Source organism: Coregonus lavaretus (genome assembly GCF_964263955.1).
Source record: "Coregonus lavaretus genome assembly, chromosome: 2".
Lineage (NCBI taxonomy): Eukaryota > Metazoa > Chordata > Actinopteri > Salmoniformes > Salmonidae > Coregonus > Coregonus lavaretus.
In genome coordinates this window covers 43,533,349-43,677,527 of record NC_139989.1, presented here as the reverse complement: position 1 = coordinate 43,677,527, position 144,179 = coordinate 43,533,349, and the positions used below count along the sequence as shown (strand labels likewise).

The 144,179-nt window shown below is 43.7% G+C and overlaps 8 protein-coding genes and 1 pseudogene across 11 annotated transcripts; 4 read left to right on the top strand and 5 right to left on the bottom strand.

Moving 5' to 3' along the window:
• Window positions 1-14,438: 14,438 nt before the first annotated feature.
• Window positions 14,439-16,636, bottom strand: LOC311146113 (ADP-ribosylation factor-like protein 4D). The gene is made up of 2 exons (XM_084182582.1): window positions 16,566-16,636; window positions 14,439-15,776 (listed from the first exon to the last, which is right to left on the bottom strand). The coding sequence occupies exon 2, from the start codon at window positions 15,632-15,634 to the stop codon at window positions 15,029-15,031; it is 606 nt and encodes a 201-aa protein (XP_084038708.1). The 5' UTR covers window positions 15,635-15,776; window positions 16,566-16,636; the 3' UTR covers window positions 14,439-15,028.
• Window positions 16,637-24,091: 7,455 nt separating this feature from the next.
• Window positions 24,092-34,446, bottom strand: LOC311146101 (transmembrane protein 106B-like). The gene is made up of 7 exons (XM_084182570.1): window positions 34,240-34,446; window positions 33,369-33,579; window positions 29,051-29,204; window positions 28,754-28,894; window positions 28,599-28,642; window positions 25,082-25,135; window positions 24,092-24,588 (listed from the first exon to the last, which is right to left on the bottom strand). Exons 2-7 carry the CDS (start codon window positions 33,575-33,577, stop codon window positions 24,471-24,473), a joined length of 720 nt encoding a protein of 239 aa, XP_084038696.1. The 5' UTR covers window positions 33,578-33,579; window positions 34,240-34,446; the 3' UTR covers window positions 24,092-24,470.
• A 6,255-nt stretch (window positions 34,447-40,701) lies between these two features.
• LOC311145956 (next to BRCA1 gene 1 protein-like) lies at window positions 40,702-49,661 on the bottom strand (the record flags this gene model as incomplete). Its single annotated transcript, XM_084182359.1, has 19 exons — window positions 49,453-49,661; window positions 47,873-47,935; window positions 47,771-47,789; window positions 47,655-47,677; window positions 47,311-47,496; window positions 45,802-45,879; window positions 45,432-45,628; window positions 44,970-45,095; window positions 44,481-44,684; window positions 44,071-44,230; window positions 43,621-43,890; window positions 43,267-43,474; window positions 42,859-43,146; window positions 42,586-42,756; window positions 42,044-42,461; window positions 41,841-41,923; window positions 41,369-41,444; window positions 41,092-41,188; window positions 40,702-40,875 (listed from the first exon to the last, which is right to left on the bottom strand). The coding sequence occupies exons 1-19, from the start codon at window positions 49,552-49,554 to the stop codon at window positions 40,702-40,704; spliced, it is 2,943 nt and encodes a 980-aa protein (XP_084038485.1). The 5' UTR covers window positions 49,555-49,661.
• A 71-nt stretch (window positions 49,662-49,732) lies between these two features.
• Window positions 49,733-55,651, top strand: LOC311146069 (proteasome activator complex subunit 3-like). 2 transcript variants are annotated; one of them, XM_084182533.1, is made up of 11 exons: window positions 49,733-50,059; window positions 50,633-50,665; window positions 50,861-50,923; window positions 52,276-52,380; window positions 52,841-52,895; window positions 53,137-53,252; window positions 53,393-53,461; window positions 53,792-53,859; window positions 54,199-54,253; window positions 54,338-54,424; window positions 54,550-55,651. In XM_084182533.1, the coding sequence occupies exons 1-11, from the start codon at window positions 50,015-50,017 to the stop codon at window positions 54,628-54,630; spliced, it is 777 nt and encodes a 258-aa protein (XP_084038659.1). In that variant the 5' UTR covers window positions 49,733-50,014; the 3' UTR covers window positions 54,631-55,651. The 2 variants fall into 2 exon arrangements, with proteins under 2 accessions (XP_084038659.1, XP_084038660.1); XM_084182534.1 differs by lacking the exon at window positions 50,861-50,923 and having other exon boundaries at window positions 49,773-50,059.
• A 27,747-nt stretch (window positions 55,652-83,398) lies between these two features.
• Window positions 83,399-86,931, top strand: LOC311145965 (primary amine oxidase, liver isozyme-like; the record flags this gene model as incomplete). The annotated part of the gene is made up of 4 exons (XM_084182370.1): window positions 83,399-84,971; window positions 85,190-85,475; window positions 85,587-85,719; window positions 85,846-86,931. The coding sequence occupies 4 exons, from the start codon at window positions 83,399-83,401 to the stop codon at window positions 86,128-86,130; spliced, it is 2,277 nt and encodes a 758-aa protein (XP_084038496.1). The 3' UTR covers window positions 86,131-86,931.
• A 9,712-nt stretch (window positions 86,932-96,643) lies between these two features.
• On the top strand, window positions 96,644-98,943 carry LOC311146027 (glucose-6-phosphatase catalytic subunit 1-like; annotated as a pseudogene). The gene is made up of 5 exons: window positions 96,644-97,045; window positions 97,269-97,381; window positions 97,543-97,648; window positions 97,828-97,943; window positions 98,436-98,943. The product of its transcript is annotated as a glucose-6-phosphatase catalytic subunit 1-like (transcript).
• A 581-nt stretch (window positions 98,944-99,524) lies between these two features.
• On the top strand, window positions 99,525-111,854 carry LOC311145981 (histone acetyltransferase KAT7-like). The gene is made up of 14 exons (XM_084182395.1): window positions 99,525-99,681; window positions 103,581-103,728; window positions 104,459-104,620; window positions 105,366-105,605; window positions 106,103-106,185; window positions 106,353-106,439; window positions 106,615-106,713; window positions 106,993-107,103; window positions 107,579-107,764; window positions 107,911-108,000; window positions 108,107-108,247; window positions 108,334-108,427; window positions 108,543-108,796; window positions 109,442-111,854. Exons 1-14 carry the CDS (start codon window positions 99,667-99,669, stop codon window positions 109,538-109,540), a joined length of 1,809 nt encoding a protein of 602 aa, XP_084038521.1. The 5' UTR covers window positions 99,525-99,666; the 3' UTR covers window positions 109,541-111,854.
• Window positions 111,855-112,059: 205 nt separating this feature from the next.
• Window positions 112,060-135,544, bottom strand: tac4 (tachykinin precursor 4; the record flags this gene model as incomplete). The annotated part of the gene is made up of 6 exons (XM_084174038.1): window positions 112,060-112,583; window positions 112,678-112,731; window positions 112,863-112,895; window positions 113,027-113,123; window positions 113,328-113,393; window positions 135,449-135,544. Coding segments are annotated over 6 exons (384 nt in total), but the record flags the coding sequence as incomplete, so codon positions are not given.
• Window positions 131,304-140,799, bottom strand: LOC311146045 (shiftless antiviral inhibitor of ribosomal frameshifting protein homolog). Of its 2 annotated transcripts, XM_084182496.1 has the most exons (10): window positions 139,287-140,799; window positions 138,775-139,256; window positions 138,193-138,328; window positions 137,473-137,522; window positions 137,227-137,286; window positions 136,853-136,894; window positions 136,551-136,706; window positions 136,219-136,322; window positions 135,946-136,106; window positions 131,304-135,768 (listed from the first exon to the last, which is right to left on the bottom strand). In XM_084182496.1, exons 2-10 carry the CDS (start codon window positions 138,799-138,801, stop codon window positions 135,551-135,553), a joined length of 954 nt encoding a protein of 317 aa, XP_084038622.1. In that variant the 5' UTR covers window positions 138,802-139,256; window positions 139,287-140,799; the 3' UTR covers window positions 131,304-135,550. The 2 variants fall into 2 exon arrangements, with proteins under 2 accessions (XP_084038622.1, XP_084038621.1); XM_084182495.1 differs by having other exon boundaries at window positions 138,775-140,799.
• Window positions 140,800-144,179: the final 3,380 nt, after the last annotated feature.

Sequence of the window (144,179 nt, the reverse complement as noted above, 5' to 3'; positions counted from 1 at the left end):
AGTCTGTTTCCAGAGAACAGCAGAGCTAAAAGCCAAAGAGAGCCAAGCAGAGCAGATTCTCCAACCTCTGCAGCTCCAAATTAAAGCTTTGCAGGACTGTTCAGGAAGACTGTTGAGGCAGACAGTTCAGGCAGACAGTTCAGGCAGACGTATAAGCCCCAGAGAGTAATAACAATCAGTTTTGTGTCCTAATACGTCCCTCGTCTCCCTTGCTCTCCCATATCCTGACACCCATCTTGGCTGTTAGATAATCCTGACTCCGCTGGGCCAGTACTTTATAGTGGAAACAAACTGTGATCGGCTGACTGCCTGGGCTGTGAGGAGCGACGGGGAGAAAGAGCAGAGACACTGTGACTAACAACTGTAAACAGTTACAATCCCAGTTACACTGTGGGCTCTGTTTACTTACATCATGTCACTTATCTGTCATGAGGTACATGGTCAGTGATAGAGAGAAACAATCCGGACTTTGTCAGTAATTACAAATTGGATACACATGAAGACATACTTCATAACAGTCCTAAAAGTGATGAAACGCTCCCCACATGTTATTCTTCCTTTTCTGTGGGCTTTTCACAAAAAGCACAATTCCATTTAGTTAAACTCTCCAAATAGTTCCAGAACTGTACTTCTCGCTTGTGTCCCACCACCACCAAAAGCCCAAACGACGGCAATTAATTAAATTAGGCTAAATTCTGGAATGGGCTGGACAGTGTTCCCAAAGCGTTTAATGAGAACATTCCTGAGTGTAATAGTGGATGAAGTATCCTGGGAGCTCACAGCTTGGGCTAGAGAGTACGTTTCAGAGGCAAATAAATCGAGAGAGAGAGAGAAAGAGAGAGGAGAGAGAGAGAATGAAAATGAGAGGAACACATAATAATGGAGATATTGTTTCGATGCACAAATGCATTCTTATCTCAAGGCCACTGGTAAACATCAAGTCAGTCTCCCACACACACATTGACTAACATAGACCAGACACTTGTCCTCCACTGCACATTAATCTACTGATTTCTGACAGTTTTAGGTCTCTACTACCTACATCAGAAAATAACATTGTCCGGAAGCAGATAGGAACATATTGCAATAAGACTGATAAGCAAGCAAGGACATCTACCCAAAACTAACTGTCAGCATGGAGTGTCTTCATATTGAGAGAGGAACTTTATAGGCCAAACAAGATATCACAGAGGAATAGAAACAATAACATAAGATAGGTCTTATGTTTGTACTTACAAACCAAATGCAGAGTTATCTATTCATTTAAAAACATATTTGTTTGACCTCTTGTTTTCAATGGACAACCTTGGTACAGAAAAATACATACTTATCTGAGAACCAAAGTAGGTTTGTGCTTTACTGTCCAAACCATTTCATTGTGGTTTACGACAAGACCCATGCTGATTCACAGCAAGCCCTGAGGCCTGGTGCTAAAGGACTACGTGTGTAGCAGACAAGCCACACAGAGTCTAGATGAAGTTACCCATGGATGCTGATCTAGTGCCAGTTTTTACAATTCCCTTTGATGCCCAACACTAGGATTAGGGGAGGGTAAGCTGATCCTAGATATGTGGCTATGGGAAAACTTCTACCTGAAGATCGCAGCACAGTGCCAAATCAACAGCATCTGAGTGATGACCGTGTGAGGCAGAGAGAAGTCTGTTTAATTGCCTCCTTAACGCCTGAGCGAGCCATGTTTCACAACCCACTGTGCTTGTTTTCCAAGCTACCATGTTTGTTGACAGGTCCAAGTTGGGTTTGCTGTGTTCACGTTCAACATGGAGTAACTGGTCGCAAGCATAGGGGTGCAATAAACACAAACACTATGTTGCCACTCATTATTCATCAGTTGTCCTCACTGTCACACAGTATTTAACAGTTTACCTGACTTCGAATAATAATATGATGTTAGCATTTCAATGTATCACATCTCCTTGCAAGACACCACACCTGGGTTCAAATACTATTTAAATTATTACAATTACTTTCACATACATTTCAAAGTAAGTATTCAGCTATTTTTTCTTAGAAAAAAAACAAGCAGTTGAATATTGGAATGTATTTGAAAATACACTTGGAAAGTATTGGCATATATTTTCAAACACAAATATAATATTATTGAAAAACTCCCATGCATTTGAACTTGTGTCTGTTTGGTCCTAGGGTTATTTGAAATAACGTATTTGGAAACAAGCATTTTAAAATAGTTTAAAATAGTAGGCTATTTATAGGAAGTTATTAAAAAATATATTTTCAAATACTTCAAATAGAAGTAGTTGATTCGGCACCACATTATTTGGAAATACTCAAATAAACAGAATATAAGTATTTAAATGACAAATACTTAACCCAGGTCTGCAAGACACACAGATAATGTAACCAAGGCCAATCCATGTATGAATATTCCCATTCCCATTCACCATCCCCAATAGCAGGAGGCAAATTACCTCCCAGACACCAGTTCAGGAGCTGATTGCATAGTAACCCATTTCAGGTCACATCGTTATAGAGTTAGTAATTGGAATTGGCACTTATCTATTGCTCAGTAGTGGTGGGTGCTATTGAAAGTATTATCTGTGTTCTGCCAGCCTGCCTAAGGTCATAGATAGTAATGGAGCCGGGTTGACCTCTATGGATGGGTCAGAACAGAAGACATTTACCTCCTGGCCCTCAGTGTCAAATACAAAATTACAATGTCCAATGCAGAGAGACCCCTGGATTGTCCCATTAACCCTTTAAGGTACAGAGTGAAGATAGGATGTAATGCATTGAAAGAGTGGTTTGTACAGGCAGAATGAGAGATAGTGATTTCTCTTTCACCATGGTTTTAGTTAGATTTGATTTCATAAAATTGAAGATTCATGATGCTGTCTTCTGTCACTTTCATCTAAACAGACTACGGTTTAATAAGAGAAGCTACATTTATCGTACATCATCACATCTTCAAAAGATGAGTATCAAAAACATAACAGATGGCCTCTTACTCAGATGGCTTTGTTTGAGATCACACGTGAAGCTGAACTTGCAAGTGGCGCTAAATCTCCCTTTATGCACACAAGCACAACCTCAGGTCATTAGAGAAACAGAAACACACTAAGAGAGCACTCAACTGATAGCCCATATGTCAACCAGCTGTATTCATGTAAAAGCAGGGACCATTTCATATGGAAAAGATAGAATTTAACAAGATTCTTATATGTTCTACCTGGAACTTGTAAGTAATACATATGGCAGCAAATACACTTACAAGAGTCATAGAAGATTCTTGTAATATCTGACTTATATGGGTGGTTAACATTTAGACATAACAGAAATGTTTCATGTATTATATAAAAAACATACAAGAGACATATAAGATAAACCTTCTAAGGTCTCATACATGGCACATACTCATTTCAAAGCACTTGCATAGCGCTGTCTGATGTCACTGACACATGCAATGTGACACTTATTGGAAAAAAGAAGCAAAGTTCGCTGCGAAGATGAAGGAAGGAAGGAGGAGGAGAAGGAGGACGGGAGAGGAGGGGGGAGAGGAGGAGATGATGAGGAGAGGGAGGAGAGATACAGGACAGGAGGAGTAGGGGGGAGGAGGAGAGAAGCAGGACAGGAGGAGTAGGGGGAGGAGCAGAGAAGCAGGACAGGAGGAGGAGAGGAGGAGGCGGAGGAGATAAGAGGAGGATAAGAGGAGAGAAGAGGAGGCAGACAGGAGGAGGAGAAGAGAAGGAGGAGAGGGTGAAGAGCAGGAGGAGGAGGAGGAAGGGAAGAGGTAGAAAGGAGGAGAGGGAGAGGGGGAGGAAAAGGAGAGGAGGAGGAGAGAGGGAGGAAGAGGAGAGGAGGAGGAAAAGGAGGAATGACTTTGATAGCAGTTAATCTATTTAGTTATTAAGTGGAGATCTCTCAACAATCATTCTCATGATAGTACATTGGTAATAGTCAGTGACAAATATCATAGCTAAGATAGGCTTGGTTAAAACCCTGGATGGGAGACCAAAGGCAAAGCCTTAGATACATGAACTGTCTAGCAGGAGGGGCTGCCCAGCCTTAACCATGGAAACTCATACCTGAAAATATATATACAGATATTACATTTTTCTTATAGTAATTGTGATTTTTTTTATATGTTGACTTATAAAAAACAATGTGAAGCCTATAAGGAAAGCATTTATTTTGTAGAGGTTACATTCTCAGCACATACACTTTTCTTATAACATTCATAGGTGACTCATATAATTCATATATTTTGTCTCAAATATGTCATACCATATCTTTGTAGTAAATGCACCACATCATGTATTCAATTGTGTATATTATATAAGGCATATACATGAACACATATACAAATACACCACTGACATGTACATTAAAACATACAAAATCTTACCAGATCCTTATTAGATTACTTATTTGATTTTTGTACTTCTGCCATACAAGATTTGTATTTGATTTTCATGATTATTTTCCGGTATCACTTATTACTGTTGGACTGGCTCAAAAATCACTGATGTTGTCATCAAGCTTTGTAATGACTCATGTAGTTTAATGTAAATCAAAAACGTACGGGGGCACCGGCTAGTCGAGGTAATTGAGGTAATATGTACATGTGGGTAGAGTTAAAGTGACTATGCATAAATAATAAACAGAGTAGCAGCAGCGTAAAAGAGGGGGATGAGGTGGGGGTGGGGGGGCAGTGCAAATAGTCAGGGTGGCCATGATTAGCTGTTCAGGAGTCTTATGGCATGGGGGTAGAAGCTGTTGAGAAGCCTTTTGGACCTAGACTTGGCGCTCCGATACCGCTTGCCGTGCGGTAGCAGAGAGAACAGTCTATGACTAGGGTGGCTGGAGTCTTTGACAATTTTGAGGACCTTCCTCTGACACCGCCTGGTATAGAGGTCCTGGATGGCAGGAAGCTTGGCCCCAGTGATGTACTGGGCCGTACGCACTACCCTCTGTAGTGCCTTATGGTCGGAGGCCGAGCAGTTGCCATTCCAGGCGGTGATGCAACCAGTCAGGATGCTCTCGATGGTGCAGCTGTAGAACTTTTTGAGGATCTGAGGACCCATGCCAAATATTTTCAGTCTCCTGAGGGGGAATAGGCTTTGTCGTGCCCTCTTCACGACTGTCTTGGTGTGTTTGGACCATGATAGTTCGTTGGTGATGTAGACACCAAGGAACTTGAAGCTCTCAACCTGTTCCACTACAGCCCCGTCGATGAGAATGGGGGCGTGCTTAGTCCTCTTTTTTTCCTTTAGTCCACAATCATCTCCTTTGTCTTGATCACATTGAGGGAGAGGTTGTTATCCCGGCACCACACGGCCAGGTCACTGACCTCCTCCCTATAGGCTGTCTCATCGTTGTCGGTGATCAGGCCTACCACTGTTGTGTCATCAGCAAACTTAATGATGGTGTTGGAGTTGTGCCTGGCCATGCAGTCATGGGTGAACAGGGATTACAGGAGGGGACTGAGCACGCACCCCTGAGGGGCCCCCGTGTTGAGGATCAGCGTGGCAGATGTGTTGTTACCTACCCTTACCACCTGGGGGCGGCCCGTCAGGAAGTCCAGGATCCAGTTGCAGAGGGAGGTGTTTAGTCCCAGGATCTTAAGCTTAGTGATGAGCTTTGAGGGCACTATGGTGTTGAACGCTGAGCTGTAGTCAATGAATAGCATTCTCACGTAGGTGTTCCTCTTGTCCAGGTGGGAAAGGGCAGTGTGGAGTGCAATAGAGATTGCATCATCTGTGGATCTGTTGGGGCGGTATGCAAATTGGAGTGGGTCTAGGGTTTCTGGGATAATGGTGTTGATGTGAGCCATGACCAGCCTTTCAAAGCACTTCATGGCTACAGACATGAGTGCTACGGGTCGGTAGTCATTTAGGTAGGTTATCTTAGTGTCCTTGGGCACAGGGACTATGGTGGTCTGCTTTAAACATGTTGGTATTACAGACTCAGTCAGGGACATGTTGAAAATGTCAGTGAAGACACTTGCCGGTCAGCACATGCTCGGAGCACACATCCTGGTAATCCGTCTGGCCCTGCGGCCTTGTGAATGTTGACCTGCTTAAAAGTCTTACTCACATCGGCTATGGAGAGCGTGATCACATAGTCATCCGGAACAGCTGGTGCTCTCATGCATGCTTCAGTGTTGCTTGCCTCGAAGCAAGCATAGAAGTGATTTAGCACGTCTGGTAGGCTTGTGTCACTGGGCAGCTCGTGGCTGTGCTTCCCTTTGTAGTCTGTAATAGTTTTCAAGCCCTGCCACATCCGACGAGCATCAGAGCTGGTGTAGTAGAATTCAATCTTAGTCCAGTATTGACTCTTTGCCTGTTTGATGGTTCGTCGGAGGGCATAGCGGGATTTCTTATAAGCGTCCGGGTTCGTCATCGATGCACTTATTGATGAAGCCAGTGACTGATGTGGTGTACTCCTCAATGCTATCTGAAGAATCCCGGAACATATTCCAGTCTGTGCTAGCAAAACAGTCCTGTAGCTTAGCATCTGCGTCATCTGACCACTTTTTTTATTAACCGAGTCACTGGTGCTTCCTGCTTTAGTTTTTGTTTAAAGGCAGGAATCAGGAGGATAGCGTTATGGTCAGATTTGCCAAATGGAGGGCAAGGGAGAGCTTTGTATGCGTCTCTGTGTGTGGAGTGTTCACATGAGCAAGAACAAGAAGATAAATATTCTAAGACAGTTATGTTCCATGATGCAGGGAAGAGCATAAACAAAACACCTGTCCATTGGATTGCCCTTGTCTTGTCTGGGTTGCACCCTTCCAGCTCATAGGCTGTCAGACTGTGTATCTCCTGTAGTGCCTGGGGGACAGTGCATTGCCAGGCCTGTGTCACTGCTCAGCTATTCTTTAGTGGGTGTGGATCACAGGGTTGGTTTGATATAATAGAGCTTTACGCAAGCTCGGTAGCTTGCCTCTGCTCCCTTTACTGCTCTGATGCACTAGCTGCAAGCTATACTATGGGAGCAACAATGCAGAGGGAGAACCTGTCAAACTATTCTGCTCTATCTGCTTGACTTGTACCCACCCTTACAAAGCGTTCCCTGTGAAGTATGTCAAAGCAAACTACTGGTCTCCCAAGTACACAAATAAGTTGAGTACTTTTTCTCAAGGGTAAAAAAATCCCCTTAGCACAGACTAATTTCCTGCTTTATTATCTGGTCAGTGCTCACGGCTGCTTGGGGAGTGAGAGGGAGAGGTAATGTTCTATTCTGGAAGCACTATCTGTGAGCCAACATAAATTACCCATTAAGCTGGAGCCTCCCATAGAATGTGGAGATATCCATCAGAAACACCCTAAATTACAGCACTGGCCAGAGGGGTGAAATGTAGCATGCAGGGCATATTTAGACGAGGCCAGACAATGTTAGCGAAGCCAAGCTGGATGACAGTTATTGGCAAAACCGAATGGTGTGGTCAAAGCTCTATAAAGCCTACCTTATAGTGAAATATGTTTCCTTAACTTCAATTAATGTAGACCTGCTTTACGTGGTTTTGGTCTTGTGCCTTGGGAGAGCAGAGCACTTTGATGATGAAATCGCAAAAACACGCTAATCAACTAAAAGTTTAATTGAATTAAACTTGGCTACTGTGTTTTCTGTGCTGGTTTGAGCCAATCCTGCTGACTAATTCAGCTCCAGCTCAAGCTGCTGAGACACACAGGGAGGTTCTAATCAAGGTAATTGGATTTGGTATCAGTAGAAGTGTATGGTTGGTGGTGAGACTGTGGCCGTGACGGGGGATGGGTGGGTATTGGTGGATCCTTCTTACATTCCTGCATGACTTGTCTTCCCAGATCGGCCTGCAGACAAGTAGAGTGAATAAAGGCATCCGCACACTAGGTTCAGTTTGCTCCTAGCAGAACTGGCTAGGCAAAGCGAACATCTGTGTCTTGCATAAGCCCTTAAAAGACCATTGGTTGAAAAACTAGAAAAAAAGCGCCAATATTACTGTTTGTCCCTCTTGAGACGGCATTGCAACAAATAGCCAATATACACTTCTTCAAAATAGTCTGAATTAATCTATGATAAATCAAGAAATCTGTAATCAATGTTGACGTTTTTGCCGAGTAGGAGTTCGTTGCACAATTTTACATCTAAGATGTTTGGCGCACTATTTCTCAAGTGAAAAAATGTTCATGAAAACTAGTCGTCTCTCATTGAATGACAACAAACACTTAATTGAAGAATCCTTATTTTTGACCAATCACCGACGAAGGGGCGTAGACTTCAGCTACCGAACTTCGACTAACCTTGCTCGAACAGCCCAAAAAAAACCTGCCGAACACCAAAACGTCACTAAATATTTTATACAGTGGCGGTCAGTGCCGTTTAAGATGAGGGAGGACAATTCTTTTTTATGAGCATGGCCTTATTTCTATTACAGCATATTGGATGATTCTAATTCATATTCCATTCACCCAGTTCAATGTAACAGCGATAGGTTAAGGATACTACATGATACTAAAATTTTCCCTATACCCATCATGAGGTTGCTATGAATGAAAGTTTACAATGTAGGTGCACACAGGTCGAGAGACAAATTTGAGGTGACAGACAGTGACTCACTTGCCTGTAATCATTAGTTGCAAACAAGAGTTTCTATTGGACTAATTCAGGTATGTTTATACCCATTTTGTTCTGTGCTTCCGTTTAAGAAACTTTTTCAACAGAATCGGTGGAATGAATACACCCCTGATCACGCGTAAACACAGTTAACTTTCATAGCAGCCACGTTGTATTCCTTCTCGCATCTATGCACTCTCCTCCTCTCACCTCTTCCCTTCGCTTGTGGACTTCAATGCACAACACATCAGCTGTATGTGACCAGGCAAAAAAAACTTTCCAAGCCAAACCGCTACACACAGCCTACATCTTTTTCACCATATTAGCTAAAGTAACGTCATATTCAGCATAGCTAATAGAACTAACACGTTAATAAACCCGCTACAATCATGCAGTAACGTTACAGTGTACAGTCAGTAAGCAGTTACACTGGTGGGCCCCAGTGGTAATACATTAGTAATACCAAAAGCTTACCTTGACATGGAATAGTTCCAGTGTTGTGTTGGCCAGCTGGCTAACATAGCATCCCTATGTTTGAGCAGGGTGTTTCAGTGGGCTGAACTAGCTAGCTGCATTTGCTAGCTAAGTAACTTAAACTGAAAGAAAATTAGGAAATATTTCTCTCTCTCTATTTCTCTCTTGCAAAACTGTTCCAACTATTGTCTTTCTCTCTCTTTGAGTCAACTACTCACTGCATTTTATACACTGCAGTGCTAGCTAGCTGTAGTTTCAGCTTTCAGTACTAGATTAATTATCTGATCCTTTGATTGGGTGGACAACATGTCAGTTCATGCTGCAAGAGCTCTGATAGGTTGGAGGACGTCCTCCGGAAGTTGTCATAATTACTGTGTAAGTCTATGGAAGGGGGTGAGAACCATGAGCCTCCTAGGTTTTGTATTGAAGTCAATGTACACAGAGAAGGATGGAAGCTAGCTGTCCTCCGGCTACACCATGGTGCTACCTTACAGAGTGCTGTTGAGGCCACTGTAGACCTTCTTTGCAAAATATCGTGTTTTAATCAATTATTTGTTGACGTGATTATATTTAGTCTAGTTTTACAAAAAATATAACTTGTTTAATGTTTTACCATTTTAATTTTAATGAAATTCACTGAGGAGGATGGTCCACCCCTTCCTCCTCTGAGGAGCCTCCACTGATTTCATAATATTTGCGCGAACTGTTTCGACTGGGAAGCATACGGTAAGCTTAAGGGTGAAAATGCCCCCAAAACGTCGGTGATGCTATTGGATATAACAGCATGGACACAAAACAATTGTTTATTTTACCAATACCTTCCCCCAAAAATGTGTGAAGTGTGAGGAGAGACAACTCAAAGACACAGTGACACAGTTGTATTGCATTAACCTGGTCATGGCCCCATTACCTGATAACTAGAATGACCAGAAATAGACTAAAGTGAATGTTTTAGTGTGCTGTTGTAGGCCTCCATTATTGATTTATGTGGTATGTCTGAAGTCAGCCCTGCCTACAGCTTTCCTTTCATATGGCTTTCAAATATTTATAAAGCCCAAACTCTGTAGATCCTTGATCCTGTTTCTTAGTATTCTGTGAACATATACAAAATCAAACAACTTCTAAATCTACTCTGTTCCACTATACAAGTAATATGAGTCACAAATAGATGATGTGTGGTAGTTGTAACACTTGTTCAAACCTGTAGATTTTCTCTGATGAAATACTATACAGTGGGGGAAAAAAGTATTTAGTCAGCCACCAATTGTGCAAGTTCTCCCACTTAAAAAGATGAGAGAGGCCTGTAATTTTCATCATAGGTACATGTCAACTATGACAGACAAATTGAGAAAAAAAATCGAGAAAATCACATTGTAGGATTTTTAATGAATTTATTTGCAAATTATGGTGGAAAATAAGTATTTGGTCACCTACAAACAAGCAAGATTTCTGGCTCTCACAGACCTGTAACTTCTTCTTTAAGAGGCTCCTCTGTCCTCCACTCGTTACCTGTATTAATGGCACCTGTTTGAACTTGTTATCAGTATAAAAGACACCTGTCCACAACCTCAAACAGTCACACTCCAAACTCCACTATGGCCAAGACCAAAGAGCTGTCAAAGGACACCAGAAACAAAATTGTAGACCTGCACCAGGCTGGGAAGACTGAATCTGCAATAGGTAAGCAGCTTGGTTTGAAGAAATCAACTGTGGGAGCAATTATTAGGAAATGGAAGACATACAAGACCACTGATAATCTCCCTCGATCTGGGGCTCCACGCAAGATCTCACCCCGTGGGGTCAAAATGATCACAAGAACGGTGAGCAAAAATCCCAGAACCACACGGGGGGACCTAGTGAATGACCTGCAGAGAGCTGGGACCAAAGTAACAAAGCCTACCTGCAGTGCCAGACGTGTCCCCCTGCTTAAGCCAGTACATGTCCAGGCCCGTCTGAAGTTTGCTAGAGTGCATTTGGATGATCCAGAAGAGGATTGGGAGAATGTCATATGTCATATGGTCAGATGAAACCAAAATAGAACTTGTTGTGTTTGGAGGACAAAGAATGCTGAGTTGCATCCAAAGAACACCATACCTACTGTGAAGCATGGGGGTGGAAACATCATGCTTTGGGGCTGTTTTTCTGCAAAGGGACCAGGATGACTGATCCGTGTAAAGGAAAGAATGAATGGGGCCATGTATCGTGTGATTTTGAGTGAAAACCTCCTTCCATCAGCAAGGGCATTGAAGATGAAACGTGGTTGAGTCTTTCAGCATGACAATGATCCCAAACACACCGCCCGGGCAACGAAGGAGTGGCTTCGCAAGAAGCATTTCAAGGTCCTGGAGTGGCCTAGCCAGTCTCCAGATCTCAACCCCATAGAAAATCTTTGGAGGGAGTTGAAAGTCTGTGTTGCCCAGCGACAGCCCCAAAACATCACTGCTCTAGAGGAGATCTGCATGGAGGAATGGGCCAAAATACCAGCAACAGTGTGTGAAAACCTTGTGAAGACTTACAGAAAACGTTTGACCTGTGTCATTGCCAACAAAGAGTATATAACAAAGTATTGAGAAACTTTTGTTATTGACCAAATACTTATTTTCCACCATAATTTGCAAATAAATTCATTAAAAATCCTACAATGTGATTTTCTGGATTTTTTTTTCTCATTTTGTCTGTCATAGTTGATGAAAATTACAGGCCTCTCTCATCTTTTTAAGTGGGAGAACTTGCACAATTGGTGGCTGACTAAATACTTTTTTTCCCCACTGTATCTGAGAAACCAGTTACATATTAGCACCTGGCAAGAACTAGGTTATTTTCAGTATGTAAAGACATCATGCGGCACTATTCCCAAGTGGTGCACTGTCAGGAAGAGTAACTTATAAAACAGTCTCAGGTTTACAACTGCATGTGGTTCTTGGCCTACTATTTGTAACTGCCTTTTCTCTCACTGGAAGGTGAGATGCCCTTTAAGAAAACACATTCCTCACAACTATTCCCAATTATCTCTGTGGGCTAATTATACTATTTGCCTGACTAATAAATGAACTGATCAATTAATGACTTAATGGAGTTCCCATAGATCTATAAAATGACTGTGGAAAACTGCTAAGGAATGTCCTCTAGGAGACCTTTGATGTGAAAATCGCTAATTAAATGTCATTGAGGAATACAGGTAAGCAGTTCCTCTTGTGATTGATGCCAAAGCTATAATGAAGGAAAGGCCAAAGAGATCGTTTGTTCTTTAGACGATCTCTGCCTGGGTGGAATCAAGAGGGCAGATGTTAAAGGAAAGATTCACCCATTTTGAATGTTTTCATTTTTGTGCATCTAAGCAATGTTCTATCGATTCCCAGGAACATTTCATGTGTATCTGAGTTATTGCCGTTTAAGCAGACAGAAACACAACCGGTATGACGAGTTTTGAATCATGCCGCTCAGAGCAGTGGCGGCTCCTGAAAAAATTCTCAGGAGGGGCAATTTTTCTGATGATTTAGGTGACCTACACACATTTTAAAAAAGATATGTCCAGCAACAACATGAAGACAGGGGCAGCATATAAGTCAATACCAGAAGCATTTATTGACTGATCTGGGGAGATGGATTCCAGTTTCTGTGACAGATTATAAATAATCTCTGATGCCTTTGTTATATTAGCTTTTGGTTGAATGTACTGTCGTAGTAAATATATAATGTTATAGCTTGGTCTGACTAAAATCTTGTGCATGACCCATTTTGTGTTGGGCGTTTGTTTTCAATCAATGCTGTTCCTATCCTATAACAATGGACAAAAGAGTCCTATCTTGTCAGCCTTGTCAGCAGGTGTCCAAGGACAACACCCACGCCATAGGTCTCTCAGTTCTTCCAACTCACGAGTTCTTGCTCTGAGGACACACACACACACACACACATCATCATCACTGATAACACACACACACACACACACACATCATCACTGTTAAACACACACACACACACACACACACAAATCCCCTCTCTTTAGGCTGAACATTTGAAGACAGAGAACCCGACTCAGAGCCAATGCAACAGTGGAGGGGACCTCGCCCAACTCATCAGGACCAATCAGAAGATCAGAACTACTAGATTCAACCTACATCATTTATTGTATAAAATGTCTGCACAATGTTTTCGGGGCTCTCTTCAGATAGCTCCCTAAGAGTTTGACGAACGAGTCCGTGCACGCGATTCCAGATATCTTTACCTCTGAATAAACTGTCTTTATTATACCATATCCACCCTGTCCAAAGTCTCTACTTGGTCTCAGTTCTCCAGTAAACTTGTGATTATCAACAGTACACAACGGTAACAAACAATTGGGGGAACTCACGGGGCAGATAGTAAGGTCGCAGTGACACAGAAAGCAGTTTAATGTCGGGGTACAGAGTCGCTCTCTTACCAGGATCGATCTGTGACTGTCAGATCGCGGTCCGCTCTGACTCCGGGACTCTGTCATCCAACCAAGTCTCCCAGCTGTATTGGATTCCGGTGCCAGCAGCGTTTTCATTATTTAGTCCGTTCGTAGCGGGTATGTACACGATCAACAAGATCAGTCCAAAACCCACCACTAGAAATCCATGGTTGGCAGAATGTTTGTAAACTAAGTGTACAAATTAAAAACATAAAATAACGCCACACTGCAGGTCGCAACAGAGACGCTGCTAGCCGCTATTTGCTTAGTTACGTTCATGGTTACGTCACGTATGACGAAAGCGCGTAAGTGCAAGCCCACAGACCCCCATAGAGATTGTATTGAAAGCTTTGAAATTTGAAAAAAATAGATTTTACATGACAGGCTATGAGAGACTTCTGGGCGATTTTCAACTTGACTGAAATCGCCCCAAAAACGGGCGGGGCCATTTGAAGCACGACTTTAGCCTGATTTGACATTTAGTGGCAGTCAGATCAGATTACAACACTGATAACTACTGTTGCCGTGATATAATTGATTAGAAAAAAAATCCCTTCCTTTTCCCGTTTGGCAGTGCGTCGCCCATATCGCCCTATTGAACAGGCCGTCCCTGGCTCAGAGATGCACAAAAATGATATAACATTACAAATGAGTTTCTTTCCTTTAAGACCCCATCCCCCTGCCACACAATTGTAATTGAAATAGGAGACAACAGCTAATGTTTGACTCAAAAGGACACTTTTTCAATGATGTTCTCAGGCAAAACCACCTCAAAGAGCAAAAAGGGAAACTGGACTGAGGACTTGGAACCTATAAGTTATATGGACCCTTGGTATTCTGTTGAGAATAACATTAACAGCGCAAACTATATAACGCTTGGTCAGCATGGTCATTTTCACAATATTTCTCGCTACAATGTTCAAATACACAGAAGGAAAGAAGGGGACTTCCAGATAGTGTCTTCAATAATTTATTCATTTGTAAGTATTACAAAAAAATATGTACAGAATGTAAAAACAATTGGTTGTAACAATTTCACACCTCAAACATTTAAGTCTACCATGACAAGCAAAACTGTGGTGAAAAATTGCATCATGGCTAGCAGCCTCAGGCCTCGTGCCAGCCTGTGGTGGCAGGCATTTCAGTTCCAATGCCATCCAAACAGTGGGTTGAAATACAGTCCCTCTTTTGATCTACAAAAGCGTTGTCTTCCCCAACGGTAAACCTCTTCCATGCAACAAAGTGAACTACAAGGTAAACTAAATGAGAACTACCATGTCACTGGACGTTTGGACTAGACCGTGTTGGCATTACAGCTTGATAAAAAGGAGATGGCAATGTTTATCGATACAAAGAGCCGCTGTAAAGGGCTGAACGTAGTCAGTGCTGTGTCCAATGTATAACAGGTCCATTTCTCTGTCCTCTGGACTGACCCTCACTGGGAAACCAGAGGCAGATCCTTCAGGGCACAAAATTCCCATAAAATTCCAAGGAACACCAACAAGGTCCATTCTGCGGGTGAAGCGCCTTTCGGAAGCTCAGACGCACAGCTCATCTCTTCTTCTTACTGTGTCTGAGCATCTTCTTCCTCTTTAGGATCATTTCATATAGTTTCTCCAGGCCGGGTTGGAGCCCCTGGCCATTCAGCGCGCTGCAACCCTGGGTGTGGTGCAGTGTGGAGTTGCTAAGCTCATGGAGGGCCAAGGCCTTCTCCACCTCCACAGCAGAGACTGCCGAGTCCAAGTCCTGCTTGTTGGCCAGCACCAGAACAGGTACTCCCTGGTTCTCTGCCGAGCGACTGATGCGGTGGAGCTCCACCTTGGCCTCCTCCATGCGCTCAGTCTCTGCAGCATCCACAACGAACACCAGGCCATCGGTGCGACGCGTGTATGACTTCCACAGGGGCCGCAGCTTCTCCTGACCGCCCACGTCCCACACCTGGAAGGTGGTGGCGGCCCGCGAGCTTCCAACTGCTACTTTAATCCGTTCAGTGTTGAAGCCCTTTGTGGGGATGGTCTCCACAAATTCCCGGAGCTTTAGTCTGTACAGCAGGGAGGTCTTTCCTGCAGAGTCCAGGCCGATGACGACCACGTGCAGAGACTGGAAGTTGGGGAGGAAAGGAGTGTTGGGGGCTATCTCTGTTAGCTGGTTGCCCATTTTGGCTGGTTGTCTGGCCCTGATAGTGAGGTGGCAGACTCTAGTAGGGGAGGTGGTGGGTGTCTCCAGGGAGACGAAGCATTCACACCTACTTCAAAGGCAGACGACTGGACAGAGGCAGACGACTGGAGTCACTGATGACCTTATAAAAAGAAGGAAACGGGCAAGATGAGTTATCTATTTTATAGATGGCACCATGGATGACAATCATTCGGAAGTGAAGTCTACTGACTATGCTTTAGAAGACAAAAATGCCAATTTCAGTTAGCCACAAGTTTGTTAAAAACAACGCTGTTAATCTTTGCATAGCAGAAAAAACTGAGTTCCAATATGTAATTCTATGGAACTGCAGCTGAATTGCCCTTAAAGTTTGACAACAACACTGGCTATAATCGTGTTGACTTTTTTTTTTTACATGGCAATAAGAGTAGAAAGCGTACAGAACGCATTTTTCATACTAGTTTATCGCGTTATCTGCAGAAAAATTATTGACCGCGTTGAAATTTGTTTAGTCATTAAGACACTGAATATTCTGGTCCCATGTACGTAACGTTTCTTCAGCAAACTTCTCTCGTCTGTCCTGTTGGTTCGTTGCATATGCGGCTGCATAGTAACGCCGGTGTCGGTAACGTTAGCTAGCTAGTTAACCTTAACGCGATAAAATAAACAGATAGTAGAACACTATCGTGAAGTGTTGGCCGTCTAGGTAGAGAGTTGGGTAACTATTTAATTGCAAGTAATTTCAGTGGCCAGTGGGGTTATCAAACATTGGCTAGCTACTGTGGTGGACTTGCAATACTGGCTCTGTCTGTGCGAGAATCAATCTCTAACAGTGTCTAGGGACACTTAACGTTAGCGTTAATTAGTTAGCTAGTTGAACCGACACAAACAAACGATGTTCATTAGTTAGCACATATAAACATCATCTTACCTTTATAGCGTTTCTGTATTGAATCAGACAACATAATTCCAACACAGATAAGCACAAATCCACACTGAAGATGAATAATTCCAAAAGAAACTGTGCTACAAGCACCAGCAGACCTCTACTTGAATCTCCAGGCAAGGTATGGAACCAAAGGAGGTGAGCGCGACTGAAGAACACCAACACTACACCCAAGAGTGACGTAACAAAAACATGCCGAAAACACACCCAGTTCCAGCCCCCCCACCCCCCACTGCAATGAGTTTTAAAGGGAAAGTGCAGTGACCTCTTGTCAGAGGTCAACTTTTGAGCTCTTATCGACAATTATCAGTCTATTGCTATGGAATTGTCAAACTAAGGGAATAAACAAAGTAGGATATTGATTATATGGTTAGCTTGGTTGGCTGTCTTGGCTGTTTTGCCTTTTTTATTTAATCAATACATAATCGTAAACCACTAAACAGTAACAATCATGTTCAGTAGCCTATGAGAAATGTATATCAGCAAAAATCATGGAAATGTGTGTAAAGTAGTTGGGGTAGCCGCTTGAGGTCTGTCTGCTCTGAACAAAGTTGGGGGCAGCTAGGGGACAATGGATCGACTGTGGCAGTTTGAATGATAATGCCTTTGTAGTCTTTTCCTTGAACAGCACCATGATAACATTTCAGTGAATGACCCGCTGGAGTTGGAGTGTCCTGTATTCATAGGGCATGTGTTATGAAACCAGCCAGATCATATTAGCATATCTGGGAGGAATCCAGTTGCTACTCTCAGCACAAGACTTGCTGGTTGTAGCCTGTCATGAGGGGAGGATGCAAAACTACATGCAGATTTGAAAATAGAGTGGTTATCAGATGTACCCACAGTGCAGCAAATGGAGGGCAGATTTCACACATGGGAGTTAAATGAAAACTCACAGGGGTATTGAAATGGGGTCTGTTTTACTAAACATGACAGTAGCGCTCTCTATCGACTAATATGGGAAATACATCCAGATATTGTTCAACTTACACCTGAAAGATTCGCAGGTGCAAAACTATTGGAGAACGACAATGCATTTGGTAAGTTACCAAACGTGCATTGCACGTATTACATGATCTAATGGGTTGGAGATTTCCAGGCGCCTCAGGTGAGAATTGTATCTCCAGAGGGTGAACTACTGGGGTGAGTAATGATTTACTTTTACCTCTGACGCCACCAACTCAGGGGAGTGTTCAGTTGCTACGTAATTTGCGAGGCAGGTGGGAAATACTTGAAGCTGAAGAAATACATTAGCTACCTGCTTCAGGCTGTTGAAGTTCATCTTGCCTCTGAGGGAAAAACAGCTTTTTTTTTTCTCTACAGGGATTGTTGTAAGTAAAAGATCCAATAATTATTTGTCATTTTTGCATACTGAATTTAACAGGGTAGATATGTTATGGTTTTCCTTATCAATTTAGTATTTTAAAGTAGCTGTACTTGCAAATCATTTTATTTTGCTACATTCCTCATTGTATATCTTATTTCAATCGGTTAACCTAGATTAATAATCAACATATCAGATCCAGTACATCAAGAGGTTCATTTGAATGTCTTATATGATTTTATTTCATTATTGACTGTAAGTGTGGTTACTCTAGGTTAGATTTATACTATCTAGGGACAGCAATTTACATTTTTTAAATACACATTCAGTGAAAGTCCTAATGCAGCAGTGTGGAGACAGGGAGGGAATAACATCAGTGGCCCCTGTTTATATTAAGACAAAGACAAGACATTGTGCGGGCTGTCATGAATCAGAATAGGTGAAACAGTGATATAGGGGTTTGTCTGTCTATCAGGTTACAGCACTGGCACAGTGGTTTAATGACAGTTAGCTCCACTCTCCCACAGATGCTGGTGTAGGATGTCTGCTATGCATTGGGAAGCCCGGCGCCGGCAGACCATGGTGGACCGCAGGATGTCCAGGGCCAAGCAGCAGGTAGGCTACCGTCAGTAGGCTTGTTCCATAATTGATTAACACCGGAGGTGGAAACCAAAGTCGGACATGCGACACCCATGTGAGGGGCCAACCTCATTTCCTATTATTCATTTTGCAGGTTGTGTCCCTCTGGTCATACCTGACACCTCGGCTGAATGTGTCATGTGTGCCAGCACTGACCGAGAGCCAATGAATAGCCTTGAAATTTAGAAAAACATCATAATCCCTCACTCCCACCATAAGGTGCCATTAAATGTTATTGGCTACTGGCGCTTACAAATTCAAGCACCTCTTGAAACAGCAGAGCAAGGTGCTACCATATGCAATACAGTCCATTATCACTTACAAATAAGTTCGCAAGTTCCTGGTGGTAATTTGGTACTGAGAACAGGGATCATTGTATAGGATCTCCACTCCACCCCATTTTGGATGTTCAACATTGTCAGGTATTCAGAACTTGGAGGCCATTAAAACCTATCTAAATGGAGGGTGTAAAACTGACCCATCACTTGGGGTGAACCCCTCCCTGTCTGAGGTGTGCAACTGTTTACAAAACTGTGAAGTACAACACCCCTAGTTACAGTGGGGAAAAAAAGTATTTAGTCAGCCACCAATTGTGCAAGTTCTCCCACTTAAAAATATGAGAGAGGCCTGTAATTTTCATCATAGGTACACGTCAACTATGACAGACAAATTGAGGAAAGAAAATCCAGAAAATCACATTGTAGGATTTTTAATGAATTTATTTGCAAATTATGGTGGAAAATAAGTATTTGGTCACCTACAAACAAGCAAGATTTCTGGCTCTCACAGACCTGTAACTTCTTCTTTAAGAGGCTCCTCTGTCCTCCACTCGTTACCTGTATTAATGGCACCTGTTTGAACTTGTTATCAGTATAAAAGACACCTGTCCACAACCTCAAACAGTCAAACTCCAAACTCCACTATGTCCAAGACCAAAGAGCTGTCAAAGGACACCAGAAACAAAATTGTAGACCTGCACCAGGCTGGGAAGACTGAATCTGCAATAGGTAAGCAGCTTGGTTTGAAGAAATCAACTGTGGGAGCAATTATTAGGAAATGGAAGACATACAAGACCACTGATAATCTCCCTCGATCTGGGGCTCCACGCAAGATCTCACCCCGTGGGGTCAAAATGATCACAAGAACGGTGAGCAAAAATCCCAGAACCACACGGGGGGACCTAGTGAATGACCTGCAGAGAGCTGGGACCAAAGTAACAAAGCCTACCATCAGTAACACACTACGCCGCCAGGGACTCTAATCCTGCAGTGCCAGACGTGTCCCCCTGCTTAAGCCAGTACATGTCCAGGCCCGTCTGAAGTTTGCTAGAGTGCATTTGGATGATCCAGAAGAGAATTGGGAGAATGTCAGATGAAACCAAAATATAACTTTTAGGTAAAAACTCAACTCGTCGTGTTTGGAGGACAAAGAATGCTGAGTTGCATCCAAAGAACACCATACCTACTGTGAAGCATGGGGGTGGAAACATCATGCTTTGGGGCTGTTTTTCTGCAAAGGGACCAGGACGACTGATCTGTGTAAAGGAAAGAATGAATGGGGCCATGTATCGTGAGATTTTGAGTGAAAACCTCCTTCCATCAGCAAGGGCATTGAAGATGAAACGTGGCTGGGTCTTTCAGCATGACAATGATCCCAAACACACCGCCCGGGCAACGAAGGAGTGGCTTCGTAAGAAGCATTTCAAGGTCCTGGAGTGGCCTAGCCAGTCTCCAGATCTCAACCCCATAGAAGATCTTTGGAGGGAGTTGAAAGTCTGTGTTGCCCAGCGACAGCCCCAAAACATCACTGCTCTAGAGGAGATCTGCATGGAGGAATGGGCCAAAATACCAGCAACAGTGTGTGAAAACCTTGTGAAGACTTACAGAAAACGTTTGACCTGTGTCATTGCCAACAAAGGGTATATAACAAAGTATTGAGAAACTTTTGTTATTGACCAAATACTTATTTTCCACCATAATTTGCAAATAAATTCATTAAAAATCCTACAATGTGATTTTCTGGATTTTTTTTCCTCATTTTGTCTGTCATAGTTGACATGTACCTATGATGAAAATTACAGGCCTCGCTCATCTTTTTAAGTGGGAGAACTTGCACAATTGGTGGCTGACTAAATACTTTTTTTCCCCACTGTATATGCAAAATATCTCAGGTGCATTTGGTGCTTCTGCTGCATGTCAGGGTGCCTCATGTAAACAGCATTTACATTTACCTCTTTTGTTTGTGACAGATGACAAAGGACCCAAAAGAGCCAAACTCAAAGCCACTGGCAAAGTCAAATGCACCAGCTCAGCAGGCAGGTAATATCTAAATGTTTAATTTGCACCATTTTTTGTGTTGCCTCTAAAAGGGTCACAAACTTCTAACAAAACCATATTAATTATAAGCCAGACATGCTCATGTTATTATGTCTCATGAGTAGGCTTTCAGAAAAGGGGCTTTTGCATACTTATTTGTAAATCTCTGACCATGCAACCACAACCATCTTCTGACTGTAATTCAGGCAAAGAAGGGAATCAAATCTCATAAGCAAACAATTCCATGCCCCGAGGCTTCTGTTTAAGGAATATTATCTGTGGGCTCATGTTCAAACATAACTTTGCCATGTCGTCCAGCAAGGAGCCCACAATACTAGAGTCATTAATCCACAACTGACTCCAACACTTTGATGGAATTCATTTACTCTCCATAGCCTTCTATTGGCTCATGAATATCTCTGTAATCTGGTAGCTTCTCGCTTGCAGGCACATCAATGATTTCCAGTAACTGAGTCAACAACAGCCTATTCCACAGAGATGACATGAACGCACATCCTTACCACAAACAGAAAACCTCCCATTTAGAAGGAATGCTCAGCTCGGAGTGAGGTCTAGCATTGTCTTGCATTAGGAGGAACCCAGGGCCAACCGCACCAGCGTATGGTCTCAAAATGGTCTGAGGATCTCATCTCAGTACCTAATGGCAGTCAGGCTACCTCTGGCGAGCACATGGAGGGCTGTGCGGCCCCCCAAAGAAATGCCACCCCACACCATGACTGACCCCTGGCATTTGCCAGAGAACACCAAGATTGGCAAATTCGCCACTGGCGCCCTGTGCTCTTCACAGATTAAAGCAGGTTCACACTGAGCACATGTGGCAGACGTGACATGCTGGAGGATGTTGCAGGCAGCAGAACGTTCTCCACGGCATCTCCAGACTCTGTCACGTCTGCCACATGTGCTCAGTGTGAACCTGCTTTCATCTGTGAAGAGCACAGGGCGCCAGTGGCGAATTTGCCAATCTTGGTGTTCTCTGGCAAATGCCAAACGTCCTGCACGGTGTTGGGCTGTAAGCACAACCCCCACCTGTGGACGTCGGGCCCTCATACCACCCTCATGGAGTCTGTTTCTGACCGTTTGAGCAGACACATGCACATTTGTGGCCTGCTGGAGGTCATTTTGCAGGGCTCTGGCAGTGCTCCTCCTGCTCCTCCTTGCACAAAGGCGGAGGTAGCGGTCCTGCTGCTGGGTTGTTGCCCTCCTACGGCCTCCTCCACGTCTCCTGATGTACTGGCCTGTCTCCTGGTAGCGCCTCCATGCTCTGGACACTACGCTGACAGACACAGCAAACCTTCTTGCCACAGCTCGAATTGATGTGCCATCCTGGATGAGCTGCACTACTAGAGTGAAAGCACCGCCAGCATTCAAAAGTGACCAAAACATCAGCCAGGAAGCATAGGAACTGAGAAGTGGTCTGTGGTCACCACCTGCAGAACCACTTCTTTATTGGGGGTGTCTTGCTAATTGCCTATAATTTCCACCTGTTGTCTATTCCATTTGCACAACAGCATGTGAAACGTATTGTCAATCAGTGTTGCTTCCTAAGTGGACAGTTTGATTTCACAGAAGTGTGATTGACTTGGAGTTACATTGTGTTGTTTAAGTGTTCCCTTTATTTTTTTGAGCAGTGTAGTTTTATCATTTTAATGACTCTAGCCTGGCCAAACCAAGTCTCCACAGCAGCAGAGGTTGTCACGCTCTACCGTCCTCTCATTAGAATGGGGTCTGTTAAATAATACATGGGGGCCACACTCTGCGCTCCTACTGTGTAGTGGCTCAAATATCACAGATGAGGAGTTATGGTGATTGGAAACCTGAGGTTTGTGGCAGGCAGCCAAGTCTTGAATTATGTTCAGGAGAAACAAACAGGAGAAAACGCTTGGTTACGAGTTCAGGTAGTGGTAATAATATTGTTTAAAAAATACTTTTTCCTGTTTCATTCTTACTGGATGCAACCCCCAGTGAGTGCCTGTCATGGGTGAGAAAGGACTAGATGTAGTTGCCAGCCCGTTGACATGGCTCACATACGGTTAATTGGCATGACCACTTGTGTTGTGCTATTTGGCAGGTGAATTATCGACTGTGAAACTACAGTCACAGACAACTGCACCAGTTGACAGGAAGAATGACATGTTCTTAGTAACAGCACAACGCTGATTACAACATATCTGTACAAAATCTTAGAGTACCGTATGAGCACTTTTGATAACTTCCTCACGACTGTCGTATCCACCAACATGCCATTTTCTTCTCCTTCTTGTCTTCCAGCCGTGAATGAATGTTCACACTGCAAAAACAAGCTCCAGTACAGTGCTAAGATTGACAACAGATACTCAGTGAGTGCATGTGATACTCTGTGATAATGCTATGTATTATTGATACAGTACATAATATTATAGGAGTGTTTATTTCTCGATTTTACAGTCCATACAGTACTCTCAGCAGTGGTGAAGAGCCCATATCCAGTCATTGGTGAAGAAGACCCATATGGACCGGACCCAACTGTCATTCGTCAAGGCAACTTTTTCTATGCAACTTCAGCACCACACTGTGGCTATTTCAAAGTACGACATCCTTTAATCATGTGACCAAACAAAGAACATGGAATCAAAGCCTGAGAAAATATTGTATTGAATAGTTTCAAATGCTTATAATTTATTTCACTGAGCTGACAAAGGTGAAAACAATGCACTAAAACCCTTACCTCAAGGAATAGAGAAAGTAAAAGATTAAGAGTATTTTTAACAGGGTACAAGAAACATTGCCATGATTATATTGTAGCTCAAGAACACAAGGCAAATAAGTAAATTGGTTAGCTTCCCCATTCCAAAAATACCTGTGTTGACACTACTTGTCCATGTGGATTCCAAACAACTTCACCATTTTCCCCTCACTAATAATCTCATTTCAGTGACACAGGAAAAACCATAGATGAGTTAATATCCAGATCTTCTTGTTATAGCTCTTAGTTAGCATTCAATTACAGATAGATTATGGCTTAACATAGAAATCACATGGGTGGTCAGTAGTCACAATCACATTCTTAGATTACAAGTCAAAGACAGAGAACTGTGATTCCATAGAAAAGTTCTAAACAGTCTACTACAGTCATTATGTGATCAATGCTACATAATTGTATGCATAACTTTAAGAACACTTAATTTTGACCTATTTTAACCAACATCAATTAAATATAAATGAAAACACATACAAAAGTTGGCTATCTGTTTTATTGGAAATTATGCATTACTCTTTCAAAAATGTGCAAATTTGTAATCCACTCAAGTATTTCAGTATCTTGGTAAAGAAAATTACTTTTCAGAACGCAGAGCCTCCAACCACAGAGATGACCCTACTTATAAAGCAAGTGCTACAGAGGTGCATAAAAAAAGAGGAACAGAACATTTCAGAGCTTTCATATTAATTTCAAGCTCCACATTTTTGCTGTTTCTTTCTTCCCCATAACTTGAGGGAACATTTGCATTTTTCAAGAAAAACCAACTGTATGGCTTTTGACCACAGTTGTTCACCTCATAGCCTTATTGCTTACTCCTCAGTCTTCCCCTCACGCCCCTCATTGAGCCCTCGGTCTCAGGGTGTAGGGTTGATGAGGTGGGGTGTTGTGGTGTTAGCCCCACAGTCTATGTATTCAAACGTGTCCAGGGAAAGCTGCTCAAAGTGGGCCAGGTAGTAGACAGTCATGGACATCCTGAGGGAGGTGGAAGATAAAGATGGTTATACCATTTTCATTTATTATTTAATTCATTAAATGTAATGATAATTTATGTAATTGTACCAGATTTAGTAAGCCAGCTATCAAGGTTTCCTAACTGCAACCATGAAAGAAACTCTCCCTTGAGCCATCACTGTAAAAACTGGGCCAAGTTAACAAGCAATACAGCCCTTTTTATATCACTTCCTCAGATTTTAACCACTGATAAGAAATAAATAGGTTAGTCTCTGACCCCATTGGTTTACTAGGTGGGTGAGGTTGTGTCCATTTATCATCAAAACATTTAGTCATTAACTATTATATTATGGTATTACATTTTTCCCCACAGAACACAGATTCAACATGATTCTTGTTCATTGTTGAATATATGCATTATAATGTTAATAGAATCTAAAATGGCTAAACTGTGGGAACAAAGCTACATTTGGGGGGTGTTTTACCCATACTGACTGACAGGGCACATACTCACTGAAGATGGACAAATAACGTGTGGATCTTGATTGTAGATTTCTTGCAGTAATTGCTGGGAAGAATAAATAGGAGAAAATAATGAATACCTACAGGATTTCCTTATGAAAGATCATATGATTTCAAAACAACCCACTGGGCACAAACTTCTTGAATTAGCGTTGTTACAATGTAATTGGTCAACATATTGTGATGTGGAAAAAATATTGGATTTGACGGTGTTGTTTTGACGGTGAAATTTCAAACACAGGATTGTGCATGTCATCATGGTAACCAAATTTCAGACAAACGTATAAAATATGTTGAATTTGTACCTTTAAAACAATGTCAGAACGTCAACTTTATATCCATTATCAGAAAAAAACTATAGGATGGGCAGCACCTCCTACTGGAGAATTCATCCATCTACAGCTACCCTTCAGTCTCCCATCCAGGGTTTTAACCAAGCCCAGCCCTGCTTAGCTTTGGGATTTGTCATTGACTATTACCAATGTGCTATCGTGACAATTATTGTTGAGAGCTATCCACTTTAAAACTAAATACATTCACTGTTGCTAATCAAAGTCATTCCAAAGGGTAGGTTTAACAGAGCAAATTAAATTGTGACCATACTTTAGGACTTATTTAATAAATTATGCTATTTAGGCCTATATAGCATTTGCAAAGTCATCAACAGCTATTCTTTAAATTCAACCCAGAATTAATCTAAAAATTGACAATACAATAGGCCTAGTGTTTCAAGCTCTGGTTGACTTCAAATGTAACGAGGAGATGCACCTTCTGCATGGATAGTTCCATCTGTGCCAATGACTTAGTCTGGCTTTAATTCCAGTTAATCTACAAATGTATAATTTATATGTTGGATTCATATCTCCATCTTAACCAAAAAGTCAAAGAATAGAACTAAATAAAATCAAACTATTTAAAGTTTAATTTTATTTTGTCATATTCTTTAACTTAGATTTTTGGTTGAGATGGAGACATAAACCAAACACAATTCAATATCACTTTTGAAATACAATAAATAGCCTATTAACTTGCTATGTGGATGCTATGCTATGTCTCCAACCCAAATAAAAAAGTTAAAGAATAGAGCCCCACAGTTGAAGTGTCCTAAAAGGCATAAAACCTAGCAGTCAAACAGGGAAATGGTTCCAATCATTTTTCCACTATTCATTTTTCCCACAGGGAATTTTCAGAAACACTTAAAATAAGGGCTCTGTTTCGTGTAGGCTTACCCTGGCGTGACATTTTGATAACCATGTAAATCTCTCGGACAAGGTGACTTTTATCAATATATTCGGCTCTATTTACTCAGATTTGAAAAAGCTAATTAGCGTCAAAGTAGACATCATGCAAAACTACAAATCCCTGCAAGCTCTAGCTGACACCTTTGCTAACAGGTATTGTGTCAATTTAAAACTTGCACAAGAAAGTTCAAAGAATTTTCAGTTTAAAGAAATGTTGCCAATATATGAATTACTAAATAGTTTATAGTTAATCCAGAGATTCTTACCTTTGCCTCGATTCGGCAGTCTCGTCCAGATCATCATGGCATTTGTAGTTCTTTATGATAGCCACATTAGCATTTCATTTGAGGGGTAAATACAGGCGAATATATTGATAAGTCACTTTGTCCTAGAGAGATTTACACGGTTATCAAAAAGATCACGCCAGGGTAAGCCTATACGAAACAGAGCCCTTATTTTAAGTGTTTCTAAAATCCCCTATGGGAAAAATGAATGGTGGAAAAAAGATTGGAACCATTTCCTTGTTTGACTGCTAGGTTTTATGGGTATTATGACTCATACTGTGGTACTCTATGGGACTAAGCCAGTGGCTCAGATGTAACTATCCAAGTAGCGGATCCAGGTAACTGCCAAAATAATGGAAATACTTGAGTAAATGAGGGGATACAAAGTATATTGAACACAGGTGCTTCCACACACGTGTGGTTCCTGATCCGGAGTAAATTAAGCAATTAACATCCCATCATGCTTAGGGTCATGTATAAAAATGTTGGGCAGGCCACTATTCTGGCTACCATGGCTATGCCCCATAGGATGACAAGTCCCCCATCCACAGGGCACGAGTGGTCACTGAATGGTTTGATGAGCATGAAAACGAGGTGAACCATATGCCATGGCCATATCAGTTAGCAGATCTCAACCCAAATAAACACTTATGGGATATTCTGGAGCGGCGCCTGAGACAGCGTTTTCCAACACCATAAACAAAACACCAAATGATGGAATTTCTCATGGAAGAATGGTGTCGCATTCCCTTAGAGTTCCAGGCACTTGTAGAATCTATGCCAAGCTGCATTGAAGCTGTTCTGGCCAAACACCCTATTAAGACACTTTAGGTTGGTTTCCTTTATTTTGGCAGTTACCCATACCTCTCCTTCAAAAATGTTGATATTTGGTTGCATTGTCAACCAAACACAATTCAATATTACTTTTGTAATACAGTAAATAGCCTATCTTACAAGAGAATGTAACATTCAACCTTAAAATGAGTAACACACCCAAGGCCACATTGAGGTTACTGTAATTATAAATTTCTTATGTAATCATATAATGTTTGCATGTTCAAAAAGCATGCATAAGTCGTCACAGGTCTGTGGAGATCTTCACAATTTCTGTAATCTGTGCCGAATCTCGAACGGCATTGATCACTTGCACCATATACTTTTAATGTAATTTCAACTGCAATCCAGGTCATTTGGTTCTGCTTTTAAAAGAAGTGCAGTGATAACACAATCTGTTTTATAAATAAACAAAATCTGACATTGCATTTCCATTGGAATTTGGTTGTGCTCTTAAGATCGCTGAAAGCATAGTGATAACACATTGGAAATTCAACTAACTTTTGGCTGTCTTTTTGAGTGGGTGAATATAGGTTGTAATCTCATTGATCAACGTGTCAACCAAATATTAACCAATTATCCACGTTGAAATGACATGGTGTGCCCAGTGGGAATGCTTTTGACTTGTTTTATGAATAAGAAGTGCTACTGCTAGTGACAATTAGCCTGCAACACATGGAGGAAATGGAGATGGATTACGCATGCCAGTGCTCCCAGCTAAGCAGGTTATGCTAGTTTATGTATGCTTATGTACTTTTTTAAGACAAATAGTTAATATCAATCTGTTCAAACATTTGATAGTAATGCCTCAGACTTGTTCTAAATACAAAAATCCAGTTTTGCTTTGTCTTTATACATTATTCAAAAATAACTATCCAAGGAAAAGGAAGGAATTAACTGTCTGTAGAGCACACTGAATAAATTCTCAGATTTACAGCGACATTACATTCATATGACAACATGCCACAATCAAAATAAGCTGAACTTTACAGCACAACTCATTTAAAAGGACTGCGTCACTATATTGTAAGTGTTACCATGGCACTTTGTATAACCAAACAGCCACAAAAGCAACTTTATGTCTCAGTACTGACTCGATGGAAGATTCAGCACCAGACATAATTTAACCAAGGTTATAGTTTGTACTTACTTCAGACCCTCCTCCACTAGCTTGACAGGAATCTCAAAGGCAAACTGTCAGGGGAAATAAGGAAGCGCGTCAGTGAGTCAAGTAACAATATTTAGAGGCTTACAGAAGCTAACGTCTCTGCGGTATAGCAGTTGGTAATGAGGGGAGGTGCTCACCGTTTTGTCAGTGAGTGGTTTCACAGTGGTGACATTTTTCATATCAGCCGTGCCCACAACAGTTTTATAGAAAAGAGCCTGCACTGTCAAGTTGTAGGCCTGAACTGTAAAAAAGTTGTCATTGGTAATATTCAGGATGTTCTGTGATGGGAAAGAGACAAGGTGATTATTACATTCACCTCCAAAACACACACTCCAGTGATGCAGAGGAAGAGACAAGAGGCCAAGAATTGTATGGCAGATAGAAACCGTTTTGACTGTGTGGTATATGGATGAATAAGGCCAATGAGGTCTCACCGTGATGTTCATTTGGACAGTTTTCGGGGTGAAGTAAACATAGACAGATTTGACAGCCACGGGTGAGAGGATGACACTGCGAGGAAACAGGAAGAAGAGGACCAGCGAGCTGACCAGCAGGCACAGCGTCACTGACACGGTGACATACAACTTCCTATAGGGGGACACGATATGTACAAGTTGAGAATTGATTAAAGGCCCAGTGCAGTCCAAACATTTTTTTCCTGTGTTTTGTATCATATTGTGATGAAACTAACGCTGTAAAAGTGTGACAGAATTTGACGAGTGTTATTTCTTGATAGTTGCTGGTTGAAAATACAATCTACACAGGATTTTCTAATCAGCAGGTTTGCATGGGCGGGAGTTTCGGCTTTCCATGGTGACATCGCCATGCGGTTAGTAGACCAATAACAAAAAGCTCCAAACATCTGCAAATAACAGATAGTTTTCCCCACTCCAGTCATGCTGCGTTCAACTGCTAATCGGAACTAGAAAACTCTGAAATGTACGACTTGCTAACTGGTTGTTTTACATGTGCTGCGCAAGTCGGGAGTTTCCTAGTTCCGACAAGCATGTGAACACGGCATACGACCACTCCCAGACAGTCTTAACAAAATTCTTGCTTGAGAAATAGTTTTGCTAAAAAGCAATTTTTTCCCCATTTTAATGGAACTCTATTACAGTAAGGTAATTAATTGTTACCCAGAAATGATTTGATATTGAAAAAAATGGCTGCATTGGGCCTTTAACATACCACAAGCATTTTCATGCAGTACACACAAACACACCTAGATACAGATGCACTCTGACTGAACGCAATAATACTCTGCACACAACACACTGAACATTACATTTACATTACATTTTAGTCATTTAGCAGACGCTCTTATCCAGAGCGACTTACAGTTAGTGAGTGTATACATTTTTCATACTGGCCCCCCGTGGGAATGGAACCCACAACCCTGGCGTTGCAAACGCCATTCTCTACCAACTGAGCTACACGGGGCCCAGATATACATTTTATTCTCTCCTGTTTTCATCTGAACTCCGTGGCGCAGCGGTAAAACCTGGTTCACATTTTCAGTCGTTGGCTTTAGTAGCCTATAATCAGTTGGAATATCATGCTTGCTTTTTGGCCAAGTTTACTATTTTTCAAAAGTGGAATCTATGGTATTATTTAGGATGCTTAAGACAGAAGCTTATACTATACTAAATAAAACAAATTATTTCCCCTGAATGTAACTAAATGATGACAGTGAAGAAAGAAAACATTCAACTGTGTGTTGCATTGAAACTCAAGTCAAAGGGTACCCATGAACCGGTTTTATCTGGGACAAATGGATTATCAATTTGTCTTCATTGAGTCCAAATGGTTGCTTCCATTGACCTGGGAGTTGTTGCGTTTAGTCCAGGGATGTCAATCATACGGCCCGCGGGCCAGAACCGGCCCGCCAGATGGTTCAATCCGGCCCGCGAGACGACGTCCACTTTTTTTTTTTAAAGGAACAGATATTCCAAATTTGTCCAGCAGAGTTCGCACTGAAATAACGAGAGATCCTGAAATAAACAGCACGTGACAGCAACGCGCCCAGAATGCGCCATCTGCCGATCTTGCCTTATCGTTATTAAGCTCTTGTTGTCAAAATTACCCACATTACCAAAATGTCTTTGTCAAAAAGGAGAAAAGTTGACACAGAGTGCAGAGTTTTCCAAGAAAAATGGACTGATTCATATTTATTCACAGAAGTGAATGGGAAATCTGTGTGCTTGGTGTGTAATCAGCAAGTTTCAGTGCTCAAGGAATATAATATTCGGCGCCACTATGAGACTCATCATGGTGAAAAATACAACCATTTGCGAGGACAACTGAGAATAGAGAAGATAAATGAATTGTTAGTGGGTCTGAAGAAACAGCAGTCTGTTTTTACCCGTAGCCGAGAGGTCAGTGATGCAGCGATGAAAGCTAGCTACCTTATTGCTAATGAGATAGCGTTAGGATCCAAGCCATTTTCTGAGGGTGAGTTCGTGAAAACATGCATGCTAAAGGCTGCAGAAATCGTGTGCCCTGAAAAGCGACAGGCCTTTGCCAACATTAGCCTAACGAGAAACACTGTCGCAGATAGAATTTCAGATCTCTCGGCAGACTTGGAGAGCCAAATGAATCACAAAGTCAAGTCATTTGTTGCATTTTCAGTTGCAATTGATGAGAGCACTGATATTACAGATGTTGCTCAACTGGCCATATTCATTTGTGGTGTTGATGCGACTTTGACAGTCACCTAGGAGTTCCTTGGGTTGGTACCTATGACGGATACTACAACAGCAGATGACATTATGAGCTCTCTCGTTGGAGCGCTGGACAGAGTCGGAGTGGACTGGTCCCGTGCCGTCAGCCTGGCTACAGATGGTGCGCCATCAATGATTGGGGGAAAAGCAGGCGTTGTGACAAAATTCAGAGATAAAGTACAGGCCGCAAATGGAGGACAAGAGTTTTGGACATTTCACTGTATTTTGCACCAGGAAGCATTGTGTTGCAAATCATTAAAAATGGATCATGTCATGGAGGTGGTTGTCCGCACTGTTAATTTCATCAAAGCAAGAGGTTTGAATCACCGTCAGTTTGACAGTCTTCTCAGTGATAAAGACATTACACATGGCTTGCCATACCACACTGAAGTACGGTGGTTAAGCCGAGGTGCCGTGCTGAAGCGTTTCTTTGAGCTACGAGAGCAAATTGAACAGTTCATGGAGAAAAAAGGCAAACCAGTGAAGGAACTTAAATGCCCAGAATGGGTGCAGGATCTTGCCTTTCTGGTGGATATTACAGAGCACCTGAATAATCTTAACAAAATGTTGCAGGGCCGCAAAAAAGTTGTCACTCAGTATTATGACAGCTTACGCGCATTCAAGTTGAAACTGTCACTCTGGGAGACACAACTATCTAGCGGTGACACCGCTCATTTCCCTTGTCTAAGAGATGTGCGTGCGACCGGACTTAATGCTGACATGGCTCAATACAAAGACAAGATTGCTGCGGGAGTTTGAGCGACGGTTTCAGGTCTTCGGTGAACTTGAGACAGAATTTGCCGTTTTTTGCTCGCCATTCACAGTCAAGGCTTCTGATCTGCCCGCTGACATCCAACTCGAAATAATTGACTTGCAGTGTGATTCAGGTATAAAGGACAAATTTGCCTCTGTGGGCTTGGACACATTTTATCAGTATCTCTTGCCAGGGTGCCCCAAATTAACAGCCCTGGCTGCAAAGGTTTTATGCATGTTTGGGACTACCTATCTTTGTGAACAGGTTTTCTCTGTAATGAACATCAATAAAACAAAGCTGCGCTCAAGGCTAACACACAAGCACTTAAATGACATTATGAAATTGGCTGCTACTCAGGATTTGACACCTGATATTGATGCAATCGTGAAGGCTAAAAGATGCCAAGTTTCAGGAGCAGCCGGTAGGCCGCAGTGAGAGAAAGAGAGGGGAGGGGGTTAAACAGCGAGTAGGTCAAGTCTAATTGTAAGACTTGTAATGCTCTTTAAGAGACGTTTTGCACTCTGAAGAATATAGTTCTGTGAAAAAATAACATTTACTGTGGTAATGTAATATTTAAAGACCATGAACATTGTGATAACGTTCTTCATAGCTCCCACTTTAGTTTGTGCATAGTGTGGTGAGTCAGTTCAGGTGGTCAGAATGTATACTGTACATTAAAATAAGATAAGTTAATAAAACAAGTTGTTTTAATCAAAGTGAAATGCAATTTTTTCAGTTCCATAGGCTTATCTGTGAATAAATGTTTTGTGCCTTTGTAGATCCACTGTGATCTGTGAGTTATAATGCACATATGTAGGCTAAATGATAAATTAAGGCATAATATTGAAAAACAAAGGTAAAGATTTGGAGTTGACGTTATTTATAGGTTATTTTGCTATTATTTTACTGGCCTGGCCCACTTGAGATCAGATTGCGCTGTATGTGGCCCCTGAACCAAAATGAGTTTGACACCCCTGGTTTAGTCATTGAGACACTTTAAATACATGTTAGAAGCCCACAAGTACAGAATCCCTCCCTTGAACTTAAAACAACACTATAATACTGGATACAAATAACACACAGTTCCATCTTATCAACTTAGGATAATTGATTCACTAAAGAAAAGCCACCAATTAGTATGTCCTCCCAAACAAACAATTATTACAGTAAGTCAATATACATGGTGATTGCAAAACACCATAGACTTACAAAGGACCTTCTAAATGATGCATGTGGGAAAGAAAACAATTGTTGCTGGAAATCTCAACATGGTCTTACGTGTGTTGTGGTTTCAGCCTCTGATCAGTACAGGGGATCACTGCCACCAATTTGCTCTCCTGACCTCGTGGGATGCGGCCCGTGCCCTGGCAGGTAGGGCAGTCCAGTGTTTCCTCAGAGTGTCTCCTGTTAGAGGTCTTCCTCCTGTCCTGCTGGGGTATGATGGCCTGCTCATCATTCTCACTGGGTTGACTGGAACCAGCTCCCATGCCTGCCAAAGAGACAGTCATACATACAGGTAACTGCCAAAATAAAGGAAACACCAACATAAAGTGTCTTAATAGGGCGTTGGGCCACCACGAGCTGCCAGAACAGCTTCAATGCGCCTTGGCAAAGATTCTACACGTGTCTGGAACTCTATTGGAGGGATGCGACACCATTCTCCCACAATACATTTTATAATTTGGTGTTATGTTGATGGTGGTGGAAAACGCTGTCTCAGTCGCCGCTCCAGAATCTCCCGTAAGTGTTAAATTGTGTTAAGATCTGGTGACCGAGACACACACACACACCTGTGGGGACACATTTGACTCCCATTCAAAATCCTATTTTCCCTAACCTTAACCCTAAAACCTAACCCCCCTAGAAATAACCTTTTTCTTTGTGGAGACCGGCAAAATGTCCTCAGTTAGTCAAATGTTTGTTAATTTACTATTCTTGTGGGGACTTCTAGAGCAGACATCTTCTGTGAATTTAGACTACAATTTAGCAAAAGTGTATCAAATAACTCATGGCGAACGTTAGGGTTATAGTTCTAATCTAAACAGTAATTTGACTACGCATTTACAACACTGCATACAAGGCTTGTGATAAGAGTTTCGTTTCTCTGCCACCCCTGAAGAAAACAACTTGTTGCAATCTGTTTACTCACCTTGTTAATGGGGTGTTACAATTTATAAAGACGGCGCCGTCGTCATCAAGATGATCTGTAATCTAACTCCACACCATATGTCTCTCACAGCAGCCGTGAAATTTTTTTTCGTCTAATATTCTTCTTATGTTGGTCACATTCCCACTTCACTCGCTGAGCAATTTCCTATCCAGATGATGGTGACACAGCGTAATTTTGATGCCTCCCACAGGAAAGAATTAAAGCTGCAATATGTAACTTTTTGGCCGACACGACCAAATTCACATAGAAATGACAGTTCTAGATCTATGAGTTCTAGATCTGTCATTTTCATTGAAAGAAAGTATAAGAAGCGTTAGATCTGTTCTATTTTTATGCTTCCCGTGATTAAGTTTCATTTGAGTCTTTTACTTTCAGTTTTGTCAATATATTTCACAGTGGTTTAAATGGTAATGATTCTTTACACTGCACTTGCTTGTTTTGTCACAAACTGAAATTAGGCTAATTTTAGCAACCAGGAAATGGCAGAGCAATTTCTGCATAGTGCATTTTTAAAAGGTTGCCTACTCAACACATTTTTTAAACAAATAAAGTCAAATACATACATTGATTCCTGGATATGTTTTTGAGTATGTGAGCATTTTAAACGTTTTATGGTTATTTACTTAGCCTTATTCAAAAAAGAGAAGTGACATCTCTAAATGTGGTAACTTTTATTAGAGACAGATATTTGTACATCACAGGTAGCCTATGTCTTTTAATTGCCTGGAAACCCGAAATTGAATTTTTACGTACTTTACCGGTTGTCTGTGAGGTTGGTCCTTTTGATGATAGGAATGTGAGACAATATATCCACAGGAAAGTATAATTACATCAACTTTCCAAAGCCCTGGTAGTGCATTCAGATTTCTATCCCCTGAAGCATGCGCAAAACCATGTAAACACGTGCACGAGCTCGGCAAGTAGTGCATGTATTTGTATCTTGTGCGCATGCCGGTAAAGTACATTAAAATATAATTTTATTAAACATTCTGGCTTGTAGAGGTCGTGAGAATAAACTTTTCCTGATTCAAACGCTCAGTTCGGCACGACCTAGAATTCAATGCAATTCAACATCAGGGTTCCAGGCAAGTCTTTTAAGTGCAACACAGAAATAGTTCAGACAATCTGCACACTATCCCTCCCCAAAAACTTTTTGGCGTTTTCTCATTCTTCACCCTCTATGAAAATATCCTGCCCTTATATGGAAGGTATGAATGTTTCATGTACATGTATGTAGAAATGTATGAATCTCACTGTTTCTGACCTCCATTAACCTGCCATCATTTCTGACATACATTTTTCCACTGTGGGAAAAGCTTACTTTAATTTTAATTAATTCAAACACCACAATCCTTATTGTCCTTTAATTCAGTTTCTCCTTTACACCCTAAAAGTTGACTCATAAGTGGCAATAAATCAGATACCACCACTTGGTAGGACAGTACATTTTAGTCATTTAGCAGACACTTATCCTTTGGTAAGGCAAACCCTAAGAACCATGAAGACTACACTATACCAAAATAGGGTTGATTCAAAGGGTTTCTGTATTAACATAGATTTTTACCAATATCCATTTGCTACATTATATGACTGATCACTGCAAGTGCTATAATTCTTTTTCACAATGCCCACAACCCTGTCAAGTTCCCCTTAGTGTGCAAGATTTAAGCAAACCTTTCCAGTAACTTTTATTTTCTACAAATATAAACATATAGTACAGTGCAAATTCAAGCACGATGACATGAGCAAGCTTCAACCAGAAGAACATAGGCAAATCTTCCTTTACATTTCCAAACAGCCCTCAAGCAATCAACTCTAAAACCAAAAATATTTTAACAACAAAGATTACCTCCTAAGATCACCTGAAACACGTTAGCATTTCTATATTGGAAAATAATAAAAGCATTTCAAACTTGTTACACACTGCTTGATTTCAGTTTTCAAGTTTTGAAAGAACTTGACGTACATTGTTTTTTAAAAATAATTATATAAAGTGGAAAAAATTATACCAAGTTTAAAGAATGATACCAAGTGGAAAGAGACAATGCTTTTGATATACACTGCTCAAAAAAAATAAAGGGAACACTTAAACAACACAATGTAACTCCAAGTCAATCACACTTCTGTGAAATCAAACTGTCCACTTAGGAAGCAACACTGATTGACAATACATTTCACATGTTGTTGTGCAAATAAAATAGACAACAGGTGGAAATTATAGGCAATTAGCAAGACACCCCCAATAAAGAAGTGGTTCTGCAGTTGGTGACCACAGACCACTTCTCAGTTCCTATGCTTCCTGGCTGATGTTTTGGTCAATTTTGAATGCTGGCGGTGCTTTCACTCTAGTGGTAGCATGAGACGGAGTCTACAACCCACACAAGTGGCTCAGGTAGTGCAGCTCATCCAGGATGGCACATCAATGCGAGCTGTGGCAAGAAGGTTTGCTGTGTCTGTCAGCGTAGTGTCCAGAGCATGGAGGCGCTACCAGGAGACAGGCCAGTACATCAGGAGACGTGGAGGAGGCCGTAGGAGGGCAACAACCCAGCAGCAGGACCGCTACCTCCGCCTTTGTGCAAGGAGGAGCAGGAGGAGCACTGCCAGAGCCCTGCAAAATGACCTCCAGCAGGCCACAAATGTGCATGTGTCTGCTCAAACGGTCAAAAACAGACTCCATGAGGGTGGTATGAAGGCCCGACGTCCACAGGTGGGGGTTGTGCTTACAGCCCAACACCGTGCAGGACGTTTGGCATTTGCCAGAGAACACCAAGATTGGCAAATTCGCCACTGGCGCCCTGTGCTCTTCACAGATGAAAGCAGGTTCACACTGAGCACATGTGACAGACGTGACAGAGTCTGGAGACGCCGTGGAGAACGTTCTGCTGCCTGCAACATCCTCCAGCATGACCGGTTTGGCGGTGGGTCAGTCATGGTGTGGGGTGGCATTTCTTTGGGGGGCCGCACAGCCCTCCATGTGCTCGCCAGAGGTAGCCTGACTGCCATTAGGTACTGAGATGAGATCCTCAGACCCCTTGTGAGACCATATGCTGGTGCGGTTGGCCCTGGGTTCCTCCTAATGCAAGACAATGCTAGACCTCATGTGGCTGGAGTGTGTCAGCAGTTCCTGCAAGAGGAAGGCATTGATGCTATGGACTGGCCCGCCCGTTCCCCAGACCTGAATCCAATTGAGCACATCTGGGACATCATGTCTCGCTCCATCCACCAACGCCACGTTGCACCACAGACTGTCCAGGAGTTGGCGGATGCTTTAGTCCAGGTCTGGGAGGAGATCCCTCAGGAGACCATCCGCCACCTCATCAGGAGCATGCCCAGGCGTTGTAGGGAGGTCATACAGGCACGTGGAGGCCACGCACACTACTGAGCCTCATTTTGACTTGTTTTAAGGACATTACATCAAAGTTGGATCAGCCTGTAGTGTGGTTTTCCACTTTAATTTTGAGGGTGACTCCAAATCCAGACCTCCATGGGTTGATACATTTGATTTCCATTGATAATATTTGTGTGATTTTGTTGTCAGCACATTCAACTATGTAAAGAAAAAAGTATTTAATAAGATTATTTCATTCATTCAGATCTAGGATGTGTTGTTTAAGTGTTCCCTTTATTTTTTTGAGCAGTGTATCATGATCACCAGGCCCCATGTATTGTTCTGAAAAGAACCCCCTCCCTCTGAGGACAATATAGAACAGATTGAAGACATTTTCTAAAGGTGGTTAATTCATTTTTTGATAAATAAAATACCTTAAACGGGGTCTTAAACAATTATAACATCCTTCACTTCTTGAGCAGCTAGTCTTTTGGGTTTGCATCAGTATTTGTCTTCCATGTGCAACAAAAAATCATATATTTGTATATTATATTTACATTATTTTTCTTTTTAAACCTAAATATGCTCCTAATCAAGAATGGGGATTAATATACCCTCTTAAAATGGAATTAAATGGAGTGCATCAATGTAATGGTCCTCATTTCAAAAATATCCATAGCATGTTGTCACCCATGGCACGACCTCACAGAAAGTAGGGGAATTATAATCTTCAATCAATAAGACACGCATCATATGTCTACAGTACGCTGATACTTTGAACAGTTAAGCTGAGAAAGGTTTAAGCGTGTGGGGGTGGGGGTGTGTGTGTTTAATTGCTGTGATCTGAAAGAAGCATAGCGTTCTCCAACACTGACAGTCATACACACTTGGAATGAGGACCTGACGTGTCCACTATTCAAACACTCTATGAAGTTGATTAACATCATTCAATGTTGACTATTGCCACAGCTTATAGAAGTAAGTCCTATATGGTTCTGTCTCTCTGTGATAAATATATATTACACCCAACACCCCTTCAGCTAAGCTTACACATACTGTAACTCTTGTTGAATATACCTGGTCTATGGCTGCATATTCAGCCTGTATTCCAATCTATGACTTCAAGGCTGAGTATGCTTTTGACAGGAATGGCTTGGCGATAGCAACTTGTGATATGTTTACCATTTGTTTCAACAGAAATTAAAGTGTTCTCCTGGAAAGAGTAGGCCACCTCATCCACCCCCCTTCAGTCTCCCCCTTTCCTATGCAAAAGCCAACAGCCAGAAACGGCCATGTTAAATGAATCTATATACATACTGTAGCTATTTGATAGCCTAAATATCCCAAAGTCTGTGGGAATGTCTCTTTAGGTCATAGTCAGGATACAGTGAGGGAAAAAAGTATTTGATCCCCTGCTGATTTTGTACGTTTGCCCACTGACAAAGACATGATCAGTCTATAATTTTAATGGTAGGTTTATTTGAACAGTGAGAGACAGAATAACAAACAAAAAATCCAGAAAAACGCACGTCAAAAATGTTACAAATTGATTTGCGTTTTAATGAGGGAAATAAGTATTTGACCCCTCTGCAAAACCTGACTTAGTACTTGGTGGCAAAACCCTTGTTGGCAATCAGAGGTCAGACGTTTCTTGTAGTTGGCCACCAGGTTTGCACACATCTCAGGAGGGATTTTGCTCCACTCCTCTTTGCAGATCTTCTCCAAGTCATTAAGGTTTCAAGGCTGACATTTGGCAACTCGAACCTTCAGCTCCCTCCACAGATTTTCTATGGGATTAAGAACCTTAATGTGCTTCTTCTTGAGCCACTCCTTTGTTGCCTTGGCCGTGTGTTTTGGGTCATTGTCATGCTGGAATACCCATCCACGACCCATTTTCAATGCCCTGGCTGAGGGAAGGAGGTTCTCACCCAAGATTTGACGGTACATGGCCCCGTCCATCGTCCCTTTGATGCGGTGAAGTTGTCCTGTCCCCTTAGCAGAAAAACACCCCCAAAGCATAATGTTTCCACCTCCATGTTTGACGGTGGGGATGGTGTTCTTGGGGTCATAGGCAGCATTCCTCCTCCTCCAAACACGGCGAGTTGAGTTGATGCCAAAGAGCTCGATTTTGGTCTCATCTGACCACAACACTTTCACCAGTTCTCCTCTGAATCATTCAGATGTTCATTGGCAAACTTCAGACGGCCCTGTATATGTGCTTTCTTGAGCAGGGGGACCTTGCGGGCACTGTAGGATTTCAGTCCTTCACGGCGTAGTGTGTTATCAATTGTTTTCCTGGTGACTATGGTCCCAGCTGCCTTGAGATCATTGACAAGATCCTCCCGTGTAGTTCTGGGCTGATTCCTCACTGTTCTCATGATCATTGCAACTCCACGAGGTGAGATCTTGCATGGAGCCCCAGGCCGAGGGAGATTGGCAGTTATTTTGTGTTTCTTCCATTTGCGAATAATCGCACCAACTGTTGTCATCTTCTCACCAAGCTGCTTGGCGATGGTCTTGTAGCCCATTCCAGCCTTGTGTAGGTCTACAATCTTGTCCCTGACATCCTTGGAGAGCTCTTTGGTCTTGGCCATGGTGGAGAGTTTGGAATCTGATTGATTGATTGCTTCTGTGGACAGGTGTCTTTTATACAGGTAACAAGCTGAGATTAGGAGCACTCCCTTTAAGAGTGTGCTCCTAATCTCAGCTCGTTACCTGTATAAAAGACACCTGGGAGCCAGAAATCTTTCTGATTGAGAGGGGGTCAAATACTTATTTCCCTCATTAAAATGCAAATCAATTTATAACATTTTTGACATGCGTTTTTCTGGATTTTGTTGTTGTTATTCTGTCTCTCACTGTTCAAATAAACCTACCATTAAAATTATAGACTGATCATTTCTTTGTCAGTGGGCAAATGTACAAAATCAGCAGGGGATCAAATACTTTTTCCCTCACTGTACCTCCTGTCAACTTGGTCCAAATCTAAAAGAGAGGAGGAAGAGAGAAAAGAGGTCAAGGCGTCAGAGGTTACCTCTTTCTCCTCCTCCTCCTCCTCCTCCTCCTCCTCCTCCTCCTCCTCCTCCTCCTCCTCCTCCTCCTCCTCTCTCTCCTCAGTAGCGGGTGGAGTACCAGTCATTGTCGGTCATCTGGACCAGTTCGTTGACCACGTCCAGCAGGTTGTAGTTGTGTTTCTTCAGCAGCCGCTGGTTGAGCGGCCGGTCTCCAAAGCCCATCTCCACCAGCACCGCCATCATGGTGTCCTGGGTGGCTCCGTCCACTGGGGGCTGCAGGAAGGACAACATACTGTTTAAAATACACCTCCTAGATAATAACTTGACTCAGTCAGTAATGACATGTTAAAGTAGCCTCACAATTGTGGCATTCCAGTTCGATGTCTCAAGCACCATGTTAATAAGATATGGCAATCTTCTGTGATTGCAAAAACGATGACCTTGAATGCCATCATTAACAGCACTGTAGGAAGTGAATGGAGGACTGACCTGCACTGGGCCAGACTGCCCAGTGAACAGAGCCTTGTAGGCGGATGCTGCGACAGACAGGGCTCCTTTCACCAGGCCTCCAGTGATGCCGGGGTGCCTAGAAGGAACAAGACAGACAGAGAGGGCCAGGGTGTGAGTCTTACTGACACCATTTTGTTTCTGGTCAGCCAACACTAATATCATTAAATAGACATTCCGCTTTAACTATCTCTTTAACAAGAGAGATCTAGGAAAAGATTAGCATCTGAACTGACTGAGTTGCACATCAGGGTCCCACCTAGGGTCTTCGGAGTTGTCTTCTGAGTCACCAGAAGCAGATGGGCTGTCTGGTTGGCTGTCTGGCTGCTTGGAACCTTTCAGACACAAAAACAGAGATGACTGGTTGGTTATGTTCTGGGAAAAGGATATACCGGTATGCTCATATGGATAAGTTGTAGAGCTCTAGAGGGGAGTGTATAGAAGGTGCTCTTTGACAAGAATGACTCTCCAAGCAGACCTCTACCCCATAGCCATTCATCTAGTGCTTAGTACTTGTGTTTGTTTAGAACCAAGTAGACATTGTACTTTCGATATTACAGCTGAATGATCAGACAGCAAAAAGGCACTGCAGCAAGCAGAAAACATGATTACTGTTAGGGCATTGTTGTCAGTTAGGCCCAACTGCTTTTATGTGACAAACAAAAACGCTTTGTTTCCTTTAGTTGCTAGAACTACGTACGTGACCGTGTGTGTGTGTTTGTGTTCCTTACCATCCTCTGACTCCCCCTGCTGGTAGACCTCAGTCCTGTCCAGGGACTCTGCTGCTGGCTCGGTCTGATCATTGCTCTCTGGGCTGAAGACAACACCAACAATATACATCTACATTTGGAACATCTCAGCAATTTAGCACTGTCAAAATGTGTAATAGCACCGTAAACCTATTTCCAAGCACAGCTGGCCCATGGTTTCTCACCTGGGTGTAAGAGCCGAGTTGAGCCGAGGGGGTGCCACCACCACAGGGGTTAGGGGCATGGCGTCCAACGTCTGGGAGGTGCACAGCATATCGTTGGCGCTGCTGGAGCCTGAAACGGTCTCTTCTGCTTCATCGTGCTCCCCCTCTGGAGTGGTACGGCCCTGGCGGTCGGGGTCTGTGGGCGTGTCGGGGGCGTCGCCAGGCTGGGAGAGGGCGGAGCTGTACATGGACTCTCCCAGCGGGCGGCTGGTGTCGAAGCAGTCAGGGAGGATGATGATGTAATCCTCGGATGAGGCCGAGGAGGAACGGCTGCGGGGGCCCCTCTTCCCCTCTGTCAACTCTCCTTTATCTTCACCCTTGTCTTCGTCACCGCTGGCGTCCACGCAGATGCTCTCGATGTCGGACTCCAGTCCCTCATCTGCAAACGGTCAAACTATTTAATTGTTGTTTTTTACCTGACAACAGGGCCCAGATTTGAGCTCAAGTGGTATTTATCAACCAATCAACTAATTGAAAACAGGAGGATAAGGTGGGTCAATCACCTGGCATCCTAAACTCTGGTATAGCCAGCTGGGGTGGGGCTAGGGCTGGGGCCACAGGGCTGATGGGGGATATGTCCTGGGTTTTCTCCGCCCTCGCCTCCAAATGCTTCTCAACACCTTTCCCTTTAAGAGAGGAGGAGGCGGCGCCACCTTGGGCTGCCGGGCGGACCACTGTGAAGATCAGGGAAAGGAATTTTGGTTACACTGTTATGGCCCTTAATCTGGTATTAACATAGGCATAATATGGAACTAAATTAATTAATAAAAACTCACACTTGCCGGGGCAGTTCCCACGCAGAGGTGTGTGGTTTGGTGCCTCCTCCAGGGTGAGCGAGCGCATCACCGTCTCACACACAAATTGAGTCCCGCTGATATCCTCCTCTCCCTCCTCCTGGGCTGGAACCCGGCCCCCCGCCGCCCCTGGCCCCAGGCACTGAGATAGCTGGATGCTTGTGACTCCCTGGGCCTGATGGGCCTCTGCTTCCTCCTGGATCAACCCCAGGGTGGGCTTCTCCTGCAGGGGACCGTCATGGGGCAGTGGGGATATGCATGGGGTCATATCTGTGTGGAAGAGAGAGAGAGAAAATGAGAGAGAAATTCAGAAAAGATACAGGAAAAGTGCAGTCAACTGATTAAGAACACCCTGCAGTTTTAGCATGTAAATAGCATTGGAAGGCTTACCTGCCGGGGTGTTGTTGGGCACGCTCTCTAGTTCCTGAACAATGTTGATGTCCAGCAGCTCAAAGGAGAGTAAGTCCTGGGCTGTGAGCAGGTCCACAGAGGGAATGTAGTATTCTCGTTCGTCTTGGTCCACTGACATGAGTGCTTGGTCCCTAGAGGCTGCAGCACAAGACTTTCCACCCTTATCTGCGGAAAGGGGGTTCTTCCCCTGTAGAGCACCAGCATATTAAAATAACTGTTACCCAGACAGAATACATACTTAACTGAGATTACTACCATCTTTTCCAGAGAACTATAGCATTGTATAGCAGTTTGGCCACTGAGAACCAAAGTCAAGAGGGTGGGTGGACTTGCCTGGGGAGTGACGCAGGGCGACACCAGAACGCCATCTGCCATCACAGCTGCAGGGGCCAGGGGGTCCACCATAATGCTGCACCAGACACGAGGGCCAAACTGCTCCCCACCGTGTGCCAGACGCCAGTGGGAGGTGTATGAGCCTTCCAGGGCTGGGGCGCACAGGGCCACACTTACCACGCCCACCTGACCCGGCTGCAGGAAAGGGACAGCCACCTCACGCCAGCGGTCGCCCGACGCCACCGCCAGGTTCCCCCACATGAACTTCAGCTGAGAAGATGAGGGTAGAGAGAGAGAGAGAGAGAGGGGGGGAGGGAGAGAGAGTGACTGTCAGTGTTATGCCTAACCCTCTTCATCGTGTCCTCTCTTTCAGCTAAGAGTACTGTGGCTGTCAATGGTAACCTCAGATAATGTGCATATCCCAGGTCCATTCTCATCCCATAATAGTACCTTGGTCTCAGAGCTCCAGCTCACGCTGCCAGTGTTCCTCATCTTCCAGTACTTGATGAACTTTGTGCCTGGGCGAAGACGAGTCCCATCAGGCAGGTTCTCATCCAGAAACAGGGCCGTCATGGCTGGCACCACCAGAGGGCAGGGCCGCTTGGGACGCCTGGGGGGCAAAGCGCCAAAATACACTATTAAATCACAGAACATGTCTCTCCATCCTTTCCTCTCTCCATCTCTTAATTATGGCCAAAGCACAACTCTCTCTGTCATTTCCCTCCTTTTGACAGCAGTCTAACTACAGAGACAAGACCTGTGCCTCTCACTGATTTTACCTCATGATACACTGAATACCAAGTCTTGCCAGCAGTATCTACTTTCATCTAATTTCGGTGAACGGTCCCTTTAAGACGTACTCTGGGCTGTTGGCCTGGGTGGCCCTGGGTTGGAGCAGGACAGGGGAGGAGTTCCCATCGCCGGCGGCACTCCACTGCAGGCCCCGCCTCTCCATCTTCAGCTGCTTCCTGATCTCCTTTACCTCCGCCTTCAGCTGACGCTTCTCAGCCTTCAGACGCTGCTTCTCCGCCTTACGGAAGCTCCGGTCCCCTCGCCGGTAAAACCTGGGAATGAGGTAGAGAAGGGGAGAATGCAAGGGTTTCTGATCGGCCATCATAGAGGACAGATACAGTTCTGACACTTTTCTCACGACAATGATCATTGTAGGATTGAAAATGACATAACACAAAACAATCCCCAAAATTGAGAGTCATTTCTCATATCAAACCATAGCAGCCCCATAAACAAGAATGAATTAACATTGGCACCCCATAAGCGTTAAATGAGGTTCCAAAAAGTGAATATGTAACTCTGTTACAATATGTAATATGTTCCAACCCTGGTTTTACCTGCTGTGGTCTGGGGCTGGTGAGCCGTGCTCAGGGATGGAGAGGGGTGTTCTGGCTCTCACCAGGTTGTGGCTGGGGTCATGGGAGAAACTGCAGGGCTCACACAGCGTGCAGGATGTACACACACTGGGAAAAAGAAACCAGACAGTCAGGGAGGGGCACACCAACCAAAGGGCCTTCTGATTAATTGAAACTGATCTTCTCAGGTTTTGCATACTGTAGAAATGGAAACAACAACTGATCAAAGGAATTTGTTTGTTTTGGAGCAACACAATGTATTTTGGAGGCACTTAATTGAAAGTATGTGGGAGTACGCTATTTACAAAAACATGAAAGAAAATATCTGATTACATTAGTGTTTATTTACCTTTACAGACATTTTAACTAATTCACATTTGTCAATGTCCTCCCTAGTCTCTCTCTGAGCCACCTGAACCACCTCTCTCCTCTTCCCCTTCTCACCTGCACTGGTATCCTCCCCCAACGGTCTGGCCCCGGCAGCTGCTGCAGGCAGGGGTGGAACTAGGACCCCCAGGCAGGGTGGAGGAGGTCACCTCAGGGATCTGGGCCTCAGCCCCAATGGGCTTGTGGATGCAGCACTGGCCCGAGAACTCCCGACAGATCTTCTCCACTGCTTCCCTCACTACTTGGTCCTTGAACTGGATGACAAGAGTTTGGGTTACTGGTTAGCTAGTTAGTTTAATTTTATCTATAAAATATACACATACAACTGTTTCATTTCAAGGTTAAGTGGTATGATTCTAAATAGTACATTCATTGAAGATAAAACCACAGTAAGGTCCAAAGATCAATGTCCAAATCATCTCCTCACCTTCTCCATGTAAGATGTAAACCATGCTGGAGGTGTCTTATCTTCCTCTTTGGTCCCCTTTAGTTCTTTCATGATCACCTTGGAAACCAAAGTAGTGAGAAATCAGACGAATAAGCCATATTTATTGTATGTCACGCATTGACTTAGTTTGGTTTTTACTTTTATTCAATTAATACCTAATGACACAAAATCTCATTCAATTAGAAAGAAGTAGCTATATAAAAGTAATAGTGCTGAGCCATTTTTTATTTTATTTGTATTTTTTTACCACCATTTTGTGATATCCAATTGCGATCGTCTCATCGCTGCAACTCCCTAACGGGCTCGGGTGAGACGAAGGTCGAGTCATGTGTCCTCCCAAACATGACCCCGCCAAACCGCGCTTATTAACACCCGCCCGCTTAACCCGGAAGCCAGCTGCACCAACGTGTCGGAGGAAACACTGTTCAACTGACGACTGAAGTCAGCCTGCAGGCACCCGGCCCGCCACAAAGAGTCGCTAGAGCGCGATGAGTAAAGCCCCCCCCGGCCAAACCCTCCTTTAACCCCCCCCGGCCAAACCCTCCCCTAAAGCCCCCCCCGGCCAAACCCTCCCCTAACCCGGACGACACTGGGTCAATTGTGCGCCGCCCTATGGGACTCCCGGTCATGGCCGGTCGTGACACAGCCTGGGATCGAACCCGGGTCTGTTGTGACGCCTCAACCATTGCGATGCAGTGCCTTAGACCGCTGCGCCACTCTGAAGGCCTCGCGATCAGTGCTTTTTGAGGTAGGTTCGGTTCCGGTTCAATTATTTAAAAGATATCACGGTTTTTGATTTCGATTATTTAAAAAACAAACATTAAATGAACTATGCATTATGTGGGTTGAATGCTGTGACTGCCCATTACTGCTTATCACTTATTCACATACTTTACTTTAATAAAATATTTCAGTTATTGTGTATATTACATTTGTTTTATTTGATTACTTTATTATTTAATTTCAAGTCATCTCATCTCTATAGAGCTGCTGCCTATGCTGTCTGACAAAATTACAATGTTTTAGTTCTTCAAAGTAAATAAGGCATACTTTTATGACTGCTAAATACCAACTACCAATCACTTAGATCATGTATTTTCAGGTAGAGGTACCTCACGAAGCAACAGCTGCTCTCTATATCACCTCACGATCGCGCACAAGTAGATGCGCAATGGATTACGGTCATTGTAGTTAATTAATTACCACGTTTTATGCGCTAAACTATGTAGAATATTGGCCTGTTGGAAACTACAACTCCCTACTACATCGCACAGTTCAGGCTGGATCTAATTTATCTCTAGAGAAACTGTGAGATGTGCGCATTGAGCTCACAGAAAAAAACTGAACGAAATGTATTTCAAATAAATGAACCAACGTCGGTCAATTTGTTGTTTAAAAACCGAAACATAACCAAAATGTTGGTCAATTGCTCAGCACTATTAAGTAGGAAGTATACAGTAGTTTGTATATCTTTAGCTCTGTCCTTACCATGCCCTGTTCAGGGACAGCAGCCTGGACCTTCCTGCTCACCACCTGAGCCAGGGTTGGGCAGTGCTGTGGGGGACGGAACCCTCTCTTGGGCTCCCCTCCACTGGCCTTGGCCGGCACACGCGTGGGCTGACCCCTGGTCTCATACACATTCATTTGCAGCCGGTTCCCTTGCCTGGATGCACTCTGATGAAATCAACAGCGGAATGATGGTTAATTACATTTTGGAAATGTATTGCTTTGCTACTTGAAGGCATATTTTGGTAACAGTTACACTTCACTTGAACCTTTTGTTATCATAAGGCGTAAATAGGGACAGGAGTCAGATTTAAGTTACCACCTACCTTTAATGCCTCCTCATACTCCACTAGAAGAGAGGAAAAATATAATTAATTGCACATGTTACATTGAACAATGAACTAATATTATTAATATTAAAATATATATATTTACTACTCACTTTGGCTGTTTATGGATACCTGAAACACAAAATGGAAATGTATTGCAACAACATTGTAATAGCATTGTATTAACATTGCCGTAACTCTTTGCTCTCACTCACCTCCTCATTCTCCTCATCAAAATAAGTCACTTGTAGATTACACAGGCCAAAGGACCTTTTCACCTGTAGACAAAATACACAATCTATAAACCACCAGCGTATTACATGATTTAGCAAGCTGTTTCTCAGACACATAAAGGACAGGTGCCTCCAAATGACATAAAAGTGGTCCTTTCAAGGAAAGCCAATAAAATCAATCATGTTATCACGGTTATATTTAGGCTATGCCGTAGTATCCCATATTTGCTAATTGAATGAACAATCAGTGCTATGATGTAGCATATGATGCCTGAAAGGGAAATTGATCAATTCTCCTAGAAGGCAATGCCATGGGAACATGGAGACGCAATGGCAATTTCAATGAGGATGAACTCCATGACTTGGTGACTGGACAGTGGAGTGACGATGGAGTCTGAGCTTAGTGCTGCCAGGAGATTCAGAGGGAAACAGTCTCATAAGCTCTCCATATAGGAAAAACAAAAACTCACAACAACTGGCATCATCCACTCAGTCTAACACTCCCAGAAATTAAGATTTCCCATTTTACTGGGTGAAGAGAGAGAGAATGCAGCCCATTGCACTATATTTTAATGGCTTGCTTTGTAAAGTGACACATCTTGGCATAAGGGGACGTTGTCAGATGAGGCAGCTTGGCTCAAATGTTTATTTGGGCATCATAGGGCAGGGCTGTTAAACCCTGGAGTGAGAGATGGAAGCCTCATGTGTCATAAGCCAGACTCATACCCTTGAATCAATACGCTCCACATACAGACGTCACAAATAGTACAGTACTAACATGAACCAAGCTATCATATAGGCTAGTAATCTGTTCTGATATTACATTTATGAAAAGGAAATGAGAACCGCAAAGAACCAGCAACATTAACTGTAGCGTGCAGTGTAGCCCTCCATCGCAATAGCCTGACTGTTGTCAATAAAGTGTCACTGGGGTAAATATGACTTAATCCCAAAATTATGCAACTGAATAATTTCAACAATAGATGATAATGGGGCTAAATGAGACGAGAGGTTATATTTGTAGTCTATTTTGACAACCACGGCTTCAAGTGCTCATATCAAGAATGTCACTGGTCTTCTTTACTGTTGTTGTTACCATTGACATGGTTACGACGCATGTATACTCATCTACGTGGATGCCCTCTGCAGGGCATGCAATACATTCATTTCTAATTTATCTTCAGCAAAATGTAGGCCAAATGTCATATATCCACTTATTATTAGCAGCGCCTCTTATTTTAGCATTGCTCGATATGATGTTGTTGCGACTGGGGCGTTGTTGTAGTACTGCGTTTCTGTTCGTTTACGTTTAGCTAGCTAGCTACTGTAACTCGCTAACGTTAGGCCCTAATTTTTCAATACTGGAATATCATAGCTAGAGCAATGTTAATAATAAACAATGTTTTCAACTACATGGTATCAATAATGTATAGGACGTATACAACATTTAGTAAATAAGTGGCCGGCGATCGATCGTTGATAGCTTTCAGTAACAGGCTTCGGTAAAGGTATGACAAGGTGAATGCTGCTATGAAAACACCACCGTCGTTATCCTTGCTTACCATGGCCTCCATTGACTCCCAACTCTTAGTCTCCGAGCCTGACAGGAGAAAATTTTTCGCATTCCCCCTGAAATTGACCTTCAAATTGATGTAGAAGTCCATTGCTCCTTGTTTCTATTAAAACATATCATTGACAACAAAAATGTATCGCTGTTGCCGAGATAAATACAGATAGTCTGCCTTTATGGTATGTGATTTATCCGGATGGGCGTCTTTTTTGTTTACATCATCAGCTATGTAAACACACCCACATGATCACCTGACAGGAACGTATATTTGAATCACTTTTTTTTTTCCTCCCATCAATGCTGCGCAAAAAAAATACTGACACACAGTTTATGTAACACACGAACATAACTTTTTTATCAGTATATAATATTGTATTTTAAAATAATCCACGAGAAACATAGCTAGCGATACGTTTTTTTCGGTCCACGTGTTTTTTTTACGAGTCGCATGTTGTCAACGTCATAACTTGATTTCGAAGCGGTGTGCGGCAAAAGCAACATAATACCGTTGTTTTGTTTCTGTTTATATCCCTTAATTTGAGTTATTTCAAATTATGTCATCAAAGGGCATTAAGGTAGACAATGACCTCAAAACAAAGGTAATGTTTTCACCATTTCTTGGAAGTAGAAGTTGAATAATTGAGAATGCTTGCCAGGCCTAGCTAGCTAGGGAGGTTAGCTACATTTAGCTAATTGCTTAGCTAACTACGTTATTAGCCATTAGCACAACATCACTTATGAGTGTTCTATTAGAAAAATCTGATCTCATTCAAGTGGTGTTTGTTTATCCTGTTGGGACTGGACAGCACAGATTTGTTTGTTTGTCTATAGTATCCCGCATCACACAAATACTTATGCACGAGGCTGTATTTTTCTGCAGTTAGCTAGTAACATTACTAGTAACTAATTTACATATTTCCCATTTAATCTGTGTAACACTAACAGTTCTCGGGGAGAGCAATAACACTAGCAAATGTACAAATTTAACTAGATAGGTAGCCTGCTAGCCACAGGAAAAGACGACGGGAGAAAAATAAACTGGTGGTGGGGACAGCTGCTTCCATCAAATGGCACGTGGTGTGCTTGGACTGTCATATTCAACATGGTTTTACTTTCGGGTGTATAAGTTGTTTTCGAAAAAAAGGGTTGTTATTATTGTTATTTCCTCATAGGTTGATACTTTCAGAGAGCAGATCACGGGTGAGGTGAGTGTCAATATTATGTCAACATTTTCTTATTTTAGACTTTTGATAGTCCAAGTCTTTTATTTCACAAATGTTTACCAACAACAACCACAAATAACTGTTTGGAATCATCGTGTATTGGAAGCATCATGCAGATACTGATGCTGGTGCACACGTGATCATTGGTTTTAAAAAAAAACGTTTGTTCTTTACAAGGCTGAAAACCTGGTTGCAGACTTTTTCCCCAAAAAGTTGCTGGAACTTGACAGCTTTCTGAAGGTAATTCATATTCTAATAACAGGGATTCTATTGTTGTCCATTTCATTGTCAAAATAGAATACAGGATAATGCAGAGCCCCTTAAGTACTCTGTCACAGCTGACATGATGTGTTGTCAGCTGTGAAGCGTTGTCCTGACACCACCCTTGTTGCCCTGGCAGTGTGGTGCCAGGACAACAACCTCTCCCTCGTCAGCAAGACGAAGGAGCTGATCATGGACTACAGGAAAGGAGGGCTGAGCACACCTCCATCCACATCGACAGGGCTGTAGTGGAGCGGGTTGAGAGCCTGAAGTTCCTCGGTGACCATATCACTAATTAACATGGTCCACACTAGAGCTGGGATGATAAACTGAAAATTATCGACACCGATCACTTTTCGCAGGAATTTTGCTGATATCGTTCATTACGATAAGTAGCCTATACTAGAGAAATATGTTTGAAATTAAATAAGTTTGCTAATATGGGTGATTGTTAATGGAACAGTTGATGGCTACAACCATCAAACTAGTAGTAGATAATACAAAAAACTGTAGTGCACATTGTTATAATTTATTGTTATTGCATCAATTCAGGCAATTTATCACAACATGGATTTTTGTCCATATCGCCCAGCTCAAGTCCACACACACTAACACAGTCGTGAGGAAGGCACGACAATGCCACTTCCCTCTCAGGTGGCTGAAAATATTTGGCATGGGCCCTCGGATACTCAAAGTTTGACAGCTGCACTTTTGAGAGCATCTTGACTGGCTGCCTCACTGCTTGGTATGGCAACGGCTTGGCATCCAACCGCAAGCACTGGGCCGTACGCACTACCCTCCAGGGCCTCTATACCAGGTGCTGTCAGAGGAAGGCCCTAAAAATGGTCAAGTACTCTAGCCACCCAAGTCATAGACTGTTCTCTCAGCTACCGCACAGCAAGCGGTACCGATGCACCAAGTCTGGAACCAACAGGACCCTGAACAGCTTCTACCACCAAGCCATGAGATTGCTAAATAGTTAACCAAATATCTACCCGGACTATAGGCATTGAACCTTTTGCACTCTCTTTTGACTCATAACATACGCTGCTGCTACTGTTTATTATCTATCTTTATATTATCCCTACGTATATGTACATATCTACCTCAATTACCTCGTACCCCTGCACATCGAGTCAGTACTGGTATTCAGTGTATATAGCCAAGTTATCGTTACTCATTGTGTATTTATTCCTCGTGTTATTATTTTTCTATTTTTCTCTCTGCATTGTTGGGAAGGGCCCGTAAGTAAGCATTTCACTGTTAGTCTACACCTGTTGTTTACGAAGTGTGACAAATACACTTTGATTTGATTTCTTCATCCTTTCCAGGAGCCCATTTTGAATGTCGCAGACCTGAAAGAGATCCACTCAGAGATAAACGTCAAAGTACCAGACCCAATCATCCTCAACAATAGTCATGATGGACTGGATGTGGTAAGTGAATTGATTCTCATTTGCATCAAATCAGTATCATGAAAGTCTACATTCAATACCAGAGTGACAAACATGATTTTGTCAATTACATTACCATGGTTACAGGTAACACACCTGATTTTAACAAATCAAGATCTTGATTGAAGACTATGAAAAGCAGAATCAGGTGTGTTACTGCTTGGCTGGAACAAAAGCCTGCACCCATAGTTAGCTAGTGTTTGTTCATATGGTGCTGCCTAACAACTTAATTAGTCTGATCACAAGGGTATGTTCCACATCTGAAAAGAAACTACCCTGAGGATAGCCAACACCAGCAGTCTCTCACTCCTTTTAAGCAGGGCACTGTGCTCAAAGCACTTGACCATTACTGTTCGAAAGGAGAAACATTTGGAAACCCTTTGAACAAGGGAGACGTGTAACAGAAGTAATGCCTATGTTAACCCAAGGTTAATGTTTATAGCAAAATGCCAGAAAACGGAAAATGGAAGATGGACTAGATGATGAAAACTGTCAAGGTAAACCCTACTGCCTGTTGTCATGCCATTTAATACTTGCATAATAAGGCTTATGGCATTGCTGTGCTGTGCTGTAAAATACGCTTCTTGATTTCTCTCAATGTCTGTCAATGCCGACTTATGCCAGAACCATTAATCTTCAATATATTTCTTGATAGAAGAGAATAGTTGACTGATTTGCAGTATTCTGTATTAGCTAGAAGCTGCTTGGATGTTTGACCTCTCAATCCCACCTCACTAGATGGCCCCAAGGTGTTTGTCATGCCAGGGGGGATGATAAAGAGCAACGGCCAGCTGGTGGACCTGATCGAAAGAGTCAAGCCAGAAATAAGAACCCTCATAGAGAAATGCAACACAGTATGTACACACACAAACACAGCCATTTTTCTTTGAGGGATTTATTTGATTGCCTTTTGAGGGCTCTCCCACTCTGAATTTCTTAGTGGAGATCTACTGTTAAGGAATGACTGTCTCATCTGTATGTCTCTCACTCTCAGGTCAAAATGTGGGTCCAGCTCTTAATCCCCAGAATAGAGGATGGTAACAACTTTGGCGTATCTATCCAGGTATTATACTTTCCCATCAATATAAGTGCAGAGACATGCACACTCACATGTATAATCCTGTGTAGCTCAGTTGGTAGAGCATGGTGCTTGCAACGCCAGGGTTGTGGGTTCGATTCCCACGGGTGACCAGTATGAAGAAGAAAAATGTATGCCCTCACTAACTGTAAGTCGCTCTGGATAAGAGCGTCTGCTAAATGACTAAAATGTAAATGTATAGCTTCTTGTCTACTTTTCCAAACATGAACAAATCTCCAACACTAGGGGGCAGTACTTGCACGCGTTTGACGATCTGTCAGATGACGCTGGTCTTGTGGTTGTTTCTGTCCACAGGAGGAAACTGTTGCTGAGCTCAGGACTGTGGAAGGAGAGGCAGCCTCTTACCTGGACCAAATTTCAAGGTATGCTACAGTATACACTACCTTGTGTGTATTTGATTTACTTCACTGACTTCATCATCTGTTGTATGTTTTTGACTTTGTTTTTTACCCCATATGTAACTCTGTGTTGTTGTTTTTATCGCACTACTATGCTTTATCTTGGCCAGGTCGCAGTTGTAAATGAGAACTTGTTCTCAACTGGCTTACCTGGTTAAATAAAGGTGAAATAAATAAAAATAATAATAATAAATATTTCATATGAAACAAGTATTGCAACAAGGTAACCATAGAGCTTCAAATCCCTTATGAATCTATGAAACTGTTCCTTGGACTGTCTCAAACGTTTGTTGTTTTTAACAGGTATTACATCACCAGAGCGAAGCTAGTCTCAAAAATTACAAAGTACCCTCATGTGGTAAGTGTTTGCTGTTTACATCCAATCCACATTTGATCTGCTTCCCTGAGGCTGTCTCGATGTTGACCATCTGTCTGTCTGCAGGAGGACTACCAGCGCACTGTGACTGAAATAGACGAGAAGGAATACATCAGCCTCAAGATCATTGTGTCAGAGCTGAGGAATCAATATGTGAGCATACATGCACACCGTTCTGTCTCTGTTCAACCAAGTTGTATCAACGTTATGTTGTTAGCCTGTCATGTTCTGGTGCAGATATTTGTTTACTGTAATAACCAAACCCCATCCGCTTGCAGGTGACATTACACGACATGATCCTGAAAAACATAGAGAAGATCAAGAGGCCACGAAGCAGCAACAACGAAGCCCTTTACTGAACATTCCCCTTCTCCATATCCTCCTCTCACAAACTCCTATTAACAACCACATTGGCAGCATTTAGGTAGGCAGCCCAATTCTGATATTTATTTTCACTAATTGGTCTTTTGACCAATCAGATCAAAATATGAAAAAGATCTGTGAAAATATCAGATGTGATTGGTCAAAAGACCAATTAATTAGTGGAAAAAAGCTCAGAATTGGGTTGCCTGTGTGAGCGCAGCCATTGACTGTAACAGGGGCTTTGTTCTGGACTATTATCATCCATTCCCTCAAGGTGGTCTTCGAAATAACCTCCTTAAACATGTTCTGAAACATTCATGTTTCCAGGACTTGTGAGAAGGTTGTACCTTGATGATGGATTTTTCTCATTGTCGACCAATCAAGCGGGCTTGAACTGAACTCAAACAGGGCCGGCATCCACAAGGTTGGTGGGAGGTCAGATGAAACTGTTTGTGTCCTTGTTGTCCATGTCTGTGTGCTTGTAGTGTGTATGTATTGTCTGGAAACCGTCATGGGAGTTTCACAGGTATACTTTGTCTGTTTTGTCTTTAGTTTGTTTTTAAGGAATTATTTTTAGGATTCTGAAGTGCTTGATGGCAACTATAATTTGCTGTGTGTGAGATTGTGTCAAGGCGTGTGTGTGGGAATGCTCAGTCTGCATTTTAGCCGTAGTGTAGCTTGCAGTCCTGTCAGTTAGACTTTTTTTTTTACTTAAGGGACTACTCACAAGTACATTGAAGGACTATGATCTCTTTCCTGCATAATATGTAATGGCCATCCATGCCCACTCTGATCTTGGAGTTTCAATTGTGTTAAAAGCCAGATTTTCTGTAATGTTCTAAAATCCCAGATGCTACGTGATGAGAGAAGTGGTTTTTCTGTATCTCTCCCTTAATTGTAATTTAGTTTTAAGAATAAATATTTGTACTTAATACAATTATTGTTGAATGACATGGTTTCTCACCTATTGTATATGCTGAAACTGTTGGTGTGACTCAAAGAGCTTGTGTAATTGAATTCAAGCCTTGCTGTGAAAATAATTAACCTCAAGATGAGGGTGAAAAATACTTGTCAATAGCTAGGTTTCTATCTAATTTGCGACAGATCATGCAAATATGATCTAATCTGCATTTTAAAAAATCAGACACTTTATTTGCGGATAAAAGGATGCGTGATTAACTTATATGTACTGAAAAGGTTAATGTGTTTCCATTGCATTTTCCGCTCTACGGATAGTTTTGTCACAAACTGTTGCGATAAATGGCAAATTTGCCCAATATGGTTTGCGCATGCTCTCTAGACAAGTTTGCTGATAAAGTGTACACTAGATAGGTTAGGATATATGATGAGATGGATAAGAGCAAAAAATTGTATTTGTTAATTGGCAGCTAAGTACCGATCGTGTCACTAGCATACAAATGAAGACCCTCGATTTATATTGGAAAGGAGCATCAAGTTCATCACTGTGCACTTTCAGCACCCTGTAGTGTAGAAAAACTGCATGCTTTTCCAAGTTGCAGTGACCACACAACATCATTTCCACCGCAATTCATCGCATAATTAATTTTACCGACCCAATGATCCCACCATGTCGAACGAACATTGGCTTCGAGGTCCAGAGTTGAGTTTGAGGACACTACACTATGCACTCGAGTATTGGTGGTATAGAGAGGGAAGTGCACCCAAGTGTATTGGTGGTATAGAGTATAACAGGCTAAATAATTGGAAATAATCTATAATTGGCTGCTGGTTGGTCACGGGCAGGGTTGTGTAGGTTACTTTCTAAATGTAATCCGTTAGTTCAGTAACGTAATTTTGGGATTACCCAAACTCAGTATCGTAGTATGATTAATTTTAGTTTATTTTGGTTACTTTCCCCTTAAGAGGCATTAGAAGAAGACAAAAATGACCTATCAAACGCATTTGGTGTCATTTTAGTTGTCTCTGACTTGTGGTTAGACTCACTCAGGTAGAACAAACTTAAACTTGTGCCTTTTTTCAATGCTGAATTGAATGTCATTGAGAAAGTTGTGATAAAGTTGCTTTATAACGTCCGGTCCTTCAATAGTGTGCTGGATCTTAAACAACAATATGAAGAAAATTGTCTACAAACCTGTCCAAAACTATGTGTCACTGAAACCCAAACTGAAACCCACCGGTTTAGGCTCCCAACAATATTACGTTCAAGGTAAACGCGTCAGTGTCCAAAATAATCATGTCATATACACTACATGACCAAAAGTATGTGGACACCTGCTCGTCGAACATCTCATTCCAAAATCATGGGCATTAATATGGAGTTGGTGCCCCTTTTGCTGCTATAACAGCCTCCACTCTTCTGGGAAGGCTTTCCACCTAGATGTTGGAACATTGCTGGGTGACTTGCTTCCATTCAGAGCATTAGTGAGGTCGGGCACTGACGTTGGGCGATTAGGCCTGGCTCGCAGTCAGCGTTCCAATTCACCCCGAAGGTGATCGATGGGGTTGAGGTCAGGGCTCTGTGCAGGCCAGTCAAGTTCTTCCACACTGATCTCGACAAACCATTTCTATATGGACCTCGCTTTGTGCACGGGGGCATTGTCATGCTGAAACAGGAAAGGGCCTTCCCCAAACTTTTGCCACAAAGTTGGAAGCACAGAATCGTCTAGAATGTCATTGTATGCTGTAGTGTTTAGATTTCCCTTGACTGGAATTAAGGGGCCTAGCCCGAACCATGAAAAACAGCCCCAGACCATAATTCCTCCTCCACCAAACTTTACAGTTGGCTCTATGCATTCGGGCCTGTAGCGTTCTCCTGGCATCCGCCAAACCCAGATTAGTCCGTCGGACTGCCAGATGGTGAAGCGTGATTCATCACTCCAGAGAACGCGTTTCCACTGCTCCAGACTCCAATGGTGGCAAGCTTTACACCACTGCAGTCGACGCTTGGCATTGCGCATGGTGATCTTAGGCTTGGTGCGGCTGCACGGTCATGGAAACCCATTTCATGAAGCTCCCGACAAATAGTTTTTGTGCTGACGTTGCTTCCAGAGGCAGTTTGGAACTCTGGGGCGGCAGGTAGCTTAGTGGTTAAGAGCGTTGTGCCAGTAACCGAAAGGTCGCTGGTTCTAATCCCCAAGCCGACTAAGTTAAAAATCTGTCGATGTGCCCTTGAGCAAGGCACTTAACCCTAATTGCTCCTGTAAGTCGCTCTGGATAAGAGCGTCTGCTAAATGACTAAAATGTAAATGTAAATGTTTCAACTGAGGACATAAAAAGTTTACACGCTTCAGCACTCGGCAGTCCTGTTCTGTGAGCTTGTGTGGCCTACCACTTCGCGGCTGAGCCGTTGTTGCTCCTAGACGTTTCCACTTCACAATAACAGCACTTACAGTTGACCGGGGCAGCTCTAGCAGGACAGAAATTTGACGAACTGACTTGTTGGAAAGGTGACATCCTAAAGTCACTGAGCTCTTCAGTAAGGCCATTCTACTGCCAATGTTTGGCTATGGCGATTGCATGGCTGTATGCTCCATTTTATACACCTGTCAGCAACGGGTGTGGCTGAAATAACCGAATCCACTAATTTGAAGGGGTGTCCACATATACTGTATCAACTGCCTGGTAGAGAATATTTTTACGAAATTTTTTACATTTTAACTTTATTTTCATATTCCTACTATTCATGGTCTCTACTAACAGGAATGGTGCAATATTAATCCCTCACCAACTGAGTTCCTGCCTTTTATTCAAAATCTTTGGTGACTAATTGAGTTTTCTTACAGCCCACTGAGTGGGCAAAGTTTAGTGCCACCACGGAAATGCAGCAAACCAAAAGGATACAAATTATGTAAATTCTAAACAGGAGGGTTAGGGGAGTTGACCAATCAGGTTCAAGTGAATATTTTTTTCATATCTATTTCTAAATCGACTGTCAAAACATGCTCTACCAGCCGGTTGATAATATGGCTAAAGGGATAAAAGTCTGCGACGGGCAATTATTGAACTGGGAACATTTTCACGCTGTGAGAAATTTTACAACATGACATCACAATCAGAACGATTGGTAACTATTTAACTCTGGGAAGATTTTTACATGACACCTTGGTTGGAACGTCCACCAGGGCTGTTGCCTGAGAATGTAATGTTCATTTCTCTACCATAAGCCGCCTCCAACGACCCTATGCATACAGCCAAGACAATGCAGGAGTGGATTCGGGACAAGTCTCTGAATGTCCTTGAGTGGCCCAGCCAGAGCCCGGACTTGAACCCAATCGAACATCTCTGGAGAGACCTGAAAATAGCTGTGCAGCGACGCTACCCATCCAACCTGACAGAGCTTGAGAGGATCTGCAGAGAAGAATGGGAGAAACTCCCCAAATACAGGTGTGCCAAGCTTGTAGCATCATACCCAAGAAGACTCAATGCTGTAATCGCTGCCAAAGGTGCCTCAACAAAGTACTGAGTAAAGGGTCTGACTACTTATGTAAATGTGATATTTCCGTTTTTTATTTTAAAGAAATTAGCAAAAAATTCTAAAAATCTGTTTTTGCTTTGTCATTATGGGGGTATTGTGTGTAGATTGATGAGGGGGGGAAACAATGTAATCCATTTTAGAATAAGGCTGTAACGTAACAAAATGTGGAAAAAGTCAAGGGGTCTGAATACTTCCCGAAGGCACTGTATGTCATACATTGCCATAACGGTTCCAGCATACTGCTGTGTAAACTCACCTTGTTCTCCAGAGCAAATACACTTTGTCTACTTATTTACTACGTTAACAGACTGATCTACTGTTTTAGATTTGAGACATTTAGCAGACTCTCTTATCCAGAGCGACTGACAGGAGTAATTAGGATTACGTGCCTTGCTCAGCGGCAGATCGACAGATTTTTCATCTAGTTGGCTCGGGGATTCGAACCAGCAACCTTTCGGTTACTGGTCCAATGCTCTTAACCACTAGGATACCTGAAACATGTTTAACTTGCCAACAAATGAAAGTTGAAATGATACATCAACTCCCTGCATCATTTGTTTTATAAGTGACATTATAGCTAGTTACTTCCAAATACATTCCATAAATATCCCAATGAATTGATCCAGATGTTGAAGTCAACACTTTACTGGTTTCTGATGCAGCTGGAATCATTTAGACACTTGTCAGTACACTTGTAAAAAATATTATATGACATTTTTTATCAAACTCCATTATATACATATGTACAAGAGATAGCAATATCTATACCATAATGCAGTTGTGAGTATACTAGGCATTCTATATTATAACTATTCATTTTTATTTTTATGTCGACAACAACTGCAAACTACAAGCAAGCACATGCTGCTGGGGTAACATGTTTGATGGGGACAAAGTAGTAAAATGTTGGCTAATCACTGACTAGTGTATGTTCAGCAGACTAATCCTGCTGCTGTTGATGACGTTGACACCAGTTTTAGTAGTACAGATCCTGTAGACCCATTGGATAAAAGTTTTCAGCCGGGAACAAGCTCAAGCTCAACAACATCTGACTCAGAAGAGGAAAACGCTGCACGGGTCTGGCAAGAGCCAAAGTGTATAGTCTCTGAGTCCGTCTTATAGGGCTGGAGGGATAAATTATAATGCAATCATTTTTAATGATAGTTAAGAATTTTGGGTGCGTTCGTAAATTCACTCTGGCTATCTACTCCGTGCCAGAGCGCAGAACAACTGATGAATTACGAACACGCAACACCCGTTGAATATGACCTGTATATATATTTGTTGCCAGCAGCACAGTTACAGTCACCAAGGCTCTAGGTAACATGAAAACAGCCTAACCAGCTCTGCAAGGGTGAGTAAAATGATCAGAGTGAGGTGATCTCTCATTTGTGTCTGGAAGTAGCTAGCAAGCTAGCCAACTTTAGCCAGTTAACTTGGGTGCTTGAATGCCGTTGTGAGGTCAGAACACTCAGATCAACCCTACTCCTCGGCCAGAGCGTCCAGTGTGCGCTCTGAATGCTCCGAGAGCGAAACACTCTGAATTTACGAACGGACAGAGCGCACTGTGAGCACACTCTGGCACTCTAGAGTGAATTTACGAACACACCCATTGAAAACTACTGTCTTCAGTGACATCATAGTATTGGCAGGATGACATTTTTAATTTTGCAAATTAAAAGTGTTCTGTTTCTTTGGCCAACCCAATGAAGCCTGGTAGAAATAATCACTCTGCTTTATTTAATGGTAATTTGGAATGTCAAGTCATTGAGCATTATGGGTAAAAATTACAAAACACAGAGGAATATAAAGTGGCCAGCCAGATGTAAGAGAAGGATGAGCTTCTTTTGAGCATAAAATTAAGAAAATAAGCACGAAATTGTAGAAGGGGATCCTCCCGCAGCTTAGAATGCTTAGCATATTATAATATACATTTGAAGTCGGAAGTTTACATACACTTAGGTTGGAATCATTAAAACTCGTTTTTCAACCACTCCACAAATTTCTTGTTAACAAACTATAGTTTAGGCAAGTTGGTTAGGACATCTACTTTGTGCATGACACAAGTAATTTTTGCAACAATTGTTTACAGACAGATTATTTCACTTATAATTCACTATATCACAATTCCAGTGGGTCAGAAGTTTACATACACTAAGTTGACTGTGCCTTTAAACAGCTGGAAAATTCCAGAAACTGATGTCATGGCTTTAGAAGCTTCTGATAGGCTAATTGACATAATTTGAGTCAATTGGAGGTGTACCGGTGGATGTATTTCAAGGCCTACCTTCAAACTCAGTGCCTCTTTGCTTGACATCATGGGAAAATCAAAAGAAATCAGCCAAGACCTCAGAAAAAAATTGTAGACCTCCACAAGTCTGGTTCATCCTTGGGAGCAATTTCCAAATGCCTGAAGGTACCACATTCATCTGTACAAACAATAGTATGCAAGTATAAACACCATGGGACCACGCAGCCGTCATACCGCTCAGGAAGGAGATGCGTTCTGTCTCCTAGAGATGAACGTACTTTGGTGTGAAAAGTGCAAATCAATCCCAGTACAATAGCAAAGGACCTTGTGAAGATGCTGGAGGAAACAGGTACAAAAGTATCTATATCCACAGTAAAACGAGTCCTATATCGACATAACCTGAAAGGCCGCTCAGCAAGGAAGAAGCCACTGCTCCAAAACCGCCATAAAAAAGACAGACTACGGTTTGCAACTGCACATGGGGACAAAGATCGTACTTTTTGGAGAAATGTCCTCTGGTCTGATGAAACAAAAAAAGAACTGTTTGGCCATAATGACCATCGTTATGTTTGGAGAAAAAGGGGGGTGGCTTGCAAGCCGAAGAACACCATCCCAACCATGAAGCATGGGGGTGGCAGCATCATGCTGTGGGGGTGCTTTGCTGCAGGAGGGACTGGTGCACTTCACAAAATAGATGGCATCATGAGGAAGGAAAATTGTGTGGATATATTGAAGCAACATTTCAAGACATCAGTCAGGAAGTTAAAGCTTGGTCGCAAATGGGTCTTCCAAATGGACAATGACCCCAAGCATATGTCGTGTATGAAGATTATGACTAGTCTTGAGGGACAAAGAAGAACTGTTTATCTTAGTTTGAATGTAGCAGTGGGAGGGTGACGCTCCAGGGGAGACCGGTGATTGGACGAAAAAGGGAGCAACCCATTTATTGCCATTGTTTATAAGTATGGGTTAGACAAAGGAGAAGTCAGAAGCATTCAGATTAATTTGGGACGGGGCTTCTCCAGACACCAAGTTATCCACGCGGGTCTGTAACTTATGCTGTAACCTCGTGATTTTAATAAAAGCCTCTAAACACGGTGCAGCCTAAGCGGACTCCTTGATTGACAGCAATACCCACCAGCAGCAGACGCGACACGACAGAATGGGGGCTCGTCCGGGATATTGATTTCATCGTTCTTGGTTCCTTTCCTGAACTCGCGAGTTGACTACTGCCCAAGCCGGCTTTAAAGGTGAGATTACTCACAAAATTTGGGCATTAGTTATTCCGCTGATTCATGAGAGGGCTTTGAAGGTGTACAGTTAAAAGTACTTGGGTCGTTGTTGATGTGGGGTGTTGCGGTCGACTAGGAGTCTGGTAATAATTATTCTAAAATTGTACAGCAATTGAAGGCAGATATTAACGGCAGATATTGGCAGAATAAAGTCAGGAATACGTATGCAATAAGGGCATTGTGAATCTGTTAAAGACCTCGGAACGAGACGACTCCTTAAGAGTGGGCCATAAATCCTTGCAACGCGCTAGTGTGGTGTCAGGTTGGTTCTAGGAACTATAAGGTGGACGGTTATATTGTAAGTTATTCTCATCTTATAGTCGACGGGGTATTTGTTTGGGGTAACCGCTCATATAATTATCCAGAACTTACGGCAGCATAAAGTTAGCAGGGGATAAATGGACAATGATTTAGGCACAATGCAAGGTTACTTAGGGCGTGGTAGGCCGCAGTTAGCTAAAGGCTAAGGCTAATGTTAATGCTAAATGCTGGATTGGGGTTTCATGCTACATGGTACATAGCGGCTAATGCTAAATGCTAAGGCTAATTGTGTTGCGTGCTACATGCTAACGTGTCCTTAGAGGGCCATTGCGATGGATTAAAGCCTCTTAAAATATGTCTGTGTGTGTGGAATTCAGAGTTCTACGCAAATGTGAGCTCTGTTATGTGTAATTGTCTGACTATAAGTGTAAAATAGAGAACTGAGGTAGAACGCTGGCGTTCTATTGTGTGGCAATCATAGGGTTAAATGGATTTGCGCATGCGCTTGATTTTACGGCGCTAAAACTACAACATGAGGAGATTGGTTAAACTACAACACGGGATTGTGGGTAACGTGTCATATTTCTGTGGGGTTACACTGCAGGGGGAGAAATAGCCACAGACAAAGAGGAGAGATTTTAACACGAATCTTATAGTTTTAAAGCGGCTGCTGTTTGAAAATGAAACTATTTGTTGGGATGTAGTGAATTTATAAATTAGGTATATGTTGACGTAATGAATTAAATTAAATGACGGATTAAAATAAAATAAAAATGTTTTTGAGCGATCTATTTAGTTCTGAGTTCAGTCTTATAACAAATATGAGTGGGGGAATATTGAATGTGGATAACTTGGTTAAGTGTATAAACTTTAAATGCTTGTCTGTACCGTTTTGTTCCCTTGTCATATGAGAGGCGATAGGACGAGAGCAAAGGAGAGAGAGAGGAGGGGCTAATGTGTGCGTGACGTGACAAGGTGTGACGCAGGCAGAGGATCAGTCAAAATCAGGCCAGTGCTTTTTTGTCTACAAATCTTCCCCTACAGGATGTTGGATGTTATGACAATTTCTCAGACGCTTGGCAACAGACTGATCATTTGAATAAAATTTGCATTTTGGAGTCTCTGTGCATTACTTGGCTTGATTAGGGGTTCGGTTGGAAAGCAGGTACTGACATTATTCTGTGAAATTAAGATACTTGGATGCATATTAAACAATGGAATTTATTAGTGTGGTAAGGTTGTAGATTGGAAGTCGTTGTTTTTGGGATTGCTGTGAAGTTGACTACTGGTATTCACTTTCCGGATGGGGTAAGGTAAGTGGGCCACTAATTGATAAATTGGTAAGATAGGTGTAGAAATAAAAGATTGGTGTTAATTATTCATAATTTTTAATTGATTTTTAATTGATTTTTTAATTGAATTTTTTATTTTTAATTAAAAATATTTTTTGAATAAAAATTTTAATTGAATTTTTGATATTCATATTTTTATTGATTTCTTTTTTTTTTTTTTGGGTTGTTTAGGTTATATTAATAATTAAAGGGGGGAAGCCATAGGCTATATAGGCTAAAATAAAATATTTCACAATAAAGGAATATAAAAGAGTAGTTACAATGGGGAGAAAGGACAGCAAGGCTATGAAAGTTATTACACCGGTTGATATAGTTGAACATAGTAATCCTTTAGTTAAGGGTATTGCGAGGTTATCCGGCAAATGGAACAAACGTTGGCCTGACATTGAACAACCATGGCCAGTGGAAGGGACTCTTAACCCTGACGTCATCAACATCATGAAAGTGCTTCTGTCAATTTACAAGGCAGATCAAAAGAAGGGAAAACAAAAGGAACGACGTAAAGAAAAGAGACAAAGGGAGCTGGGTGTTCTTAAACTGTTTGAAGATGAAGGACAAAAACTGATGAAAGATACCAACGATAAGGGAAGCAAAGGTATGGAGAAAAGGCTATACCTTTCTCACATACGGATTCGGCGAAAAGACCCCCACCTTACTACAGGGGAGGTAAGAGAGCTAGAGGAAGAACTCCAGACGCTGACCATACAGAAGGAGAAACGGCTGAAAAAAGGTGAGACAAAATATGCATTAAGGCCAAGGAAAGAGACCACGAGCAAAATGATACCAGTTATCATTCGAGGTCAAAACTTTGAATATAAGCCGTTGCAAAATACCGATATGTCAAATATACTTGAGAAGCTGCCTATTCTTCAAAATGGGGCCTATCCTTGGATTTCGAAATTGGAAGAAATTACGGTGGGAACACAGTCAGCCATAGGAGACGTTAAGAGACTGTTGGCTAATCTCATTGGGATTCCAGATATGGAAGAAGTCTTTCAGAGAGCTGGACTCATTAGATATGTAGGGACTGCAGTGAACGATCCTGAATTGTTGGCTGCAAGTAGGAATCGTCTGTGGAGAGCATTGAAAGATACATTTCCAACAAATGTGCATCCTGATAATATTCTGATTGACCCGCTAGGACAACAAGAAAATCCGAGAGCCTATGTGTCAAGAGTTCATCAAGTGTGGAGAAATATTACTGGAAATGATCCAGATGTGAGTCAAATTGAGCAGTCAATTTTGAGAGCTAAACTGCAAATGGGACTGCCCTCACCAGTAAGGAGCAAACTGGCAGAAGTGGTTGGACTTGGAAGCATGACAAAAGGTGTCTATACAGATCACATAGCTCATCAAGTGGATCTGTACAGGAAAAAGGAACTCAACCAGAAAGAGCAGGACGAAGAAACTCTCAGAAAACTCAATCAAATACAACTGGGGGAGAATAAAAAGGATAAGAAACAAGCTTTGGTTATGCAGAATCAGTATGCACCAAATCAACAATCACTGCCACAGCTTCAACCAGAACAGGTCCAACCGCAATTGTACCAGCCACCAATGGCGGCACCAGTTGTTTCATATCCACAGCCAATTCCTGGACAGACACAGAATTGGAGAGGAAGAGGACGAGAAGGATTAGAAAGGGGAGGAAGATTTAAGCCATACTTCCCGCAGTCTCCAGAGGTGTGTTATAATTGTGGACAGGTTGGTCACTATGGCCGTGAGTGCAATTGGTCAGGAGGAAACATTAGAGGGAATTTTAGAGGAAGATACAGGGGCCAGTCAAGATCATCTGGAGGACCGGTGAACCCCTACAGGGGTCCGGAGCAAGGATTCTAGAGGTGCCTAGATGATCCGAAAGGGGGGTGTCAGCTGGTAGCATCAGGACCGGAAAAAGATCCAACAATTGAGGTGAAAATAAACAACCGACCATTGGAAGTGATGGCGGATAGCGGAGCTGCGTTCACCTGTGTTCGACCTGAAGATGCTACACATCTCCCTATGTCCAATCAACTCGTTAGGACAATCGGATTTGAGGGAGTAAAACAGCTGATTCCTCTTACGGAACCAATTGAGCTCTGCTATAAAGATCAGAAAATTACAATACCCATACTAGTATCAGAACATACACCTGTTGCATTGTTGGGAAGAGATGCATTGTGTAAGTTGAACTGTACAATAAGATGTACACCAGACGGCTGTCTGATAGAAATGCCAAAGGAAAAGGTTTACCAATTGTCGATGATGACGGAGATGGATTCGTCTTCAGTATTCTGGATTGGAAATCTCAGTGAAGATTTTATGAAGCAGGCTAAGATATGGGAAAGATTTATTGTTGCAAATATGCCGGATGCGAAGCTTCCGGAATATCCATTCCATTGTACGCTCAAGTATTTCAAGAAGGCTGCCCAACCACACTCAGAGGAATGGTTGAGTCATCAACCGAAGAATGTTTAACTTAGCTCAAGTTGCATTATTTTAGGACCACAAGGAGCAGCTATGAAGATAAACACAGACGACTATCTGAATAAAGAATTTGAGATTGAGAAGAGTGTGCCACATGTTACCTTGTTGGTTTCGGAAGGCTATGAGCAAAAGCAAATAGGAGAAATGATGACAGAAGCAGAGAAACTTAGTTTCAGACCAATGAAAGAGAATGTGGCGATCTGGAGAAGTGAAGATCAACGATTTCTTAAAATAATGATTTCGGCTCAAGGACAAGGAGAGCCACAGGCTGTAGGAATGACACATGAATCTATTTGCAATATGAAGATGGATTCAGACTCTATGAAAGAGGAGATGTTGCAACAAGTTCCAGAAGGGTTGTGGTCTCAACATAGTACTGATATTGGACTTGTGAAATCAGCCCAACCTGTGAAAGTTGAACTTCGACCAGGAGCCAGACCTCCATGGAAAAATCAGTATCCATTGAAAGATGAAGCAATCCAAGGGATTGAACCGCAAATTGAAGGACTTTCGAAAGCAGGTGTTTTAAGGACAACAAAAAACCCTCGGAGTAACACGCCTTTGTGGCCTGTGGAAAAACCAGATGGAACTTATCGTGTAGTTCATGATTTGAGAGCAGTAAATGAGGTAGTGACTGACTTTCCAGCAGAAGTGCCAGACCCTCATACCTTGTTAGCCCAAGTTCCTCCTGATGCGACACATTTTACAGTACTAGACTTATGTGGAGCATTTTTCAGTGTTCCACTTAGTGTAGAGAGTCAGAATTTATTTGGGTTCACATATAAGGGACAATTCTATGAGTACAGTAGAATGCCACAGGGGTACCGGCATTCGCCTCATATCTTCAATAAAGTATACATTTTTTTACATTTTAGTCATTTAGCAGACGCTCTTATCCAGAGCGACTTACAGTTAGTGAATACATCTTTTTTTTTTATACTGGCCCCCCGTGGGAATCAAACCCACAACCCTGGCGTTGCAAATGCCATGCTCTATCAACTGAGCTACATCCCTGCCGGCCATTCCCTCCCCTACCCTGGACGACGCTGGGCCAATTGTGCGCCGCCCATGAGTCTCCCGGTCGCGAACGGCTGCGACAGAGCCTGGATTCGAACCAGGATCTCTAGTGGCACAGTTAACACTGCGATGCAGTGCCTTAGACCACTGCGCCACTCAGGAGACGAGTACTGAAGGAGGATTTGGTAGGGATAGATCCGATATTGCAGAGCACTGTCATTCAGTACGTGGATGATATAATGGTTTGCTCACAAAATAAGGAAACATGTCATAGGGACTCAATTAAATTACTACAGGTATTGGCAGAAAAGGGGCATAAGGTTTCACAGAAAAAGCTGCAATATTGCCAGGAGAAAGTTGTATATTTAGGTCAAAACATAACTCATGGCCACAGAAACATTTCGGACAGGCAAGTGGAAACTATTCGTAAGGCTCCAAAACCTAGAACAGTCAGAGAGATGATGACATTTCTGGGTATTGCTGGTTATTCCTCAGCTTGGGTAGAGGATTATACTAGTTTGATGGCACCTTTGAGAGCTATGGTTAGGGGTACTGAGAGTGGTCAACTCCATAGCAATCTTTCCTGGACACAGGAAGGCCATGTGGCATTTGAAACGATCAAACAGAGGTTGCAGGAGGCACCTGCACTTGCACTACCAGATTACTCGAATAACTTTTTGCTATATGTGTCTACTTCTACTGGAGGTAGATATGCTTGTGCGGTTCTTTGTCAACCGACAGGCACGGGGACGAATCCTCAGCCTATTTCCTACTACTCTACTGCTTATTCAGAGGTAGAACTAGGGTTACCACTGTGCTACAGAGCAATGGTGGGAGTATATTCAATGTATGACAAAGCATCATCGATCACGATGGGCTACCCAGTGACAATTCTTACCCATCATAGTCTCAGAAATCTTCTGAACTATGGGAAATATACATTGACTATGCCTAGGCTCAGAGACTATCATAGGCTCTTAGAGCAGGAGGATGTCACCCTAGTGAGATGTTATACAGTAAATCCAGCCGAGAGTTTACCAACTTCAGAGGATGGTGAGCCACATGATTGTGTCCAAGAAGCAGAGAGATATTCGAGGCTTAGATCAGATTTACAAGCCTTTCCATTACGTGAGGCAGACCTGGAGTATTGGACTGATGGGTCTTGCTATCGGGTGGGAGATAAATTATGTGCTGGTTATGCAGTAGTTAGAGGCAGAGGAACGGGATTTGTTGTGGAAAAGGCTGAAGTAATACCACAGCCTGCGTCTGCACAACTTGCTGAACTTGTGGGGCTAACAGAAGCATGTTTGTTAGCAGAAGGAAAGCGAGTAACCATATACACTGATTCAGCATATGCACATAGTGTATGTCATTTGTTTGGGGCAGTATGGAAAGGTCGAGGGTTTAAGAAAACGGATGGTTCTCCGATACAACATCATGCGCAAATAATGAAACTGTTGCATGCTATGATGAAGCCTAAAGAGATAGCGATAGCTAAGTGTGCAGCTCACAAGACAGATATGTCAAGAGTGACACAAGGGAACAAAGCTGCTGATGAAGCTGCAAAAGCCGTCGCAGGAGCGGATAAATTGGGAAAAGTTTTGCTGGTCACTCATGTAGTGGACTTGGAAGACAAAATTACGCTTCGGGATGTAATTTTGATGCAAGAAGCTGCTTCTATGATCGACAAACAGCTATGGCTAGACCGAGGAGCGGTCAAAGATGCTACTGGTCTGTGGAGAAACCATGAGGGGTTGATAGTAGCGCCTCTAGACCTCTTAGGTCTGATGATTCAAGAAGCACATGGGTTAGCTCATGTTGCGAGGGGGGAGGTTAACAGAAAGATCACAAAGGAATATGGTTTTTGGGCTCCATATTTGTTTGAACAAATTGATTATATGATAGGAAGGTGCACTATCTATCTGAAAAATAATGTTCGAAGAGGGATACCTGTTCATCCAGGTTACATTCCTACACCAAGGGGTCCTATGCGTGAGTTGGTTATTGACTTTGTTGATATGATAAAACCAGTTGATGGAAAAAGATACATGTTGGTGGTTGTAGATAGATTTTCACGATGGACGGAAGCTTGTCCAACCAAGCGTAAGGATGCTCAGTCGGTTGCCAAGTTCTTGTGTAAAGAAGTCATAAGCAGGTGGGGATTACCCGATCGAATATCCTCGGACAATGGAAGGGAATTTGTGGATAAATCAGTTAAATTGATGTTGCAAAAATTGGGAATTAAGCAACGTCTTGGAGCAGTTTATCACCCACAAAGTCAAGGGATGTGTGAAAGAATGAACGGTGTCTTGAAAAATCGCATTGTGAAAATTTGTCAACATACAGGTCTAAACTGGATAGCGGCGCTTCCTTTAGCACTAATGGTGTGTCGCTCAAGTGAGTTACGTGATCTACGTATGACACCCCATGAGTTGGTAACAGGAAGAAGGATGCCTACGCCTTGTTTGCGAACAAGCGGAAAGGGTCCAAGCTTGGCTCTGTTGGAAGATGAAATGAGAGCGTACGTTACATATATGGCCAATTTTCATAAAAAGTTGTCCACATATGTTTCTGACAGGCAAAGACAAGAAGAGGTGCAGAAGGCGCTTGAGGAGGATAAGAGGAATACAGTACAACCGGGAGACAAAGTATTCGTAAAGGTATTCAGAAGGAAGTGGTATAACGAACGTCGTGAAGGACCATTTGAAGTGGTTCGTAGTACTGGAACAGCTGTCCAGGTTAAGGGGTCTCCTACGTGGTATCATTTGTCACATTGTGTTAAAGCGCCTACAGAAGAGGTGCCACGCGCAGAGAGAGAGGATGGAGATAGGGGAGAACAGGAAGAGGGAGAGATTGTCAATGTTGGGGTTAACGTTGATAATGGTGACACTTCTGATGATGCCAGAGATGACTATGCAGGGGATGGAAAGGAAAGGGGATTTGGGGAAATTGATTTTCAATACGTCCCAGAAGCAACAGGGAATATTTCAGTGGGATGTGAAGCAGCAGAGACCACCAAGGGCAACTCTGTTACAGGAGAAGCTAGTGATTCAGTTAGACAAAGTAGGCCTAGACCAGTTAGGAGAAAGGTCAGACCAAAACGTTACGAAAACTAGGGATGAAGTAACAACAATAACACCAACACTTCAGTCTGTTATAACAACAGTGGGAAGCAATTTAACTCTTTCAACATTGACAGTTGTTAAAGCCATAAATATATCGCATTCAATTACAAGGGAACCAATAGCTCCAGCACCAATTTTAGAACAAAAGACTGTTATTAAGGTTAGGAGGGGTGAGACAGCTCATCTTCCGTGTAGCTGTGAGAGATGGAGTGGGGGAGGGGACGTTCCTCCCACATGGAGAGATAATTATGGAGAAGAAGTATTGTTATCAGGACCAGATGTAGAAGCGGTGCCCCCTAGTGAAAGAAAGTATATTTTGTACAACAAGAAGAGGGTTGTGAATGATTGTTCACTTATGTTGCGTAATGTTACAGAGAAAGATCAGGGAGAATATATGTGTACTTATCTAGTGCAAGCGTTAAAATTTGTTCCGGTTAAGAATTATTGGTTAAAAGGCTATGTAATTCGTAAAGTGACGATTATAATGGAAGAGTTGAGGTCTGTTGTAGCCTCCACGGTCACCAAAGGAGTTCAGGATAAGTTTATCACAGTAGTCACTCCAACAATGAATAATACACAGAGAAAATCGGTAACTTTCCCACTAGAAATAATTAAGGTTAATACATCAACTAAATCAACTACTTTAATGGTAACTTTGGAAGGATTTAATGGTACGATGGCAATAACAAATGTAGGAAGTATGACACCGACACCGACAACAACTTTTCTGAAATTAAACGATGTAACAGGAATGACTCAGCAAATAGTGGTAGAGAACAATATAGGTTCATCTGAAATAGTACAGGATAATATCATGGAGGTACAGGATGAGTTCTTTGGGTTCAACCTAACATCAGAAGATACATCTGATCAATACCGCTCGTTAGGGAAAAGAGAAGCTAAATGGAAAGCATATGGATTTGATTCGTCTGTTTTGAAGATTAAAGATCAATGGGCAGGGAGAAATCTTTGGTTCCAGCAGTTAACTCATTCTGTAAGATCAGTGAGGAATCTTGAGGGTCCATGTCTGTTGAGAATTCCAGCACCAGAGACGTGGGGTTCCATTTTAGAGACGGTCGCTTAACCGCTATCAAGTGTGTGTCAGTCCTATGCGTTGAGATGGCTGTTGTATCAGCAACGAGCATTGACAGATAAAGTAATGTCGTTGTCACAACATTTGTTTAAGCCTAGGTATAAGTGTTCTTGGTTAAATGAATTACCCTATGTGAATATGTTGGATGGTAAAGAAAGTCAGGTAACAGCGAACCCTGAAGCATTTGAGGTGAAAGCAGTGAGGGCTAAAAGTTGTTTTTGTTCTAATAAAACAGATGATGTAAAGGGTATGTTCATGGGAATATCAGATTGTGATGATTATATGATGACTTTGGATAAGCACGAACATAAGGTTAGAGAGGACAAATATAATGTAACTTTTTATGTACCAGGTAGTAAGAAGAGCAGGACTTTGATGGTGAAAGATCAGCTTTTGCCTGTCAATGTAACTATTGGGAATTTTAGAGATATTTGGTGGGTTTGTGGTGATAAAGCATATATATTCTTACCCTATGGATCGAAAGGATGTTGTTACATGTCGACGTTGAAGCTTCCATATGAGGTTTTTACCATTAAAAGAGGGGTAGCACCGAACACAGATCAATCTGAAACTACTGTTGAAAATAGGGTGAAAAGAGACATGGCTACATTTAATAATCTTGAAGCCTACCATTGGAGAATAAGTCTGGGAGAGAAGTGGGGACTTTGTCTTTTTCCATGGTATGGTGTAACATTTTTGGCAGATCATATTGATAATATTACATATACTTTGCAGGGGTTTGCGAATGAAACAATAAAAGGGTTTAACCTTCTGTCAAATACTCAAAGAAGTCACAGACTGACGCTGTTGAAACATGACATGGCTCTTGATTATATTTTGGCAAAACAAGGTGGCTTATGTTTGGCTATGAATCTGACGGGGGATGATTGTTATACTTTGATCCCAGATAGTTCCGATAATATCACGAGTGTTATAGATGCGTTGAAGAATATAAGGGATGCATTTGGGAGATCTGAGGGAGCTGGATGGTCAGCGAAGTCTTGGTTGCAAGATCAGTTAGGCCCAATAGGAGCAGTGATGGTTCAGATTTTAGTTGCAGCTCTGATAGCGTTGTGTGTCATGTTTTGCTTTTGTACTTTGTTACTGACCTTTGCAAAAGCTATGATATTAAGATGGGTTGGTGTTGTGATGCCTGGAGACAACACTCAGATGCCGTTGTTGACTGTTCCGGATCTGGACGAAGATGGACAAGGGGGTCTGGATGGAGTACTAATGGATAAATATCCTTTTTGATTATTTGATCATGTTTCAATTTTTTCAATATTAGTTTGATTTTTAGTATGATTTTATGAATCAAAGGGGGGGAGAGGATAATGTGATTCATACATCATTTATATATCATTTTTATATTCTTAGTAGATATCATTTATATATCATTTTTATATTCTTAGTTGATATCATTTATATATCATTTTTTATATTCTTAGTTGATATCATTTATATATCATTTTTATATTCTTAGTTGATATTGATGTTTAATTTGAAAGTGTTGTTTTGCAAAAGATACTGTTTGGTCTTTTCTTTTCTTCCAGAAGCATTTGGGGGAACATGTGGAGATTGAAATACTCAAACAAGGACAATATGAAGGGACAATGTGAAAGGACAATGACTGGAGGAGATGAAACAAAGAGGGTGTGGAAAGATTCCGATCCCATCATCAACAATCCATTGGAAGTCGAGACTACGGGGAGATGAAGTGTAGTGGACTACATTCCAGTGTCTGCAATGAAATATAGACATATTTGCATGTGTAATACATAATTGTGTCATATTCTTAGGTATTAATTTTTGTAGAATGATGTTTGATGTTATTGAATACATGTGGGGAACTTAGATGTTTTTGTTTATTTCGTGAATGCTTAGGGACAGGGAGTCTAGGCAGGGAGAGGTCCACTGTAGGGTCCAATGGGTTGACCAGCCTTAGAGTGGATATTTTTTGGATAGGATTTTGTTTGCAGGGGCTTACATGTGTATTTAATTGCATCATAGTTTCAAATGCATTTACATGGTTTATGAGTTTATCTGGAGTATCTAGGTGGTTGCCTGGGGCAGAGGGACCGTGAGAGAATTTTACTGTCTTGATTGATGGATGGATATCTGAAAAGATGGCTGCCGGACAGTTTTTCGCTCTTACACTCCATAAAGATTTGTTCATATTTCATAGTAATGTATTCACACTTCATAAACAGTTATTCATATTTCATAGAAAGGTATTTACACTCTAGAGAAGAATGTTTTTGGTTTAATGTTAAAGATACTCAATAAGATAAATTGTCACTTGTCATAATCCTATTCTGTTTGTTTTCGAGACTGTTTAGTCTCGAAGGGGGGATATGTCGTGTATGAAGATTATGACTAGTCTTGAGGGACAAAGAAGAACTGTTTATCTTAGTTTGAATGTAGCAGTGGGAGGGTGACGCTCCAGGGGAGACCGGTGATTGGACGAAAAAGGGAGCAACCCATTTATTGCCATTGTTTATAAGTATGGGTTAGACAAAGGAGAAGTCAGAAGCATTCAGATTAATTTGGGACGGGGCTTCTCCAGACACCAAGTTATCCACGCGGGTCTGTAACTTATGCTGTAACCTCGTGATTTTAATAAAAGCCTCTAAACACGGTGCAGCCTAAGCGGACTCCTTGATTGACAGCAATACCCACCAGCAGCAGACGCGACACGACACATACTTCCAAAGTTGTGGCAAAATGGCTTAAGGACAACAAAGTCAAGGTATTGGAGTGGCCATCACAAAGCCCTGACCTCAATCCTATAGAAAATGTGTGGGCAGAACTGAAAAAGCGTGTGCGAGCAAGGAGGCCCACAAACCTGACTCAGTTACACCAGCTCTGTCAGGAAGAATGGGCCAAAATTCACCCAACTTATTGTGGGAAGCTTATGGAAGTCTACCCGACACGTTTGACCCAAGTTAAACAATTTAAAGGCAATGCTACCAAATACTAATTGAGTGTATGTAAACTTCTGACCCACTGGGAATGTGATGAAAGAAATTAAAGCTGAAATAAATCATTCTCTCTACAATTATTCTGACATTTCACATTCTTAAAATAAAGTGGTCCTCCTAACTGACCTAAGACAGGGAATTTTTACTAGGATTAAATGTCAGGAATTGTGAAAAACTGAGTTTAAATTTATTTGGCTAAGGTGTATGTAAACTTGCGACTTCAACTGTAGATAATATAGCTAGATGTATAAATGTGTATTTAACTAATAAAATATCCACATAGTTCTGCAGATAAGCCAGTATGCTCAAAGTGATCTACAATTCTTTGTTTTCTTGTATAAACAGACATTGAATTTGCTACAACTTATCGGAGTTCCTCCTGAGATGCAAATTGTTGTGTTTCTCTGGAATTCAACATCTGAAAGTTGTCACAAGGGAGAGTGGACTCATGGGAGAAGGTAAATGAGTGGGCCATGTAGTTCTTGCACTGGCCAGTAATAAATGAGTGAATTATAGAAACATCTCTCTAAATCTAAGTCGAATGGCAGGAAGGTCAAAGGCTGGAAAATGTCTAGGTCAGGGATGGGCAACTTTATGGTGGTGGGAGCCACAAAAAAATCTGAAATCATCATGAGGGGCGGCAGTGGCTCGCAGGTCTTCATACCCACATCCATACCCACACATGCAGCCTAGTGTTTTGGGAGCCCTAAGAAAAATGTTTTATTATTTTTAATTTTTTACAATTATGAATTGTGTTGTCATATTGGATCAATAGAGTATGGGGAATAAAATGTATCCAAATATACCACTTAATCCTGAAATGAAAGCTAGATTCCTTAATTGAAACATTTAACTGTCATCATGTGTCATATCTGTCGTGGATGTGGTGGAGGAGTCAAGCGCAGGAAGCAGAGGTAGTCCAACAAGACTTTAATAATGTCCCAAAACAAGAGTACAAGCCCCGACCTCGAAAACACGGAGAGGTGAGGAACAATACGCACACGCGTAAAACACTCCAAAAGGGAAAAATGACACGGAAACACAAACACGTATCAAAACCACGGAGCAACGGACAACCACACACAACTACCCTAGAATAATGCATGGAACTTATAAGACAAGTAATCAACTCTAAAACAAACACAGGTGTGACAGACAGACAAAAGCAATGGAACACAGAAACATAGAGCGGTGGCAGCTAGTACTCCGGGGACGGCGAACGCCGAAGCCTGCCCGAACCAGGAGGAGGAGCAGCCTCGGCCGAAACCGTGACAGTACCCCCCCCTTGACGCGCGGCTCCAGCCGCGCGCCGACCCCGGCCTCGGGGACGGCCAGGAGGACACGGACCCGGGCGCGTGGGATGCCCATGGTGAAACTCCGTCAGGAGGGATGGATCTAGTATGTCCCTCCTGGGCACCCAGCACCGTTCCTCCGGACCGTACCCCTCCCACTCCACGAGATACTGGAGACCACTCCTCCGGCGTCTCGAGTCCAAGATGGTCCGGACTCTGTACGCCGGGACCCCCTCGATGTCCAAAGGGGGCGGAGGGGTCTCTCCTATCTCCTCCTCTTGGAGTGGGCCAGCTACCACCGGCCTGAGAAGAGACACATGGAACGAGGGGTTAATATTTTTATACTCTATAGGCAGTTGTAATCTGTAACACACCTCGTTCAATCTTCTCAGGACTTTGAAGGGCCCCACAAACCGCCGACCCAGCTTCCGGCAGGGCAGGCGGAGGGGCAGGTTTCGAGTCGAGAGCCAGACTCGATCTCCCGGTGCGTACACCGGTGCCTCACTGCGGTGACGGTCGGCGCTCGCCTTTTGGTGACGGATGGCACGCTGCAGATGGACATGGGCAGCGTCCCACGTCTCCTCCGAGCGCCGAATCCACTCGTCCACCGCAGGGGCCTCGGTCTGGCTCTCGTGCCACGGTGCCAGGACCGGCTGATACCCTAAAATACACTGGAAAGGTGTTAATCCGGTGGAGGAGTGGCGGAGAGAGTTCTGGGCCATCTCTGCCCAGGGGATATACCTCGACCACTCCTCCGGCCGGTCCCGGCAGTAGGACCTCAAAAACCTACCCACATCCTGGTTCACACGTTCAACCTGCCCATTGCTCTCTGGGTGGTACCCCGAGGTAAGGCTAACCGAGACCCCCAGGCGTTCCATGAAAGCCCCCCAGACTCTGGAGGTGAACTGGGGACCTCGGTCAGACACAATATCCTCGGGGACCCCATAGTGCCGGAACACATGGGTAAAGAGAGCCTCAGCGGTTTGTAGGGCAGTAGGGAGACCCGGCATGGGAAGGAGACGACAGGCTTTAGAAAACCGATCCACAACGACCAATATGGTGGTACTCCCCTGGGAGGGAGGTAGGTCAGTTACGAAATCTACCGAGAGGTGGGACCATGGTCGTTGTGGAACGGGCAGGGGATGTAGCTTACCCCTGGGCAAATGTCTAGGCGCCTTATACTGGGCACACACAGAGCAGGAGGAGACATAAACCCTCACATCCCTAGCTAACGTTGGCCACCAGTATTTCATGCTAAGACAGTGCACGGTCCGGCCAATACCTGGATGTCCAGAGGAGGGTGATGTATGAGCCCAATAAATAAGACGATCGCGGACCTCGAGCGGAACGTACGTCCGCCCCACAGGACACTCGGGGGGAGTAGGGTCGGTACGCAGTGCCCGCTCGATTTCCGTATCGACCTCCCATACTACCGGAGCCACCAAACAAGATTCCGGCAATATGGAAGTAGGCTCGTTGGACCTCTCCTCCGTGTCATACCGCCGGGACAGTGCGTCTGCCTTAACATTCTGGGACCCTGGGATGTATGTGATTTTAAAGACAAACCTGGTTAGGAACATATTCCACCTAGCCTGACGAGGGTTCAATCTCCTAGCTGCCCGGATGTATTCCAGGTTACGGTGATCAGTCAGAATGAGAAAAGGGTGTTGAGCCCCCTCAAGCCAATGCCTCCACACCTTTAGGGCTTGGACTATGGCTAACAACTCCCTGTCCCCGACATCATAGTTACGCTCCGCCGAGCTGAGCTTCTTCGAGTAGAAAGCACAGGGGCGGAGTTTAGGTGGCGCGCCGGACCGCTGTGAGAGGACTGCCCCAATACCGGTCTCGGACGCGTCTACCTCAACCTGGAATGGTAAAGAGGGATCCGGATGCGCCAGCACCGGAGCCGAGGTGAACAGGTTCTTAAGCTTGATAAATGCCCTGTCCGCCTCAGCCGACCACCGCAAGCGAACCGGACCCCCCTTTAGCAGGGACGTAATGGGAGCTGCAACCTGTCCAAAACCCCGAATAAACCTCCGGTAGTAATTAGCAAAACCCAAGAACTGCTGCACCTCTTTTACAGTGGTTGGAGTTTGCCAATTACGCACGGCCGATACCCGGTCTACCTCTATCTCCACACCAGCTGAAGACAACCGATAACCCAAAAAGGAGACGGACTCCTGGAAGAACAGGCATTTCTCTGCCTTGACATACAGGTCATGCTCCAACAGTCGTCTCAATACTCGGCGCACCTGGGCTACATGCTCGGCTCGTGTAGAAGAGTACACCAGGATGTCGTCGATGTACACTACTACACCCTGCCCATGCATGTCCCGGAAAATCTCGTCAACAAAGGATTGGAAGACTGACGGAGCATTCATTAACCCGTATGGCATGACGAGATACTCGTAATGACCCGAGGTGGTGCTAAATGCTGTCTTCCATTCATCCCCCTCCCTAATGCGCACCAGATTGTACGCGCTCCTGAGATCCAACTTTGTGAAGAATCGCGCTCCGCGTAATGACTCCGTCATCGTCGCAATCAGTGGCAGTGGGTAGCTGTATTTAACTGTAATCTGATTGAGACTACGATAATCAATACACGGGCGCAATCCCCCGTCCTTCTTCTTCACAAAGAAGAAACTCGAGGAGACTGGGGAAGTAGAGGGCCGTATGTATCCCTGTGCCAAGGACTCGGCTATGTATGTCTCCATAGTCGCTGTCTCCTCTTGAGACAGGGGATACACATGACTCCGAGGAAGAGCCGCTCCTGTTTGGAGATTTATCGCACAGTCCCCCTGTCTATGAGGAGGTAGCCGTGCTGCCCTCGATTTGCTAAACACGAGTGCTAAATCCTCATACTCGGGGGGAATGCGCAGTGCGGGCACTTGGTTCGGACTCTCTACCGAGGTCGCCCCTACGGAAACACCTAGACATCTCCCTACACACTGAGCAGACCACTCCATAAGAGCCCTCTGTTGCCACGCTATAGTAGGATCATGGGTGCTTAACCAGGGAAGTCCCAACACCACGGGATACGCAGGAGAGTCAATCAGATAAAACTGAATGCTCTCCTCATGACCCCCCTGCGTCGTCATAGTCAGTGGTGCTGTGACCTCCCTGATCAGACCCGACCCCAACGGCCGGCTGTCTAGTGCGTGGACAGGAAATGGATTGTCTACCGGCAGAAGGGGAATCCTTAACCTATTACAAAATGCCCGATCAATAAAATTCCCAGCTGCGCCTGAATCTACTAGCGCCTTATGCTGGGAATGAGGTGCCACCTGTGGAAACCTCACAGGAATACTCATGTGACCAACAGAGAGCTCTGGGTGAGTGGGGCGTCTACTCACCTGAAATGACTCCCCAGTGCGTTGCCTGTTGTCACCTCCCCTAGGAGACCCTCCCCAGCACCTGGCCGCAGTGTGTCCTCCACGACCGCAGGTGGTGCAGTGGATGGCCCCCCTCGGGTTCCCCCTCCTCCTCTCTCTAGCGCCAGCACCCCCTAGCTCCATGGGAATCGGCTCGGGGGCGCTGGAGGGTGGACTGGACGACCCCCACTCGGGACGTCCGCGGGTAGCCAGCAGGGTATCCAGACGGATGGAAACGTCCACCAACTGGTCGAAGTTTAGGTTGGTGTCCCTGCAGGCCAGCTCCCTACGAACGTCCTCGCGTAGACTACATCGGTACTGGTCGATGAGGGCCCTCTCATTCCACCCCGCATCCGCTGCTAGTGTCCGGAACTCCAGTGAGAACTCCTGTGCGCTCCTCTTCCCCTGTCGGAGGTGGAATAGACGCTCTCCCGCCGCTTTCCCCTCAGGAGGATGATCGAAAACAGTCCGGAAGCGGCGAGAGAACTCCGCGTAGGTGATGGTAGCGGCGTCTATTCCCCTCCATTCAGCGTTGGCCCATTCCAACGCTTTGCCGGAGAGACAGGAGATGAGGGCGGAGACGCTCTCGTATCCCGAGGGCGCCGGGTGTATAGTGGCAAGGTACAGTTCTACCTGCAGGAGAAATCCCTGACACCCGGCTGCAGAACCGTCATATGCCCTCGGGAGTGAGAGCCGAATGCCACTGGGTTCCGGTACTGAGAGAGGAGGACTGGCCGTTGGTGATGTGATGTTGTAAAAGTCCTCAGTGTTCACCAAACGGCGCAGGGTGTTGGACACCTTGTCCATAGCGGTCCCGATTTGCTGGATCATGGCGTCCTGGAAATTTAGCCGTTCCAGCAGCGATTCGGGAGATGCCGCTGATCCTGCTGACTCCATGATGGTGTGTGGTTCTGTCATATCTGTCGTGGATGTGGTGGAGGAGTCAAGCGCAGGAAGCAGAGGTAGTCCAACAAGACTTTAATAATGTCCCAAAACAAGAGTACAAGCCCCGACCTCGAAAACACGGAGAGGTGAGGAACAATACGCACACGCGTAAAACACTCCAAAAGGGAAAAATGACACGGAAACACAAACACGTATCAAAACCACGGAGCAACGGACAACCACACACAACTACCCTAGAATAATGCATGGAACTTATAAGACAAGTAATCAACTCTAAAACAAACACAGGTGTGACAGACAGACAAAAGCAATGGAACACAGAAACATAGAGCGGTGGCAGCTAGTACTCCGGGGACGGCGAACGCCGAAGCCTGCCCGAACCAGGAGGAGGAGCAGCCTCGGCCGAAACCGTGACATCATGAAGTGCTTAAAGAGGCTAGTCAAAGACCATATCACCTCCTCCCTCCCTGACACACTCAACTCTCTCCAATTCGCCTACAGCCCTGACAGATCCACGGACGACGCAATCGCCGTTGCACTGCACACTGCCCTTAGCCACTTGGACAAAAGGAATGCATATGTGAGGATGCTGTTCATCGACTACAGCTCGGCCTTCAAACTCATAGTGCCCTATAAGCTCATTACAAAGCTCACGGCACTGGGTCTGAACTCCTCCCTATGCAACTGGGTCCTGGACTTCCTGACGGGCCGCCCCCAGGTGGTGAAGGTAGGCAACATGACCTCCTCGACACTGATTCTCAACACAGGGGCCCCACAAGGGTGCGTCCTCAGTCCCCTCCTGTATTCCCTGTATACACACGACTGCGTGGCCTCACACAGTTCCAACTCCAGCATCAAGTTTGCTGACGAAACTACAGTAGTAGGCCTGATTACCAACAACGACGAGACAGCTTACAGGAGGAAGGCACTCTGACGGCATGGTGCCAGGTAAACAACCTCTCCCCAACGTTAGTAAAACAAAGGAGCTGATTGTGGACTTCAGGAGGAACCAGGCTGGACACGCCCCCATCCTCATCAACGGGGCCGCAGTGGAGACCGTCAATAACTTCAAATTCCTCTGCGTACAAATCTCAGAGAAGCTGAAATGATCTAATCACACGGGCACCGTGGTGAAGAAGTCACGACAGCAACTCTTCAACCTCAAGATGCTGAAGAAATTGGGCCTGTCCCTGAGGGCCCTCAGTGTTCTACAGGAGCTCCATCCAGAGTGTACTGTCGGGCTGCATCACAGCCTGTTACGGCAACTCCAGCACCACGGACCGCAAGGCGCTTCAGAGGGTGATACGTGCAGCCAAATTCACCATTGGGTGCACACTGCCTGCCCTACAGGACACCTACAACACCAGGTGTCGCAGGAAGGCCAAGAAGATCATCAGTGACCCCAGCCACCCAAGCCATGCCCTGTTCTCCCTGCTTCAATCACTCAGATGCAGAAAGTACATGAGCATCATGGCAAAAACTGGAAGACTGGCCAATAGTTTCTACCCTCAGAGCTACCTGTTCCCCCATCCCCCCGCTACTCCCCCTATGGACCCTACAGTTGTTATGATGTATATAGTGCTATCTATATTTATATAGTTTTTTTATTACCATTTTCATTATTTTATTTCACTTAGTCCTGCATGATGGAGCTCAGAGCCTAAGATTACTGTACCCTGCAATCCCACCTGCAATCCTGTACATGTGACTATTAAACACTCTGAATCTGAACAAAGTCGACACCCCGCCTCTGTTTTGGAAAAAGCTGATGGATGGGCCTGGAGAAATGTAACCACTCACAAACTCATTGATGGAGTTATGGATACAAGGACTGACCATCCATGACATCAACATATATAGTTTTAACCATGTTTTGAGGCTATACATTGTTCGTTTACATTTAGGCCTACATTGTTTACAAACATTGGTCTAAAACAAGCTTATATTTTGGATTCTGATGGGGTAGGTCTACGACAGTTGAGATAGCTCATGAGGCATTTATAACTTAGCCTATTCTTAAAGAATCAATGGGTATAGGCTATATCATTAATGTATAGCCTAAATCCAAAAATGGATGTAGCAACTAAGAATTATAGCTGTGATGTGTTTGTTGGTTAGAATAAGAGATCTCCTTTTACGGCTTGCCTCAGAAAGAAAAAGTGAGGCGCACTATACACTATAAGCCTACTTCAAACTGAACACTTTCGAAAGGCTGCCAAGACTTGTGGCTATCCACTTACATCAAATGTTGGGAAGACAATGCTGGCTGCGTTCCGAAACGGAAAACTATTCCCACCAGGGGCCAGGAAAAACGGCGGGTGACAACAGACAAATCAAGATGAAGGTGTTTTTTGACTGCGACAGCGCAGTGAGACCCAGGCAAGTGAAAAACAATAAAAGCAAGATGTTTTTGTTTTGTCTGCGCATGATGCGTGGTTTATAGAGGCTTGCAAGAAGACAATGCTTAACATTAACATTAATAACAGGCTCTTGCACACCACATTTTGTGTAAAAATTGTTTAAATAGTTACACATTTAATTTGCAATCTAGGCCTACATGTACAAATAAAATATCTGTAAAAAATATATCAACATAACCAAGTCAGGTATTTATTTGACATGAACGCACAACCCTTGCCACAGAGAGCATACAATGTGTGCGTAAAATACACTTTACGCAAGAGGAATGTTGGCCTTTATCCAAAAACTATTGGATTAAATCCCGGCAATTGCATAACTGTATTCAAAGTATGGAAAAACGTTTAATTTCTTGAGGGTGCTGCACCGGGGTGGGACGAGGGACCGAGGGGTGTGGCTCATCCCAAATTCACTTGCGCGCCTAATCTTATTTTATGCTCTTCGCAATCGCCTCCTCTATCCAGAACACCCCATGGTGTTTAGATGGTCCTTAGGAGAATGACTTCATTAGCTAAATGGATATTGATACTCTTTGGCCTGATCTCAGTAATAGCGAATATTGTCTTCTTATGCCTTTACTCAAGTAGGCTGCCCAAATGCTCCTCGAAGCCGCATCATGCTTTCAAGGGCAAACACAATGAACGCAGCACGGTGTTTGCTGATCTGTCTGCCGAGGAATATCTCCAAGTCCGCGACTATATGAGTAATCAGAAAGACTTGGATATTTCTGTCAATGCGCTTACAAAACCTTCAGGGAATTTTCTCTTCTTAATTGATATGTTGCTGCCAAGGAAGGCGGATGCACTGGGCTACCTAGATAACAATAAACCCAAGCCGGTGAGAGAGGCGACTGCGGTAGTTTTCTATGGCACCCTTGGGCACATTAAAGAATATGTGGTGGGACCTCTCCCCAACCCGACTTACCACCGCGATGTCACCGTTGAGAGGTATAAAGAAGAGTTGCCCATCAATGCGCGTACGGTCACCATTGGTGAATATGCACTTATTTTCAAGTTTATTACTGAAGAGGTATTTACAAAACTTGGTAAAATTGTGAAAGAAAGTTTTGATGTCAGTAAAGAGAAGAACCTGAATGCTTTCGAAGGCATGCCCCGGGGTGTCAAATCGGGAGAAAGACAGACATGGATATCTTTCTTTCGTGATTTGAGTGGGATGTACATCCACCCTGTAGGTTTGGAAGTTTTAATCAACCACGAAAGCACCAACGCATCTCTTTGGAGTGTGAAGAGATTACTTTATAACGGACAGTACTTCGACAGTGTGGAGGATCTTATAAAACAATATGACGCCGGGACTGTGACGAAAATTGTATATAAACCTGTCCAGAACTATGCATCACTCAAACCTAAAAGTAAACCCACCGGTTTAAGCCCTCAGCAGTTTTACCCGCAAGGTAAACGCTTCAGTGTCAAGAATAATCATGTCATGTATCTCGAATGGAGTTTTGCGTTTGGTCTGAGTTCCCTCACCGGTATGAGAGTTTTTGACATTCGTTTCAAGGGGGAGAGGATAGCTTATGAGCTTAGTGTTCAAGAGGCAATGTCAGTTTATGGTTCCATCACACCCGGCATGATTCTGACTAAGTTTTTGGACTCTAGTATCGGAATAGGGCGCTTTGCGCACGAGCTCGTTCGAGGCGTGGATTGTCCGTACGCGGCAACCTACATCGACACTTACCGATACATTGACGTCAGTGCACCTCATAGATTCAGGAATTCAATTTGCCTTTTTGAGCACAATACAGGCCGTCCTCTCAGAAGACACTTCTCGGACTTTTTCAGCAATAGTTATGGAGGCATGGTTAACAGTGCCTTAGTTTTTAGGACCATTACGGCCATAGGTAACTATGACTACTTGTGGGACTTCATTTTTTACCAGAGCGGCTCTGTTGAGACCAAAGTGCATGCCACTGGATACATATCATCGTCTTTCAATGTTGATGGCAATCTCAAATATGGACATCAGGTGGCAGAAAATACTATTGGGAACATCCACACCCATTTCATCAACTTTAAAGTTGACCTGGACGTTTTGGGTAAGTGTGTGAACAATGCATTTGGCCTAATATGAACCGATGAAAGGTCAAGCACAGTTATAAATGTTTAAATGACTTGTGGCCACTGAAGACCTGGTTTTAACCCCCGTTGGTCACATTGGTGCTGGACAAGTCTCTGCTAGTTATCTTTAATTTCAATGATATGATTATAACATGATCCTATAATTAGAATTTTGAATTATGTTTCTGTACCACAGGGGTTGAGAATGTATTCCAGACCAAGGACATGAAGTTTATGAACGTGTCTTTACCCTGGATGCCGGAGCGCTATGCCATGGTTCCTCAGCTGGTGGAGGCCCAGCTAAAGACTGAGAAGGAGGCTGCTCTCCGCTACGACACCAAGACGCCACGCTACCTTCACATCGCCAGCAACCGCACCAACCGCTGGGGCCACCAACGCTCCTACCGCCTCCAGGTGGTCAGCTTCACCGGTGACAGCCTTCCAGAGACGGAGCCAGAGGAGAAGTCCATGTCTTGGGCTAGGTGAGTCTCCCTCCTCTCTCCTCCTAAGGAAGGCCCTAATTCCTAAAACACAGGTTACAGGTAGACCAAAGGTAAAGCAGTTTGACCAACTTTTGTTATTTTATTTGACAGGTATAAAGTGGCCATCACTAAGCATAAAGAGTCAGAGCAGACCAGCAGTAGCCTGTACAGTCAGAACAACATGTGGACACCAGCAGTGGACTTCAGCAAGTACATTGAGGATGACGAGAGCATTGAGAACCAGGTGTGTTTTTGGTCTTAAGTGCCGTTGTCCTTACATATATTTTACCCCTCTCTTGAGATTTGCAAATGTTCAGTTCATTGATAGATGAAGGTTTGGTAGTCACCAAATTAGTGCTTTTTTGTCTAGGACCTGGTTGCCTGGGTAACCACCGGCTTCCTCCACATTCCTCACGCTGAGGACATCCCCAACACGGTTACCGTTGGAAATGGAGGCGGAGTGATCCTGAGACCACATAACTACTTTGATGAGGACCCGTCTATTCACTCCCCAGATGGGGTGTACATCAGCCCAGGGTCAGAGGGAAACTGTGAAAATAACAAGATGGCCTGCTTTGCTGAAGATGCATGCAGCCCAGTCGTTGAACCCTTCACATACAATGGGTTTGAAGGGACCATGAAGTTTGAAGAGTGAAAAAAAAACAAGTCCCCAGTCCCAATCCTGAGTGTGCTAAACACTAAAACACTTATGAAAATGTGAATCTTGCCCAAGACAACCTTTGAAATAATTAAGAAACAACTTTGGATGACATCAGTTACATTTACAAAACATAAGGAACACCTTCCTAATATTGGAACACCTTCCTTTGCCCTCAGAACAGCCTCAATTTGTCAGGGCATGGACTCTGGATGTCCTTTGGGTGGTGAACCATTTTTGATACACACAGGAAACTGTTGAGAGTGAAAAACCCAGCAGCGTTGCCGTTCTTGACACACTAAAACCAGTGCGCCTGGCACCTACTATCATACCCTGTTCAAAGGCACTTAAATATTTTGTCTTGACATTCACCCTCTGAATGGCACACGTACACAAACCATGTCTCAATTGCCTCAACGCTTAAAAATAATTATTTAAGCTGTCTCCTCCCCTTCAGCTACACTGATTGAAGTGGATTTAATAAATCACATCCATAAGGGATCATAGCTTTCACCTAGATTCACCTGGTCAGTCTATGTCATGGAAAGGTGTTCCTAATGTTTTGTACACTCAGTGTATATATTAAACTCAATACAGTAGAGGTTTATATCTGTGTGTGCTATTTTGCATACTTTATCACTGCACTGAGGATTTTCAATTCACATTTGTCTGACCACTATCTGTGTGAGGAGGAAGCTGGAACTATCGTTTGATTGTTTTACTTTGTTTGTTTTTTTACCTTCCACATAGGAAAGAATCTGTCTAGTTTTCTCTCCAAATAAAAATGAAAATATTTGTTTAAAATGGGTTGGACCTCAGCTGTTTCTGTTTTTTTACAGTCTTTGAAAAGCGTAAGGGTCTTTCTACTCCCCATGGTGTCTATAGGAAATGGAAAATAGAAACCAGATCAAAGTGGGTGAATGAACTCCTCACCTCCACCCCTCCACTCACTTCATGGGAACTGAAGTTCTTGTTGTAATACCTTTTAATAAGAATTAACTAAAAAAAAAATTCACAGTACAATAGGGTAACAAATTAAAACAGCACTGCAATTTATTTCCTGTAAACATGCATTTTGGGGGGTTTGTTGCACAAGATTTCTGCATTTTTAAGGCATTGCGAGTCTGTACTTTCCGCCATTAGACAACCCATAGATTTTGTAACATATCTTGGCGCAGCCTCCAATCCTTAAAAAAGTTGACCTGAAAATGGCCTCCTCTCCCTGGCCATCGTAAATATTTGAAGGAATGTCCATGCAGCTAAGAGGCCTCTTATGCAGAACCTTGTTCACATTTTGGAAAGATGGATTTCTGCTCCGCTGCTAAGTGACTTAGACCTGTGTAGGCTACTCATCACACACACACACACACACACACACACATACACACATACATACAATGTCTACTCCCACTTATGTTGCAAAACGTCTGTTTAATTTGACATTCCACTTTCAATAAATTCTACTCAGACTGTGTAGACATTCAGTTACAGACCAGATGTTAAAGTGTTACAACTGTGAGGGGAATGCATACATTGAATCAACACTGGAGTTAGTGGTTTTAGAGAATACGTTCCTATAGAGATTACCACATCTGGGTTCCCATGATTTCAGTCAGACACTAAGGAAACTTTGGTTTGCCCTCCATTCTAATTAATGGCTGCAGCCTGCAGGCTAGCTTGGTTAAAACAGAAGAAAGTTGAGTAAAAAAAAAAACTATCAGGAGAAAGCAAAGGAACTTCATTTTCCTAACTTGACACCTGACCCAGAAACCACATCCCCCCTAAATAAAGAGGAGATAACTGCATCTGTGTTTATGTCAGGGACATTTTCCACTGGATTCAAACTCTCAGCTGCGTAGTGCTGGTCACTCCAACTTCCTCGCCCTATGACCTTCCTGCTCCACTAACCATATAACGGTCATGAGTCATGACCTGTAGACTGCTCCAGTTACTGGTAAGAACCACCACACACTGATTTCAGAGGTATGGCAAAGACTGGTTGTCAGCCTCTCCAGAAGCACTTCCTTAATTCTGAAAAGTCACTCCCTTCACATTCTGAGAAGATCCATTGGCCCTTGGAGTTGAAAAGTCTGCACAAGGATTACTAGACTTAGACTAAGCAGTAAGAAGACTTGAATATAAGAATATACACAGGATAGCCTATAGCCTACATAGAAAGATAACACATTTCTATAAAACATTAGATCAGTTGCTGGCCAGATAAAACCACACATCTTTAGCTATTTACCTGAGTTCACTTGAGTTTATGATTTACATTTCATAATGAAAGACCCATGCACAACTATTAGGTAACTTCAACCGTGAGAAATGTTTTTCTTTATGGCAACAAGAAGGTGTAGCAAAAAAGACTTAATGTCAGGGTCTCTTGGTTCAGTGCATACTGTGAGGAGTCTGAACTGACTTGGGAAAGTATGTTGGAAGTTTCTAGAAATAACCCTACTGTCATAACAAGACTGTTTATCATTTGGTTTCTCTTGGCAGACTGCCTGGCGAGACATCAAGAGCAACATACGTGTCACACGCTATGGCTTCATCTGTCTATTCTCAAGGGCAATAGAGGGGAAGTTGCCTATAAATTGAGGTTTATGATAGTATAGTACAACACTTCATTTGAGCCTGTAGTCCTTAATTAGTCTAGTTTCTCTTTCGACAACAACTTCTATAACAGATGTATAAATGCTGAACAGACAAGAGGACATCAACTTTATGGCTACATTTTATTGTGTAAACACAGTGATGCTATTTTAATATGCTGATCCATCTATAATGCAACACATCGGATGATTGTTTATTCAATATGTCAATGTGCTTGTACCTGTCCCTATTCAAATAAACCATAAATGAAATTAAATCTAGGCCTATGTATGGTGTGAGACCCTCAGTGTTTGACTACCCTTTGGAACTTCCTCAAAGGAAAGCCTCTCCAACTAATGAAAGAGGATGCTGACAGAGTCCAGAAACTCAGGGAGGAATCCTAACATGTGATCTGCAAGGATAACTTTCACAAAAATCTCCCATTGACATCAATGCATTATTTACGCTAGAGCCTTGTAATTCCCTGGTGCTAAAAGTCAATGTCCACATTGGTCCAGCTCGTCTCCAGTAGACCATTATCCTCCTTTTATAACGTGGTGAACAACAGCAACACCAGACAATGTAATGAACGCAAGGTTTAGTCTCTAGTGCATAATGCATCATCACACTTGTGATGAATGTGTTGGGGATGTCTGTAATCATTAACTAATAGACCTGGTTTGGTCATAACTCATAGTTCCAAACAGCCACAGCTCAGAAGCCTGATCTCCATACAATTTTTTATTTTTATTTCACCTTTATTTAACCAGGTAAGCCAGTTGAGAACAAGTTCTCATTTACAACTGCGACCTGAACAGACAACCACCGGCTGAACATTGAATATTTGGACAACTGTGTGTTTTTCTCCAGTTTATCAGTACAGTTCACTGGGACAGATGGTACCTTGGTGTGTAGGGCGGTGATGTTGGTGATGTGGTCTATGGCAAGGGTATTATTGGTGATGACGTGCCCGGTTTAACCTCTGTTTTAACCCTGTTTATTAAGCCTGGTTAAAGCACTTTGGTAATCAATGTGACACAATTAAGACAATTGCCTTGTTAATCACACAAGTATTTGTGTAGACATAAACAAGTGTCAGGAGCGACGTGTATGCAGTGAGTGAAGTCAAGCGCAGGACACAGAGATACTAGCAGACGTACTTTACTAAATGTAAAGAACAAAACAAAACCTCCGAACCAGGAGGGAAAAAACACCATACACGTAATAAGACAAAAGCGATGCCGATACCGCCTAGACACAAAACAATAACACACAAATACCAAATGTGAGACAAGGGTAATTATAGGATATACAATCAAACATAATAGACAACAAGTGTAACTACTCAAGACAAAACAAGTCAAACACCGAAACATCGATCGGCAGTAGCTAGTACTCCGGGGACGACGAACGCCGAAGCCTGCCCGAGCAAGGAGGAGGAGCAGCCTCGTCAGAATCCGTGACAGTACCCCCCCCTTGACGCGAGGCCCCAGCCGTGCGCCGACCCCGGCCTCGGGGACGGCCAGGAGGACGCGGAGCAGGGCGAGTCGGATGACTCCTGTGGAACTCCGTCAAGAGGGAGGGATCTAGGATGTCCCTCCTAGGGACCCAGCACCCCTCCCACTCCACGAGATACTGCAGACCCCCCATCCGACGTCTCGAATCCACGATGGAACGGACTGAGTACGCCGGAGCCCCCTCGATGTCCAGTGGGGGCGGAGGAGCCTCTCGTATCTCATTCTCCTGGAGTGGACCAGCTACCACCGGCCTGAGGAGAGACACATGGAACGAGGGGTTAATGCGGTAATTTATGGGCAGTTGTAACCTATAACATACCTCGTTCAATCTCCTCAGGACTTTAAATGGCCCCACAAACCGCCGACCCAGCTTCCGGCAGGGCAGGCGAAGGGGCAGGTTTCGAGTCGAGAGCCAGACTCGATCTCCAGGTGCATAAACTGGACCCTCACTGCGGTGGCGATCGGCGCTCGCCTTATGCCTACTGATAGCCCGCTGCAGATGGACATGCGCAGCGTTCCATGCCGAAACCACTCATCCACCGCAGGAGCCTCGATCTGGCTCTGATGCCAGGGTGCCAGGACCGGCTGATACCCCAACACACACTGAAAAGGAGTAAGATTAGTGGAGGAGTGGCGAAGTTAGTTTTGGGCTGTCTCTGCCCAGGGGATATACCCCGACCACTCCTCCTGCCGGTCCTGGCAATAGGACCTCAGAAACCTACCCACATCCTGGTTTACTCTCTCCACCTGCCCATTACTCTCAGGGTGAAAACCCGAGGTAAGGCTAATCGAGACCCCCAAACGTTCCATAAACGCCCTCCAGACTCTAGAGGCGAACTGGGGACACCGATCAGACACTATATCCTCAGGCACCCTGTAGTGCCGGAAGACGTGTGTAAACAGGGCCTCAGCAGTTTGTAGGGCAGTAGGGAGACCTGGCATTGGAATGAGACCGCAGGCCTTAGAAAACCGATCCACAACGACCAAGATCGTGGTATTCCCCTGGGAGGGGGGAAGGTCCGTGACAAAGTCCACCGATAGGTGAGACCACGGCCGTTGTGGAACGGGTAGAGGTTGTAACTTCCCTCTGGGCAGGTGTCTAGGCGCCTTACACTGAGCGCACACCGAACAGGAAGAAACGTAAACCCTCACGTCCTTAGCCAAGATGGGCCACCAGTACTTCCCGCTAAGGCAATGCACCGTTTGACCTATACCCGGATGACCAGAGGAGGGTGACGTGTGAGCCCAATATATCAGTCGATCACGGATCTCGAGCGGCACGTACTTCCGCCCCTCTGGACACTCAGGAGGAGTAGGGTCTGTACGTAACGCCCGCTCGATCTCCGCATCGACCTCCCACACCACCGGTGCCACCAGACAAGACTCCGGAAGTATGGGAGTGGGCTCAATGGACCTCTCCTCTGTGTCATATCGCCGGGACAGGGCGTCTGCCTTCACGTTCTGTGACCCTGGTATATACACGTGAGCTTAAATACAAACCGGGCAAGAAACATGGCCCACCTAGCCTGACGAGGGTTCAGTCTCCTCGCTGCCCGGATGTACTCCAGGTTACGATGGTCAGTCAGAATGAAGAAAGGGTGTTTAGCCCCCTCAAGCCAATGCCTCCACACCTTCAGGGCTTGAACCACCGCTAGCAGCTCCCTGTCCCCCACGTCATAATTTTGTTCCGCCGGACTGAGCTTCTTAGAATAAAAGGCACAGGGACGGAGTTTAGGAGGCGTGCCCGAGCATTGAGACAGTACAGCACCAATCCCCGCCTCGGACGCATCCACCTCCACTTGGAACGCCAAAGAGGGGTCCGGATGTGCCAGCACCGGAACCGAGGTGAACAGGTCCTTCAGATGTCTAAACGCCCTGTCCGCCTCAGCCGACCACTGCAAACGCACCGGGCCCCCCTTTAGCAGGGAGGTGATGGGAGCTGCTACCTGTCCAAAACCCCGGATAAACCTCCGGTAGTAATTGGCAAAACCCAAAAACCGCTGCACCTCCTTAACCGTGGTGGGAGTCTGCAAATTACGCACGGCTGAAATGCGGTCAATCTCCATCTCCACCCCTGACGCGGACAACCGATGTCCCAGGAAGGAGATGGACTCCTGGAAAACAGGCATTTCTCCGCCTTCACATACAAGTCATGCTCCAACAGCCTACCCAACACCCGACGCACCAGGGACACATGCTCGGCTCGTGTAGCGGAGTATATTAGAATGTCATCAATATACACCACTACACCCTGTCCATGCAAGTCCCGGAAAATCTCGTCCACAAATGATTGGAAGACTGAAGGAGCATTCATTAACCTGTATGGCATGACGAGATACTCATAGTGACCCGAGGTGGTACTAAATGCTGTTTTCCATTCATCTCCCTCCCTAATGCGCACCAGGTTGTAAGCGCTCCTGAGATCCAATTTTATGAAGAATCGCACCCCGTGTAATGACTCCGTCATACTCGCAATCAGAGGGAGAGGATAACTGTATTTAATGGTAATCTGATTGAGACCACGGTAATGAATACACGGGCACAAACCCCCATCCTTCTTCTTCACAAAAAAGAAACTCGAGGACGCAGGAGAAGTGGATGGCCGTATGTATCCCTGTCCCAGAGATTCGGTGACGTATGTCTCTATAGCCGCCGTCTCCTCTTGAGACAGAGGATACACATGACTATGCGGAAGTGCAGCGCCTGCCTGGAGGTCTATCGCACAATCCCCCTGTCTATGAGGTGGTAATTGAGTCGCCCTCTTCTTACTGAAGACGAGTGCCAAATCTGTAGACTCAGGAGGAATGTGCAGTGCGGGCATTTGGTTCGGACTTTCCACCGTCGTTGCCCCTACGGAAACACCTATACACCGCCCGACACACTGATCAGACCATTCCCTGAGAGCCCTCTGTTGCCATGAAATGTTGGGGTCATGAGATATCAACCAGGGAAGCCCCAACACCACGGGAAACGCAGGAGAGTCAATCAAATACAACTGTATAATCTCCTCATGACCCCTTTGCGTCTTCATCTTAAGTGGCGCTGTGACCTCCCTAATCAATCCCGACCCCAAAGGGCGGCTGTCTAGGGCATGGATAGGGAAGGGCACATCAACTGGTATGAGGGGAATCCCTAACTTATACGAGAAACTGCGATCAATAAAATTCCCAGCTGCGCCTGAATCGACTAGCGCCTTATGCTGGGAGTGAGAAGAAACCTCGGGAAACACAACTTGGATACACATGTGGACAACAGAGAGCTCTGGGTGAGTTGGGCGCTTACTCACCTGGAATGACTCATCAATGCGTGGCCTGCTGCCTCGATCCCTAGGAGACCCTCCCCAGCACCGAACCGCAGTGTGTCCTCTGCGGCCACAGTTGGTTCAGGGGACGACCTCTCTCCTGGTCTCTCTCTTCTTCTCTCTAGCACCAGCACCCCCGAGCTCCATAGGGCTCGGCTCGGAGGTGCTGGGGGATGGAATGGACGGCCCCAGCCCCGGACGTCCGCGGGTAGCCAACAGGGTATCCAGACGAATCGACATGTCCACCAGCTGATCGAAACTTAGGTTGGTGTCCCTGCAGGCCAACTCTCGGCGAACGTCCTCCCGTAGGCTGCACCTATAGTGGTCGATGAGGGCCCTCTCATTCCATCCCGCATTGGCCGCCAGAGTCCGGAAATCCAGTGCGAATTCCTGCGCGCTCCTCTTCCCCTGTCTGAGGTGGAACAGACGCTCCCCCGCCGCTTTCCCCTCTGGGGGATGATCGAAAACCGCCCTGAAGCGGCGGGTGAACTCCGCATAGTTTACTGTAGCGGCGTCTATTCCCCCCCACTCGGCGTTGGCCCACTCCAGTGCCTTGCCGGACAGACAGGAGATGAGGGCGGAAACGCTCTCGTATCCCGAGGGCGCCGGGTGAATGGTTGCCAGGTAGAGTTCTACTTGGAGCAGGGAACCCTGACACCCGGCCGCGGTGCCATCATAAGCCCTCGGGAGCGAGAGCCGAATCCCACTGGACTCCGGAGATGGAACGATGGGTATGGCTGAGGGTGGTGGTATTGTTGGAGGAGGTGTGGGCAAACCTCCTCTCTCCCATCGGCTCAAGGTGTTCATCACATCTTGCATGGCGGTGCCCAGTTTCTGGATCATGGCGTCTTGGTGGCTTACGCGCTCCTCCAATGATCCCGTTGGCACCGCTGATCCTGCTGACTCCATGGTGAGGTGTGTTATTCTGTCAGGAGCGACGTGTATGCGGTAGGTGAAGTCAAGCGCAGGACACAGAGATACTAGCAGACGTACTTTACTAAATGTAAAGAACAAAACAAAACCTCCGAACCAGGAGGGAAAAAACACCATACACGTAATAAGACAAAAGCGATGCCGATACCGCCTAGACACAAAACAATAACACACAAATACCAAATGTGAGACAAGGGTAATTATAGGATATACAATCAAACATAATAGACAACAGGTGTAACTACTCAAGACAAAACAAGACAAACACCGAAACATCGATCGGCAGTAGCTAGTACTCCGGGGACGACGAACGCCGAAGCCTGCCCGAGCAAGGAGGAGGAGCAGCCTCGGCAGAATCCGTGACAACAAGAGGCTCTTGACTGAGTAAACAACTTCACAGTGACATGCTGCATAGCAGAGATCAACCACAGTTAGTGTCCTCTTTGAGTTGTAAATAACAACTTTCTCCCCTCTCACACCAGTAGCAGTCCCTTAGCTGGCTAGAAAATATCAATAGGTGTGTAATGGATTTACAAAGTTTACATGATTAAATATTGCAAAAATGTATCCTATTGTACCACCAGGGAAGTGTTCAACAAAACACACTTGGATCATGCATCTCTCACCTGGGTCCCCCCATCCCCACCCCACACACATGTTCACTTGTCACCCCCCTCCCTGACCTTGCTTCTCAAGGGAATCCGCTCCGTTAGTGCAGTTGGGGGGGGGGGGGGGGGGGGGGGCATGAAATTACAATTGTAGGATGTGTGTGTACGTGTGTGGTGGGCTGCACAGTGTGACCATGCTAGTGTTATTTTTAGCTCCCTGAGGAAGATGATGGTTTGTGGAGCAAACAGCACCAGCAGGCAAAGAACAGGCCTAATGTCTGTCAGCCGGCCATGGCCAGATAACATATTACCTTGGAAACTTGTGCTGGTTGGAGGGTGGTGGCTGGGATCACTCAGCTAGAAGTAAACAGGGACCTCTTAGTAAAACACAGACCCTCTCCTCCTCCCCTCCATGCCAACCCCCACTAAACGAGGCTACCCACTTTTCCATCAACAGCTCGGCGTGCCAGTCCAGTGTGGGTTTTTCCACATTCTCCTCTTTTTCTCTCCTCCTTTGGTCTTCAGCAACACATGCTGAGTAGTCTGTCCTGGAAAGTTCCTCTGTCTCAACATGGTTAACCATACACTGTCCCCATATGAGAACCCTTTGATAAATCCTTTTTGGTTTCAGGTAGAACCGTTTTGGTTCCAAGTAGAACACTTTCCACAGAGGGTTCTACATGGAACCCAAAAGTGTTCTACGTGGAACCAAATAGGGTTCTCCTATGGGGACAGCCAAAGAACCCTTTTGGAACCCTTAGTGTACATGTAGTTTAATTTCATTGAATGAAATAAGAATGATGGAAGAATGAGACATTGAAGGATATTGAACTCTTGACAGGAGAAATCCATCAGCGATCCATTGCCGCTTATATTGAACCCATTCTCTTGTTGTTGTTCAACTCCACTAGCCCCATAAGACGGCAACCAGGTGATGGAGTTGATAAGAGGGAAAAAGAACACCTCACATTGACTTCATCTGGTATCTACTCACTCTGAGCTTTCAACAGGGCAGGGAGGGATCGCTGGAGGAGCAGCCGCTGCACATGCATGACACATGATGGTGGTGATGAGTTTTTGTGCATGCATATGTGTGTGTCAGTGGAGGCTGGTGGGAGGAGCAATAGGAGGACGGGGTCATTGTAATGGAATGGAATTAATGGAACGGAGTCAAACGTGGTTTCCATATGTTTGATGTGTTTGATGCCGTTCCATTGATTCCGTTCCAGCCATTACAATGAGCCCATCCTCCTATAGCTCCTCCCACCAGCCGCCACTGGTGTGTGTACGCACGTGCATGCATGTAGAGGGGTCTTCCAGCAATACCACACCACAGGTAGTCCCCATGGTGATGCACTGACCAGCCGGCTGCAGTGCAGTCAGTCATGATGTAATGTTTGTCCAGTTCCTTTCCCTCCTCACTCTCTCCAGTCCAAAGATCATGCGTGGTGGAGTGACCAGGTGTTCACACAGGGTATAAAAGGGATGGCAGCGGTGACAGGCGGGCACTGGACAGACAAGCAGCACACACTAGAAGGGCTGCACAGAGACCTCAAGCCACTAGCTCTTGACTTTATCAGACAATACACACAGAACTATGGTACTGCCAGCGGGCATCTCAGCAGACACCTCTGCTCTTCTGACATAGGATATCAGACACAGCAGCAGCTATAGACTGGTCGTTGAAGACTGTACTTAACGTTAGTGTGACTGTCAGATACAGTGAACTAGAGAGCAGCCATGGATACTGTCCACGCCTATGGGGTTAGCGCCACACGATACCTCCAGACTCACTACAGGGACACTCAGAGCTGGTTCCTGTTTGTTTCCATGGCAGCCGACCTGCGGAACACCTTCTTTGTCTTCTTCCCTGTGTGTTTCCACCTGCGGGAATCAGTGGGGGTCAAGCTGGTCTGGGTGGCTGTGGTGGGAGACTGGCTCAACCTCATCTTCAAATGGTAGGTGACTACTAATACTAATGCTAATCACAGTGCTCAGATGCTAAGATAAAGAATAACAATATAATATGTTTATTTCCAGGATGAAAATACGGCAGGTTCCGAATGTTTTAACTATGCTATAAGAACGATCCAACAGATGATCCCTCCAGTGCGTATGTTGCCAGACAGAGGAGGATTCAATATGTGATATATGATATATTACTCTCTCGTATCTACACAGGATCCTGTTTGGCGAGCGTCCCTATTGGTGGGTTCAAGAGACTCCTTACTATGGCAACTCATCAGCGCCACAAATTGAACAGTTCCCTATGACCTGTGAGACTGGCCAGGTGAGTGCCTGTTTGTCTGTGCTGTTTGTCTGCTGCTGGTGGCAAAACCACTTTCCCTTCTGGAGAATCCATACAGTATATTAAATTCAAATCAATTAAATTCCATTCAGTTCAATTCATTTTTTTCAAGCAATACTATACTTGACAGCAGCTCTCCTCTCACAGGAAGTCTGTTGGGTCATGCCATGAGTGCTGCAGGGGTTTACTACGCTATGATCTCATCACTCCTCGCCATCCTCCTCAAGGAACATGGGGGTCACATCAAGAACTGGTAAGTGGACAAATTCTATGTTGTTTTTCAGAGTTTATCCGCTAGACACAATTACCTAGATTGAATGATCCAACTCTGCTAAGTAGGTGACTGTGTGTCCTTCCCTGTGTGTGTGTGTGTGTGTGTGTGTGTGTGTGTGTGTGTGTGTGTGTGTGTGTGTGTGTGTGTGTGTGTGGCAGGTGTGTCCGCGGGACCCTGTGGGCTGTCTTCTGGTGTGTGCAGGTGTGTGTCTGCCTCTCTACGGTTTTCATCGCTGCCCACTTCCCTCACCAGGTTATCGCTGGGGTCGTCACAGGTCAGTGGAGAGCCCAGACTCTTATACCGAATTCTAAATCAAACCCTACACCCTTCTTTCAGTTCTGGATAAGCAATATGGTAATAGCCCTGCTTTGAACACTGACAGGCTTGGTGTAACTTCTGCCATAGATGTAGTTTATGCCATAGATGTAGTTTATGCATAAACACATGATAACATAGCGCTATACACACACGTACACATGGATTTTGTGTTGTAGATATGTGGTAGTAGAGTAGTGGCCTGAGGGCACACACTTAATGTGTTGTGAAATGTATTGTGATGTTTTTAAAATTGTATAACTGCCTAAATTTTACTAGACCCCAGGAAGAGTATCTGCTGCCTTGGCAGCAGCTAATGTGGATCCATAATAAATACAAATACAAACCTTTCAGATATACACTGAGTGTACAAAACATTAGGTACACCTAATTGAGAACATGCAACTGAAAGCTGGGAAATGCTCTTTGACATGCTTGTCCGTTTTCTCAGGCATCCTGGTGGCGGAGGCCTTTGACCGGGCCCAGTGGATCTACAGGGCTAGCCTGAGACGCTACACCTACACCACCCTCTCCCTGCTCTCCTTCGCCGTGGGCCTCTACCTGGTCCTCAGGGGCCTGGGGGTGGACCTGCTCTGGACCCTGGACAAGGCCCAGCGCTGGTGCCAGCGGCCCCAATGGTCCACATAGACACCACTCCTTTTGCCAGCCTCCTGCGCAACACCGGCACTCTGTTAGGCCTGGGCTTGGGCTTGCATTCGCCCCTCTACACCGAGGCCCGGAGAGCAGGAGGTGGCGCCACCTACAGGCTGGCATGCGTGGGCGCCACACTGCTGCTGCTCCACCTACTGGACTCATTCAGGCCACCAGCCCACACCAGGGCTCTGTTCTACCTGCTGTCTTTCTGTAAGAGTGCCACTGTGCCCCTGGCCACTGTAGGCATAGTGCCCTACTGCGTGGCCTGGGTAGCGTGATGGAACAGGAAGAAACACCAGTTTTGAACTAATAAGAACTTATTGTAATTCTATGAGAAATGCCCTGAAGGGACAGACAGAGACGGACTGTCATAGGAGAAGCAGGAAGCTTCACCCCCAGTTGAAAGGGCTTGAAGGTCGATCAGTAGACATGGTTGGCCCTTGTTGCTGCATGAGGTGGATGTTTTAGATCAGATATTTTTTCAATTTTTTTTGTCACATGCACAGATGTAGTTGCAGTGTACAGTGAAATTCTTAAGCTCCGAGCTGCAGGTGTGAATGAAACAATAAAAAAATACAATAATAATAATATACACGTTTACAACTGTGACAATGATAAATATAAATGTTCATTGGGTGGGGGCAGGGTAATTGTCTGTTGTGGGGGGGGGGGTAAAATCTACCCAGGGGGATCAGCTCATGGACAGGGCTTGCCCTGAGAAATTAGACAGCAATATAAGGGGGGGGGGGGGGGGGGGGGGGGCCTCCCAAGGATTCCGATTAGCAAGGGCCCATCATGTACACGTTACAACACCGCCATCTAGTGGCCAATTTAATAACAGTAGAACCGTTTCAAAACATTCCGAAACGTGTCGACTTGCTTGAACATATCACGGAAGTGTGAGACAAACGTTGAGCGGTATCTCCAGTCAACCAGTTTCATTCGTGAGCATTTTCATTTTAAAACGCTGTTTATTTGTACTGCTAAGGGATAGCTAACGTCTTAAAACAAGACGCCGTTAAAGTGAAATGCCCCGGAGAAAGGTAAGAACTTGATTTATTTAGATACGTAACGTTAGTGGTAAAATACAGGTGACTGACTCATGCTAGCTATATGTAATGTAAATTTGTTTAGCTAATTAGCTATCATGTCGCAATGTCACTATAACGTGACAAACAGGAACTAATTGAGCCCTAGTTTGCGTTAAAGCACAGCACAGCACAATCAATTGTGTGTAACATTTAGAATAGCACAAATGCCATGGCAAGCTGATGCGATACTGGTCTAGCTAATGTGCTAGCTAGCTATCCAAGAGTGTGTGCATTCATGGCTATAGTGATGGGGTGCATTTAAACATCATTTCACAATTGCTTTAGCTAGCTAGCGAGGTTATCTAGCTAACAGATGAACCACCAGCTAGTACTGATAGAACCAAAAGCTTGGTGGAACAGGCCCGCAGGGTGTACCAAAAAGTGTTATCTAGGTTTAAACCTCTCTGGCTGTAGCTACTTGAATCCTGCTGGTGGTGAGGGAAATAATTGTCTTCCTCAAAACAACGATTTCATTGGATTGATTCAGGAATAGCATAGTATCAATTGGTTTAATTTCCTCATGTCCCGCCTCTCCTCACTTGCAATTGGTTAAAGACGCATAGCGGCCTCATGATTGTTGAGCCATTTTCATCTCGAATGTATTTTCGCTACGGTAGTTGTTAACGTAACAGTATTGTAATGTTGTTAACATACATATACATGTCCCGTTGTACGTTTTTGGATGTTCATGTTTGTTTTGGAACATTTCCCCAGTGCATTTCAATTCTGGCAGTTGGTTATTTTTTGACATGGTGCATTGTGGGAAACGTACTACGGAAGTGTTGCTTGTTCACATGCTCCCCCTCCCGCCTCCACCTAAGTCAAGATGTAAACCATTGACGCTTGTAAACAATCATCTTTTCGGTGATTCTTGTATCTTATGTGCTTGTGCTATTAGATTTGGATTTTTTCTGTGTAGACTACTAGCTAGTACTCCAGTCCAGTTTGCTTCAAAACATACAGTTCCTTCAGAAAGTATTCATACCCCTTGACTTATTCCACATGTTGTGACATCCTGAATTCAAAATTGATTAAATATGTTTTTTTCTCACCAATCTACACACAATACACCATAATGACAAAGTGAAAACATGTAGTTTAGAAATTGTACTGAAAATGAAATCAGAAATATGTAATTTACATAAGTATTCACACCCCTGAGTCAATGCATGTTAGAATCACATTTTTCAGCAATTACAGCTGTGAGTCTTTCTGGGTAAGTCTCTAAGAACTTTGCACACCTGGTTTGTACAACATTTGCACATTATTCTTTTTTAAATTCTTCAAGCTCTGTCAAGTTGGTTGTTGAGCATTGCTAGACAGCCATTTTCAAGTCTTGCCATAGATTGTCAAGCCGATTTAAGTCAAAACTGTAACTAGGCCAGTATCTCAGGAACATTCAATGTCGTATTGATAAGCAACACCAGTGTATATTTGTCCTTGTGTTTTAGGTTATTGTCCTGCTGAAAGGTGAATTTGTCTCCCAGTGTCTAGGTTTTCCTCTAGGATTTTGCCTGTGCTTAGCTCTATTCCATTTATTTTTCTTAAAAAACTCCCTTGTCCTTGCCGATGACAAGCATACCCATAACGTGATGCTGCCACCACCATGCTTGAAAATATGAAGAGTGGTACTCAGTGATGTGTTGTGTTGGATTTGCCCCAAACATAACGCTTTCTATTCAGGACATAAAGTTAATTTCTTTGCCACATTTTTCTTCAGTTTTAGGGGGCTTTCACACCAAATATGTTTGGTGCTGTTTTTCCGAACTCTGGTACATTTACCCCCTTAGTTTACTATCCGCACACGGGAGCACACTAAAAATCGCACCATGATTTGCTCAAAAAGGGTGGTCTCGGTCCAATTCAATTCATACCGTGGTGAGGTTCACTGCAGGTGAGAATGCAGTCAGGACTAAACACAGGAAAATAACCTGTGTCACATTATTATTTGTTGTTTGACTGCGTGTATTTGATTAAATGCACGCAGCATCATAACTTGAGATCTCTGAAACATTCTGTGAGTAGCAGATAATTTATGAGCGCATCCGATGCAGATTTGGGAAGACCGGAGCTGTATTGGGGATATACAGTGTATTCGGAAATTATTCAGACCCCTTCCCTTTTTCCACATTTTGTTACGTTACAGCCTTATTCTAAAATGGATTACATTATTATTTGTCTCATCAATCTACACACAATACCCCATAATGACAAAGCAAAAATAGGTTTTTAGAATTTTTTGCAAATGTATTAAAAATAGAAAAACAGAAACACCTTATTTACATAAGTTTCCAGACCCTTTGCTATGAGACTCAAAATTGAGCTCAGGTGTATCCTGTTTCCATTGATCATCCTTGAGATGTTTCTACAACTTGATTGGCGTGCACCTGTGATAAATTCAATTGATTGGACATGATTTGGAATGGCACACACCTGTCTATATAAGGTCCCACAGTTGACAGTGCATGTCAGAGCAAAAACCAAGCCATGAGGTCGAACGAATTGTCCGTTGAGCTCCGAGACAGGATTGTGTCGAGGCACAGATCTGGGGAAGGGTACCAAAAAATGTCTGCAGCATTGAAGTTCACCAAGAACACAGTGGCCTCCATCATTCTTAAATGGAAGAAGTTTGGAACCACCAAGACTCTTCCTAGAGCCATCGGAGCCTTGGTCAGGGAGGTGACCAAGAACCCGATGGTCACTCTGACAGAGCTCCAGAGGTCCTCTGTGGAGATGGGAGAACCTTCCAGAAGGACAACCATCTCTGCAGCACTCCACCAATCAGGCCTTTATGGTAGAGTGGCCAGACGGAAGCCACTCCTCAGTAAAAGGCACATGACAGCCCGCTTGGAGTTTGCCAAAAGGCACCTAAAGGACTCTCAGACCATGAGAAACAAGATTATCTGGTCTAATGAAACCAAGATTGAACTCTTTGGCCTGAATGCCAAGCGTCAGGTCTGGAAGAAACCTGGCACCATCCCTAAGGTGAAGCACGGTGGTGGCAACATCATGCTGTGGGGATGTTTTTCAGCGGCAGGGACTGGGAGACTAGTCAGGATCGAGGGAAAGATGAACGTAGCAAAGTACAGAGAGATCCTTGATGAAAACCTGCTCAGGACCTCAGACTGGGGCGAAGGTTCACCTTCCAACATGACAATGACCCTAAGCACACAGCCAAGACAACGCAGGAGTGGCTTCGGGAAAAGTCTCTGAATGTCCTTGAGTGGCCCAGCCAGAGCCCGGACTTGAACCCGATCGAACATCTCTGGACAGACCTGAAAATAGCTGTGCAGCGATGCTCCCCATCCAACCTGACAGAGCTTTAGAGGATCTGCAGAGAAGAATGGGAGAAACTCCCCAAAACAGGTGTGCCAAGCTTGTAGGGTCATACCCAGGAAGACTCGAGGCTGTAATCGCCGGGAATATGTATGTAAATGTAATATTTTTTTATTTAAATAGATTTGCTAAAATGTCTAAAACCCAGTTTTTGCTTTGTCATTATGGGGAAAAAAACAATTTAATTCATTTTAGAATAAGGCTGTAATGTAACAATGTGGAAAAAGTCAAGGGGTTTGAATACTTTCCGAATGCACTGTAGGCTACTGAATATAGCCTATTCACGTCGCAGTTAGAGCGGCTATTGCGCTGTTTCGTACCGCATGTTGTTGGAAGACGAAAACTAACGTAATAGTAAGATTGGGCACACAAGTGATGCTTCAGATAATCATAAATGGATTTAACGTTAGCATTTTTGTTCATACAAGCTAACAGAAACCAAACCAAAAAATCGACATGTTTATGTTATTGATGTGCATAACTGACGCTCGATCTTCCCTTTTGTTCTATGAAAGAGGAATGCTGGGAGCAGCTCAGACGGCACTGAGGATTCAGACTTCTCTGCTGACCACGAGCACACAGACAGAATCGAGATTTATGGGAGAACACGGAGGAACACGCGCCTCACCCGCGCATCGCTGCGACTCAGCCAAAGTTCACAAGGTAAATATGCTGTTTTGATATGGAACTGTCATGAGATGGCCGAAATATTTATATTATGTTTCTGCTTCAAGAATCTGCTGAATAACTATGAATCCTATATGAATCCCTTGGATTCCAGCCCTATATGAGTTTTCAGTCTAGGTCATTGAACCAAATGTTGTGACAATAATCTAGGTCAGAAGATTCAAAATGAAGATTCTGTATGTAATGCTGGGGTTCTCTTTTGTCTGTCTGTAGATATACCCATAGATGTGCTCATGGGTTGTCATCTCTTGCTGTAACAATAGCCATTGTATATCAGCAATCAAGGTCATAAACTGTGAATAGGTTTAGACAGCAGTCATCCACCCTGATCCCTATTCGATCTGGCGGTCATGGTTTGAATAGAGGATGATATAGTTTCCACTCCTTTTGTTATTGAAAAATACTGGATGCATTCTATGTGGTTTTTGAAAAGCTTGCCATGTCCCTTGGTCCTCAATTTGAGAACTGAGCTGATATTGTTATTAAAGTTGCTATGCACAACAAGTAGCCTACTGCTTGGGCCTATGTTTTGTTTTTGTTGCCTGTACACTACTGGTCATTTATGTTGTGGAAATGAACCCGTTTGTTTAGGGAGTGTAAGTGTCTCTGCTTGAAAGGGATGTATCCGTAGAGGAGACAAAATACTACATTACTGCTGAGGGCTAGAGACCCCCGAAGACGTCTGTTAAAAAAAATGTCTTTTTAGATTCCAGCCCTGTCCAGACCAGCCCAGCAGAGGTGGTGACCTTCTCTGCCCGGCGGGTGACCCGTAGCCGTAGTCTGCAGCAAGGGCCGCCGGTCACCCCCAAGAAATACCCTCTGCGCCAGAGTCGCTCTTCGGGGTCGGACACAGAGCAGCATGTGGAGGGTAGGAGGAAGAGGCAGCATGGTCACGTTCTCTCACAGCCCCCACCCCCCCACCGCTCCATTGTCCACACCCCAGAGCTGGCCACCCGCTGCGTTACTTATGATATCTGTTCATTGTATCATTTTAAGTTTTCGAAGGGGCAGTGATGCTCATCCAGTGCTTTTCTACTCTTTAAGTTTGTTTTTGGCTTGTGTCCTCATAACAGATTATTTGGGCTTGTGTTGTCCTCCACATGTTATTCCACTCATTTGTTATTTTTCTGCTGGTTCCTCAGAGTTCTGCAGAGAATTGCAGCCTGTGCTTGTAGCTACCATCCCTATTTATTCCTCTGGGTTTCTGTTGCTGGTGCGGTGGGGTCGTTGTATGTAATCATGTATTGGGTGTCTGGTGTCATGATGAGTCATCATCCCCTCCTGTCCTGTTTCATACCCCTCACTTTTTGCCTTTGAAACCTGCCTTGGAAAAATCTGAAGGGAATTTTGTGAAAAACAAATGCATCACCAACATTGACAAAAAATATATAGTGGGTGGGTGTATAACAGCATCACAACAAAATTGAATCTTGTGTCCTGAAATTGTATAAACATGGTACTGTGAGAGAGTGGTGAGAATGTCCTCCTTCATAATTCTAGATACAAGCCAGGCACTTGAAATATGAACTAAGGCCCATCATGTGAGGTGTCTGACTGGCTTGTGAGTATAACTATTCCTTTACATGTGTTCTTCTCCTCATTGGCTCTTCCAGACCTGAAGCGAGCAGCAGACCAGGACGAGTCTCTGCCCCGCACCCCAACAGGGAACGCCCCCTCCTCGGAGTCGGACATCGACGTGTCCAGCCCCAACGCCTCTCACGACGACAGCCTGGCCAAGGAGCTGTCACTCAAAGACTCTGGCAGCGACCTCTCCCACAGGCCCAAGCGCCGCCGCTTCCACGAGAGCTACAACTTCAACATGAAGTGCCCCACACCAGGCTGCAACTCCCAGGGTAAATTTTACATTTACATTTTAGTCATTTAGCAGACGCTCTTATCCAGAGCGACTTACAGTTAGTGAATACATTTTTTTTTTTTTTATACTGGCCCCCCATGGGAATCGAACCCACAACCCTGGCGTTGCAAACGCCATGCTCTATCAACTGAGCTACATCCCTGCCGGCCATTCCCTCCCCTACCCTGGATGACGCTGGGCCAATTGTGCGCCGCCCATGAGTCTCCCGGTCGCGGCCGGCTGCGACAGAGCCTGGATTCGAACCAGGATCTCTAGTGGCACAGTTAGCACTGCGTTGCAGTGCCTTAGACCACTGCGCCACTCAGGAGTAAATTATCTCTTTCTTATCCATCAGCTCCACCGTGAATGAGGGCAGGACATTTATTTACATAGTTGACTTTTTGTGCAATGTGGGCCTCAGAACGCTACACATGCTGTTAATGTTTATCTTCTGCATTTGTTTCACTTGACGTTCTCTGTTTTGTTGTTTTTCAGGCCATTTGACAGGGAAACATGAGAGGCACTTCTCAATATCTGGCTGCCCTCTCTTCCACAACCTCTCTGTAGACGAATGCAAGGTAAATCTACAAGACCTTGGCAGCTGGCTTTAGTGTTGAGGTGTGGGATTCTTGGACCGTGTCTGAAATCAGTCTTGCCTGCTACTTACTAAAACTACATACTGTAGGCATATCTTCTGTAGGGATGAGAGCTTTTGTGATTTACCAAACAGGATTTCTCTTCACAGACGAGGGCCTCCTCTCGTGACAAACAGGTGGAGGAGCGAACGTTGTCCCACCGGCAGGACGAGAACAGACACGATACCCGTCACCAGGTACTATGATCCTGATCCTGGGACTTTCATTTGATCAACCATCTAATTTTATCACTACGCTACTGTTTTTGCTTTGGATTTGTCCTTCCTTGCAGTAAATGTTTCAAGAAAGGCAATAGGGTGCCAATGAGTTTAGGATTTAAAGGCAGTATCATAACATTGCATAATGGATTAGGCCCCAACGGAGAGACAGATGAGGTACAAGGAGAAGGTGACGGAAATGAGGAAGAAGAGGAACTCGGGTCTGCTAAAAGAGCAGAAAGACCAGTACATGGTGAGTGTGGTGATCTGACCTCTAATCCAAACTCTAGGAAAGGAAAAACAACCCTTTTCCATTAGTGCCAGAAGAAAAAACGTTTCCTTGTAGCCTACACGTTGTAATACACTCTTATCCCATACACAAGGTAAACAAATATATTACTTCCAAATTAAAAAGTGTCTTTGACAACTGTTCAGACAACAGATATGTTGAAGGTAAATAATGTGTCCGGTTGAAGAGATATGCTGATTGTTCTGAGGTTAAAGGCTTTATTCTCCCTCTCTGATGTCCCAGGAGCACCGGCAGTCCCACGGCAACAACCGAGAGCCCCTCCTGGAGAACATCACAAGTGATTACGACCTGGAGCTCTTTCGAAAAGCCCAGGCACGTGCTTCGGAGGATCTTGTAAGAGAGAGAACTCATCGCCCTTCCTCCCATTTTCTTCTTTCTTTTCCTGAGCCTGTACTAGTGACTGTCTGGACTGGGCCCAGTCCACGCCCAGCTCTCACCGTTTACGGTGGGCATTGCCAGACGGGGAGCATTCTGGGTAATCTGGCTACTCACACTGTCTGGTATTGTCAGTTACAAGACCGGATAGTTTATGGAGAACTACTTCTTCGCTCTCTTTGAGCTAGATTTACTCTAGCTGATATCTTTAAGAGGCTCCCCTTTCAGTCTTCCAAAGCTCTCTCTTATCCTTTCCACACACATTTCTAACCTTTTTCCAAATTAAAGCGCATTCTTCGTGGTTGCTTCCATGGAGGGTATTGGGTTCCCCTCCCGTGGCGTCTTGCCTGCCCCTCTCCCTCGCTGCGTTGGTCAAACCTCTCTCTTCCTCCTCTCTTTTCTTTCCCCTCTTCCTGTCCTCCGCCTGGTGCAGGAGAAGCTGCAGGGCCAGGTGGCGGAGGGCAGCAACATGATCAAGACCATCGTGTTTGGCCGCTACGAGCTGGATACCTGGTATCACTCGCCCTACCCCGAGGAGTACGCCCGCTTGGGACGCCTCTACATGTGTGAGTTCTGCCTCAAGTACATGAAGAGTCAGACCATCCTGCGCCGGCACATGGTGAGAACGTTGGTGCATGTCGAGTAATTTCTCCTGTGTTTTTTGATTGTTCTCTATGGATGGGCCGTAGTCAGACGTTTCAGAGTGGATCTCAATTCTGAATAGGTTTTTGTATGATGATCGGTGCTTTCCCTCCCCCTGTACAGGCAAAGTGTGTCTGGAAACACCCACCAGGGGATGAGATCTATCGAAAAGGAAACATCTCAGTCTTTGAGGTGGACGGTAAAAAGAACAAGGTGAGAGATTTCTGTGGTCCCGGGAATGTTATGTTATCCTGCCTTGTGAATGTAATGACTACCCTACTCTGACCATAGCCCTGCTAAATGACCCTGTCTTCCATAGATCTACTGCCAAAACCTATGCCTTCTGGCTAAGCTCTTCCTGGACCACAAGACCCTATACTACGACGTGGAGCCCTTCCTCTTCTACGTCATGACAGAGGCTGACAACACCGGCTGCCATCTGGTTGGCTACTTCTCAAAGGTAACCAGTCAGTTGTAGTTATAATGTTACATTTGATTTATTAAGTGCTTTTCTCAAACACAAAACATCTATGTCCTCCCATTTAGGAGAAGAACTCGTTCCTGAACTACAATGTCTCCTGTATTCTCACCATGCCACAGTACATGAGGCAGGGCTACGGAAAGATGCTGATTGACTTCAGTGAGTACAGCCACTACCTTGTGGTCTCTGTAACTCTACCTGATCTCTCTGTCACCCTGTGTCTGGTCCTGGTTTCTCTCTAACCCTGGTCTGTGTGTGGTCTGTCCTCTCCCAGGTTACCTACTGTCTAAGGTGGAGGAGAAGGTGGGCTCTCCAGAGCGGCCCCTCTCAGACCTGGGCCTGATCAGCTACAGGTCCTACTGGAAGGAGGTGCTGCTGCGCTACCTCAACCAGTTCCAGGGGACGGAGATCTCCATCAAGGAGATCAGCCAGGAGACAGCTGTCAACCCAGTGGACATCGTCAGCACCCTGCAGTCCCTCCAGATGCTCAAGTACTGGAAAGGGAAGCATCTGGTCTTAAAGAGACAGGTATGTCACCTACTATTTCTTCATGTATTTATGTTATTTAACCAGCCAAGTCTGTTAAGAACACATTCTTATTTACAATGACAGCCAGGACATTTCTCCAACTAACTGTGGAATTAGTTGGGGTTTGGGTTATTCCATTAGACGTCAGTTCAGTCTCGATATTGTCTTGGACATCCACCTATCATTGAGCCTAGCAGTGCTAACATGCTACTAGTCTCGCGGAGCCATCTTTCCAAATCTCGTCTCGTTGGCTTTACTATTGGAAGTCTGGAGAACTTTGGTATTGGATTTTGCATTTGAATGGGCATGCAGGCTGTTGACGCTCGGTATGAGTACAAGTGACGTTTCCCCTCAGGAGAGGCATTTCCTTGTTTTAGAATTATTATTATTTTTTGCTTTATCTGTGTCTCTTTTTCCTACTGTGTCAGACAGTGTGCCTATGCTGTATTAGTTATGTATTAATTTAAAAAAATCAGAAACATGCTAAATATTTCATTGGTTTAAAAAGTGGCACAGGTCTAGTTTCCATCTATACCACTGTTGTCTGTCCTTTTGATTGTCTTCCTGAGGAGAACTTCCACAGGTTTTGGAACAGAGCGTGACAAACCTGGGGTTTTGAGGCTAACATGCTACTATCTCCTCCAGGACCTAATCGACGACTGGAAAGCCAAGGAGACCAAGCGCGGCAGCAGCAAGACTATTGAACCCACCGCCTTAAAGTGGACCCCACCTAAAGGAACATAGGACACCCCTCCCCTCCTCCTACACCATACCTCTCCAACCCAAGGACCTGGGTTCAAAGCTCACTATCAGAATAGTTTACTTCAAACAACTTTTTGATCAGTACACTGTGTTAGTGCAGAATTATTGATTATTATTATTGAGAGTCCTAACCAGGCTTAAGTAGTAGATCATAATATCAAGAAGAATACTGATGGTGGGTTGCTTGAATCCAGACCCTAGCTTTCCTCACACAAAACTTCTCAGTAGAACCGTGTTAACCTAGTGAACCAGTTAGTTAGTACGTGTGGAAATATAGCTGTCATTCTGGGGAGGGGTCGTGGTAGCACAACAATGTATCCATGCGTCTTGATTGTCTTTACTGTTTCTGTTTGGTTTTGTTTCTGTTTTTTTTTCATCTTTGCTCCTCATTTTTCTATTTCTGTTTGGTTTTACCACTGTTTTAAGCTGTTTTGGCTAATGTCCTTTTTTAAGCTATTTTAAATTGACTTCCTGAAAGTGTGAAGATTCCCAATTCCCTTTCTTCCCCTTCTTTCCAAAGTGTGCACTCATTCAAGGATTTAAAAGCATCGGACTGGTGAAAACGTTGGCTGGAGGATGTTCCTTACCCCAGTCCTTTCCTTTTGCATAAATGCATAAGTGAACACTGGGAGAGAAGGAGGAGGAACAGAACTGGAATTTGCAGTCAGGCTCTGTCTGAGGCCGAAGTACGAATTTGATGTCAAGTTCAATTCACACTGTCAATATATTTAAATGATCAAGAGAAGATTTTATGGTACAGGTTTGGCAAGACAAAGTATATTTGAAGAAAGTTTTGAAAATGCGCAGGACTGGTTTCCTAGCCGTATTGAGAACTAGATTTTAACGTGTCATTAGAAGAGATTTTCTCTAACATGTTACAGAGGAACAAGCAAATGCATGAAGCACCTAGCAAAAAAGACAACTTTGTTTTGCGTTGTGGTCAAACCATTGTATGTCCGTTTTATGTGTATAAGGATAAAATAATGGATGTTTTTCACCATCACCATTTTGAATTGCTGCAAATGTTACTGACTGCTAGTTTTATTACTTGAGAGACTGATTGTGCATATACATTGGATGAAACCATAAATCACCTCCATCTGCTGTATATATAAAGATATTGAGTTCCACAGCAACGTATGGCCCTCATCTCAAGAATGTATAGCCACAATAGGGCAATAAATATGTAAAGTGCACATCTTTATAGTTGCAGAAGAAATGGCCTTTACTGACCATATGTCAAAAGTTAACTCTTTACTATCATCGTAAAGGTTTGACAAACTTCACTGTCATTCTCAAATAGTGTTAATCCTTCTGTAGAGTTTTTATTCAGTTGTGTTTCTGGATTGTTCTTGTTTTTCGTGTGTATTTAAAAAATAAGCTATTTGATCTGTGCATTTGTGTGTCATAGGGGAGAAACAAAACAAGCTCTGAATCTGAGAGAATAGGTATTTCCTCAAGGCTGCCAAATATACTGTATATTTCACCACAGTCATATTTCAAGATGTATTTCAATGGATCCAGGTTTAAAATGTTTCTTGTTTTCGAACTAAGAAAGTAATACTCCAATAATATGGTGTTTTCAGATTATAAGCACTCACGAGTTGAAGTGTTGGATTGCCAATTTTAAATTCCATGTTAAAATAGTTTTGGGCCAGTCAGGCTTTATTCATTCCTTCTGCTTTTGAATGTTGAGAAGTAAAAGGCCTTGAAATATACCTGTGCATCAGATTGTTTATGTCCTTATTTTGTCTCTCTAAAACTAGATTGCACACTGTCCATGACATTTTGGGGTATGATTTTGATTTAGTTGCAAAGTTTTTCTTTGGCATGCATAGATGCTAACTTGTCCTAACATCACACAAAATAGGTATTATAGTAGCTCAACTTGCAGCTCATTTCACTGTACATTTTATTGGAACCTGAGAAAACACTGTCAACTGTTAATTTCCCACAAACAATTCTCCTCTACCTCTGCCTTTCATATTTTGCCAATCTGCCATCCATTTTGCCTCCCAACATGTTTCTGTTGTCTAGATGCTTCCTCCTGTGCCAGTCATGGCAGCTATAGAAAGCAACTCCAGAACAGCCTGGTTTACCTGAAACCAGTGTGTGGGGTCATAATGCTCACCTTCATACAAGCATTTGTTCTTCAATAAGCTAACAAAAGAGCAGTAGACCACTGTAGCTACACAGCAGTCAGCAGTACCTCTGTACAGCATTAATATGTAGATAAGTTGTGTGCACCTGCTTTTGTACTTGCTTCCTCTCCAATAAATCTAAACTCCAAAATGTATTGATCCTGTGTGCTAGGTGTTCTTTCTGAACTTTCTGGGGCAGCATCCTCTGTTTCCCCAACCAGTTGCCACTACACACTGCAATATGTTTCTGTCTCGGGTGCATGTGTCAGTCTAAAGTGGCTTCATCTCCGCTCCATGACCTGCACCAATCTGGTAGATCTAGACAGTTGAAAGCAAATCAACACTAGAAAAAGTGCACTTGATTGAACAAGGTTTTTATTAAGGAAATTCGAACAGCATTGAGCCTTTATGCCACATAGATGTGTAGGGGTTCACTGACAAATGATCAGCATTTGATATGAAGCACAGAAAAGCAAATTAAGTTGTTCAATATTAATGAATCTTGAAGTTCAGTAATGCTTTGTGATGGGGCATTTGTGTGAATTATTATCTTAAAAAATTACAAATATACCTGTTTGTATGCACATCAATCCATTTAATATTATGCAAAAAAATACAGAATGGTACAGTAAAGGAAGGCATACAATGTAAATTAGTTGCAGCAAATCCCTGACCCAGTTTTTAAACACATGGGACAAATAATTATTGACCCTTATTACACATTCCTTACTTATGCTACATAAATTAAGCTTTGTTGCATGTATTGGATTGCTTTGACCTAGACTAATCATTTGAGCAAGATTGTTCAAAGTTACTGTAATAATCAATCAAGTTATATCTTCTTCTCTAGTAATACTGGGGCTTGTTCCATTCCTCTTGCGACTCTGGAAAAACAAATATGGAATAAATACATTAGATTGAATTTGTTCTGAAGAACGATAGCTAACATATTTATAATCTGGTAAAGTGCTTGACTACCTCCACTTGAGGACCTTCGACCCATGAGTCCAACAAACATTTCTCCTTTATTTCCTGATGAAACACACACACACACAATATATATATATATATATATATATATATATATATAAGTACAGAATATAGGCACAAAGCAGGCCAATTAATAATTGAATTTAAAATGCTTTCAAATTTGAAACACCTACTTTTCTGACCCAGACGCATCGGTTGAGAGACTCCTAAATCGGGAAATTAAATGTGTTTAATTTATTCGAATTTTAATCATTTCTATAAATTATAGTCTACAAACTCATTTTACTATGACCCAAAAAAATATGACCAAATCAAAAGATATGAAAGTTGAATTTACCTGAGCTTCGCCCCATGAGTCCGTGAAACTGCTGCGATTTGGACCTCTTGATGAGGTCAGCCACGCGGATGGCCAAGCCACTCTCCAACGGATCCCGCTGTAACAATAATTGTAACAGAGAATAAAAAACAGAAGCCTTCTATCAACCATTGCCATATCAGATGTCCTAAACGTGAAACCTAAAAATAATAGCTTGGACGCAGCAGGACGCTACAACATTCCATTTGCGAAAGACCGATTTGCGCTGTCCATGCTGCTAACCAATTAGCTATGAGCTTCAGAAGATGGACGTGCGTTTTACCTGCCAGTTTTCAATCGACCAAATATCTCCATCGTCGCTGGTTGGGGTTCCCAGGGCACCGTATACCTGCGCAAACACTGCAACTATCAAAACCACAAACTTTAAAACGTCCATGTCGGTAAATTTGAGGGAATAGATGATAGGCTGCAGGTGTTTCTTCTGTTTGAAACAAACAGATATATATTAAGCAAAGCCAAAGTTGTAATGGACTTTATAGTGTTGTCTCTCTCGTGTGCCTGTCAATCCATAGCGCTGTGGTCAATTTATATTCCAATGTTTTGCTCCGCCCCACTCTCTATATAGCATCAAATGTGATTTTTTTATGAGAATAGATAATGTGTGTGACATACCTTCGTGCGCAACTGGTGAGCAAACTCACGATTGTCTAACGCCATCTGACCTTTTTCTCATGATGCATGTGTGGTTTTTTCAACCCTTGTGTTTACATGGTGTGTTCGTATTGTTCACCTCTGGATAAATGATAATCCAATAAGGGCAGAACACCCAGAGGTGAGTACTATTAAATTAGCCTATAGAGAGAGCATATCGTTGCATCCAAAGCAATGACTTATTGAAGAAATATACATTGCAGTTGCAGTTGACTTGATGAAAAAAGGCTAATGGAACCAATGTTGGACAAAACAAACCCTCTCTAATGAAAATGCAGTGCCTTCGGAAAGTATTCAGACCCCTTGACTTTTTCAATTTTTTGTTACGTTACAGCCTTATTCTAAAATGGATTAATAAAAAAAAAAACTCAGCAATACCCCATAATGACAAAGCAAAAACAGGTTTTTAGAAATTTTTGCTAATATATAAAAAATAAAAAACAGTAAAATACCTTATTTACATAAGTATTCAAACCCTTTGCTATGAGACTCGAAATTGAGCTCAGGTGCATCCTGTTTCCATTGACCATCCTTGAGATGTTTCTATAACTTGGTTGGAGTCCACCTGTGGTAAATTCAATTGATTGGATATGATTTGGACAGGTTTGTATCGAGGCACAAATCTGGGGAAGGGTACCAAAACAATTCTACAGCATTGAAGGTCCCCAAGAACACAGTGTCCTCCATCATTCTTAAATGGAAGAAGTTTGGAACCACCAAGACTCTTCCTAGAGCTGGCCGCCCTGCCAAACTGAGCAATCGGGGGAGAAGGGCCTTGGTCAGGGAGGTGACCAAGAACCCGATGGTAGCTCTGACAGTGCTCTAGAGTTCCTCTGTGGAGATGGGAGAACCTTCCAGAAGGACAACCATCTCTGCAGCACTCCACCAATCAGGCCTTTATGGTAGAGTGGCAAGAAGGAAGCCACTCCTCAGTAAAAGGCACATGACAGCCCACTTGGAGTTTGCCAAAAGGCACCTAAAGACTCTAAGACCATGAGAAACAAGATTCTCTGGTCTGATGAAATCAAGATTGAACTCTTTGGCCTGAATGCCAAGCGTCACTTCTGGAGGAAACCTAGCACCATCCCTATGGTGAAGCATGGTGGTGGCAGCATCATGCTGTGGGGATGTTTTTCAGCGGCAGGGACTGGGAGACTAGTCAGGATCGAGGCAAAGATGAACTGAGCAAAGTACAGATAGATCCTTGATGAAAACCTGCTCCAGAACGCTCAGGACCTTGAGTGGCCTAGCCAGAGCCCGGACTTGAACCCGATCGAACATCTCTGGAGAGACCTGAAAATAGCTGTGCAGCGACACTCCCCATCCAATCTGACAGAGTTTGAGAGGATCTGCAGAGAAGAATGGGAGAAACTACCCAAATACAGGTGTGCCAAGCTTGTAGCGTCATACCCAAGAAGAGTCGAGGCTATAATCGCTGCCAAAGGTGCTTCAACAAAGTACTGAGTAAAGGGTCTGAATACTTATGTAAATGTCATATTTCCGTTTTTATTTTTAATAAATGTGCAAAAAAGATAAACAATCCTGTTTTTGCTTTGTCATTATGGGGTATTGTGTGTAGATTGATGAGGGGGGAAATAACAATTTAATCAATTTTAGAATAAGGCTGTAACCTACCAAAATGTGGAAAAAGTCAAGGGGTCTGAATACTTTCCGAAGGCACTGTATGTATTGAAAAAGGTTTCTTAGATCTTAAAAGTTCTTATTTGGTAATTTCACTCTTTCTATCTCTGTGTCAGACAGGGGCGTCATGCAACCCAAAAACCTGAGGTTGTACAAAGTATGTGAGGATGGCTGGTGGGTGGGCCAGAGGGGGGCTAGGCCTCCATATGGAATTTGGAAAATTTTGCATTTTTCAAACACCTGAAACAGCTTTTCTTCTACAATCTAGAGCCATAAGCATTATGCTTAATTATTTCTGCATATCTAATCATACCTCTTGAGCTGTCTGTATCCTACTGACTTGTGTTTTATTTTATTTAAGAAACTAAATATGCTACTCTGCATCTCTGCTAAAATCTGAGTAAAATATTGAAAGGAATTAGTCTTATTCAGTACATTTAGTAATTGCTTGCTTTTCTAGTCTACCAACCTTGCCAGCTAAGATAGTTAGACAAGCTACTCTAACTTGATAGCCTGAAATGTCTTCTTGGTAGCTAGTTATGAGGTTGGGAGATTGGGAACATATCTGGGATAGCTAAAGCCAACTTCATAAAATTGCTACAGATGTAGGATCTTAATTTGATCACCCTGTTGCAGGATAACTTTCCTGCAATGCAGGAAATGTAAAACTTGTAGTGTATTTCGAATGGCGCCAGAGGGGATGGCTGCCGTTTTACGGGCTCCTAACCAACTGTGCTATTTTGTGTGTTTTTTCGCATTGTTTGTAACTTATTTTGTACATAATGTTGCTGCTACCTTCTCTTATGACCGAAAAGAGCTTCTGGATATCAGAACAGCGATTACTCACCTCGAACTGGACAAAGATTTTTTCATTAATGAAGGATATACTGTTTCTCAGAGACCAGGATCAAATCCCCATCATTCGTGTGAAGAAAAGAAGGAGATACAGGGGGCGGAGATCGGGGTGCCTTGTGAGAATTCGTCGGCAAGTGGGTAACCCGCTTCTACCATCTGTTGTATTGGCCAACGTGCAATCACTAGAGAATAAACTGGATGAGCGCCATTCGAGGCTATCCAACCAACTGGACATTAAAAACTGTAATATCTTATGTTTCACCGAGTTGTGGCTGAACGACAACACGGATAATATACAGTTGGCTGGGTTATTCGTGCACCGTCCGGTAAGACGAGGGGTGGTGGTGTGTCTCTATTTGTCAATAACAGCTGGTGCGCAATGTCTAATATTAAGGAAGTATCGAGGTATTGCTCGCCTGAGGTAGAGTACCTCATGATAAGCTGTAGACCACACTATCTACCAAGAGAGTTTTCATCTATATTTTTCATAGCCGTCTATTTACCACCACAAACCGATGCTGGCACTAAGACCGCACTCAACGAGCTTTATAAGGCCATAAGCAAACAAGAAAATGCTCATCCAGAAGTGGCGCTCATAGTGGCCGGGGACTTTAATGCAGGCAAACTTAAATCCGTCTTTTACCTAATTTTTACCAGCATGTCATACTAGACCACCTTTACTCCGCACACAGAGACACATACAAAGCTCTCCCTCGCCCTCTATTTGGCAAATCTGACCATAACTCTATCCTCCTGATGCCTGCTTACAAGCAAGAACTAAAGCAGGAAGTACCAGTGACTCGCTCAATACGGAAATGGTCAGATGACGCAGATGCTACACTACAGGACTGTTTTTCTAGCACAGACTGGAATATGTTCCGGGATTCATCCAATGGCATTGAGGAGTATACCACCTCTGTCACCGGCTTCTTCAATAAGTGCATCGACGACATCGTCCCCACAGTGACCGTATGTACATATCCCAACCAGAAGCCATGGATTACAGGCAACATCCGCACCGAGCTAAAGGCTAGAGCTTCCGCTTCAAGGAGCGGGACACTAATCCGGACGCTTATAAGAAATCCCGCTATGCCCTCAGACGAACCATCAAACAGGCAAAGCGTCAATACAGGACTAAGATTGAATCCTACTACACCGGCTAAATGCCTTTTATGCTCGCTTCGAGGCAAGCAACACTGAAGCATGCATGAGAGCACCAGCTGTTCAGGACGACTGTGTGATCACGCTCTCCGTAGCCGATGTGAGCAAGACCTTTAAACAGGTCAACATTCACAAGGCCGCGGGGCCAGACGGATTACCAGGACGTGTAAATGTTCAACCTCTCCCTGACCGAGTCTGTAATACCTACATGTTTCAAGCAGACCACCATAGTCTCTGTGCTCAAGAAAGCGAAGGTAACCTGCCTAAATGACTACCGCCCCGTAGCACTCACGTCGGTAGCCATGAAGTACTTTGAAAGGCTGGTCATGGCTCACATCAACACCATCATCCCGGAAACCCTAGACCCACTCCAATTCACATACTGCCCCAACAGATCCACAGATGACGCAATCTCATGAACACTTTTTTGGTTACTACATGATTCCGTATGTGTTATGTCATAGTTTTGATGTCTTCACTATTATTCTACAATATAGAAAATAGTAAAAATAAAGAAAAACCCTTGAATGAGTAGGTGTTCTAAAACTTTTGACCGGTAGTATACATTAAAATACAGGCTGGATATACACCACAGAATGAACAAAATAACATGTTAAACAGATGTTGGTTATATCATCCCTCTAATGATAGATGGACCAATTCCAGGCTGAAGTACAGGTGCTATTGGATGTGCGTGACAAGAGCAGTCCAATCAGCACATAGCCATGTGCTCTGCATTCAGTATCCCAGCCAGTCCAAAGGGTTCCTAATTTCCTCATTGTCTTATGGTACATTGGGGTCAACTCTAGGGATGAATCTGTAAAACGAGATTGCCACTCTATCCAGCTTAATCCCACCCAGGCCACAGAGGTAGTTTCAGTGAAATGGAAGGTCTCATTGAGTAGGCAGTCAATCTCAGGCATGTTGCTGCCTGTCTCATGTCTGAGGTGTGAATATGTGCCAGGAAGATCAGGCTGGCTGGGAAGTTAAGTTAATTTAGCATATTTTTTAATTTGATTGCTAAAAAACTAAAAAAGTGTATGTAATAAAATGAATGTATCATTGAAGTAGAACAATTGATACAGGTGAGAGGTTATACAGGTAAAAGTCAGTAAATTAGAATATTTTGAAAAACTTGATTTATTTCAGTAATTGCATTCAAAAGGTGTAACTTGTACATTATATTTATTCATTGCACACAGACTGATGCATTCAAATGTTTATTTCATTTAATTTTGATGATTTGAAGTGGCAACAAATGAAAATCCAAAATTCCGTGTGTCACAAAATTAGAATATTGTGTAAGGGTTACATTTTGAAGACACCTGGTGCCACAAAATAATCAGCTGATTAACTCAAAACACCTGCAAAGGGCTTTAAATGGTCTCTCAGTCCAGTTCTGAAGCCTACACAAACATGGGGAAGACTTCAGATTTGACAGCTGTCCAAAAGGCGACCATCGACACATTGCACAAGGAGGGAAAGACACAAAAGGTTATTGCAGAAGAGGCTGGCTGTTCTCAGAGCTCTGTGTCCAAACACATTAATAGAGAGGCAAAGGGAAGGAAAAACTGTGGTCAGAAAAAGTGTACAAGCGATAGGGATCACCGCGCCCTAGTCAAGATTGTGAAAAAAAACCCATTCAAAAATGTGGGGGAGATTCACAAGGAGTGGACAGCTGCTGGAGTCAGGGCTTCAAGATCCACCACCAAGAGACGCTTGAAAGACATGGGTTTCAACTGCCGCATACCTCGTGTCAAGCCACTGTTGACCAAGAAACAGCGCGAAAAGCGTCTCACCTGGGCTAAGGAAAAAAAGAGCTGGACTGCTGCTGAGTGGTCTAAAGTCATGTTTTCTGACGAAAGCAAATTTTGCATTTCCTTTGGAAATCGAGGTCCCAGAGTCTGGAGGAAGACAGGAGAGGCACAGGATCCACGTTGCCTGAAGTCTAGTGTAAAGTTTCCACCATCAGTGATGGTTTGGGGTGCCATGTCATCTGCTGGTGTCGGTCCACTCTGTTTCCTGAGATCCAGGGTCAACGCAGCCGTCTACCAGCAAGTTTTAGAGCACTTCATGCTTCCTGCTGCTGACCTGCTCTATGGAGATGGAGATTTCAGGTTCCAACAGGACTTGGCGCCTGCACACAGCGCAAAATCTACCCGTGCCTGGTTTACGGACCATGGTATTTCTGTTCTAAATTGGCCAGCCAACTCCCCTGACCTTAGCCCCATAGAAAATCTGTGGGGTATTGTGAAAAGGAAGATGCAGAATGCCAGACCCAACAACGCAGAAGAGTTGAAGGCCACTATCAGAGCAACCTGGGCTCTCATAACACCTGAGCAGTGCCAGAAACTCATCGACTCCATGCCACGCCGCATTAATGCAGTAATTGAGGCAAAAGGAGCTCCAACCAAGTATTGAGTATTGTACATGCTCATATTTTTCATTTTCATACTTTTCAGTTGGCCAACATTTCTAAAAAATCCCTTTTTTGTATTAGCCTTAAGTAATATTCTAATTTTGTGACACACGGAATTTTGGATTTTCATTTGTTGCCACTTCAAATCATCAAAATTAAATGAAATAAACATTTGAATGCATCAGTCTGTGTGCAATGAATAAATATAATGTACAAGTTACACCTTTTGAATGCAATTACTGAAATAAATCAAGTTTTTCAAAATATTCTAATTTACTGACTTTTACCTGTATAGAACCTAACAGAATGACATGATAGAAGCTCAAATGTCTGTAATCAAGCTGCATTGAAAATCAGACCCAATTGAAAATCATACTCCATTGAAGTCATTGTGGACGTCATCAGGAGATAATTACATTTTTCTGGAAGATAAAAATCAGAAATAAATGTTTAGTCTAGTCACCAAATGCTGTTTCATTTGGTATTTGGTATTTAGTAAGAAATGGTAATACTGTATAACTGAAACAACATTTTGGTAACATAGCTGTGTTTTGTTTATCATATAATAAATAAATAATTGGTCATTTAGCAGACGCTCTTATCCAGAGCGACTTACAGGAGCAATTAGGGTTAAGTGCCTTGCTCAAGGGCACATCGACAGATTTTTCACCTAGTCGGCTCGGGGATTAGAACCAGCGACCTTTCAGTTACTGGCACAACGCTCTTAACCACTAAGCTACCTAGCACAGCTCAAGAGATCAGCCAAATTAGATGGAGACATAGCAGCCATGTTGTTTCATAGTTTTCTCCCAGCTATCTGACCTTTCAGAATCATAAAAACACACGGCATTCTGCCCATCGATGCGCACACATCATTTTTGTGACGTTGTCTGGCAACCCATCTACAAATAGCAATAAAGAGCAATAAAGAATGTCAGTCTTCAAGTTTTCAACATCTGACGTCAACTTGAAAGCTTCTTTATTAGTTATCGTATTTAATTAGGAAATTAGCCTACTCATTTGGATTGTTACGCAACCCTACCTAACATATGTTACATCTTATAACTCTGAGGGTATTCATAAGTACAAAAAGTGTTCCTAGAATTGGACCTCATTGAAAAGTAATCCCTCATGTCAGTCATTTCTATTACAGGTATCGAGGAATGCATAGGGTTAGATTGACTTCAAGCCAATTAGGATGATACTTTTTGTCAGTTCCTTCTCAACACTTCTGCCTTCAGTCTGGGATGTCACACTGCCAACTAAAACCCTCCTGAGGGAGAGCATGATTAGTCCCTCGTGTTATCTCTCCTGTTCCACCAATCAAATCAGATCAAATCAAGCTTTATTTATACGGCACATTTCAGACATGGAATGCAACGCAATGTGCTTTACAGGAAATAAACTAATAAAAAACAATGAAAATAAAAGCTGAAATATTTACTACTCAACAAACATAAGATAAAAACAAAAGAATGACTGAACAATTAAAAAGCAACCTGAGGAAAAGCAAAGATAAAAATATGTGTTTTAAGATCTCTTTTAAATATGTCCACAGTTTCTATGGCAGGCTATTCCAGAGGCTGGGGGCATAATAACTAAAGGCTGCCTCTCCATGCCTCTTGGTCCTGGGCTTTGGGATAGTTAAAAGGCCAGTGCCAGAGGACCTGAGGGACCTACTGGGTACATAACTTAAAAGCATTTTATTGTCCGTGAATTAAAATGCGCGGCTAGATTCTCTCTCTGTGCTTTGGCTCCAACAATAAGTACCTCAGTCTTGTCTTGATTTAGCTGGAGGAAGTTGTGAGCCATCCAAGTATTTAAATCACTAATACGGTATTTCTGTGGTGACACAGAAATGTAAAGTTGTGTATCGTCTGCGTAGCTGTGAAAATCAATGCTGTGCTTTCTGATAACGCTGCCAAAGGGTAATATATATACTGAACAATACCGGACCAAAAATCTAATCTTGTTGAACGCCACATGTGATATGTATTTTCTCTGAGTTATGTTCACCAAGGGTGACAAAAAACTCTTGACCGGTTAAATAGGTCCTAAATCAATTTAGAACTGGACCAATGGCTTTCACATAACTCTCCACCATCAATTACATTTCACTCCTTGACAAAAGTCACAAGACTCAAAGCCACAAGAGGGTAGAAAACATTTTAAACTTTTCTTGTTAGGGGGAGGTAGTTGCAGAAACAATGGAATGGTTTAGTCGACTTCCTCAACAGTCCACCATCAACTATCAAGGGATTAATTTTATGTTAACAAATGTAAGATATCAATCTCATTGAATTGCAGACAAAAACATTCAATTTGATTGGTAATCATCTTTGTTTGTGCTTTTTAGCACGTGTAATTCTCACAGATGCCAACATTTTGTGAAGGCACACATCTAAAGAAAGGAAGCTTTAGGTGAGGTAAGACATTTCTCTCTGACAGTTTCTGGTGATTGAAAGTAGTCAGACATCTCTGGCCATGTTTAGGTGTGGAGTGATGAGGGAAGGGTCAGAGGATGAGATGAGATGAGTTAGACCAGACCAGACGAAGGCTGATTGAGGCGGTGATCTAAGGAGGGTCGTCAGATGATCTGAGTGTCCTGATGAGAAACACTGTCACCGCTCTCCAAACTGACAGGCTGCTGCTGTCCATATGTGCACATATATGTTACATATAAATGTATCCTGAGCTGGCACACCTACTAAAATAAGTAGTTCTTATTTCCTACATTGAACACAAAGTGCAATATGTGAAATATCCTTAAGGAATCCTTAGTGTCCTTACATGCCACATCAAAATGATCAATTATTGCAATGTATTTTTCACATATCTTTCTTCCCCTTTATAAATCAAGATTGTTTGTTCCTAGGGGAATATGAAGAGACATTGTACATTCAATACCTACACAAAAAGTAGCTTGTCTGTCTATTGCACAAGATTACAATAGAACGCCTCATATCTTATAGGCCCCTTAATGTGCGTCCCATTAAGAGAGCTTACTCCAATGAACACGTCATTAATATGACTGGGCATTTCCCTCAATGATGGATTGACTCAATCATTTGCCTGAGAGACCAACATGTGTCTTTGAGGCATGTTTCCTCTAAAGTCCTCGACTGATTGGAAAGCAGTTAAACTCAAAACAAACATCAGTCTGTTAGTTGGTGTGTTGCAGTATGGCACACACTCGCTCTCCACTGCAACGTGTGTGTGTGTCACAGATGGGCTAGATCTCACTACCTGCCAGACTGAGCTGTGAGGTACACCCACACTCTGTGGGGAAATTGTATTTTAAAGAGCGAGTCACTGAGAGGCATCCACCTTCATCTCATCTCCTCTCCACACCACTAGCCACTGTGTGGTAAACTACTGACGTACCCTGGGCTTTATAATCAAGTCAACCCCTTTTTACTAAACTATAACTGTCACATCGGAAGATAAGCAGTGTTAAATCACACATGGGATGGCAAGCCACTGTACTGAGTCAATTAATGAATTGTGTATTCAATACTCAACAGGATCTTGCCATTTAGTCCGACCTTCTGTATATTATATGAAGATATCAGGGTAACACATACAGTGTTGTCATTTTATATTAAAGTAATAACTATATAACTGCGTTATTTTATAGATCATTTATAAATCAGCAATAAACATTTACTGCATATTCAGGGAAAAGATAACCTTGTAAATAGGTTAATCCCTGAGACATTTCTAAGCTCCTAACTGCTTTCCCTATGCTTCAATTTGGCAAACAAATATGATTTCCCAGGGGCATGTCACGCTCGTCGGGAACAGAGGAGGACCAAGGCGCAGCGTTGAATGCGAACATATTTATTTATATAATGATCACACGATCAAAAACAACAAAACGATGACGTGACAGTCAATGGTCAAACACAAACCAACACGAACAAGAAACCACAATGAATGAATGCCTAACGGCTACCTAAGTATGACTCCCAATCAGAGACAACGAGCTACAGCCGTCTCTGATTGGGAGCCACCCTGGCCAACATAGATATACAACAACTAGAACCAACACACATGAAAACTCACACCCTGGCTCAACATACTAGAGTCCCCAGAGCCAGGGCGTGACAGTACCCCCCCCCCCTAAAGGCGCGGACTCCGACCGCGCCAACCAAATTCCACAGGGGAGGGACCGGGTGGGCACTCCGCCTTGGCGGCGGATCCGGCTCCGGGCATGATCCCCACTCGCTCTCTAACCCCCCAAAGTACCCCTGGTCCGGTCTGGCCCTGCTGACCGGAGCTGGACTGCACACTGGTGGAGCGGATCGCTCTAGCTCCGGCGTGAAGCAGCTGACCCGTGCTGAACCAGGCACTAGTGGAACAGGCACGGGCTGTGCCGGACTGACGACGCACACCACTGGCTTGGTGTGGGGAGCAGGAACGGCCCGAGCCGGGCTGACGAAACGCACCCCTGACTTGGTGCGGGGAGCAGGAGCGGGCCGAACCGGGCTGACGAAACGCACCACTGACTTGGTGCGGGGAGCAGGAACGGGCCGAGCCGGGCTGACGAAGCGCACCACTGACTTGGTGCGGGGAGCAGGAACGGGCCGCGCCGGGCTGACGAAGCGCACCACTGACTTGGTGCGGGGAGCAGGAACGGGCCGCGCCGGGCTGACGAAGCGCACCACTGACTTGGTGCGGGGAGCAGGAACGGGCCGAGCCGGGCTGACGAAGCGCACCACTGACTTGGTGCGGGGAGCAGGAACGGGCCGAGCCGGGCTGATGACGCGCACCATTGGCCTGGTGCGGGGAGCAGGAACAGGCCGGACCGTACTGGGGACACACACCACTGGTCCTACGCAGGGATCTGGAATGGGCCGGACCGGACTGGTAACACACCCCAGTACCTCTCGCCGTGCCTCTAAACCTTCCATCCCCTCTTCGACCAGTGGCCCCCGTAACCTGGCGGCCTCCTCTGCCAACCCGCTGGGCCGCTCTGCCGCGGTCTCCTGCTGGCCCGTCGTCCACGGCGTTAGCCCCCCCCCTAAAAAAATTCTGGGCGTCTCTCCTACCCGTGGACCAGGTCTCCATGTCCCTCGCCAGCCTTTCGCCCTTCTGCTTCCATGTCAAGCCCTTCTCTTCCCCACCCGGCTTGACCCAGTCGAGGAGGCGAAGGAGATCTGCTAGAGATCTCCCTGGCGATGGCTCCTGGACACGCTGCTTGGTCCAGTCTTGGTGGTTTCTTCTGTCACGCTCGTCGGGAACAGAGGAGGACCAAGGCGCAGCGCTGAATGCGAACATATTTATTTATATAATGATCACACGATCAAAAACAACAAAACGATGACGTGACAGTCAATGGTCAAACACAAACCAACAAGAACAAGAAACCACAATGAATGAATGCCTAACGGCTACCTAAGTATGACTCCCAATCAGAGACAACGAGCTACAGCCGTCTCTGATTGGGAGCCACCCTGGCCAACATAGATATACAACAACTAGAACCAACACACATGAAAACTCACACCCTGGCTCAACATACTAGAGTCCCCAGAGCCAGGGCGTGACAGGGCAAAGAGTGTGTACAGTGGGGTCCGAAATGATTGACACTCTTGATAAAGATGAGCAATAAGGACTGTATAAAATAAATAATTCAAATACTGAGCTGTATTGTATGCTCAAAAAAAGTGGGAAATTACATAATTTTATACAGTGCCTTGCAAAAGTATTAATCCCCCTTGGCGTTTTCCCTATTTTGTTGCATTACAACCTGTAATTTAAATTGATTTTAATTTCGCTTTCATGTAATGGACATACACAAAATAGTCCAAATTGGTGAAGTGAAATGAAAAAAAAGAACTTGTTTCAAAAAATTAGAGTCTGCAACACCACTAAGCAAGGGGTACCACCAAACAAGCGGCACCATGAAGACCAAGGAGCTCTCCAAACAGGTCAGGGACAAAGTTGTGGAGAAGGGTTGGGTTATAAAAAAATATCAGAAACTTTGAACATCCCACGGAGCACCATTAAATCCATTATTAAAAAATGGAAAGAATATGGCACCACAGCATACCTGCCAGGAGAGGGCCGCCCACCAAAACTCACGGACCAGGCAAGGAGGGCATTAATCAGAGAGGCAACAAAGAGACCAAAGATAACCCTGAAAGAGCTGCAAAGCTCCACAGTGGAGATTGGAGTATCTGTCCATAGGACCATTTTAAGCCGTACACTCCACAGTGCTGGGATTTATGGAAGAGTGGCCAGAAAAAAGCGATTGCTTAAAGACAAAAATAAGCAAACACGTTTGGTGTTCGCCAAAAGGCATGTGGGAGACTCCCCAAACATATGGAAGAAGGTACTCTGGTCAGATGAGACAAAAATTGAGCTTTTTGGCCATCAAGGAAAACGCTATGTCTGGTGCAAACCCAACACCTCTCATCACCCCGAGAACACCATCCCCACAGTGAAACATGGTGGTGGCAGCATCATATTGTGGGGATGTTTTTCATCGGCAGGGACTGGAAAACTGGTCAGAATTGAAGGAATGATGGATGGTGCTAAATACAGGGAAATTCTTGAGGGAAACCTGTTTCAGTCTTCCAGAGATTTGAGACTGGGACGGAGGTTCACCTTCCAGCAGGACAATGACCCTAAGCATACTGCTAAAGCAACACTTGAGTGGTTCAATGGGAAACATTTAAATGTCTTGGAATGGCCTTGTCAAAGCCCAGACCTTAATCTAATTGAGAATCTGTGGTATGACTTGAAGATTGCTGTACACCAGCGGAACCCATCCAACTTGAAGGAGCTGGAGCAGTTTTGCCTTGAAGAATGGGCAAAAATCCCAGTGGCTAGATGTGCCAAGCTTATAGAGACATACCCCAAGAGACTTGCAGCTGTAATTGCTGCAAAAGGTGGCTCTACAAAGTATTGACTTTGGGGGGGTGAATAGTTATGCAAGTTTTCAGTTTTTTTGTCTTATTTCTTGTTTGTTTCACAATAAAAAAATATTTTGCATCTTCAAAGTGGTAGGCATGTTGTGTAAATCAAATGATACAAACCCCCCAAAAATCAATTTTAATTCCATGTTGTAAGGCAACAAACTAGGAAAAATGTCAAGGGGGGTGAATACTTTCACAATCTACTGTAGTAATACAATTGCTCAAAGAAAGAGATTTGCTTAACAAGTAATACTTTTTTCAAAAAGGTAGGGGTCAAAATTATTGACACCCCTAAAGATTTGTTAACATAAAGTAGTCGAAAGTTGAGTATTTGCTCCCATATTCCTAGCAAACAATGAATACATCAAGCTTGTGACTCTACAAACTTGTTGGATGCATTTGCAGTTCTTTTTGGTCGTGTTTCAGATTATTTTGTGCCCAATAGAAATTTTGTGTCAGAAAATCCTGAATGAGTACTGGTTTTATTGGTTCATTCGGATCCCCATTAGCTTTTGCCGAAGCAGCAGCTATTCTTCCTGGGGTCCACACAAAAACATAAAACATGGAAAGTAACAAAACACTGATACACTGACAGCCAAGAACCGTCACACAAATGTAAAATACAATAATATACAAACATACAACGATATACAGTGGGGAAAAAAAGTATTTAGTCAGCCACCAATTGTGCAAGTTCTCCCACTTAAAAAGATGAGAGAGGCCTGTAATTTTCATCATAGGTACACGTCAACTATGACAGACAAAATGAGGAAAAAATTCCAGAAAATCACATTGTAGGATTTTTAATGAATTTATTTGCAAAATATGGTGGAAAATAAGTATTTGGTCAATAACAAAAGTTTCTCAATAATTTGTTATATACCCTTTGTTGGCAATGACACAGGTCAAATGTTTTCTGTAAGTCTTCACAAGGTTTTCACACACTGTTGCTGGTATTTTGGCCCATTCCTCCATGCAGATCTCCTCTAGAGCAGTGATGTTTTGGGGCTGTCGCTGGGCAACACAGACTTTCAACTCCCTCCAAAGATTTTCTATGGGGTTGAGATCTGGAGACTTCCAGGACCTTGAAATGCTTCTTACGAAGCCACTCCTTCGTTGCCCGGGCGGTGTGTTTGGGATCATTGTCATACTGAAAGACCCAGCCACGTTTCATCTTCAATGCCCTTGCTGATGGAAGGAGGTTTTCACTCAAAATCTTACGATACATGGCCCCATTCATTCTTTCCTTTACACGGATCAGTCGTCCTGGTCCTTTTGCAGAAAAACAGCCCCAAAGCATGATGTTTCCACCCCCATGCTTCACAGTGGGTATGGTGTTCTTTGGATGCAACTCAGCATTCTTTGTCCTCCAAACACGACGAGTTGAGTTTTTACCAAAAAGTTCTATTTTGGTTTCATCTGACCATATGACATTCTCCCAATCCTTTTCTGGATCATCCAAATGCACTCTAGCACGGGCCTGGACATGTACTGGCTTAAGCAGGGGGACACGTCTGGCACTGCAGGATTTAAGTCCCTGGCGGCGTAGTGTGTTACTGATGGTAGGCTTTGTTACTTTGGTCCCAGCTCTCTGCAGGTCATTCACTAGGTCCCCCCGTGTGGTTCTGGAATTTTTGCTCACCGGTCTTGTGATCATTTTGACCCCATGGGGTGAGATTTTGCGTGGAGCCCCAGATCGAGGGAGATTATCAGTGGTCTTGTATGCCTTCCATTTCCTAATAATTGCTCCCACAGTTGATTTCTTCAAACCAAGCTGCTTACCTATTGCAGATTCAGTCTTCCCAGCCTGGTGCAGGTCTACAATTTTGTTTCTGGTGTCCTTTGACAGCTCTTTGGTCTTGGCCATAGTGGAGTTTGGAGTGTGACTGTTTGAGGTTGTGGACAGGTGTCTTTTATACTGATAACAAGTTCAAACAGGTGCCATTAATACAGGTAACGAGTGGAGGACAGAGGAGCCTCTTAAAGAAGAAGTTACAGGTCTGTGAGAGCCAGAAATCTTGCTTGTTTGTAGGTGACCAAATACTTATTTTCCACCATAATTTGCAAATAAATTCATTAAAAATCCTACAATGTGTTTTTCTGGAATTTTTTTCCTCAATTTGTCTGACATAGTTGACGTGTACCTATGATGAAAATTACAGGCCTCTCTCATCTTTTTAAGTGGGAGAACTTGCACAATTGGTGGCTGACTAAATACTTTTTTTCCCCACTGTACAAACAATACAACTAAAGAATGATGTGTGTGTTAGAGTGTGATAGTGTGTCTGTGTGTGCGTGTGTCATTTCACAGTCCCTATTGTGCCAAGAGATGTTGTTTTATGAAAAAAAAATGTTAGGCCATTTTGATATTTGCTTGAGTAATTGGAGATGAGAAGGGAGTTCCATGGGATCATGGCTCTGTATAATACTGTTAAGAGTCCCCTGTCTTGTGTGGTATGTATGGGTGTCTGAGCTGTATGTTATTTGATTATGCAGAAAATCTGGAATTTATAACACAGTAATATTTCTCATAAAAACTACAAGAGAAGCATTTCATCTCTCTTTAACCCTCAACAAGGAAAGACTGGCATGCATGTTGTTGATGTTAGTTCTGTATATGCAGTTACAGTGCATTCGGAAAGTATTCAGACCCCTTCCCTTTTCCACATTTTGTTACGTTACAGCCTTATTCTAAAATTGATTCAATAAATAAAAATCCTCATCCATCTACACACAATACCCAATAATGACAAAGCGAAAAGAGGTTTTTAGAATTTGTTGCAAGTTTATTACAAATAATTAAAACAGAAATACCTAATTTACATAAGTAATCAGACCCTTTGTTATGAGACTCGAAATTGAGCTCAGGTGCATCCTGTTTCCATTGATAATCTTGAGATGTTTCTACAACTTGATTGAAGTCCACCTGTGGTAAATTCAATTGATTGGACATGATTTGGAAAGGCACACACCTGTCTATATAAGGCCCCACAGTTGACAGTGCATGTCAGAGCAAAACCAAGCCATGAGGTCGAAGGAATTGACCGTAGAGCTCCGAGACAGGATTGTGTCGAGGCATAGATCTGGGGAAGGGTACCAAAACAATTCCTGTAGCATTGAAGGTCCCCAAGAACACAGTGGCCTCCATCATTCTTAAATGGAAGAAGTTTGGAACCACCAACACTCTTCCTAGAGCTGGCCACCCGGCCAAACTGAGTAATCGGGGGAGAAGGGCCTTGGTCAGGGAGGTGACCAAGAACCCAATGGTCACTCTGACAGAGCTCCAGAGTTCCTCTGTGGAGATAGGAGAACCTTCCAAAAGGACAACCATCTCTGCAGCACTCCACCAATCAGGCCTTTATGGTAGAGTGGCCAGATGGAAGCCACTCCTCAGTAAAAGGCACATGACAGCCCGCTTGGAGTTTGCCAAAAGGCACCTAAAGGACTCTCAGACCATGAGAAACAAGATTCTCTTGTCTGATGAAACCAAGATTTAACTCTTTGGCCTGAATGCCAAGCGTCACATCTGGAGGAAACCTGGCACCATCCCTAAGGTGAAGCATGGTGGTGGCAGGATCATGCTGTGAGGATGTTTTTCAGCGGCAGGGACTGGGAGACTAGTCAGGATCGAGGGTAAGATGAATGGAGCAAAGTACAGCGAGATCCTTGATGAAAACCTGCTCCAGAGCACTCAGGACCTCAGACTGGGGCGAAGGTTCACCTTCCAACAGGATAACGACCCTAAGCACACAGCCAAGACAATGCAGGAGTGGCTGTACAAGACAATGCAGTACAAGTCACTGAATGTCCTTGAGTGGCCAAGCCAGAGCCTGGACTTGAACCAGATCGAACATCTCCAGAGAGACCTGAAAATAGCTGTGCAGCGACGCTCCCCATCCAACCTGAGAGAGCGAGAGGATCTGCAGAGAAGAATGGGAGAAACTCCCCAAATACAGGTGTGCCAAGCTTGTAGCGTCATACCCAAGAAGAATCGTGGCTGTAATTGCTGCCAAAAGGTGCTTCAACAAAGTACTGAATAAAGGATCTGAATACTTATGTAAATGTGATATTTCTGTTTTTGCTTTGTCATTATGGGGTATTGTGTGTAGATTGATGAGGGAAAAAAACTATTTAATCAATTTTAGAATAAGGCTGTAACGTAACAAAATGTGGAAAAAGTAAAGGGGTCTGAATACTTTCCGAATGCACTGTATGGGCAAGGCGTGCTGCTCTGTTTTCAGCCTGCTGCAGATTTGCTAGGTCTTTCTTTGCTTCACTTCATCATATTACAAGACCAGAGCCTGAACAACTAGTACAGTTGATTTGTGTTAACAACGCAGAACATCCTTTTATAACAGATATACCCCTCCCCATCTTCACAACAACATTGTCAATATGACTTGACCATGATAATTGACATCCAATGTTATACCTAGGAGTTTAGTCCCTCTGTAACTTTCTCACTTATCATTATTTACGATTCATTAAGGATTAATCCACAATCATGGTAGCACCCACATTAATGTAGAAGTGTTTAGAAGCATTCTATTCTTATTTACAATCAAAGTGACTCCAAAAAGACACAATACATGATTTACCATTCATTTCTATTGGGCACAAAATTATCTGAAACACAACTAAAACGAACTGCAAATGCATCCAACAAGTTTGTAGAGTCACAAGCTTTATGTAGTCATTGTGTGCTAGGAACATGGAACCAAATACAAAACTTTTGACTACTTTCTTTATAAGAATCTTTAGGGCTGTCAATCATTTTGACCACTACCTTTTTTAGAGGAAAAAAATATTACATGTTGAACAACATCTCTTTCTCTGAGCAATTGTACTAGTATAAAATAATAACTTCCTCTTTTTTTGTTGCTTCAATATACTATATTCTAAATTATTTACAGTGATTTATTAAAATCCACGGTGGTATATCTGTGATTTTTCCTCCTAGCTCCCTGCCATCCAGGACCTCTAAACCAGGCGGTGTCAGAGAAAGGCCCTGCAAATTGTCAATGAATCCAGCCACCCATGTCATAGACTGTTCTCTCTGCTACTGCACGGCAAGTGGTACCGGAGCGCCAAGTCTAGGTCCAAAAGGCTCCTCAACAGCTTCTATCCCCAAGCCATAAGACTGCTGAACAGTTAATCAAATGGCTACCCGGTCTATTTGCATTGACACCCTTTTTTACGCTGCTGCTACTCGCTGTTTATTATCTATGCATAGTCACTTTACCCCTATCTACATGTACAGTGAGGGAAAAAAGTATTTGATCCCCTGCTGATTTTGTACGTTTGCCCACTGACAAAGAAATGATCAGTCTATAATCCAGAAAAACGCATGTCAAAAATGTTATAAATTGATTCGCATTTTAATGAGGGAAATAAGTATTTGACCCCTCTGCAAAACATGACTTAGTACTTGGTGGCAAAACCCTTCTTGGCAATCACAGAGGTTAGACGTTTCTTGTAGTTGGCCACTAGGTTTGCACACATCTCAGGAGGGATTTTGTCCCACTCCTCTTTGCAGATTTTCTCCAAGTCATTAAGGTTTCGAGGCTGACGTTTGGCAACTCAAACCTTCAGCTCCCTCCACAGATTTTCTATGGGATTACGGTCTGGAGACTGGCTAGGCCACTCCAGGACCTTAATGTGCTTCTTCTTGAGCCACTCCTTTGTTGCCTTGGCCGTGTGTTTTGGGTCATTGTCATGCTGGAATACCCATCCACGACCCATTTTCAATGCCCTGGCTGAAGGAAGGAGGTTCTCACCGAAGATTTGACGGTACATGGCCCCGTCCATCGTCCCTTTGATGCGGTGAAGTTGTCCTGTCCCCTTAGCAGAAAAACACCCCCAAAGCATAATGTTTCCACCTCCATGTTTGACAGTGGGGATGGTGCTCTTGGGGTCATAGGCAGCATTCCTCCTCCTCCAAACACGGTGAGTTGATGCCAAAGAGCTCGATTTCGGTCTCATCTGACCACAACACTTTCACCCAGTTCTCCTCTGAATCATTCAGATGTTCATTGGCAAACTTCAGACGGGCCTGTATATGTGCTTTCTTGAGCAGGGGGACCTTGCGGGCGCTGCAGGATTTCAGTCCTTCACGGCGTAGTGTGTTACCAATTGTTTTCTTGGTGACTATGGTCCCAGCTGCCTTGAGATCATTGACAAGATCCTCCCATGTAGTTCTGGGCTGATTCCTCACCGTTCTCATGATCATTGCAACTCCACGAGGTGAGATCTTGCATGGAGCCCCAGGCCGAGGGAGATTGAAAGTTATTTTGTGTTTCTTCCATTTGCCAATAATCGCACCAACTGTTGTCACCTTCTCACCAAGCTGCTTGGCGATTGTCTTGTAGCCCATTCCACCCTTGTGTAGGTCTACAATCTTGTCCCTGACATCCTTGGAGAGCTCTTTGGTCTTGGCCATGGTGGAGAGTTTGGAATCTGATTGATTGATTGCTTCTGTGGACAGGTGTCTTTTATACAGGTAACAAACTGAGATTATGAGCACTCCCTTTAAGAGTGTGCTCCTAATCTCAGCTCGTTACCTGTATAAAAGACACCTGGGAGCCAGAAATATTTCTGATTGAGATGGGGTCAAATACTTATTTCCCTCATTAAAATGCTAATCAATTTTAGTTGTTATTCTGTCTCTCACTGTTCAAATAAACCTACCATTAAAATTATAGACTGATCATTTCTTTGTCAGTGGGCAAACGTACAAAATCAGCAGGGGATCAAATACTTTTTTCCCTCACTGTACATATTACCTCAATTAACCTGTACCGCGCACATTGACTCGGTACCAGTACACCCTGTATATAGCCTTGTTATTGTTATTTTATGGTGTTACCTTTTTAAACTGTAGTTTTTTGTGTGCAAATATTTTACTTTTTTATTTGTTTAACTCTGCATTGTTTGTTAAGGGCTTGTAAGTAAGGATTTCACGGTAAGGTCTACACCTGTTGTATTCGGCGCATGTGACAAATACAATTTGATTTGAACCTGAGTCGTATTGAAAATTAATAATAGTAAGATTTCATAATGCATTATTGTGTTTTTTGGGGGGAAACCAAAATGCATTATTTGTGTTTTATAATATATTCTTGTTCAAGCTGATATGACAAATGTGTTTGAACACACACATTACTAGAAAGCAGAGGTGGGTAGTAACGAGTTACAGAATAACAACTAAAATTGAATAGCATTTTAATGAGGGAAATAAGTATTTGACCCCATCTCAATCTGTATGTGATGAATAGCTTAGAAGGAATGCATTAATGATAAGCATAGGTTTGTACTATACTGATATAAATTGTTTCACATAACAGGCTGTGATTCATGTAAGGAACGTTAGGGGGAAGGACAGATAAGACTTGTATTTCTTACAGATACGAACACTGCCTCTTTGTTGTCTGTGAACCGTCCTTGAACGTATGTATTCACAGTACAGTGGTGTCTTTTGGGTGCTTACTCCACAGGTGGTTATGATAAAAACGTATGCCTGGCAACAGTGTGCAACAAGTGGAGCGCCAAGGGGTGGGACCAGCCCGTGCGCCAACGGATTGGCTGAGTAAGTCCAAACCACGCTCAGTCTCTACTCTGATTGGCCAGCAGGGAGTGGGAAATATCTCTGTCAGAGTATTTGAAGAAGAACCTGTAACAATGGATTAGTTCTCTGTCTGCCCTGCGTGGTATTTCAGTGAGCCCGTATACGAACCATCATACTTATCATACATACATTTTGCATATAATAAATTTAGCTTGGATTGAATATCTCTTGATTATGTTTTCTCTTATTCCAATACCAGATTTGAATTACGCAATTTCTAACACCATACAATACAAAGGTACTGAGTTGGCCTAATCAACACCTATTGATTATTTTACGATGACCGCTTCCTTCTGGTGTGCAGTTTTCTGTTCAGCATGTCTGGTATGAAATGTTTGTGTGTTTCCTTCTGTTGTTCTGTCACTGTGGAGACACTGTGGAGACACACACACACACACACAGTTTATGAGAGTTTATGGGCTGCCTCGTTCTAGTTCTGCCTGGTAAAAAAAAGTATAAAGGTTTGGAAATGTGTGTTACTTGTGCTTATTTATTTTAAGTACTTGAATTTACCTGAATTGTTTTAATTTAAACTTTTGTAATTCATTTTAATTTATTTTATTGATTGGATGAACTATAATTTGTCTAAAGATGATTATTTTGTATTTTTGTCTGTCTGATTGTTGTCTTGTGTTAAAAAATAAATCAGACGTTACTCAACAGTTTACTCAGTACTTGAGTAGTTTTTTCACCAAGTACTTTTTTACTCTTACTCAAGTAATTATTTGGATGACTACTTTTTACTTTTACTTGAGTCATATTATTCTGAAGTAACAGTACTTTTACTTGAGTACAATTTTTGGCTACTCTACCCACCCCTGCTAGAAAGCTAACTCCTGAATAGGTAACCAAAAGTAAAGGCAGAGTTTTGGGACGTTGCCAGTGCGGTCAATCTCCCCTTGTCATTCAGACATTAACAAAGCAGCAACAGCGGCAACAACACTTCAGTAAGCATAAACAAAGCCAAAAGCAAAACATGAAACAAGTTATATCATCTCACTTATACCATCTGACTGTTGTGAATATTGAGCAGTCTTTTCATGGTTTTTAAAATGAAAGGAAAGTAAAACCAATACTATATCAGTAGGCTTATGAGATGCCATCCTTACACTGAAAGTGAACCTAAGAAAATCCTGATCGTTGGAAGCACCATTGGGGAAGCAGGGAAGCTGCTCACGACTGTGTTGGTCACTGGTCACATCAGTGGTGCTCTAGCTGCTGCTGCTGCCACTACTGTTGTCTTCCTCACTCTCCTCTCTGATGTCATCCATGATGAGGTCGTACAGGTTCTCCAGGCTTCCTTGGCTCAGGCAGGTGTTGACGGTGGAGCCGGAGCTGATGTGGATGGAGCTGGGGTTCACCACGCGAGGCTTCCTGTTCCTCTGGCGACTGCGGGGGTGGACACACTCTGTCCCAGGAACATGGGGCTCTGGAATGGAAGCACAAGTCCAGTTAGTTGGCTGGAGCAAGCAGCCAGACAGACATGTAAAAGGACACCATCTGGTGGTACTTGTTTGTAGTAACACACACTACAAACTACAGTACAGCAATCCTGTGTGTGTGTGTGTGTGTGTGTGTGTATGTGTGTGTGTGTGTGTAGTTTAACCTTGTCTGTTGTAACAGTCCTCAGCGAGGCAGCTGTGTGGGATAGGTTTCCTGGGTCCTACTATTCCTACCACTCCCTTGCGTGGAGGAAGAATCTCTGTTGGGGTCACCAGAGTTCGGCAGGAGTAGCAGGGGGAGCCCAAATCCATCCTCCCAAAGCCCCTGATGGACAAATCAAACCAATTGAATAACAAGTGCATAGAGATGAAATCACATTGAGAATGTCTCATTAGTTCTCATAATCACACATGTACAGGACAGCTCCAGCTTTTACCTGAAGGAGCGTGTGCATTTGGTGCAGCAGAACTCTCCAATACCCCACATTTTGTCATAAGGGACAGGGTCATATTTCTTCTTGCACAGGTGACAGCGAGATACCTAGGAGAGATGACAGCCAGTGGAGACCCTAGTTAGTAGATGAACTGGCCATGTGAAATACACACGATAAGACAAAGTAACAAGGTAACAGGAACACAGTTACAGACACAGGCATGGAGAAATACGTTTGAACTATTATGAATGGATTTGGCATGCATATCAAACAGTGTGTACAAATGTGTGAAGAAAACGGTGGATACCAGGTGGGTATGTATGGAAGAGTATTACCCTCTTCCTCTGGGGTACCCGACGCCACCAGTCCTTGTCACAGGTCTGGCAGGCAAACTGGTGCAGGACAGAGGGGGTGAGGTGGCGCTGGGCATTATCAAACATTCGCTTGTTCTTCTCAGTGAGAGGCAGGACCCGCAGACGCTCTCCCAGCTCCTGAAGACACAACACGCACGCGCAGGGATGCACGCATGCGCACACACACACACACACACACACACACACTGTTCAGTTCGCCATCCACTTCACTGGTGGGGAAAGGGATGAATGTTAAGTCGGTAAATAGCCTGTGGATGACTGACCTTAATATCATTATCGTCTTCAGGGTGTCTGCTACCTCGGGGCTGTAGGGATGACAAATGTACATCATAGAATTAGAAATAGTCAAGGCAACCAATTTACCAACCTGATTATCAGATTGGATATAGGACCAGGATAATATGATAGGAGTTTTATTCCCTCTTTCAGCCCTTGAACAGTGTTGTTATAATAGCTCACAAATCTATTCCCAATGAGTTATTACCCATTACCAATATGGTTATGGAATATGGAACTTCAAAATCAACAGAGACTTTTGCATTATACTGAAATGCCTGAAATCCAGGTGTCTTCTGATGAACATTGACTCTTTAACCTAATGAAAGAGGGACTAACTAACACTGTGACTGTGTTGTACCTGTTGTGCAGGAGGGACCTGAGGTTCCCTCTCCTCAGCTGTGAGTCTCTGCACCACGTTCTGAGAGAGAGAGAGAGAGAGAGAGAGAGAGAGAGGTGGGTCAAGGGTCAGGGTAAAACTGAACTATCATGTTTATGACCACAAAAAAACACATGTTCAAAGAAATAGAGACCGCCTGGATACACCCCTACGCCAAATAAACACACACAAAGCGACAGAGAATAGTATGGAATTTATTAATGTAACCTTGACAGCCTGATCCGTCTGTAAGCATGTTCTGTCCTCATCATCCAGCTCTACATGGCAAGAGTAGAGAAAGAGGAAGAATCAGAGATTAGATTGTCAACATGGCCAACCCTTTAACGCAAATATAATAGGTATGGTTGTTAAACCACCAGAGACCATGTTTGAATAGAGGTTAAAGAGCCAATCAGCAGTTGAAACAATAACAAAGCATCTTCCCCGCCCCTGTTTCTGTAAAAAAAACGAGGGATGGGGCTGGAGAAATGTAGCCACTTTTAAATTCATACACAGAGCTATGGATGCAAGGACTGACCATCCATTCTATAAAAATGATAGTTTTAACCATGTTTTGAGGCTATATAGTGTTTGTTTACATTTACTTTGTTTACAAACAATGGAGTAAAACAAGCTTATATTTTGAGTTCTGATGGGGTACGACAGTTGAACTAAGCTCATAAATTATATTCTTCAAGAATCAATGGGTACATTTCATAAATGCATAAGTGCAACAAATGGATGTAGCAACTGCAGATTACCCCTTTAAGGGATTGTTTCCAGGACAGATGAATCCTAGTTCTGTTCCTGGACTAAGAAGCAAATTTAATGGAGAATCCCCATTGAACAAGCTTTTTAGTACAGGACCCTGTGTCTTGGAAACCACTCCATGGGGTTTCCTATAGTGGTATGACTGGGGTTTGCATTTACTGTAAACCATTTCTTTACCCTTTCCTTTCTTCAGTATAACTGCCCAGGTGACCATGTGATGGTTGTTGGCATAGCGTCTCATCAGTAAGGTTGCCTTTTCCACTGCTATCTTTCCATGGAATGTCTCCCTGAACCGCCTGACACTTTTCTCCAGCTAAATTAACAGACAAATAAGAAAATGACAATAAGGATCTAAAATAAACAGGCTGGTCTCAAATAAAATAGAAGATCAGGCACATTCAACGGGAAGATCGACAGAACATTGCAACAAATGCAAATGCAGCCTACGGGCATGGTTTATTCAAAAACATTTCACGACACAACGCACATCAAACACACACTGCTCTTGCCCGGTCCTCTCTAACCTACTCATAAAGTGTAATAACTCTAGTGTTTGATGACGTTATTTAGATTTAGGCTATACTTATGAGAAATGTGATAAAAACCATAATTCTTATCTAACGTTAAAAGTTTCACATCGACCAAACACAAATTGGACATTGGATCCGTAGACCTACAATACAAACATGAAAGGCGCATGCAAATTGACCATATAAAACTGTTATTGGCCAAATGAAAACTAAGTTTACCGTAGCCTACCTCAAATTCATCTTGCAGACGGCTCATTTTATTATCGTTGAGGCTTTTTCTATCCTTGTATATGTTATTCTATGGCAAAATATTTCGCAACAATCGATCTATTTCCTTGTAGTTCTGCAGTTGCAGTGTGTTGACTATCAACTTTCACTCTGATAAAATGCCGCGTTCAAAACAACTGGGAACTCGGAAAAATACGAGGTCAAATCATGACGTCAGTGATCGGCAAATCGGAGAAAGAGGCCCGAGTTGGATGACCGTTCAAATCGATTTTTCCCAGTTGGGAGCTCGTTTTTTTCCCGAGGTCCCAGTTGTTTTGAAAACACTGAAGTCGGATTTTCCGAGTTCCCAGTTCCGAGTTGTTTTGAACGCGGCATTAGACTGGTCATACGCACCACGCACCACGCCTCAACACGCACACGCACGCCACACACCGTCAAAACAAACACACACCAACCAATGAGCACACAACCAGCCCCCGCTGCCTTTTCTTCCACACAACCAGCCCCCGCTGCTTTTTCTTCCACACAACCAGCCCCCGCTGCTTTTTCTTCTTCTTAGGTATCATGCCGTTCTCACATTTTGTTTGTGCATGCCGCCACCTACAGTGCGGTAGTGTATGTTCAATCACGTTATATTTGTGATACAAAAATAAAAAAGGGGTAAAACATTTACCAAAATACATTTCACCACCAACCAACCCTACACCTATATACACCACTATTTCATTAAAATTATCTCTAAACATCTTATAACTCCTCTGCAGTAAAATCTCATACATCCAGCTGCCATCTACACTCATTAAAAAAACGGGACACCCCCACTCAACACACCCTGTAACTCTTCTGAAGTCAAATCTGGGGGAGGCAGGTAGCTTAGTGGTTAAGAGCATTGTGCCCACAATCTGTCAATGTGCCCTTGAGCAAGGCACTTAACCCTAATTGCTCCTGTAAGTCGCTCTGGATAAGAGCGTCTGCTAAATGACTAAAAAAATAAAAAAATCTCATATACACAAATACTTCTCTGCAGCTGCCACCACAACATCTATTTCTGCGGTACAGTTGATAATCATTGCTATGAACGCTAAGAAGCCAACTGAAGCTCAAAACACTCTATGGCCTATCGCTCTGTGCTGACACATATCTACTACTCACTGGGATCCTCTCAGGATTCCTCACCCTTGACCCATCCGCCTCTACTTTCTTCACTGCCTCAGCATACGACACCTTCTGCACTACTCTCTGGCCACTTCAACCTGACACCCCTACAGTTGAAACACACAACTTTGCCAAAACTACACAATCCTCTGTCCCACGCCCTCCTGCACACTTCCCACATCTTGAAATCTCCCTCCTACACACTGCTGCGACATGACCATAAACATTGCACCTGAAACAGCGCAGTGGATTTGCCACAAAAGCTCTAACAGGATAACTGATATATCCTAACATGACCTTGTCGACTCTGACTCAAAACTCAAAAGGACTGACAGTGACTCCTCTGTTTCACCACGCTCCCCACCGGGTCTGCGTCGCACCAAACGGCAGGCATCACAAACACCGGGAATCTTCAACTTCAATTGCCCCACCACCACACTTGACGCTACCCCAGAAATCACTCCTTTCAATGGTGCCCTGTTCCTAAGAGCAAAGCATGAAACAGATCTTGACCCAAGTTGCGTGACACGGAGCGCCTGCTCCCTCTGGTCAGAAGAAACACAAACAAATATCAGAAGTCCACTACAGGTTACCTTCACGGATTCTAATGCACCCAACTACTTTTCCACCCATCCTGAAACCACAAACAGATCTGCCAAAAGGCAAGGATCCACTTACATCCAAAACTGTCACTCCTATTGAACTAGATTATTTTTGCTCATGTCCAATGATGTCAAGCGCTTCACCACACCTTCCACCTCGCTTAACTCGCCCTCATTCACTTCAATTTCTCCTCCAGAACTCGGTCTGGCGCACGGCTCACTCTTTGCACTTGACACTGATCTTCTTTAACACCCCATCTCCATTTTTATCGCCATCTTCATCAGATTAAAATCCAACCTCTGCTTTCCTCATTCTCTTCGACCTCTTCTTCCTCTTTTCCCGCCTCCATTCCTCCTCAGAAATCCACATTTCTGTGTCCCTGTCCCAATTTTCCTGTTCTGGTTCCATGATTCCTCTTCAGAGCCCCTTTCAAGTGAACCGTTCCAACCAGCCCCCTCTGCTTCTTCTTCTTTGGGATTGAGTTGGCGGATCGCAATCCAACTTTTAAGGTGCGTACACCACCACCTACTGTACTGGGGTGTAAGGCCAGTCACGGCCTACAAAATGTAACTTCCTTCATTAGTCCTGTTCCTCTAAGAAAGTGAAATACCACTTCTCCCCCCTTTACACCACCCAAACCCCAACCCCGTCCAGCCTCTCAAACCCTTTCACACAATCTCTCTCTATCTACATCATACAGTTCACAAAATATCAACACATGCTCCACCGTTTCGTCCACTAAACACTCATCACACAGACCTGTTTCATGTCTCCCTATCATCCACAACGTGCCATTCAAACCTGTGTGTCCAAACCGTAGTCTACTCCACACAACTTCCTCTCTCCTACATCCCATACTCCCCACCTCTTCCATTACTGACCAGTGAACGCGATAAAATTGCCTCCCCTTACTACTAGCATCCCACTGCCTTTGTCAAAGATCGAGCCCTTTTGCCCGGATCAAGGACTTGACTTCCCTGCGGCCCAGTGGGACCTGAATATCTACCCCCTCTCTCCTCAACGCACTCTTAGCCACCACATCGGCCTTCTCATTACCCTCCACACCCACATGGGCGGGAACCCAGCAAAAGCTTACCACCACTCCCATCCTCTCCACAAACAAGTCTCCCCTATCCGACCTGCCCATCTTCACAATACTCAACACTGCAGTCGATTCAGAGCAGATCCCCACCCTGAATGGTTTCACCTCCTCCTCCCATCTCAAACCTATAATCATGGCCATCAACTCGGCCGCATACACTGAAACATAATCAGTTAACCGCTTACATACTCTAACATTGAAATCTGGGATATACACCCCAGCCCCTACCCTACCACTGACTGGATCCTTTGAACCATCTGCATATATCCTTAAAAACAAATAAAAACGATTATCTATAAATCTCTCCACACACCGTCTCACGTCCTCACCCCATTCTCTCCTGCCCTCAATCATGTCCTATCTACACTTGGTTTTGGAAACAGCCACGGAGGAACGTTCCCCAATGCAATTGCCGGCCCTCTCCCTCTCTCCCCCAGTCCATATTCTACCACCTTCTGCCCGATTGTCCACCAGTACACCCTCTGCTTACCCACTCCTCGCTCCCCAGTTGCCGTGACCGCAGGATGTCTTTCTGAACTGCCTTTCAATCTCGCCCAGTACGCTAATGCAAGTTTGTCCCGCCTTATCCTCAGTGGCAGATCCCCACTATCCATCTGCAATGCCTCAACAGGCGTCGTCCTGAAGGCATCCACACACAATCTCAGGGCCCTTGACTGTATCTTATCCAGGTGCTGTAGTACCGTTTTGGCTGCCGATCCATATACAAAGCACCCATAATCCAAAGATGACCTGATCAATGCCTGGTACATATACAACAGTGTTTGTCTATTCGACCCCCAATCATATCCTGCCACTACCCTCATGATGTTAAGCACCTTCCTACACTTAATTTCAATATACTCAACATGTCTCTTCCACGTAAGCCTCTCATCAAACCACATACCTAAATACTTAAAAACTCAGACACCCTACACTCTTAGGAAAAAAGGTGCTATCTAGAACCTAAAAGAGTTATTCGGCTGTCCCCATAGGATAACCCTTTGAAGAACCATTTTTGGTTCCAGGTAGAACCCCTTTGGGTTCCATATACAGTGCATTCGGAAAGTATTCAGACCCCTTGACTTTTTCCACATTTGTTTTACGTTAACTGCCTTATTCTAAAATTGATTAAATTGTTTTTTCCCCCCTCATCAATCTACACACAATACCCCATAATGACAAAGCAAAAACAGGTTGTTAGAAACTTTTGCAAATTCTTTAAAAAATATATTTAAAAAATACTCCTGAGTGGCGCAGTGGTCTAAGGCACTGCATCGCAGTGCTAACTGTGCCACTAGAGATCCTGGTTCGAATCCAGGCTCTGTCGCAGCCGGCCGCGACCGGGAGACTCATGGGCGGCGCACAATTGGCCCAGCGTCGTCCAGGGTAGGGGAGGGAATGGCCGGCAGGGATGTAGCTCAGTTGATAGAGCATGGCGTTTGCAACGCCAGGGTTGTGGGTTCGATTCCCACGGGGGGCCAGTATAAAAAAAATATGTATTCACTAACTGTAAGTCGCTCTGGATAAGAGCGTCTGCTAAATGACTAAAATGTAAATGTAAATGATATCACAATTACATAAGTACTCAGACCTATTACTCAGTACATTGTTGAAGCACCTTTGGCAGCGATTACAGCCTCGAGTCTTCTTGGGTATGACACTAAAAGCTTGGCACACCTGTATTTGGGGTGTTTCTCTCATTCTTCTCTGTAGATCCTCTCAAGCTCTGTCAGGTTGGATGGGGAGCGTCGCTGCACAGCTATTTTCAGGTCTCTCCAGAGATGCTTGATCGGGTTCAAGTCCGGGCTCTGGCTGGGCCACTCAAGGACATTCAGAGACTTGTCCAGAAGCCACTCCTGCGTTGTCTTGGCTGTGTGCTTAGGGTCGTTGTCCTGTTGGAAGGTGAACCTTCGCCCTAGTCTGAGGTCCTGAGTGCTCTGGAGCACTCCATTCATCTTTCCCTCGATCCTGACAAGTCTGCAAGGTTTCCTCCAGTCCTGATGCTTGGCATTCAGGCCAAAGAGTTCAATCTTGGTTTCATCAGACCAGAGAATCTTGTTTCTCATGGTCTGAGTGTCACGCCTGCTCCCGCTCCCCCTCCCTGGTGCTCGAGGGCGCCAGGCTGCCCATCATTACGCACACCTGTCACCATCGTTACGCGCATCTGCGCTTCATTGGACTCACCTGGACTTCATCACTGTTTAATTACCTCCCCTATATCTGTCTGTTCCTCAGTTGTGATCCCCGTGTCAGCATTGATGTTTTTTCGTTTCCCCTGTCCAGACGCTGTCCGTGTTTTATGGAGGACTAAAAGTGCCACAATTAAATAAATAAATACACCATTAAATAATTACTTAAATGTGTCATTAATTAATTAAAAATAGAATTAAATACATAAATTTGTTATTAAATGTGTCATTAATTAATTCAAATACCGATTCATTTTATGTAAAATACATATATAATAATTTCACTATTTACATGGGCTCCTGAGTGGCGCAGTGGTCTAAGGCATTGCATCGCTGTGCTAACTGTGCCACTAGAGA

What these genes read in the sequence shown, in the direction of transcription:
- LOC311146113 (XM_084182582.1), bottom strand. Translation starts at nt 15,634, where the DNA reads ATGGGCAACCAGCTAACAGAGATAGCCCCCAACACTCCTTTCCTCCCC.
- LOC311146101 (XM_084182570.1), bottom strand. Translation starts at nt 33,577, where the DNA reads ATGGGAGCTGGTTCCAGTCAACCCAGTGAGAATGATGAGCAGGCCATC. An exon ending in AGGCTGAAACCACAACACAC is followed by an intron (nt 29,205 to 33,368) that starts GTAAGACCATGT and finishes GTCCCCCTATAG; the next exon opens with GAAGTTGTATGTCACCGTGT. An exon ending in CTGTCCAAATGAACATCACG is followed by an intron (nt 28,895 to 29,050) that starts GTGAGACCTCAT and finishes TTCCCATCACAG; the next exon opens with AACATCCTGAATATTACCAA.
- LOC311146069 (XM_084182533.1), top strand. Translation starts at nt 50,015, where the DNA reads ATGTCATCAAAGGGCATTAAGGTAGACAATGACCTCAAAACAAAG. An exon ending in AGATGATGAAAACTGTCAAG is followed by an intron (nt 52,896 to 53,136) that starts GTAAACCCTACT and finishes CCACCTCACTAG; the next exon opens with ATGGCCCCAAGGTGTTTGTC. An exon ending in CAGAGCTGAGGAATCAATAT is followed by an intron (nt 54,425 to 54,549) that starts GTGAGCATACAT and finishes ATCCGCTTGCAG; the next exon opens with GTGACATTACACGACATGAT.
- LOC311145981 (XM_084182395.1), top strand. An exon ending in CCATCCTGCGCCGGCACATG is followed by an intron (nt 107,765 to 107,910) that starts GTGAGAACGTTG and finishes CCCCCTGTACAG; the next exon opens with GCAAAGTGTGTCTGGAAACA. An exon ending in TGGACGGTAAAAAGAACAAG is followed by an intron (nt 108,001 to 108,106) that starts GTGAGAGATTTC and finishes TGTCTTCCATAG; the next exon opens with ATCTACTGCCAAAACCTATG.
- LOC311146045 (XM_084182495.1), bottom strand. Translation starts at nt 138,801, where the DNA reads ATGAGCCGTCTGCAAGATGAATTTGAG. An exon ending in AGACGGATCAGGCTGTCAAG is followed by an intron (nt 137,287 to 137,472) that starts GTTACATTAATA and finishes TCTCTCTCTCAG; the next exon opens with AACGTGGTGCAGAGACTCAC. An exon ending in GGACTGTTACAACAGACAAG is followed by an intron (nt 135,769 to 135,945) that starts GTTAAACTACAC and finishes CTTCCATTCCAG; the next exon opens with AGCCCCATGTTCCTGGGACA.